Source organism: Lepidothrix coronata, unplaced genomic scaffold (genome assembly GCF_001604755.1).
Source record: "Lepidothrix coronata isolate B3197 unplaced genomic scaffold, Lepidothrix_coronata-1.0 Scaffold87, whole genome shotgun sequence".
Lineage (NCBI taxonomy): Eukaryota > Metazoa > Chordata > Aves > Passeriformes > Pipridae > Lepidothrix > Lepidothrix coronata.
This window is the reverse complement of record NW_016690267.1, coordinates 1,842,877-1,985,479: the sequence shown is the minus strand read 5'-3', so window position 1 is coordinate 1,985,479 and position 142,603 is coordinate 1,842,877. Positions and strand designations below refer to the sequence as shown.

The window sequence follows — 142,603 nt, the reverse complement described above, 5'->3', positions numbered from 1 at the left end:
GCTGTTTCCTTTAAAGTGAAAGTAGCTAAATACTGGCAGGCTGGAGCAGGCAAATGGCATGAGAAGACCCGCTTAGCTGTGGTTAGTGGGTGTCCCCTGGGTAGCAACAGGCACACTCAGAAAAAAATCTGTCAGTGCAGAAAAAGCAGGGATGAGGTGGCAGGAAGCTTTGAAATCAGAGCAGGGTTTGTTCTAGTGAAGAGCTTGCTGTGCTTCCGTGGGTCTGAAATGTAGAATGGCAACTTGTTTGACCAAAATATCTTCTCTTTTACAGCAAAGAAAAGGTGGCCCCACAAGGTTAACACTGCCCTCCAAGTCCACGGTAAGTTAATCATGTCAATAGAAAAACAAGCTTTGTCTTTCCATATTTAAACACTTGATTTATATTTGCCATGTGGCACAGTGGTTTGGGGCAGTTGAGTGGGGAGCCATTCCGCTTGCTCTGTCAACACCACTGGAGTTTACACAAGTAAGGGCACATTTCTCCTCTTGGGCCTGTGCAGCAGTTTCTAACCCCAGCACAAGCATCAGACTGTCAGGTTTATACTGCTGTGCAGATTTGGAACGGTAGATTTGGGGACAGAATTTTGCGTTAAAAAGGCAGCAGTTCTGGATCTCAGATGTGGAAGTGTCAGAAGAGACCCAGCACTGTTGCAGTTAAGCCTGGTGAAAACCCACACTAACTTCACTGAGGCCAGGTAACAGTCCTGAACGCAGTTGGGATCTGGACCTTGTGGTTAAATCTTCATGAAGTTTAAAGACCCAACTTCAGCATTTGTCCCGGCACTGAAGCCTTCGTGTCTCATAAGGATACACACGCAAAGAACATTTTTGTCCTAATGTTTGGACAAATTTTTCCCAGGGTGTGTGAAGCAACGCTGCCACAAGAGCCCAGCTGCTTGCCAAACAAACAGAAACTTCTCTGTGTGGTTCTCTGTTACTGTAAACAGAGTAATTGTGCAACTCCCGCTGGTTACCAGTATCGGTGACACGGACGGTTACGGGCTGGGGAGTCCATGATCCTGATTATCAATCCGTTGCCTCCTTTCAGGATGCAGACCTGGCCCGCTTGCTAAGCTCGGGATCTTTTGGGAATCTGGAAAACCTCAGCCTGGCCTTCACCAACGTGACGAGTGCTTGTGCTGAGCACCTCATTAAACTGCCTTCGCTCAAGCAGCTGAACCTGTGGTCGACTCAGGTAAGTGCTTTGCAGTCTGAGACTCAGAGCAGGAACCAGCGCTGACTAATTCTGAAATTTCACATTACGTCAGCACAGGAAGAGTGTGTGAAGAGACTTGCTTAGATGACTTTGTCCTCATGCTATTTTTATGAGGCCTTCCTGTGGCCTAGCCTATCTGGGCGGCTGATTTTGCCTTTTTTTTCTTTCCTAATTTAATTTTTATATTTTATTTTATTTTTAATTATAAAAGGGTTGCTGCTATCTTGGGTTGAATGGTCCAGTTGGGCATTGTTGCTGCTGTGTACTGTACCTGTGCTGTTCATCTGAGAAGTGCTTATGTTTTCATGCATTTAGGACAAAAACATGATGCTGTGCATCTCATCTGGTCAAGTAAAGCACAGAGTCTATGCAGTTTAGGCAGTGAATTGCTTTGAATGCTGATCAACTTGACAGCAACAAAAAGAAACTCAACTAATGAATAAGTAGAAGGAAAATGTTATTTTGTAAGCAAAAAGAGACCAAGTTAACTGAATAAATTATTCAGCTGTTAATCGAAAGAAGTTTTAAAATTAAATTTTTCTTCTATGTTTTGCCCCTGCTTTTGGTCTCTGAGGTTCTGCACTGAATACGTTTTCCCCATTTTCTGTTAGCAACTATTTGTAGTGTTCCCTGAAAATATGATTATTCTCAGTGCAACTACAAAAAGCAGCATTTTTTTAACCCAAATGTCACGTAAATATTTTGTTTTGTGTTCCTAACTACTTTCTATCCCAGAAATTTCCTTTTTTTTGGTATGGGGAGTACAAACTAGAAACTGATTCCTTGCTTTTTTTAAGACTTTTTTTAATCTCCTTCAGATTTGTTTTAACAATATGACTTTTGGATTTGAAAATTTTGATACTTCTTGCTCAAAATGAGTTTGATTTCACTGGACAAAGATTTTATGTGTGTGTGGGGGTTTATTAAAAAAGAAAAAAAAGGGTTTAAATTCCATTTTATTTTGCGATATCCTGGTTTCCATTAATCTTAGAATTTAGAAACAGCAGAAACCAAGTGGGTCAATAGAACAATTACCAATCAATAGTACATTGTTCTGGAGACCAAAATAGCTAATTAATACCACTTGCATTGCGCTTTTTCTGTGTGATGTGGTTGGGAACTGGCTGAGGCTGCCGCAACCATCGTGTATAGCCTGGGTGGGAGCCCGCTCGTACAAAGTCTGGGCTTCAAAGGCACCATTCTAATTAAGTGATGGGCTGTGGTTAAGTGTGCACAAGTCACTTAATTTCTCTGTTCCCCGCCCGTAAAACAGGGATAAAAGTATTTGCTTTCCCTCCTGTCATTTGCGATTGTGGTGAACGAGCAGAGCGTGGCTTTGAGGGCTCATCTGCAAACGCCGTTTCCACGTGCCCTGTTTGCGCTGAGGGCCCTGCACAAGGTGTTAGTGCATTGTTTGAAACACAACTCTGCTTGTGCCCCACAGTTTGGAGACGCGGGGCTGCGGCTCCTGTCCGAGCACCTCACGATGCTGCAGGTGCTCAACCTGTGCGAGACGCCGGTGACGGACGCGGGGCTGCTGGCGCTGAGCTGTGAGTGACCACAGCGGGAAGGTCGTGTGGGTTCTGAGGGATTCACGTGGGTTCACACGGAAGGCTGAACTTTTGGCTGCCACAGCGATGCTTCCGTAGCGATTTTAGGACAGGCCTTGGTTGTGGTTGGGTTTGAACTTCCCTCCCTCCTGCCCACACACGTGGCTGTTCAGGTGTGGGCAGGGGAAGGGGGATGGTGACCTGAGCCTGATGGCACTTGGTGGCCTCGTGTGGGCTTTGTTAGCCTGGACCATACTCTGGCTCTTGCCTCTGCCTTTACTGCTGTCACCTGTCTCCCTCTCACATGGTGACCTGTTGCCCTGGGACCTCCCAGCTTTCTTCCTGTACCCTCCCATGGGAATCCCCTCTGGGTGGGACCTGACCTTGTGGTGCAGGAGGGGAAGATTGCAAAGCCATGTGGCAGCTTATCAGTCAGTTTAGCAACTGTGCACAGCAGGTTCCATACTCTTTCTGGCATTTTTTGTTCCTTCTTTTCTGGGGAGGTGAAACTCTCCCTATTCTTAGGTTAAACACAGCAAGGCAGAGGGAGGCATTCAGGATTCCCTGAGCACTGAAACCTGCTCGATGTGCCAGAATGAAACCCTCTCCTGCATCCAGCAGTGTATTATAAACCTCGCTGTTGGGTTTACAGGGCTACTTTCATAGGCTTGATCCTATGCAGACATGCCAGACAGGCCAGTAGTTTTGGCTCATCTTAGGAAACTATTCTGCTAAGAACTGGAGCCTAAAATGGGTATGAGGAGAGGAGAGGGAGCAGTGCTAGATCAGCATGGCCCCTGTGAGCACCACGCAGAGCACTGAGAACGGGCACTGTTCAGAATAATGTGCAGGAAAGTGATTACGAGAAGTTGACTGAACTCCTTTGAAGTCAGTGGACTTAAGCATATGCTTAATGGCCTATCCTAAATAGGGACTTTTTCCTGGATGAGGGCCCAAACAGCTGTTTATCCATTTGTACTTCTATATTTTACACTATTCAGCATTTTCCTGAGAGTGCTCACATACATCTTGTTTATGCTTTGGCCTACTGTAAGTTGATTATTTTAAGAAAATGCAGAATGATCATAAATAACTGCCTGTTTTCTCTTTTAGCCATGAAGAGCCTGTGTAGTTTAAATATGAACAGCACCAAACTTTCAGCAGATACCTATGAAGATCTCAAGGTATTTGTGAATTGCATCCACTAAAGATGAGAAGTAGATTTAGCATGTGCATGGTGGTGATACCTAGTGCAGAGAGAACTGGCCCCATGGAGTGGGTGGAAAGTTATCCAAAGAGGGTGAAGTGGATTATTTTGGGGAGAAAATGACTGAAAACAGCATTGGGAGGTTGCTGGCTTTGATGGACACAGGAAACATTTAGTATACTGAATGGAGAAGTATGAGATAGAATCAGAAACTGAATGCTCTCAACAGTAAAGGTTTTGTCAGTAAAAGTTTCATAAATAGGAACATATCAATGTTTCTGATGAAGGATACAGAAACAGGTAAAATCTAGTGCTCACCATGTCTTGTAGTATTAACAGGACCAGAAGCAACATGGCTGAAGTGTTACAGAGCTTTGTATTGGAATGCAAAGGGAGAATTAAAATCATTGAGTAGGGTGCAGGTTTATCTTGACATCTCCAGGACTGGAATGGGCTTTAAGCAGAAATGCCTGCACAAATGCCCAGTTCCCAAATGTGACATGTAAGATGTCTGGTGTTGCTGTGAATTCACAACGTTTTGTCAAAATGGTGTAAAGAACTAGAATGTAGCTGTGGGAGGGGAACGGCCCCAGGTGGTTTCAGACAAAACCTGCCTGAGATACGTCACCTTTCATGACTTCATGTGGACTTTGCCTTCACTCTGGTGTTGTGAGTCGCATCTCCCAAAATCTTACCTTAGAAACCCAAACACTCAACATGAAACTTGGCATTAGGTTGTCTTCTATGTTGAAACCTTGGATTGGGGCAGGTTTGCTCAAAAGGTCACAATCTTGGGTTGAGTTTCTAACTTGAGGCAAGCCCTGAAACTGCTCTGCTTTCAAAATCCACTGCAAACATCTCTCTTTGGTTCTGCCTGTAGAGCCAGGGCTCCCCCAGGGACTCAGTTGCAATCCTGCTAGCATGGATTTTTCAAGATCAAGTTTTCAAAACTCGTGTCACAATTGTATATGCAAAGAAGTCGTCCTTGGAATCAACAGCTGGCTTGCAGATGGGTTCACACAATGGAGCTTGTATCAGGCCCCAGGCATTTACAGACAATCAAGGTCAATGCTGATTTTGGCCCAGGGCTCTGAAATCACATCTATTGAAAGGCTCTCCCAGTCCCACCCTGCTTTTGAGCCCCTTTGCCACTAACTTCTTACTGAAACTCATATTTTCCTAACCAGTTCCCTCTGCTCTGGTATTGCATTAACAGTCCCTAGCAGCAACACAAGAAAGTGACTTGCCAGGGCAAACAGCAAAACTGGCTGTGAGCAGGGTCCCGATGGCTGCAGAGAATTCAGAAAGCTGAGAAAACACGCAGGCGTCACTTTTTCCCCTTTCACCTCTTCCACTGAGATTTATCTTGGTGGCCATTTTTTAGTGCTCTGTTCAAGGGAGGGTAATAGTTTCTCTCCCTGGGGCACATGGTTGTATGTCTTTTGAGAACAGCTCAGACTTCAAAGAATGTATTTTTGATACAAATCTTTCCTTCTTCTCCCCTTGGTCTGCGAGAGCATTTGGGGCACAAGCCAGTGATGACATTTCCTCTCGGCTCCATCCCCCACCCCACTAAACACACTTGCACACACACACAGGCACCCACATATGTACCAGGCAGGCTGAACCAGACAATAAATAAACACCCACTACTGAAGTCATTATTGCCTAACTGAAAAATTATTTGCTGGCAGTGTCTGTAGGATTATGACTAGCTCTTATCAAAATATGCGTGCACATAAATCAAGGAGTGAGGTAATAATGACTCCTAGAAACTTCCAAGTCCTCAATTATGCCCTAGCCTAATTAAACGTGTTTATTTGTTTTGAGAGAATTAGCCATGCAATTATGGTCAGAGAGCACGGAAACGGGATCGACAAGTGGGAACAGCACAAACAGCCGATCCCCGTCTGCCTCGCGCGGGGTAATTCAGGAACGACACGGAAGTTATGGAAGGGAGACCACAAAGACACCAAAAAGATGCTAAACTCTCCAACTTTTTTTAGTACATGAAGGGAGAAATCAAGCAGTGCCTTAGTGTGGAGGCTGAAGGAGGAACGCGTGGCTGTGAGCTCGATTTGAGTCCACTGCCTTCTCGGCGGGAGTTTGACAAACACATTTTCCTAAGCATTTCTATAAAAAAATGAAGATCAGAGTCTGATCTGGACCTGATTGCCGGTACAGATTTCACAGGGACTTTTTACCCGAGTCCTGAACACGTGTCATTAATCCTGACCTTTTCCTCCCTTCCCACACAGGCTAAACTACCCAACCTGAAAGAGGTGGACGTCCGCTACACCGAAGCGTGGTGAACTCTCCCTGCCTCCGACTCTTCTCTTTTGCTTCTCGTGAAGAGGAAAAAAAAAACAACACAAACCGGAAAATAACTTTTGGCTAATACCTGTAGAGCAGTGAGTCCGGGGACTTGGTGGCAGGAGTTGAGGTTGTGGGGTAGCGGAGTGGCGTTGTGTGTGTCAGGGGATGGGGCAAGCCTGGACCCCGTTGGATTCTTTCAGCTTTGTGATTTCAGAATCAACGTAATTTAAATTGAAAAGGAAGCAAACAAACAAACAAAAAAAGGACTTTGTAGCAGCAAGAGGATTATAAAGAGGAAAAAAAAAAAACACCTTTGTGGATTTTATTTGCCTTTGTGTTTTATGCCGTGTGGAGAAAAAAAAAATATATTCATTTGTCATTATTTACCTGGGTTTCCTTGGCTGGGACCCAGCCAGCCAGAACTCCTCTTTCACCAGTTTTGCTCCAGAAAATCAAACTTACAAAAATCTCAAGAGAAGAAAACCAAAACCAATATGATTTTCACCTCCCCCCCGTGTCCTTGCAGTTGTTATGCAAAGTAATTTTGTTGTACATAAGATTTACATAATGCACCTATTTAAGAAAATGGTTCACAAATAACAGGTCTGGGACCTGTCTTTTATTTATGAATTGTTAATTCTTTTACCCTTTTTTTTGCGTTTAGTACTGTATAAACTAGTTTGCTGTCTTGTTGTTATTATTATTTTTTTTAAGGAAACGTCCTCCTTGAAGAATTGCCTTTTAGTAATGCAGACTGTATTATACTCCCTCTCTGTCGACATTCATCGCGTTGTCTTTTTGATTTCAAAATGCCTCAAACGTTATCAAATAGGAAGGAAAATATCAAAGGGGGGGTGTGGTCGTTGGGGGAGGGGATGCAGGGATTAATAAAAGTTCACATTTCCTTCCGAAGTCTGAAAACTTTCTTTAGTCTTTTAAACCACGTCAGGTTTAAACGCGGGAGACGGGGACAAGCCGTCGTTCATTTTGCCAATGGGGTGTTCGCAAAACTGTAGATTTTACAAGTTGCCTCCGTTGTTTTCTGTTTACGTCCGATATTTCAAAAAGAGAAAAAAAAAGTTCTCCCTCCACTTCGTGCATCAGCTTTTTCTGGTTTTGTTTTTTTTTTTTTTCTTTTTTTTTCCCCCCTCCCTCCCTCCCCTCCCTCCCTCACCTGTTCTGTGCACGCATTGTTCTGCATGTTCCTCTGGGGACTCTGAGGAAATCGCGGTGTTGCTGATCCGATAGCCCTGACCTGTCTGTAAATGTGACTGCTACATTTTTCAAATTCCACAGTTGCTTAGAAGATGATTTTTTAAAAATTGTGGTTTCTTTTATAACTATGCTGTTGACTTTTTTTTTTTTTCATAATGAGCCTTCATTGTACAGAGCTGCTTATTTAAAAAAAAAACACAAACAAAAACAAAACAAAAAGAAGTTTTTCCTCTGTTTAACACCTTTATTTTATTCTTCAGCACCTCGAGGTTTCACATACAGCCAATGTAATTTTTTATATATAAATATATATATATATTTAATCTTATTCAATGGAAACCAAGCTTTTGTTCAGGTTTTTTTTGTCGTTTTTTTTTTTTTAAGTTTGTTGCTACGTAGACTACCCCATCCCAAATAATGTTGTTTTTCTCTTTTTTCCTTTTTTTTTTTTTTTTAATAATGAAACAGAAATTGAGTCTTAACTCATGTAGTGTGTCAGGTTTTTTTTCCCCCTTCAAATCCCAAACTGTACGAGGATGCAGTATGGGAAGAAAGAAGGAAAAAAAAAAAAGAAGAAAAAAATATGCCAACATTTTCCTTAGCACTGTTGCTTTTACCAATGGTTTACTACTACTGTTCTGTAGCTGTGTACAAAGAGATGTGAAATAATTTCAGGCAAAAATAAACTGTAAGTGAATATCTTTTAGCTGCGTGCTTTGTGTTTTCTTTGAAGGAGGCTTTGGCCGGATGGTGACGTGGGGATGCTGTGGGAGGTGCAGACACCAGAGCCCTTTGCAGAGCGGGGCTGTTTTCCACCAGTCACCAGGTTTTGAGGTACTATCACCTGGAAGGGATGAGGAGGAGAAGGACAGCTGAGTCTCTGTGTGTCCAATTCTTGCATCCTTCCCCAAGGCTGTTGATCTCTGCACTGTCCCCAGTCCTTCAAAAGCTTAAGGAGTCCTTGCACTGGCCATGGAAGGAGTTTCATTGCTGGGGGGGTTTCTTGCACTGCTTGGCTGATGTAGGCAGTTCTGGAAACACTGGGGCATTTCCAGACTCCAGAGGGGTTTCTGTGTATTAAGGTGCATCTCAGGGCAGCATCCAAGGGGAGGGATGTGCTGTATTTGTGTTCTGCTGTCCCTGATGAAGATCCCTGGTGTGTGATGCCAGCAGGAGATCCAGCTGGAGCTTCACAACTCTGCTGTCTAGATGGTTACTGAACTTCTTTAACCTTCAGACAAATGGGCCCCACTTGAAACCAATTCCCACAGATGTTCTGAGAGCTGCCTTCATCACTTGTATTCCTATACCCTCATTTTTATCTATATTTCTGTTATATTCTACAAGTGAGACTTCAGGACATGGAGAAACACGAGGGTTTTTACTGTGCTTCCAGCCAAGCTAAGAAGTGCTCGCTGGATGGCTCTTGATAAAGGCAATAAGCTGTGCCTTTATTTTTTTTTCTTCAGTGAAACCAGAGAGCTGTAGTTGAGGCTGTCAGGCTTTTTGGGTCTTTTTCCCTTGATCAGTCACTGCTGCCTGTGCGCTGTCCTCCCCTGGCAATAGCAAGGACTTCACAAAGCCTTTCTGGACCCTGAATAGCCAGAAATATTCCTGTGATGTTGCATGAGGGACTGAGAAATTGCCCAAGGAAGGAGAGTTTTGGGCTTTGGTCAGATGAAGGCACGTGTTGGACACAGCTGCTCGTCCTGCTGTGGGCAATGACTCCATCCCTGAGCTCCTGCCTTCGAGGGAACCGGCGACAGCAGTTGGGCTCTGCAACCTCAGCTGGATCATCGGCAGTGGGAGAAGCCTGAACGTCCACAGTGCACTGATTTGCCAAGATGCCACATGGGTGACTTGAGCAGGAGATGGATGTGCCCAGGTCCTGCCTTCTGCAACGGCCTCCAAGAAATTCCTCCTTTGTGCTTCTTCCCTGCTCCCAGACCAGCATAATCTCACCCCTGCGATGGCAGCTGGCTGAACGAAATCTGAGCAAGCCTGAAGATGATCAATGTGTTGTTCAGAAAAGTGGTACTCGGGGTCTGTCTCACCTGGCACAGGAGTCCTCGCTGTGCTGGAGCAGCTGCCTTTGGTCCCCAGCCTGTGGCAGTTACAGAGCAGCATTGTTAGAATCCTTCAGGATTGCGTAGGACTGAGGATTCTCCTGTCGGTTACAAAAGGTGGGGATTAGACATGCTATAATGGAGTTGCTGTATCTCAGCTTGCACTTGGAAAGGTTTTCCTGAGCTTTTTTTTTGAGAGCACTGGGCCTTATAGAGGGCTCTGGTGGTTTCCCCTGGATAACGATGCCTTTCTGCCTGTGCCCAGCTGCTGCTCGCTGATAATGGAGCCACTGAAAAGCTGCCTGGTTCCATTTGGGAGGTTATTCCTGCCCATCTTCCCGGGGACTCTGAATGCCAGGGGCTTGTCCAACCTACAGCTTTCGGCTTTCAATCCGAACTAGTGCAGTAGCTCTGATGCAAGTCCAAAAAGCACAAAGGCACAGCACTGCCGAGTTTCAGGAGCAATTTTCTCATGGCCTCATTAAAACCCTGCAGTTGTCTTACCTTCCTACTGTTGCTTTCACTGCTCACAGCTACGTTTTGAGTTTCAGAAGACCAAACACGGAGATGAATCTCACAAAGTACTGGTTGCCTCCAGTTTCCCAGCTCTGCAGGTATGGCTTGTTTGTCGCTCAGAGAGTAAAGTATGTGCCTGAAATCCTGACAATTCAGCATGGATTTGCTTGTAGGGGAGTGCTGAAACAGCTGCTGGCCTGAAGTGTTTGTACCAGGTAAGAGCTTGGTATGTCTTGTTTGTATGATCCTTTCACACCAGGTGGAGGCCGAGTTATCCACAAGTCCCATCTATGAGGACCTGAGGCTCCTTTCCTAACACTGGGGGACCCTATGGGGAGATGTGGCAGATGGTGTCTCAGGGGTGGGTGTGGAGCATCTGGACTGTCCTCAGGGCAGATCTGCAGGTTGCTCAGAGCCCTCCTGAGGTCCATGGGTGTCCTGATCCCCTCAGGGCTGGCTGTGTGTCCCAGGAGCGGCCAGGCCTTGTCCCGGGGCTGTGACCCACCCTGGTCCCCAGGGCAGGGAGAGGCTCCATCTCTGAGCCTTGGCACTGAGCACAGGAAGTGTCTCTGACAGTCTTCAGTCCTTATCCTTCCCAGAGAACATCAAGCCTCTATTCAGGTAAAGTCCTCTTGGAAACAGAGCAGACTCTGGACCAGAAATCCCTAAATGCAGTAAGGGAATAAAATAGTAATGAGCTAAGAGCAAAGCAGGGAAATGCCAGCTCCACCCAAGGACTGCTGCCTTCTGGAAAACAGCACCAGCTGGGCCTGTTCCCATCTTTGGGATTTCCACTCCCCCGATGGCTGGGAGCTGCAGTACCCTCCTCTCTCATATGTACAAGGATTTTTTACTGGGAGAAGGAGCTCCTTGAAACTTTGTACACATCTACAAGCAGTAGGCAGTAGTGCTGCCATCATTCTCAGGCTAAGGGCAGCGCTGACCTCTCCCAGCCCCTGTAACAACAACCAGCTGTGCCTGTTAGAACACATCACTCAGTTATATTGCTGTGTCTTGAATTTTTAATGATTTTTTCCAACTAAATAGAGTACTCATCTCAAAATACTTGTTTTAAGTGGATGTTACATTGCAGGTTTTTTCCATTTTCTTTTCTATTGACTGGGGAACAGTTTAAATAAATATTTGAGATAAGCCATTTTTATTAGTAACAGATCTTGGAATATCCTTTTTGCCAGTAATATCAAACATGCAGGTATTTTTCCTGCTAGCCTGATACCCGCTTTTTTTTATTATTTTTTTTTAGGTGATTCACTTTCATGCTTTTCACCAACCAGCTAGAACAAGTACTGTAATACGTTTGTAATGTTCAAATAGGCTCTATCAGATTTTAAAAATATACATACCCAAACCTCACGGAGATCTGCTGGTCATGGATGAACCTTGTTGATACAGCACTGCTGATGTAAATATGTGTCTTTTTTCTGCCTCCATCTACAAAGATCCAAACACAGCTCTGTGTAACAGAATATAGTTCATGTTGAGACCATTAAATTGGTCTCAACACCTCACACTGGTCTCAACACCAGTTTGCTTCACAGATCTGGCAGTTGATATAGTAACCAGTTTCTTGTTAATTTTTCTTCCAGCTGGGATAGGATATCAAACATTAATCCTTTAATTCTAATGCAGGATACATTTGAAGCTGATTTGTTCACTGTAGCTAACTGAGATACTTTTAAATCTTAGCAGTCTCTCCCACCCAGAATCTCCCATTTTTACATAAGCCTTTGCTATGAAATCAGTGTCTTTGTATTAAATTACATGAAGTTCTTTTAAAAAGAAAAGTTTGCTTTGAATATGGGATCAGAGACCCACTGACTGTCTCACTGTAATGAAAGCGTTGCTGCTGTCTTTGGTATGCAGTGTACCTCGTTACATTGAAATACAGAAACCTTGGCTTAGGGATACTTTTCTTTCCATGTTTTACCAATTACGATGACATTAAGGATAACTAATGTTAGTGACTCATTTGCCAGGTGCTTTGAGATCTTGGGGCTAGGTTTGGTTATTTACTGCTGCAGAGAGGCAGAGTGTGATCCTTGAAGGTTGCAAAAGCACATTTATTGGGAACACTTTGAATTTCGGTTTAGGCCATAATGTTAGAAACACACAGGTTGTGGTTGATTGTTGTTTATAAAAGAGAAAAAGTATTGTAAACCTGTCTATTAACTGGGATTTTATGTTGTTCTCTGATTCTGTTTTACCAGCTGCCTCCCACATGATTCCCTCTCCAGCCCTGATGGATGGGGTGAGCAGTGGTGGTGCTGGGGGAGCATCCCTGTGCCTGTGTGCCTGGATCCAGATGGGGCCATCAAGATCCCTTTCCTGGTAAGGAAAAGAGCAGATCTGGCTCTGCACAATGACCTAGTGTAGAAGCAGGGTTTGTCCAGTGTAACAATAAAAAAATAAATTAGGCCTTTATAAAAATCCCAGCTACAGCTAAAACAAACCTCCCTGTGACTCAGGGCTGTGTGAGAGGGGCAGCCAGGACAGCCGAGCTCTGCCCTAGCGCTGCTCCTGCCCTGTCACTGAGGTGAAAGGCTTGTTTTAACATTGCAGTGAACTCGGTAACATGTATTTTTGGCTGGAACAGTCTGACCCAGACTTGTGCAACAGTCCACTATTAATGGCAGTAGCCCTGATAAGTTAAAGGAGGCTCCAGGGGAATCAAGGATTTGTCTAATGGGATCGTATCCATCCCTGGAGCTGGGACCAGCAAAGGGCTGAGTCTCCATTCTCAAGCCTAGTGAAGATTCCAGGTCCCACTCCTTCACGAATCTTTTCTTCAGGGAATGTGCTGGGTAGTGTTTTCAAAGGGATTTTTGGTTTATTGCTGGGGGGACTCTGTCCTGGTGCATGGGGGAACCTCACTGAGCACCGAGGGCAAAACTCCACCAGCAGCCATCAGCTGCTCACCCAGGCATTACGTCCCTCATGGAGACATGAGATTTCCTCCTTAGTTGGTCTGTCTGGCTCCTCCTGACAGGAGACTGAGGAGTGATGGCTCTGCATAATGCAAGTGGCAGGGAGCTCGTGGTGTTCCTGCACAGTGAGAGCTGTAGGTGCCATGCACAGCAGGTCCCCGGTGTGAGGCATCTCCTTGGGTGGGAAGCCTCTACCCAGGTCACCTCCTTCACATTTTGGGAGCTTCCAAACTATCTTCATTGGAAATACTGTCAATTTATGAGGACGAGGAAAATGGGTCAGTGTGTGCAGGGCAGAACACAGCCCTGGTGGGTGTTTCTAAAATACAGCCCCATCCCACAGCTACCAGTGACGGGCTCCCCAATACCCCCAGATGATGTGAGGAGGGGTTTGGGCTGCTGGACATCCCTGGATGCTGTGACAGGGTCACCTCCTGTGAGAAACGTACAAATAAATAAACAAAAACCCCAAACCAGGGTGGGAGGAAAAAGAGAAAAAAAGTTGCAGTTGAGGTTGAAGCTGCTGCAGAGCCGATGACATCAATGTTTCCATGGCAACAAAATCTTCACTTAGGTATGGTGAGTGCCCTGAGCTTGCGGCTGCCAAGGAAACCTGCCTGAGCGCCGGCACACAGCCACTGCGGTCCTGGGGCCTTCCTCCTCCTCCTCCTCTTTCCCCTGCCTTGCCACTGAGGGGCTCTGAGCTGCACCCTGCTCACTGTTCCTCATGGAAGTTAGTTGGTGAAATTGTCCATTTTTCATCCCCACTGCTCTCCCAACAGCTCCAGCGTGTCCCAGGAATGATGAGGGGGAACTGCCATCAGCAGTGACGTGGGGATGTGGCAGCTCTGCAACCGCCCATTGCTGCACCACTAGTCACCTCCTGTCCATCCATCACTCCAACATCTTTATGGAGGCCAAACAGAGCTGTTGGCCTGCTCCAGCTCATGAGTGAAGTTACTTTAGTTTTGGGGGCCTGGTTTGGACTGATGCCCTGCTCAGGGGCCACAGGGAGCCCAGCCTGGCACGGGGCCCACTCCTGTCCCAGGGTATGTTGTGGTGTGGCCCCAAGGGCAGCAAGTGGCTGGAGGGGTGACCCATGGAGGAGCAGGTGGGTGGGACGTTTCCCATTCCTCCATGCCTTGAAATGCAGCATGAAGCAAACCCATCTGCAGCCACTCCTTTGCTGGGAGGCCGTACCACCACAGTATGGGCCAGGGCTGGGTCATTTTGTTCCCTGTGATTCAGGTTAAAAACCCGTGAGTGCCCACAGCATGGGGGACTAACCCGCAAGGAGAAGTAGGGAAATTCATGGGATGACAACCATGTTTACTCTCCCCCACCACCATGTCTTCCCTCCTCTTCATTAGTACCAATAAGAAGCTTCTCCTGAAGTTTGGTTATTCTCTTGAAATGCACTGAATTCAGACGAGCAGTGACTAATGAGTCACCAGGATAAACCCATGAGCTAACAAACACTGAATGACATGAGGAAAAATATTTGACGTGAGGTTTGGGACTGAATAAAGTCCCAGTTTCAGTGCTGTGCTCAGCTGAAGGCATGCCATCACTGGCCAAGAGTGAGCATCCTGACCAGTGCTTCCACAGCAGCTTTGGCAGCCTAGAAAGACCCCAAAAGCCTCTCCAGCATGGTGGCAGGTCGTTAAGTGGCTGCTGGCTGAGGGGCCTGTTCTGTCATGAATTCATCCCCAGTGAAAAAACAATCCAAATCCCACGAAAGTTGATGGGAAAGGTTCTTTTTTTAGCTCATTTTAAGGCAGACCTCAGTGATTAATAAGTAGTCTGGGGATTTTTGTTTGGATTTGTGTTTTTAACTGGATATTGAGTACAGGCTTAAAGGCTCCAGTGACTGATCGTGGCAAACGATGCTACTACATCACTTCACGTGTGGCCGTGGCCAGCCCTGTGTGACCCCAGCAGGGACTGTCTGCTTGGCTGGGTTGGCTGTTTGCACTCCAAGGTACGGCTTTAGCTTTGATTTTGGAAGCTGGGGATTTGGTCTTGGTCAAGCTGTTGTTATTTCAGAACAAAAAAAAAAAAAAAGGAGGCGAAGAACTAATCTGTCTAAAAGAAAAATGTCTGCTGGCATGAGAGACACTGCTGGCATTCAGGCGTCGGGGGCTGCGATTAATCAGGCTCCGAGTCGCGCCCAGAGTGTGGCTGAGTTGAGCCAGTTCCTGGAAAGGAAAGGGAAAAGCTCGACAGTGGCACAGAGCTGCCAAATCCCACACGGCACGTGGGAGCCAGCCTGGTAACCCCCACCCAGGGTGCCTCGGCAGTTGTAGAGTAGGTGCCCAGGGGTGTGAATCACCTCATGCCACTTCTATTTTGGGGGGGAAAGGCACAATTTACCCAGAGGCAGAACTATGGTTCAAGGAAAGCCCAACCTGCTGCTTGAGTGCTAAAAGAGGCTTTAAAAGAAGTCCAACAGTTTTGCAGTAAAATTACTCAGTTTTATGTCACAGCTGTAACAGGAGCAAAGGTGATTAAACAGTAAACTCTGGAGAAAATGAAGGATTTTTTTTTAGGCCTGAATTTTTTGAGACTAATTATCAATTTGTTGATATCCTTTCAAAATAATTATGAATTTTACACAGTACCAGATCTCTGGTCACAAGAGAGGATTCCAGTCAAAGGGAAATGACTCATGGCTGCCTGTGGTTGAAATTAATGAGATGTTTATCTGGAAATATTCTTGTCAGTGGCTTTTCCTTGTATTCCAAGTCAGGACAACTGCTTGGAAATCATTGCTGAGGACAGCAGTGCCCTCACTGTGGTGGCTGCAGGGAGTTGAGGATCAGCTCTGGTAAGTGGAGGATCAGAGGAGTGGTGGGGTTTAAGGCCAAGAAGCCTCTGTCAGACTGTTCCAGCAGACCTGCTGCAGAAAGCAGCCTGTGATAACCCCACAAGTGTTATTTATTGAGGACAGAAGAGAGAAAGGAGGTGAAGGGGAAAGCCGTCAGCTGTGAGACCTTGGGATGGGGCTCGTTCTTTTTTTAAATTTTTCTTTGCCTGTGAACAGAAAGCCCTTTCACATCATGCATTATACTTTCTGTAAGCAGCAGCTCTTCCAGGAGATTTAAATAGACATGGAAGAGAAATCCTTCCCCTGCCTGTGCCTGGGGTTACCCCGCGCGTCATCTTCCCGGGAGAGAAACAGCAGCGGCCGTGTGAGCAGAAGGCTGTGCTTTCTGGATTGCTTCAAAGCCCTGCTCTGCCAACCAGATTATTGATCAAGAGGAAACGTCGGCGTTTCAGAAGCTTCCCCAAAAAGGCACGGAGCCTACTCGGCTCCCGTGCGTCACTGGGGATGTTTTTATCCGTGGATTTTCCGGCGTGTTTAACACAGCCGGGTCGTCCAGGAGGGACCCTGGCAGAATCTCCCTGCCGAGTGACTCACACTCGCACATCATGGGAATATGGGTTGACTTCAACATACTGCACTTTTCAACTCTGATTCACGCCACCCCAGGAGAGTAAATAAGGCAACTCCACACACATCTCGACCGTGACAAGTTGCCTTCCCACTGAAAAGGTGTCAGGGCAAATGACGCTGCCAGGGAATGGTGTCACCTATAACTTAGCCAGCCACTTCCTAAATAGGGCAAAATATCTCTTTGCACGTATGCCACAAGTCCCGTTACAGCCTGGGGTACCTGCCCTCTTGCATGTTGCAGGAGGTCTTTACTAAACCGAAGATGCTGGGCTGATTCCAATGAGTTTCCTAAAGCCTGGGGGCATTTATTAGCAGTCTGGGGTTGTCACTTCTCAGGCAGATTGTTTCTCCACAGATCACTTCAGAAGGGTGATTCAAAAAAGCAAAGAGCCTCACTCATCTGGATGATTCCCACACGCAGGGTAAGCCAGGTCACTGCTGCAGAAGGTGTTACTTGATGCGTTTTGCACCATAGAGACAAAAGTCAGGACCAGATTTTTTAAAAGGGATCTAAATGAATTATGTATCTGAAATCAGTTGTTTGGGGAAAAACTCCATTACTGGTACCTGGATGGTGGTGAGTCACCAAATTACATCCTCAGGTAGGGGAAATGGGTAGCTGGATAACTAGATGTCTAGTTGCCTGTTAAACCAGCAAAGAAATCCAGCTGAAAAGCCTCATGTACCAGTCAGATGATTTTTTTCAGTACAATTTCGCTTCAATCCTGGCTTGCAGGTTAGCCAAGAAAGCCCATGGAAAGTGCCCAGGTGCTCCTTTCAGCTCTCATTCAGCCTCTGCAGGCAGCGGCAGCCCCTGTCCCGGGTCAGCTCTGGCAGCTCCTGCCAGCACATGGCACTGCAAACCCAGTGACTCAGCATGAATATCTTGGCAGAAATTATCAAAAGAAGGAAGACTTAGACACCTCCTGATAGCAGATTGTGGATTTGTGCTTTTTATTTAGCCTGATCTGTCATTAAGACCATGTAGCTCTTGGTCTGTGCCTGGAGGCAGCTGGATTACAGGTGATTTTTCTGATTGCAGGTTGCTGATGTGAAGAGGTGAATGTGTTCTTAGGCAGGTTAGCCAAATGGAGGGGCAGAAGCTATTGAATAAGCATTAAGTGAACCGGGGGTTTAATTCCCAGTGAAAGCCAGCTCCTCCAGTTCTTTTCTCCCTGAGGCTTTAATAAAAGTCTCAGTCTTATCCTCAAACCTGCAAGAGAGAAATAACCCCAGCAGCATAATTAGTGCATGCTATGCCACCTCTTACAGTGTTGTAATACTGTCTTTCTTTCAAAATAAATAAATAAATAAAGAACCCCCCCTCATTTGATTACATGTTCTGTTCTTTCCTTCAGCCTTGTCAACATGAAGCACAGAGATTGCCTAATCTGTTCTCGTTATTCAATTATGTGACTGCGGTAGCAGCGCTGGCTTCTGGCTGTATCCCATCACGGCTGGCACCACATTCCTGCCCAGCCTCCAAGCACTTCAGACTCAGGTGGGTAAGGGAAGTGTATCCCCACATTTGGAAGTGTGTTCTCACATTTTCTGCCCATCAGGTGCTGCAAGTGGTCAGCAAACACCGGAGTAAGGACATGACTTGGATCCAGCTGAGGGCTTGGTGAGTGGAGTGCTGGGTCCCCAGCATCCAGGTTTGTGGCTCAGGGGGATGTCAGCCAAGCCCTTGAGGAGGAGGCAAGTGGAGGCGTTGGATGCCCACACCCTCCCTGGCACGGCTGCTCCCTGGGTGTGCAAGCTGGGATTTGTGCTCTGGCATCCTCCCTGTGCTCCCGGGATTGCTCCCGGCCCTGGGGTGCAGGGCAGCCAGGCTACACAGTGTGCTGGGGCTGGGTCCAGCTGCTGGGTGCTGGCAGCTCCCAGTGGGAGCTGAGCTCCAGCCCTGGCACAAGTCCTCCTCTGGCCAGCCAACCTCTCCTGCCCTCAGGGGACAGCTGCAGCTCACATGTATCTGGGGGTGGTGTCTTAATCCAGCCACTTAAAAAACCCAATAAAAAAGTGCTTTCGCTAAAATGCTGCTCAAGGAAGGACAGAGAAGCCCAGCTGTATGGCTCAACAGCACAGAGGATTGTTGAGCTTCAGTGATGTTATACCAGATGAATTTATCCTCTCAGCCTTAGTCAAACTGTCTGCATACCTGGTCCCTAAATCACTGCCTTTATTGTCTTGTTATTTATCTGTCTCCCTCACAGAGCTATTAAAGTCCAGGGATTAAGAACATAAAATGTCTCTCCAAGACAGAGTCTGTGCCCTCTGCTGTTGACAGTTTCCCCATGTGAGCCCTCCGCGGTGTAGCTGTGTACACCAGAGAAGGAAATAAGAAGAACTTGGTCCCCATGGCTTAAGCCCTGAGACACAAGGTGCTTTTCTTCCTCTGCCACTTGCAAGGAAATGAATCACCATCAGGACGGCATCTTCTGTGTGAGGTTGGTGTCGCTCTGGGAAATGGTCCCTGGCAGAGTGATGGAGGTTTGATGGGGCTTAGAAAGAGCCACTTGCATCAATAGCTTTGCACAAGCACTTTGGTTCTCTATAGTTTTCATTAGGTAAAAAGACTTGCAGAGGCACAAAGTGATGTATTTTCTACTGAGTCAGTCCCCTTTGACTGCATCTGAGCAGCTTTGCCTTGGGGGTAACACAGACCTTGTGGGGCTCCTGCTCTGAGGCTGAATTCTTCCAGCACTAGGACTGTAACAGGGACTGTAGCTGTAAGCAGGACTGCAACTGGGAGAACTTTGAAAAAGAAGGGAATTCAGCTGGAATCTGGTGCTTGTGTTTTTTAGGCTTTGAGCATCCCCACCTAAATTCACAGGGTGCCGAAGGATAAGGCGCCTGTTTTCCTCTGTTCTCATTTCGTTTGCTTTGTTTGGGCCCTGTCATAGCAGCTCTTGGGCCCAGGCCCAGCACTCAGCAGCAGTAGCACAGGAATTGATTTCAGCAGAAGCAGACAATTTCCTAAATTATTAATGTTAATAGTGGACAAACCACAGGACACAAGCAAAAATATACAGAACAAAGAGCTGAAGAAAAGCAAGAGGATGGCAGCCGGAACCATCAGGGCAATGAGAGACAGAACAGGGAGAGATGTCCCAGGTGACTGGGACCAAGATAGAGCACACACAAAAAAGGTTTTGGGAAAATCCAAAAGCAAAGCAGTGCACCCCTTGGAGATGTTCCCAATTGCTATGGATACATTCACTGTTATTATCAGGGTTTTATAACCAGCAACAAGCAGCTCACACTCAGAAATGTGTGCGTGACAAAAAATACGTGCCCCATGCCTGTATCAGAAACCAGCTGGGGGGCAGGGGACACTACTGTGTTGTCCCCATCCCCTGTGTGGGGTTAGTCCTTGAGGTTGCCTGGTCCATACAACACTGGGTAGGTCGCTGGCAGCCTGCCTGGCGCGTCCTAGTTGTGTTTCTCAGAACCCCTTCGTGTTTTCAGCTGATTTGCTTTGACATCAGCAGCCGGCAAGAAGTTCTCTGTGTCGGGGTGCGTGGGAGTGCTATGTGACACCTTAATCATGCTAAACAGGAACACACATTCAGATTTCCTCGGCGTTTCAAAGAAATGTGATTTCCTTTGTGCTGCAAAGAAAGACTTGACTTGATTGCGGCTCTCTGTGGAGATCAGCTCTGGTGGCTGTGAATTAGGGTGCCAGGATCTCATTCAGGGAAAAAAAGGGAGATAAAACACACTGGGCTTTGGAGCTGCAACCACCAGGGTTAAATTTCTTGCTGGTAACTGGGGGTCATTTTGAGGAGAGCTGTTTAATTTAACTGGCCAATTTATCAAGAAATCAGATTTTGTTCAGAAATAAAGATCTGTATACAGTCAAAGTATCAGGAAATATATTGAATCCCAACTTTGGAAACAGTTGTTAGTCATTTAGCACAGGCAATAGAACCTAATGTAAAATCCAAATGAGTGACTCACTTGTTAACTTATTTCTCCTCCCTGTATGGGTAATGAACAATTCCAATCCCAGTGAAAACTCAGCTAGGGATGTGTATAAATCAGTACAGATATAACTGAGCATTTGCTGACCCAGATGAGATGAAATAATGGCAGGGAAGGGTTGTGAGAGCCCTCCTAGCACAGGGCCGGGCAAAGAGTGATGATGATGTAGGGTGGGATTTTATAGCTGGTGTTATTTGTGATATGTGGCACGGCCATTGGGAAAGCTGGATTTGCTGGTGTGTTCATCCTGCTGCTAGCCTTGCTCATCCCAATGCACAGGACTGCTTGGATGCTCAACACGAAAATGCTTTTAATTTTTTTCTGATTTGAGAGATACCATTAAAAACACTACATTTAGTAAATTACCATGCATGGTAGTAAGAAAAGCTCCTGTTAGATCTGATAAATGAATTTGAATGATTATGCTCAATTTAGCAAAGAACCATGTTCCTGCTAGATATGCACCCAAAGCTTTGGGCTGAAACGGGGTGTTGCCCAGGAACCCCTGTCAGGGGCAGTGAGGTTTGCCATGGGTTTCACCAGACATGTGATAATTGTTGCTGCCCAACAGTTTTAGTTTTCAGCACCGGATTAGCTGTTGCCTAACCCTGTTCTCATAGCGTGCAGAAAAAGTAGGTCACTCAAGACAGCAGGTATTGCTCAGTTTGGAAATCCACTTCTGCACGACACAGTTCAGCAGCTCCTCTAGAGGAAGGATCACATCTGTTGCCACCAGGCTCCTACCCAAGCTGCCACTTCAAAAGAGCAGTGACGTGCATTCTTCTCCCCAGTGTAGTGTGAGGATGCTTTTCCCTTTTCCCAGGTGGACTGCTCTGAGACAGGGAATGTGCCCTTCTATCTTCAGTGGCAATGATCTTCCTGTTTTAATTCAGAGTAATGATAGGCTCTCCTTGCTCTCTAACTTGTGATCTGGATTTCCAGTCTCAGGCTGGGAAATGACATCTCTGCTCAAGGGCAAGGTGAATGCAGGATGAATTCCTCCTCCCATGCCTTGGTGTCTCTGCAATATCCAAAAGCCAGGCACTGCCCAGGAGCAGGATAAGCCCTGCTGAGGGGCTGCTGAGGGTCCCTGGGCTGCACGGTGGTGTCCAGGGCCCAGGGACAGCAGGATAGTCCACCATGGGGGTGGTTGCTGGTGAAGCAGCACTGCCCTGGAAAGCAGGACAGTACAGACTGTCAGAAGCAGGGTGGGCTTGTCCTATCAGCCTCTTAAGAGGAGTTCAGCACCGGATTGACAGCGTTGGATGTTTTTCCATGACGAGCTGCTCTTTCCCACGGTGCTCAGGCGCTCTCCTTTGCCTTGCTCAGGGGGATTAAGGCAGATTGCAGACCCAGGCAGGAGCTTTCCACAGCCCCTTTGCTGTGTTGCCACACAGTCCCACACCCAAATGGGTTTTCTCTCCCCTCCCGCTCTTGCTGTATTTAAGCTCTTCACATTGTTGGCCCATATAACAGGAGGCAGGCCCGTGATGGCACGTTTTGGAGCAATTGCAAACAGCAAAGGGTTCTTAGTCCCTCAGCTAAAACACATCTGCTTGCATCTTTGTATGGGTTGGAGGGCAGTGCTGGCATCAGGCCAGTCTCCATCACTGCTCTTTCTCCTTGGATAGAGCAAGGGGCCTCTCTCTACCCATTTGACAGAGCTTGGGGATCAGCATAATTTTAGAGCTGGGGTTAGGCAGTCACACAGAATCACCTGTGTAAAAATACAGTGCAGGGAATGTTAGCTAAGCTTCACTTAGATCACTGCAGATGTGTTATTTTGGGACACATTCATACTGTGCAGTCCTTATTCAGACAAAACTGCAATTGACGTAATTTTTTCCATAATGTTGCTTTTATTTGAAAACATATCTATACATCTTGTACAAATCAAACTAATAATAAGCATTTCCATGTCAGAATCTACTTATGGATTAATTTTGGAATTTACTTTATAGACATGATTTGACTTCAGTGGGATTTGTGTCCTTAAAAGGACTGCAGAAACAGGGGACAAATGCTAGAGAGTGGCTTTCTGTCTATAATTCAACATATTTGTTTGTGGAACCCTGAACAATGTTCTAATCTTCCATCTGAAAACTGCCTTGTCACCTCTTGATTTACAGCATTTTCCTTTGCCTTTCCTCTCTACGACTCAGTCGGTATTTCTTACAAGGCAGGTATTGTCAAATCTCTTTCTTGAAACATATAATAACCACCTTTTGTATCGAACAGGCATATAAATTACTCAGCTTATATGACAGAACAGAAAATAAAGAGTTGAGAATCTGGCAGAGATGCCAAAGAGTGATGTTATTATAACCTTACTGTGAAAGATTTGCCAACAGAAAGTTATGTATCAGTGAGGTAACCAATGACAATATTCCCTTTATTACACCAAATACCAGAAAATATTATTGTAGGATGTATTTCCAGGCAAATCCCAACTCTCTTATTGGGATGTTCAGTAGCCATGCTTGTGCATAACAGATGGGATTCATAACTTAAATAGACCCCAGGCATTGAAAGACACATGGTCACAGGGGCTGCGCCTGTCAGCGTTGCAGACGTATTATTCAGATCTTCTTGGGAATTTTTCCAAGATGTTTGTTTTTAAGTGGGAAATAGTGTTCCTGCAAAATTGAAATCTCACAGATTTTCAGATTTTCCTTCATGAAAATTTTACCAGGAATAGAATAGCTATTTCAAGGGAGAGTGGTCAAAATGAAACCAAATCACAGTGCTGGGCTTGGAGCATTTTCACACATTCATCCATCCATCCATCCATCTATCCATCCATCCATCCATCCATCCTTGCCTGCACTGCCAACAGATGTATGGGATTTATGTTCAGACGCTTTGTCCCTCCAGTTTCTGTGAACAGGCTTGGCTCATCTTCTGGGTAGAAGCAATGCATCCATCCTGGCAGCCAGGAAACACCACGACCCTGGGCAAAGAGGCAAGAGGAAACAGAATGTACACTTTGAGGAAAAGCTGAAGATTTCAGTTTATAGGGGAAAAGAAGATTATAGGGTTGGGAGGCAGCTTACAGAAAAGCAGCTGTAGCTGCCTCTCCATGCCAAGCCTCTCACTCAAACTGCTCAGCCCTCTTTAAGCCTCAGAATCAAGTGCAAGAGTAATCAGGACAGCACAGCACAGACATGGAAACAGCACCCCAAAGCATGATCTAACCAGCTCTGTTCTCATTTGCTGACTGCATCCCAAGGCAACCCTGTTACCTGGGAATGGTGGGAATGGCTAACATCACCTGCAGCACCCGATCGGTAACGAGCAGCATTACCATCAGCGCTTTCCGCTTGATTTATCGGTGCTTGCAAACATCACCTGACTTTGGATGGAGGCTTGAGATCAATCTGGCTAAAGTGGAAAAAAAAAAGAGCTAAAAGTCCTTGGTCGCCGTTGATTCCCGGTTGGGATTTGGTGCACGGCTCCACCTCATGGCAACTGCACAAATATGCAAGGAAAGAGTCAGAGCTGTGGTTTGGCCTCGGAGGGTGAGAAATGACAACGTTTCCTTCTTTGTAAAATAATCGCTGAGTGTCACCAAATCAAACAGACTTAACCGAGACTCTGGAAATCAGGCTCAGGTACAGCCGAAATCTCAGTGTTGAGTTTTTACTGCTCAGGGCATGAAAGTCGCACACAGGCTTTGGCTGCTCTGTGTCCTTTCCCCCCCTGCATTAGTGGTGAGTATCACAGGATCATTTAGGTTGAAAAAGCCTTCTAAGATCATCGAGTCCAGCCATTAACCCAGTACTGCCAAGCCCAACACTAAATCACGCCCCCAAGTGTCTACACTCCTTTTAAATGCCTCCAGGGATGGGGACTGCATCGCAGAAGTTTAAAGTGTTATGGACTCAGTAATTGAGACTTGTTTATCGTCCGATTCCTCGCAGGCTCCGCATCCCGTGGGATGTCCAGCACCGATTGCAGGAGTTCCTGTGGCTGGTCCTCAGCAGCCCGAAGGCTGCCGAGGCAGGAGCCGGGTGGCTGGGGACACCTCCGGGCACCCCTCCCGAGCAGTGCCACTGTCCCCTCAGAGCCCGCACACCAGCTCCGCGTTCCTCAATCTCTGCTGCCCTCGCATGGCACGTCTAGGAAAGAAAATGAGCCCGTTTTGGGCAAATCCAAAGGCAGGGTTTGAACAGGACATCTACCATAGTGACCATCACTGCGGGCTCCAGGCAGTTTGGCAAGTGCTGATGGTCGTGACCCTTTCTGCAGTAATAACGCTGAAACATTGATCATCGCAGCACTTGGGCACATTCAAAGCCATGTTCAGTAATAAATGTGAGCTTCTCTAAAAAACATCTTGAAATAGAGACCTAACAAACCAACCCATCGATCTGCACGTGTGCAGGCAGGGAGTCCTTGCCTGCTCTTTGGTAAGTGGCTTTTTTTCCCCCTTTATAATGTCATTTTGCTCTTCACTAATGCTCTCTGTTCAAGGTTATCAGGAAGCTAATCAGCTAGACCTCCCAAGAGCAAATCATTACCTAGGAAAATATTACTTATCCTGAAGACCAAACACAGCCTCGAGCCCTGCCTTGAATAGATATTAAAGAAGGCTGTTCCGACCTGATGGTAATAATAAAAATTTCTTTTGCATTAGGATCTTCTTACTGCTGTTACTAGTAAACATTGTATTTTATAAAATTATCAAATTATGGAGCTAACTATCAAGAAAGTCTGAATTGAGTCTGTTTCTCAGCTATGAGAAACTTTGGTGCTCTGAGTGTGGTCACACAGTATCCCAGCTCCATTTCTAGTTATAAATTTGTGGAGTTTTGCTTTCATTTTATTTAAGCTTAATTTTAGTGCAAGGCTGTTGCTACTCTTCTCGTCTCCCTGTGGTTAAATCCCAAGGTAATATTTGCAGTATGATGCACACCTGTGTGTGTGCTCTTGTAGCAATTATTAAACCTGAAGAAGACTCGATGTGCAATGGATAGTAACATACAGTGTGCAAAGGACTGAACCTGCTGTCCCGTGGGATATGTGCCATATGCAAATATAGGTCACATGTGCAAGAGCAGATTTGAGAAGATAAGCTGCTAAACTGGCCTACCTCTGGGAGAAAGTCAAGCTGGCAGACTAGAACAGCTGAGCTAATAGCTAAACTGAGCTTTAATCCATCTTTGTTGTAAACTACCTAAAAAGAGATCACTAGGCACTAAGCAGCTTGTGTGGATGAGTTAAATGATAAAACCTGAGAAAAATCCCTGGGAAACTGGGAAAGCCAAAATTTTGAAGCATCAAAACTACTGGAATGGCATAATTGTATCCAGTGCAAGGAGGAAAAAAGGCAGTCTTCTTTCCTTGGTACCAGGCAAACAAAACATGTCTGGAGTTACTCTGGATTAGTTCCTTGATCTGGTTTACCATGTGCCCATTCAAATGCAGCAGCCTTGGGAAGAGAAGATGTAACTGGTGATGGTGGGATAGAAGTGCTGTGGCACAGACAGAAAGGGAGCATCTTCTCTGGTTGTTGTAAGGTTTCATAGCTGTCAGAGGGCTAGAGTAGATCTTGTGCTGGTGGCTGTTGGGGTGGTGAGGTGACTTTGCTGATGCAGGTAGATTTTTTTATGTGTCCCCTTTGAAAGAGACCAGTCAAAAAGGTGCAGCATGAAAAGAGGCACTTAAAGCCAAGCCAGAAACTCGTACAGTTCTGCTGAGGTAGCAACATTTCTACTAAATAAATCCTGAGCAGAAAGTCTGCTAATACTGGATGTAGGCAGTGAGGGGCATTGTGGTATCACAGAAGAATCAGCAGTGCCACAAACTGAGATGATTAGACACAGCTGAGAGGCTGAGGAGAGGTTATTCTCAGGAGGGGGATCCTACCTGTGTCCGGTGTTCTGCTCATACACCCCTCCATGATAAGCTGTTACACTGCAGCTTTTGGAAATAAGTACCATTTACCAGTGAATCTTGTGTTGCTCCTTCATCTCTGCCCTGCAGCCCCCAGGGATATGGAAGGCAGGCATATCTCTCCTCTCTCCCTGTGGACTGATGAGCCTCCCTCATGTCCCGTAGGAACACACTGCACAAGTAACAGATCTTGGTGACAGAAACGTTTGGACTGGTACATTTGGACTCACTGAACCATGACTGGTTTATCATTAAAAGGGATGATGGCATAGATGGCACTAGAAGAAAGCACACAGATCCTGGTATGTGTAGCAAAGCAAGTGTCAGAATGCTGACAAATATCATGGGTGGTATTTTAACCTCCTGGGAGAGGAGAATTTTAGGAATCTGAATCATGCAAAGCTGCTCACTGGTGTTTCTGGGTCACTGGCTTGACACCAGGGCAGCCAGGAGCTCCTGGAAGGCTTGCTGAGGGCTCTAGACAGGAGGAATGGAACTGGAGCTGGAGCAAGTTTGATGTCTGAGGCTCACAGTCCACACAGCACAACCTTCCAGCTTGAGGAAATGCAGCAGGAGAGACATATAAATGTAATGTGACATATATGAATAGGAATATTACTTTGCCAGTCTCCTCCTGTGTTATATTCTCAGTGGCAGAACCTATAAATCACCCGCTCTGTTATGTTTTATTATCTGTAAGTACAGGATAGGGCCAATATTGTTGTAAAATTCAATTTATCACACTAATTCTAAACCTCAGTGCTGTAACATTGACTTTCTCTTTATTACACAATCCTTTGCCTTCAGGAAATCAGTATAGAAGATGTTAAAGTTGCCATAAACAACTGATGCTTTTAAATACATTCCTTTTTTTGATAACATGATTGTATCATATGGTGGCTGAACAAAGAGAAGTATAAATAAGTATAGTTGGCATATTTGCCTTAGAATTACAAATAGTTTTTTTCAGTGCTACACTCAAACAGATTTAGTTTTTAAATACAGCAATGTAATTTTTGATAGCACAGATTCCATCTGTGGTAAAATAATAACAGTGCTGGTTGTAATGATAATGCTGCAGTAGTGGTGTTATCTCACTGATAAATGCTGTATCACAAATACTGCCTCCTGCACTCCTGAAGCAAGAAGATCTCAGCAAAGTGAAGTATCCACCTCTCCATTTTACAGCTGGGGAAACTGAGGCACAGAGGGTTTGCCCAGAGTCCCCAGGGAGCAGTTGTGGAGCTGGGGACAGAAGAGCGCAGCTGTGGCTGCCATCCCAGGAGGAAGCTTGTCCTGACATGCAAATCCCGTGCTGTGCAGACCAGTCCCTTGCAGGGACTCCGGTGAGGGGACTGGGAAGCTCACGTTGCAGTGAGATGTTCTGAGTGCCTCGAAAAAGGCTCACAGTCCTTCGGAGTGACGCTGCTCTCCCAGGATGTCTGCGCAGTGCTTTGTGAAGAAAGTTCTCCCCGTCCTCTTTGCCGTATCAACCTCCATCATATTTGCCATCCAAATTTGCCATCCAAAGAATTTGAGGACAAGTAAGGAAAGAAAATGAGCAGCCAACTGCTTTCCATCGAGTGCACTGGTTTCTCCTGGACACTTTGCAAGAGTTTTGTTTAGCCCAGCTCTGGCTTCCGCCCGCAGAGATATGAACAAGCAAATGAGCCGCCGCCGCTCTCGTGTGAGGGTAAACGGCCTGACAGTGGTCACACAACAGCAGCTCAGGTGGTGGGGTTTGAAGTGTGACCTGGTGCTACAAAACCACAGCACGGCCCCAGTGATCTCCTTTGGTTTGTCATTCTGCTCTTCGCTCTCAAGGGCCTGTAAGAAACCCTACAGAAATAAGTAGTGCCTGCGTTTGGGATTTTAGGGTGTTTTTTGAACAAGTCATTGCACCTCAGACGGTAAAAATGTGTCTGTCATTTCTTTAAAAAACATTTCCTGTAAAATCAGCTGGGATTGTTACCCTGCCTGGGCTTTCTTCTGCTCTGCGGTAACCCAGCACTTCAGTACCAGAAGTATGGTCATTTTTATCTTGTTTTTTCTTAATAGAGCATATCCAGAGAGACTGCTGGTCTTCTCCACTTCGAGGGAAGACTAATTTAAAAACATCTTCATTATGCTGGTAGAACCAGCCTATCCCTCAAACATTCATCTATCTTTCCTTGGAACAGTAAAAATGAAAAGGAGGTAGAGTTGAACTAATGTGGTGCAGGGGCTCCACACACACAGGGGAGCAACTGCAGGTTGCTTTCTCTTCAGCTGATCCAAATTTTTCTGCAGAGCCTGATTTTTGATAGCATGATTAAACACCATTTTTTAACAGGCCTGGGAAGGCAGCAAATTTGCTCTCAGTACACACATAAATAAAGCCATGATGTCTGAAGGTCTAAAAAATATCTGTAAAACATGTATCAGCAAGAAACAGCATTTCCAAGTCATCCTGGATCTCAACTTCTCTGCTTGAATATTTCAACAGAAATAATTTGTGAGGATTTTTTTTTAATCATCATGGATGTTTTAAAAAAGCTTGGTGGTTCTTTTCCTGTTTGCAAAATGCTTTTGTTTTTAGTGTATCATTGACACATTTCTTACTCTATTTTATTTATTTATTTTTTCATATCAACTGTGTTAACTCTTAATGTCTTTTAAGGTGTTCATAGATGTTTTGGCACAATAGATTTTTCCCTTTCCTCTTTGTCCTCACAGGAATCAGCTGTTTGCTGGCTGGGTGGATTTTTCCTTAGCAAATTTCAAAACACACAATGCTTTGCTTAATTACAGAGTCTCTTTTTTCAGCTTCCTCATCAGAAGATAGACATAAGTGTGTAACATGCAGATTGAATTCCAGGTATTTCAGCCAACTATGCTGTGCAAGGCCTACTCTTGTGAACTTCTGAGTGGTTCTGTTGCATTAATTTTTCATGACCATTTGTAGCAGCAAAGATTATCAGATAGTTTACTGCTAATAAGTAACAACAACGAAAGGCCAAATTAAAAGCTGTTTTGTAAGTTAAAGAGCTCTACCTCCAGATAATTCTATCTTTTTCATTACTTGCCCTATTCACAATGTCAGTTTTGGACTTGTATTTTCAGATTTCTTTCTTGTCTTCGTGGTTCAAGCCAAGGCAGAGACAGCAAGAGGCAGGTGAGGACAGCAGAAGCAGGGACAGCCTTTTATCATTGTAAGTGCTTGATGAAAATGTATGTGAAACTTCAGCTTGAAACCAATTATGCCTCAGCTCTTCACCTGTGGGAATAGAGTTAATAATCTCTCATTGTCTTCTGCTATTATCTGTGCTACAATCCAAAGGAGCACTGGTTTTAGCTATTTAGCATTTCTATAATAATTGCAGCCACAAATGCAAAGAATTCTACTCAGAGTGCCATTCTTCAGAGTGAAATACAATGTCGATACCTCAGCTAACTATAGGTGAACTTGAACTTTGCATTTTTTAACTAAAAAAAAAGGTTTCTTGTATGCTTTTGTTCTCTGAGAGAACCACAAAACAAAAATACCTGTCTTTTAAATACCCAGCCCCACACTTCCTGACTGACTCGGTATGAACCACTGCTGCTCTGCACACGTATTTCCTCTCTTTGAACAAAAATGTAAAAAAAAAATTAGCCACAGTCTGGCAATATCGTGCTTTCCCATTGACCTCATCTCTCATCTTCTGGGGGCAGCAAGCTGCTCTGCCACGAGGAGGTAGCTAAAGGCAGAGCAGAGCATGTGTGCTGAGAGGGGTTGGAGCCTTTGGCTTCTCCTGCCCTGGTCTTTTCTGATTCTGTTGACTGGTCTTCTCCCTGACATCAAAGCACCTCACTGGTGTCCACCGTAGTAGGAGGCTGAAAACCTTTTGTTTTCTCTCTTTCTGTATTACCAAGGACGTTCTTTTGCTGCCTTTTTAGTTCGACTTTTCCCTTAGCAAAATCCATCCTTGCTGCAAGGCTACCGCTGTCGCGCTGCCCGGTGCTGAAGCCTGGCTCTTGTCAGACTACAGAAATCATCAAAAAGCAACTTTAGCTCTTGTCTTTGTGTGTGACTGAGGCTCTCCTGCCACAGCAGTAGCCAAGGTCTTCTCAGCCCACCGAAGATGTCTGTCATCAAGTCAGCAGCTCTGTGTTACCTCCATCTGTGCTGCCAGACCAGGGGAAAGCCAGTGACTGGCTCATGCAGGGAGCAGGATTTTCTGACTTTTCCTTAGAGGTCCTTTGAGGAACCACTTTTCCACTTATATTTCTGCATTATTTTTTTTTTTTAAATTTTTATTTATGTATTTATTTATTTTAGTTTTAGTTTTGTATGTTTTCTTTTGGGTCAAATAGCATTACATTTTGTCTTGTTTTCATAAAATGCCTCAACAAATTAACTCTGTTTTGCCCTATTGAAACCCTGTTTCGATATAAATATTTGGATTTCATTTTAATCTGTTAAAATTATATTTATTTCTAAATAACTTATCTATAGATCTAGTCATAAATTCTTCTTATTAGTTGCATATAAATCAATAGAAAAACTGGTATTATTCAGCTTCACTATTTTTAAAATAAAAAAATAAAATTGATGCCAATTATCAGTTGTTGACAAAGCGAATCTTCTTTTAAACTACTTCCTGCCACGGTATCAAACCAGGAGTTGTCTTCTGGTCTAACCTTTAAATCCTCGATTCCATGCTTAAGCCATTTTTGTTCTGACAGCATGTGGCTGAACACAGGCTGCCTGTGTGTATATATTACACATGCATATCTCAAAACAGACCTGAGTGCTTTCGGTTCTCATGGTTTTGATCTTTTTTTCTTCCTAAGGATTAAAGGTATTAGATGTTTTCCTTAAAGCCCAGCTGTTGGAATCAGCAGAGTCCCTGAGACTCCTAGTGTTTGTTAAAAGTAAATTTTGAACAACCCTTTGGTTACAGAGAAAACTTAAAACAGGAGGAGAGGGCAAAGCCCAAAGGTTTAGAAACCAAAAGGCAATGAATTCAAAATTTGCCTAAGAAAACCAGAAGCTGTTACAACTGTTGGCTGATCTCAGGTGGGGGCATTGTTAACACATTACCGAGTTATTAACTGTGATGCACGTGAGACAGTGTGAAAAGAGCTGAGCCCATGAGGAGAGGAGAGTCCTGCTGGTTGGAAGTGACATATTTCAGAATTAGTGTTCCACTTTCTTTCTTAGGACTTCCTTTTTTTTTTCCCCCTCCTGCTAGCAACAGCCATAACAAAATCTGTCCTTGTGAAGAAGAGAGTGTCACCAAAGGTGACAACTTTTTTTCTTTTAAATTTTAAATTAACTAAAAGGCCTAGGGTGTTGAAAACTTGCTTAGAGATTTTGTATGCTTAAGGGGTCTTAACAGTGAGCTTTCACCCAGGTGGAATCAGAGTACAAAGAGGAAGAAACCTCCGTTTGACACTGCTCATCTCAGCAGTATATCACTCATTATTCTGCACAGGATTAAAGGTAAGCTCTGTATTGCTGCCTTTGAGGCTCAGCAGGGCAGCTATCCTTTGCAAAAATGGGGTTAAATAATTCCTGATGTGTGGCAGAAAGGTTCTGCAGACAAGACAGTTGGGTTTAAATTATCTGGCAGAGCCTTCTGTGCTCCAGCCTTTGTCTTTGTGAAATATTCTGTAGCCTAGCTCTAGGATAAAAGGAGTTTCTTAACCATAAAGGAAATTTTAAAAGCATTTACTTTGAAAGAGGAGATGGTATTTTAAAGTCTAAAAAAAAAATAGGAAACATTTTTGTGTGTGTTTAGTTTTTAAAATCATTACAAACACACACAAGTCCTGGGAGCTCATCTGAAGCTAATCAAGCTATTTTTATTTCATTCCAATTCGGAGATCAGGTCAAGTAAGCATTTGCAAATTCACTTTGTTAGGTTCTTTATTCTAGACATTGTCTCCTGTTAAATGAGGGACATGTTAGAAATTTTCCATTGAAATAAGTTTGGTTGGTTTTTGTTGTTTTCTTCTCTCTTGGTTAAGTTCAAATTTTGTGTTTACTTTTAAAACATCTCATGGAGTGTCTAAGATCAGATTTTCAGTCAAATATTACTGACTGAGAGGTGTTGGCAGCTGGTACTTACAAACGTATTGTGAAGTTTCTGAATTTTGTAGCACAAATATAACCTGTTTTGGAGATATGAAAGGCTTCTCATATATGTTTTTTAATATGATAAGTGAAATAATAGTACTCTACCTATATATATAAATACACATGAGTTTGAGATCAGCAACCATATGTGGTTGTTGGTACCTGCCTGAATTTCTGAAAAATGATCCTTTGCCAACAGAGGCTCTTCTGAAGCTGCAAAGTTAAAATTGCTCCCCATGGTACTCAGCAGTGTCCTGTTTTCTCCACCTGCCTGCCCCAGAGCACAGTCCCCCCAGACTCTAACACAGATTTGTTCTGCAAGCTGGAAGGCGGTTTGAGAGACGAGAAAACTTAAGCAGCCTATCTCAAATATCTAATTTAGTCAGGATTTTAGTAATTAGTGCATACATTATCCCAATTTCCTCCCCCTCCATTTATTCCCTCTTTTAAATTGCTAACGAATACATTACTAAGATTGGGTCCCTGTGCCAGGGTCTGTCGTAGATCACCCAATACCAGCTCCAACCTTGATCTGTTGATGCGCAGGATCTCTAACACTGTATGTTAAAAAGATGCTTATTATAAAAAGTAGAACAGAAGGTTTTGACCTTTAATGTGACTCACTCAGTTATGACTACAGTGCATAAAGATAACAGCAGTTGCAATAAAGATTTGCATTCTATACAAATATGCTGATCCTGGAGATACACCAGATGGATGCTCTTCCAAGGCACAGGCATCTGCAAGGCATATTCCTGAAGAGCATCTCTCATTCTACCCCTATTCAGAAATTATCACTCATGAACATCATTAATTTTTCAATCCTGTTTTGATTTCAGTGAGATTTTGACATGTTTTTTCATGATTACATGTTTATCTGCATTAGGACCAGCATGCTCTCTCCATCCCCAGAGAATTCTAGTGCTTTAATTAGCTAGAGGGCTTTTCAAAACTTTTGTGATGTAGCATGTATCACATTAAAGCTGATTTTTGCATGAGTGAGCACAGATGCAAGGAACTTCTCCTCCCTTCCTGTGTGCCCTGAGGGAAGGCCTTAGACAATAATAAATCCCTGCAATCAGCCATGTAGAAAGTAGAGAAAGACGCTGTTTTATGGTCCCAGAAGAGCTTCCACCATCAGAAGCAAAATTAGTGTTAGGAAGACTTCAGCAGAATGAGAGGAAAATGGAAAATAAGCAGTGAGAGAGCACTTGGTGTGTGTTCCTCCTGTGAGTGCAGCACACTGTGAGACCCCACTGAGGCTCCCCATGAGGAGCTCAGAGCAGTGGCTAAATGCTCCATTCAGCCTCGCTCATCGCTGTGCCCAGCCTGACTTAAGTTACCCTTCCTAAGCCTCTCCGAGCTTACAGGGATAATGAGTGAGAGCGGGAGGCTAAAGCAGATGGTAACAGAGCGTTTTCTCTCCCAAACTCGCCTGTGGTGCTGTTCTGCAGCGGGAAAGAAATGAAAGGTTGAAAGTTACCCAGGGGGAAGAGCCAGACTGGTTCTTGCTGAGTTGCAACTCACTTCATTCGAAACTGTTGTCAAATGCTGCTTTTTCCCAGTCTTTCCCACTCAAAATCACATTATTTTTTTATGACAGATTTTCATGTACTTGGCTTAAAAAGCACAGGAGGAAAATTTTCCAGGTTCCCTGCGGAGCCTCCTGCAGTTTTCCTGTTCTGCCGAGGCCTTGGTAACATTGGTATCAACTCACTGTTGATAGTACTGGTAATGAGCTGCTGGCATTTTATCACTGTGCATGTAGTGGCTGTAGTATTTAACATTTCATCTGAAGGTGTGATTGCAGACCCTCTAAATACACTGGTGTTGTATGTAGCCAAAACTGGCTCAAGACGCTGAGTAAATAGCTAGATAGCGTGTGTATAAAAAGCACATTTTGACAACTTTGTTCAAATGTTTTTGCACGTATGTTTAAAAATGTTTTTATTGATCATCCCAAAGCACACAGCAGAGTTTTTGCTCAACTGAAACTTCTGAAAAAATAATTCTGACAAATGAAAAGTTTTCTTCTAGCATATCGAGCTTTGTTATAAGAAAATGCCATTCCAAAGTCAGGATATTAAGTATAAAATATGGAAGCTGTGTTCTGCCCAAGACACGTAACTGTTGGAAGTTTTTTGGCAAACCTCCTCATTCTCTGGGGCTGATGCCTTGAAAATGGGAAATAATGATTTCTGTTCTTTTTTAAAAATTGTTGTGACATCTACAGATGCAAATTGTTACAGAAGTTGTAAGGGATAGTATTATATTTTGTGTATATCCAGTGGGCAGGAACTCCTTGGAATTTTTTTTGAAGTCAGTGCTTGCAAATAGCAAGGGAGTGGGTGACTGGACTGGGAGAAGCTGAACATTTGAGGCCTCACAAACATTTCAGCAGGCAACAGGCCAGCAACTTATGAGTACAACCTCCCTTCCTTCGTGTCAGCTTTTCCGCTGGTGACTTGAGTAGTTTACTTTAAGTTGATATTTACTTTTAAATATTATGATTAAGTGACAATAATTTACCAAGATTAAAATGAAACTCTGATAAGAATGGAGCCAAGTATACATCATAACACTTCCTAAAAGAAACACGCTTTTCAAGGAGCCTGAACTCTGTTATGCTGAGAAGATATGCTGGGAGTGTTGGACCTGTCACACAGTATGACAGTGTTTGAGGGTGAGTCCTATGTGAAGTCCATTATTTGATCTGGACAATGTTCTCAAAGATCAGCTTCACATCACAGAGGCCCTTTGAGGCATTAAAGGTGATCACTAAAACCTGATCAAGGCTTCCCAGAGTAGCGGAAGCAATGCCAAGAGGAGCTGGGGTGGTACAGGACTGCTCTGCCAGTGACAACAGCCACTGGGAGGGACGTCCTTGCCCCCTCCCTCCAGAATGTAGCAGTTGTCTCTAAAATACTTGTTCCTCCTGCCTAATGACTCTAACATTTCTTACAATTGAGGGGATAAAGCTATTCAACTTTTAGCTTCTCCACAAAAGCTGTATTTTCTTGGTGGGTCCTGTGAGGAGTTTTGTGACCATTATTTATTTTAACCACTGACGGCCTAGCCAGTCCTGAGATTCTCTTTTGTGCCTTGCTTTATTCTTCAGGGGAAGCAATCAACACTTCATTACCACATACAAGACAGGGCTGAACTTTCCCGTGCTGTAATTAAGAAAGTGTCAGTGTCAACACTATAAACTGCCTTCCTGAGGGATTTATGACCCAAACATAAAAATGTACTTCCAGCTGAAAAACTCACTTTCAGATCTTATAATATGAATTGTGATTATATTTTTTAACAATTCAAGAAGCCTTTTAAAATTATACAAAGAAAGTCAAACTGAAAAAAAGGAGAGAAAAAAAGAAAAAAGGAAGAAAGATTTTATTCTAGTAGCTAACCTTGTCCCCTTTAAACACACAGGCTTTGCTGGGGCCAGATTCTCCAACTCAGATGGAGAACTGATTTCCCCACATCTCTTCTCAGCATACATATACAGGATTTTTTGCTACAAAAAGAGAACTGAAGATGTCACCTGATAATTATCTGTGACTATGAGGTCCACTGTCCTTACAGGAAATTCTGTTGTCTGCCTGGGGTTTTGAGGTTTGAAAGTTGGATGGCAGAGTTGCTGATTCTGATAATAACTCAGATCTTCTCTTGTGATTGTGAGGCTGCCTGAGTACTCTTATATCTGGTGTAGTGGATGTGCTCAGTAACAGCTGGTGTTTCTAAGAGTTACTATTTTATTGATTTGGTTTTGAGGATTGCTTACTCCATCTGTGTGGCTGGGAATTTGTTACAGGATTCAATGTTATGATCCCCACTGCAGCTATGATTTTCTCCCACATATGTACTTTCTCTGACTGTATAATGACTCTTCAGCTTTAACAGAGTTTTATCAGGTAAGTCCAAGGTTGTGCAAGGAATGTTGGGAATTGGTAGATTTTAGTGGGCCAAAGTCCCATATTCTTTGCAGCAGTGTTTAATTCGGCAGCAAAGCTCTGAGCATGATACAGATGTTCAACTCCATGCCTGTGTGGCTTGCAGGTTGTTCAAGGGTGGTTCCTGTGCCGAAGCTGTGCCATATGACTGCTGAGGAGGCTGTTGGTACCTGGCCAAGTGAAGCAGAACCAGGAGGGGCTTCTGAGGCTGGTGTTTGCTGGAACTTGGATTCATTATCAATGGACCCAAATGACTTCTGGATCTGACAGCTGGNATAAGAGACTAGTGTTACCTCCTGCTTATATAACATCCAGGATCACCTGCACCCTTCAGCTCCCTGTGGTATGTGCTATGTACAGATGTTTGGGTATTAGCTTTTGCAGCTGTGGAAGTTGGCCTCTTGGCACGTGCATTCTGCCTCTGTTCATATAATTTCAAAAGCAGCTTCATCATAAAACACTGAAGACTTTAAAGATGAAGAGCAAAAAATGAAGTATAGGAGAGAAACCGTGACGTGATTGAGACATATTCTGCTATTCTCATCCTTTTACTATCATGGCTCCCGTAAGATGTTGTACTGTGAATTTGTAACTGAGTCACATGTTATCAAGAGAGAAACTTTTCCCAGGTTTGGCACCTAGAAAAATGTGAAGAGTCTTTAGCAAGATGGCATGAAATTGTGAACAATGATGAGATTGTAATGATAATCTTTTTGTTTTGCATTTAAAATGATCCACACCTTTTGCAGGTATTGGGTTTTCAGAGTTTTTCCTTTTTGTGGTAGCGTATTTTGAATACCTTCTTCACTTCTGTCTTGATAAGTCATACTTATTTGAATCCCTTTCGTGCTTTTGACTTGTTAGTTTGTTTTTGGGAAGAGTTTCTGAAACTGCTCCTACAATACAGCTGGACACAACTGACGTTTCTCTTCACGGGTAGCTAGGTAGTAAAGCTGGTGGTGCTTGGTGAAGAACCTGTTGCTGCCTCATTCCAGGTATCATTTTGTTTCAGTAGTTTCTGCATGTGTAGGGTGAAAGAATTAATAAAAAACACACTTTGGCTATTATTCAACCACTTTCAATGCTGACTGAAATCATGGAAAACTTTTTTTCCTCTCAGTAAAGTGAGTTAGCTTGTTGAAAGACACGTTCTTTTCACTCCCTTGTGCCAGCCACCGGTGGTGGAAGGAGGGGAGATGAAGAGCTATCTCCATGAGATTTAACTTCAGCTTTTGGGAACTAGCATTTGGAATATGGGAACGGCTCCTGTAACATGGAGTGGTCCTTGCAGAAAGCCAAGAGCTTCCTCTGCACAGGGAAACTTGTTCCTTGCAAATGCCGTACCATATCTAGCTTTGGTTTCTAGGCATTTGTTTTGGTGTCTTCTGAACTGGCATGACTTGTTCCCTGTGATGACCTTGTTATCCTGCCTGTGGATGTAGGAATTTACCCCAGCTTTACCAAATTGGTCTAGGGCAAGAGTGATACCTCAAGTTTAATGACTGTACCAGGGTTTGACCTCCAGGCAGCATGTTCTCTCCTATCACTACTCTTCTGAATCCCAACCTGGGAAATACTTTTAGCATTGCCGCTCGTATGCTGAGGTGGCTGTGATACAACTGCAGTGGATCACCTTGAGAGTCAGTTTTAACTTGTCAACATAACTGCAAGACAGTGAAGTTTGAGAGCCTTTTCTTAAGCTCCAGGTACTGCTCAATCCTCCTGCTCAGAACATAAAGAGCCGGACAGCCCAACCTGGCAGGAGGGGCAGGCTTAGCAAGTAGGGTCCCAGTTCTGCATATGGTACAGGACACCTTCCAGGTTTATCTCCTGAAGTTCCTGCAGTCAAAGGGAAAGCGTCAGGTAGCGGTGTCTGCGTCTAACCCAGAGCCTGTGCCTCAGGGGGCGGCTGAGGGGCAGTGGCTGCAAAGGGCTCGCCCCGACACCAGCCCCAGGGGCGGGGGAGGTGGAGGAACGGGGTGAGGAGTCCCAGTCCGGCTTCGCCGCTCAGGGAGGGCACAGGAGGGCAGGAGAAGGTACGGGAGGGCAGGGCCGGTCCCCGGTGCGCTGAGGGGCCCCGCGCCCTCGGCCGCCCCGCGCCTGTGGGTGGCCGCGGGGTCACGAGGCGCCGCCCCTTCCCGGTGACGGCAGAAGCAGAAGTGGAGCCCCGAGAGGCGCCGCGGGACCAGCGGGACCAGCGGCGGCACCGGCAGCGGCAGCCGCCGGCACGGCCCCGCCGCCGCACGGAGCTGCCGCCGCGCAGGTGAGCGCGGCCCCGGGGGATGCCGCAGGAGGGGCGCTCCCCGCCGTGCTGAGCGGCGGCCGCGGCCCCGACGGCTGCAGGTGCCGCGGGGCTGGGGCGGGGCGGCGAGCCCGGGCGTGAGGGAGGGTCTGGCGGGGGGAGGCGGGGGCTGCGGGCGAGTGCGGGCTCGGGGAGAGCGACGGGCAGCCCGCGAGGGGTGAGGGAGGGACGTGCCGCGGGGAGAAGGGACAGGGAGGGTCGTCCCGCGGGGCGGAGGGTGCCTGGGCTGGAGGGGACGGGGCAGTGCGGGCGCTCCCCCAGGGGGCTCGGAGGGGACGCTGCCTGGCGCCTCGCGTGTGGCCGCTCTCCGCCGCAGCCCAGCCTGGGCAAGAAGAAGGAAGGAAACCTTCAGTGTGGCGTGTCCCTGACAGCAGCCCAGCCGTGCACAGCCCTGCCGGGGCGAGGGCCCAGCCGGGCCGGGGCAGGTGGGCACCGTCTTGCTGCGGTTCCCCTCCCCTGCTCATCGCCAGACCGCAGGACTCCCAGGGCGGCAGCTGCATCGCAAGAGCAGCACACTGATTATTATTAATTATCAGTGCTGTGGGGCTGCACTGGTGTTGCTGGTGGATATCCATGCTGGTAGGGTTGCCTGCTCGGGTTAGGAGGTGTCCTAAACGCATCCAAAGGCAGAGCTCGGATGCAACAACAGTTTTGCAGTGCCCAGAGCACATGGGGAAACTTAGGAATTGACCTGTGGTCAAACTTTGTATGACCTTGTGTGCCTGGAAAGCACCTGCTTTGTCATACTGGTGAAATTACAACAGAGTATGGATTCATTAGTGCTTATCTGAGATGTTCTTTGCTAGCTTGTACAATTATAGTTTGCCTTTACTACAGTTATTCCTCGCTTTCTGTTATTGCAAAGAAAGTTAGGAGCTGTAGACTGATCTTCAGATAAGAAGGGTTTATTTCTGAAAGTCTGAAGTACTGTAATGAAGTAAAACTAAATATACAGGTTTTTGGATAGATTAAGTAGTTTGTTTTTTTCATGTCCATGTCCACTTGGTTACTTGCAGTGAGTCTTTTAGACTTTTCAGTCCAAATCAGTCAGGCTTTTCAACTAAAAAGTGTCAAAACAGCTCTTACATAAACAATAACAAGTGGTCCCAATTCTGCATATGGTACAGGACACCTTCAAAATTTAACTCCTGTAGTTCCTACAGTCAAAGGGAAAGAGCCATGGATCAGTGTCTGTGTCTAGAGCTTATGGCATGCTTCTGTGATTATTAACTCACTTGTTGAATCCTGTAAGTGGTGCTGGACCTTTCTACTTTAGGCTTCAGTAACTTTTCAGTAGAAGAGCAGTAAAGCTTCTATTGCACACAGCATCTTGTAGTTCACACTCTGCTGGGCTAGAGGCATCCAGGTGATGAGGGTCATTATGAAATTCTGCTGCATGAATGGGTAGAAATATTGTTAATTCAAATAGTTGTGCAGTCATGGGTGTAGGGAGGTGAGGGGCACCTGTTGGTAAGACATGTTTTAAAGGTTAGGTCTAAAGCCAAGGGCTTATGTTAGTTCCTTTACTCTTAGGCAGCTCTCTGTGATGTTATTCTTAAACTGGAGTAGGTAACCAGAACAGTCTAGAAGTGGTCACTTAGGTTGGTCAAATATTGCAATATTCCTTCCATCTTTTCTGACAAAGTGGGTATCCTCAGCTACACTGTTGTTTCACAGTAAGTTAAAAACTTGGCCTATGACTTAGGATTCAAGTTAGACTAAAACCACTGTTCTCTCTGGTTTTGGAAGAAAGAGCTACTTTAAAAGAGGAAGTCCAGTATATTCTATTCAGCGGAAACTGTTTAAGAAGCCACTTCGGAAAGGCAGTTCCTTTGTACTGAAGTACTTATCTCTCAAAAAACCTGCTGCATTGCCTTTTATTAAATAGCTGTACTTAGAAACTCCTTTTCTTATTGTTCTAAGTCAGGTTTCGTTTCACAGCGACACCTTGTAGTGTAAAAGGCAGAGCTGATGTATATTTCTCTACAGTCTCCTAAAAAACTGTGCTAATTTAAAAGTTCAGGTATTTGCTATTGCAGCAAAGTGTTACTAAAATGGTTAAACCTTGTTCCAAATCGCAGCATATTCGTTTTATTACAATTCTTAATGAAAAGAGCAAAGTGAGAAGTCGGGTTTTCTTTTATTTGTCAGAAAAACAGACACTGTAGAAAGATTTTGCTTTAATTTTTTGTTTTCCCCTCCTTTCATTTCTTGTTAATACCAGTCATTGCAGCAAGACAAGATGACTACGCTATCTTGTTAGGTGCAAACCTGTGATAATTCAGATGATTCTCTGATTAGTTCCAGGGAGTCTGAAAGGATCAGTCACATTATGGCTAAACCATAAAAATCTGCTGTTGCTTACGGTACTTAAATTGTTCACTCCCTCTGAGTTGTAGCATTGGAGTATATATATATTTTCAGTATTATAAGGAAAGAATACTCCATTTTTTTATTACCGTAACAACGTTGTTGGTATAAAACCCCACATAATGTGTGTAATGTTTTGCAAAACGTGGTGTGAGATGATTCCTGCTGTGGAGCACTTCAGATTCACGAGGGGCAGTGCAGAAGAGGCCGCCCTGCAGCTAAAAAGGGACCGTTGTGGCTTCTCTCTTAGTTTACAAAAATAATAATAATTTTTTTTTTTAAGTGGTCGAATTTAAAAAGGGATTGGAAAGATTGCCCGGACAGCTTCGAAGTCAGGTTGCACTGAAAGCAGCTGGTGACGATGTTGAAAGGCAGATTGGTGGCTTTAATGAGAGGGAGCAGAAAAGGGCGCTCCGTAGCGAGGGGCAGGTCAGGAGACAGTGCACGGGGTGAGGGGGAGGAGGGCTGGAAGAAGTTACGAAAGGGAAGCGAGAAGTGCCATGGTCGAATTAGCCATCAACGCGGAAACTGAAACTGCCTGTGAGGGAGAGGAGTGGACTGAGGAGAGGGGGAGAGAACCGCAGGAGATGCTGTGCCTGGTGGCTGCATGTGCACAGAGTTCTTTAAACCTGCCCTGCCCAAGGATGAGCTTAAGGAGGATGGCTGGGAACTGTGTGGCAGCAGCCCCTGCAACTTGTGTGCAAATGATACTCATAGATGAAAGAGCAGGTTCCAGAGCACCCTGTTTGTAAATAATCTCACCGAGGAGTAATCGGGCTTGTAATTAGCTGTTTGAGGCGATGACATGAGGCTGACCAGAGCACAGAAGCTTGGTAATATTTGCAAGATCTGCTGTGTGCACATCTGTCTTTTGGCTGTTTGGTGTCCCAAGTGTGTGCACACAAATATCACATGGGTAAGAAAAAGAAGACTGTGTAGGAGAAACACAGCCATGAAGTTTTAGAAGTGCATAAACTGAGACTTTTCAGATGTAGCCAGCATTTGTTTCAGTGTTGATATTTACTCATGTTTTCCCCTCACTACAGCTCCCAAAAGGACAGTTACCTGGTTTAAATTCTCATATAGCTCTCATACAGGTTTAAAATCGAATATAGTGCAAGAGTTTATGCCAGCTGATATAATTATTTCTTGTGCTATCTTGTCATTGGATTGCCAGGCTTCAATCATCCTCGCTCTTCCTGATGTAATATCAAGAAGACAGTAACACTGACAGCAGAACCTGTGAGGCTTCTCAGATTTTAGAGGTCTCTTCGGGCAGCAAACTGATGCAAGAAGAGCAAACCTGCTGCAGTTCACCTGGGGGCAGCATTTTGGTTATTGGAAGAAAGCACTGGGAATATAAAAAAAAGTAATCCTGGAAGAGTAGAAAGAGTATGATTCAAATCTGTTGCATATATCTCCTTTTCTCATGTTAATATCTAGGTTGTCAGTACGTAGGACAGGATGGATTTCCAGGTATTTCTTGGAGTAGTATCAGTTTCAAGAATGAGAAGTTTTAAATTCCACCTTGCATAGAACTAATGAGGTTTTTATGGAACATAATTCCGCAAATGCCCTAAACCAATGAGGAAATTCCTATAGAAATGGTGATTTCTGTTAAGTGTTTCTTTTGTCTCTATGTCAATTAGAGAGTCTGTGAACAAAGGTATCTCACTGTATAGAACAAATAAAACAGATCTGATGCTTGGAAGGAGTTTGGTAGAATCAAAGTAGGATCAAAGTGCACATTTTTTGATGTCTTCAGAGACTCTTGAAGTCATCAAATCAAGGTAAATATAGTCAGGGTTGGAACTTTGTTTAAGGAAGTTTCTCTTTGGACCTACCAGTGACACTTGCCATTTTGTGGGGAAAACCCAATATTGCTACTTGGAGGCTTCAGAGGTGCATTCTTGCTGCTTAGTGCTTTGAGGGGGTAAAAGTGCATTTGGACAGAATACGTGGTGTGTGATGCTTACATTTTAAATTTGATGTGCATCTATAATTTGTAAGTGATACACGGAAACCCTGCTAGGTACTGCGAAAAAGGATTCTATTCATGCTTGCACTAGGTACTGTTTTTGCCTGTCTAATCAGGAGTTACTTGTATAACCATCCCAGAAAGTAATCCTTCCTTGGCCACCAGTCATACTGTCAAAAAAGTTGGAGGTTTGGTAAGTGAAATAAACTGCCTTAGCAATTTCTGCAGCATAATTGTATTTACATTATTTTTTGGGTAGGAGAAGGTTCTAGGAAATGTGGCAGAAAATGTTACAGAGAAACCAAATGTTGCTCCTTTAAGAGAGGTTCTTAGCATAGTTCTGCTCGAGTTTGGACACTTTTTTTTTTTTTCATGTTTCTGATGTGTTCTTTAGTTTTATTTAGGCTTTATTTGTTATGGTCCAGGTCCTGTTTTTTTTTTTCTTTTCAGTAGTTTGTGTTCACTGTGTTTTGTTTTTTGTTCCTTTTTCTGTAATACTTATTCTTAAATTCGGTATTTCCTGCAGGTTTTCTTTCTTTCCTTTTCTTTGTTTGTTTGTTTGATTTGGTTAGGGTTTTTTTGTTGTTGTTTTTGTTTTTCTGTTTTTTTCCTGTCCTAATGTGGAGACTTTAGAGATATAAGTCTGTGTTAGGAGTGAGGGTTTGTACTTCCTTTCAGGAGAGAACAGCAAGGATCCTGTTAATATTGGCCATGTACCTGCCTTGCATTTGCATGGGCAAGAGTCTCCATTGGGTATCTAACTTACACAAATGTGATTTTTAAAGAAATGTTGTTTTAAATGTTGAATTTTCTCCCTTTTTTTTTCTTTTCAGGACACTGAAAACCGTAAAAGTTTAATTAAAAAGAAAAAAATGCCCAGAAAGAGTATAAACTATGGAGTGCTGCCGGAGTATGAGAAAAGCCAGATCAAAAGGACTTTGGAGCTGGGAACTGTTATGACAATATTCAGTCTTAAAAAGAGTAGCCCAGAAAGAAGGACTATTCAAGTCATAATGGAAACCAGGCAGGTTGCATGGAGCAAGACAGCTGACAAGATTGAAGGTGTCTGTGAGTATTTGCAAAGTGTACCTGAAGTTGGAGTTAATAGTGAATGGATGTACTTGCCAAATATTAATTTAATGAGCCTGTGGCAACATAATGAAGCTTCTGGCTGAAAAGAGTTTGGTAATTTGCTGAGAATATTCTGAATTGTTGCAAAGTAGATGAAGAATTTTCTGCGGCTTGTTATTTAGGTATCTAACACTGCTTAAATATGATTAACATGCTTTTATCCTGAGCCTTGTTCTTAAAGTTTTCATCTTTGAATATGATGGTGCTTGTGTTCTCTGCATTAAGTTACTGAGTGACAACTGTTTTTGGTCATTATGTCTTATAAATTCAAGTGAGTAATTCTTTACCCCTTCTCACTGCAAAAAAAAAAAAACCACCTTCAAATACAAGGAAACTGAATTAATATTTCTATTTTCTCAGGCAATTTGCTGCTTCAGAATAGAAATCATTATTTAGGACCTTTTTTGGGAAATACCAAGTCAAGTGAGTTCTTGGATGGCATTTCAGTTTTCCTGAGCTCAAGGTGGCTGTTGAGCTCGTCCAAGCTAGTGAGACTTGCTGAAGGCAGTAGTTGCTGTTTGTAAGACAACTCTCATCCTGTTGTACAATCTGCATTTTTTTTGATTTACTGTGACTCTGCTGTTGTAAAATGTAATGCTCTGTAGGCCCAAAGAAAGTTTGAGTGACTGAGAGGTGTCTTGCTTTCTTGTTAGCCAATAAAGTTAGGAGAGACTGGTAAATGAGCACCTTTCAAGGAAAGTTAAATAAAATTTGCCCATGTTTTCCATTTTATGAGTGTATCAAGTGATGAGAGGGAAAAGATTAGCAACAGAAAGAGGGGAGCTACCTCTCTTGCAGTATTTTTTGGGTGTAGTGGAGGCCAGGAAAGTTTTTAGTGTCTCTGCTCTTGTAGTCACCTGCTGAGACTCCAGAGCACCTCACCTGTGCCTTTCCTACATTGTTTGGTTCCAACACAACCCATCATGAAACCCGAATGGACAGGAGGGAGCAATGCACCTTAGAAAAGTGTTTTCATCGTGGGTGTTTGAAATGCAGGGTCTCAGTAGTGTATTAAAATGAATGCCAGCACCATGTGCTTCCTTAGGGAGGCCTGCAGAGAGCTATGCAAATGGCTGAAGGAAGCAGCTCTGAGCTAGATGTGCCTGTGCTCACCCATGCTTGGGCTTCTTTTAGTCATCTCGCTGTTGTTCTCTGCATGGAGACATTTTAGATGCCCTTGTAGCTCTTAAGGTCACTGAGGGAAATCCTGGTAGGTGCTGGCTACAAAATGTCGGAGCATTTTCTTCTGCCTTTTACTTATTGGCATTTCTTTGTGTCCTGCATTATCCTTATTTTAAACTGTTAAAGATACCCTAAAGTTTATTGTGGGATTGCTTGTGAAATCTTAGGACTGTTGATCCTAAGTCATGAGCACCAAAAGATTGGTTTAACTTCTGATGACAGATGTCTTTCCCTTGAGGAGCAGTGTGGGGTTTGTTTGTTGTTTTTTAAATTTTTTTCCTATTGTTTTGTATGTTCTAGTGTGATATTAATACTTTTATAAGGTCACCTGTGCTTTGAAGCCATTGTGTTTTAGGTTTTTTTTCCTCATTTATATTTCTTGCTATGCACACTGGTTCTAGTTTCAGTGGAGCCCCTGTCAGTGATTGCAGTAGGAGAAATTTTCTCTGTTTCTTGGATGAGAAGGAAGTTTTGGTGAGTGTTGCAAACACTCAGTTGACCTGGTGAAAGGTTCGTGGCTCTGATGCAGAGTGCATGGGGTCTTGGGGACTGAGGTTATAAATAGGATTGGGATTTCTGTGTGTGAGATAAGTTTGAGGGGATGTTTTCACAGCCTACCATTAAGCAGTTAAATTCCAAGGTTAGTCTCACCTGTCTGCCCAGATAGTCATTTGAGAGAATGAAAGGCTCCTCCAGAGGGAAGTTTAGTTCCTGCTCTGAATTATTGTCTGCTGGAGTCTCTTGCCCTGGCCATTGAATATATAAAAAGTGTATGGATCACTTACCCATAGGTTTTATTGACCACTGTATGTTCATGGGTTTGCAACTGTAAGAATTACAGATCTTGCTAACGATATTAAAGCTGAACTAGTTTTGGTTTGAGAGAAGGAAAGTTTGGTTCCCTTGTACGGAGGGATTTGATTTGTTTGTTTAATGTGTAATGGGCCTTTTCCTTGCATGAAGTAATTGATGGATTCTGGATAGATGCCTGTGAGCCGTGACTGACCAGCAGGATCTATTGCAGTGGGTTGCTCAGCGTGTCGCTTCCTTGTGGTTCTGCTCAGTACTTTTCTTGTGTGTTTAACCTTCACAGCTGAGCGTGGGTCTGGGTGGGGGCCCTGGGGTCACACACACCCTGGGTGGGTTGTCCCCAGTCAGACTGTCCCAGGCTGGCCACACAGTGGGGGTGTGTTCTACACAGTGGTGTCTGAGGGTCACTTCTGCCTCCGTGTCAGCTGCTGGGCTGTTTCTTTGCTTGGATACCAAATGTCCCACAAACAAGTGGGAACACGCTGTCATAGCGGGGATGGCAGTGGAGGGAACTGCTGGACAGCAGTGAAAGGCAAAGGGGAAGGAAAAGGTGGCCAAGGGTGAGAAGAGCTGGCCAGGGCTCTGCTAAGAGTCTGTGTGACTGGCACCTGGGGCTTGGTGACCAAGAGGACATTCCGGTAGTACCAAATAAGGGCTCCCAAATTTCCTTATGTCGTGGTACATGCATTTGTATGCACGTGAATAAAGTAGGGCATAAGAGGTTATGGTATTTAAGCAAATAGGTGGCAAGGTGTAAATCTCCAGGAAGCTGATCTGTAATGGATATTTTCTTCTTTATCAGATGCAAAGTGCTTTAAGGACAATTATTAAGGGAAAGTTCGTGGTGAGTAGAATTTGATTAGTCACTGGAAAATATGTGAGTTTCTGCATATTCTTCCATGAATCTGTGAGTGAAGGGATGATTCACAGCCAGGAGAGTTTATACTCTGAGAAATCTGTGGTGCCTTCCGTGAATGTGCAAGTGTGTGATTCTCTGCAGTACAAGCATGCTCATTTCAAGGAAGATTCTGTTTGAGGACATAAGATGATTTCTCTTGTTTTGATGACCTAGGATTTTTTTTTTTTTTTTTTTTTGCCACACAAAGAGGAGACCTGCTTTTGTAAAATGATATAATCAATCATATTTTATTCCCTTAATATTTAGAAAAGAAAGATCACCTATTTTTTTATGTTCTTTATTTATTGCAAAAGACTCAAGAATAAAAATATCTAGTGATGATTTAGTTGTGCAAGCACAAAACAAGAAGTAGGTTTAAAACATCAGAGGGCCATGTTTAGTAAAAGTTATATAATACATGAGCTGTTAAACTGCTTTTTCTGTATGTAGACCAAGTTTTCAGGTTACAGGTAAGGTTGACAGAGAAAAGGGAAGAGATAGGTTGTTAAGTTCACTTGAGATTTTCTTCCTGCTAAGAAGTGGAGATTGTACAGAATTTGTCCTCTAGAGCATGATATTTAAAAAACTCTCATAAAACCAAGTTGAATTTTTGTGTTTCACAGGTATGTTAAAAAAGAGAGTGAAAGGAAGCAAAGAACTAACTCAGTAAATTCACATTATAAGTAGAATTAGTACCTGTGGGAGTTGCTCATTTTTTTTTCTCGATCTGCAAGATTGCCCTGTGTTTTCAGGTTGTGTTACATTGCCAACCAGAAATCACTGGTTTCTGCCAAATGTTGCACCTGGATATTTAATGATCAAAGCTCATTATAGAAGCAGTGCATCTATAGTATAATCATGTAAATAACAAGACCAGATCAGGTCACATTCAGCTGACAGGGTGAGGTGAAATGCAGGGATCTATAATTACTGTAATAACAGACTTATGTGTGTTGCCACAGGCAGTGCTGTTCTTCCTAACAAGAGTTGGGTTTTTTTTAATCTTTGTTGTTGTATTTTGTGTTTTATCCTGCAGCATCTTTTCCATGAAATTAAAGTTTGATAATTTTGCTTTTAAAATCTTTGCTAAAATGACCTGCCAAGGAGAGCAAGTTTTGGTTCCATGCATCCTTTTGGCTGTCAGGTGCATTGGGAAACTTAAAAAAACTAACACCTAAGAGACTTTTGGCTTACGTTCTCAAACATAGATCTTTTTCCCCCCATACATTAAGCAGCTAATCCTTTAATCAGTAGTATTGTTAATGCCAATGTAAATTTCCTCTGTGGTGGAAAATTGAATTTTTTCCCATTGGAGAAGATGGTATAAACATTTACAGGTCAGTACCTCTCTGGGAGAAGTGATGAGTATCTACATATTCTGCCGAGGAGTGTGAAATGAGAGCTTCATTTGGCTTGAATGTTAGACTTGATCTTGCTGCTTTCTAGTAGTGACTTTTATTTTTCCTTACTGCTTCCAGAATTTCTGTCTGAATTTCCTTACTGTTTCAGACTTAGAGTAATAAATTGAAAAACCCTGAGTCTCTATTCTGTCTTTTGAATACTTTTAAAGAACAGTATGTCACTGGAAAAGTGAATCCACTTCTTGCTCTTTGTGGAGTATCTTCACAAAGAGACATTAAAATTCACCTTTTTCCCTGTGTTTTGAAATTGCTGTGTTTCACTTGTTACCCAGGGAATCATTGTAAGTCTTCAGATGAATATTTAGAGCTTGGTTTCTGTGGTCAAATGAAAAAATGAGCATGTGTAGCTTGTAGATCTTTTTTCAAATAATTTGTTCCCTTTAGCAGCTCAGTTCTGCAATGTCTAACCAGACTTCCTGTCATGGCCAGCCAGCAAAACGGGGATGGAATGAACTTCACAGGCCTGATACCCCTGCAGTGGCTGGTCCAAGTGAGTGTGAGATGGAGGTACTCCAGTACACTTTCCCCAAAGTCAGGTTGACACAGCAATGGTTTGGTTTGGTTTTGTTGCATAGAGCAGAATGTAAACTTTTATGGGCATATATGTAAATTGTACCTTATTCTTATGTCATTTGTGGAGGTGCCTTCTAATTTTCAATATGAAACCAATAGCCATTTGAGATGTACAGCCTCTTGAATTCAGAGCTCAAACTGGGAAGGACTGTAACACCTTGCTCTGCTGAGCAATCCAATGAGAAGTTATAAATTTAGTGGTAATTTGTTGTTGCTGTATGTGACAGCTCTGTGTGACCTGATTACATAAAACCCTGGGGGTTTAAAAGGTGCACTTCTCTAAAGCTAAATCCCCAGAGGACCCTTGGAAAGGTACTCACGGGTGCTTTCTCAAGGTGCACCACACTGTTTCATCCTTGTGACTGTGTTTTCAGATCATTTTGTGCCTTATCTGTAATGACTTCTTGAGCCACTGAATGTCTCAGTAAACATCTTTGTTTGTATGAGCTGAATTACTTTCCCTACCACATCTATACTGCCGTGCTGCTTTCTGTTTTCTTGTGACTTTGTTCTCTGAGAGAAGCCTCACCTTGTTCCTCTAGAGTCACACAAGATTCGTGTTCATTGCTGCTCTGAATAAAGGAGGCTGTTAAAACACACCTTGTGTAGTTAATATTTAATTCTGCAGAAGTGAGAGCAGAGCCATTGTCCTCACTAACCACCATGAAGTACATTTGCCAAAGGATACTAAAGGCGTTTTTCACTCACTGGGTGCTCATTTGCACATAGCCTGTGTTGAAGAGGGCAGTTTCTAAAATGAAATCTTCTTTGGAATATTTTGTAATGCAAATTGTTGGGAAAAAGAAAAGTATTCTGAAATCTGGTTCTTCAGTGTGGAATGTTGCTATGCATACATCCACATGAAAATGCAAATATATTCATAGAGAGAATGCCCATCCCGTGTCTCAGTGCACAGCACCTGGGTGGTCACAGTCCCTTATTTTCTTCTCTGGAACATTGCCAGTAATTTCCCTTTAGCCTTTTGAGACTTACTGAAATAATGCTCACAGAATGATTTCTGAGTCCATAAGCCTCCTCTGAATCTTTCTGTAGGCTTTTTCTTCTCCTTCATTAAGTGCATTACTGAGCTCTGATCCAAGCATCATTTGTGGCCACAGACACTGAAGGACTCCTGGAGAATTTAGGCTTTGAATCAGGAGTGTTATCTTAGAGGACTTTGTAGTCCATAATGGCAGACTTGGGTGAACTTCTACACTGTTAATCAAGACTTTGCTATCAAGGATACCTTGCTAGGTTGACAGTCTCTAAGGTTTTTTGACTTGTTTATAAACAGTCTGCCTGTCTTTCCAGCCTAAAATTACCCGACTCAACCAAAGGTGATCTGTGCAAGTTTGCCTTCCTGCAGTGAATTTACATGGGCACTTGCAGCTCACAGAAGGTGCTCTGCTATTGGCACTGACTGGTTTTCAGCAGGGGCTGTTCCCTAATCTGGGTGCTGAATGATTGTTCTCCCAACCAGAGGTGGGTAGTGGGTGATCACACGGCAGACAGAGGCAGAACTTCTCCCTTTAAATAGCAGTGCTGGTTTGTTCTCTCCATCTGGGATGAGCACAGTGTTGTTGTGTACAATAGCATAATGTTCTTTTCGGTTCTCCTCTTCACATAGTTTTCTACTTGTGCTTACCTTATGTCTTGTCTTCTGCTCAGCTTGCACAGCACCTGCTGTAGTGAAATCCAAGTTCTGTTTTACCCTCTACCTCTAAGTGCGACTGAAGGAAATGTAACAGGAATTCCTACCTCTGAGAGTGTGACTGAACGTGATCACTGCTGCCAGGTTATTGGAGTGGAGATCAGTGGAGATGTGGAAGATCAAAAGTTTATTGTGAAATTCATGGCAGTGAAAGAGCTCCAGCAGGTGCCCTGGAAGGCATTGAGCAATTAATCTGTGCAGTCTTTGGAAAGTAGCTATGTAGTAGGGTAATGATCCATTGAATTAACTGATTTGCCAAACAACACACAGCAGCAGGAGCTGAAGTTCAGAAGCTTCAGGCTCTGAACTGCCAGGAATACTGGACATCCAGATGAGAGCCTGAGACAGGATGGTAATTGAAGGTGCCTTGGAGTCCAGTCTTGTTAAAGAGCCGCTTGGGGGAGTTGTCACAATAAATTGGTGACTGATGAGGCTGCCAAGGAGATCCTTTCAACCTGGGGAAATAACCACATGAAGGAATGGATGAAATGTAAACTAGTGTTGTGGGTTTTAGAGTGGCACTAGACTTCTTCAAACTGTTTGGCTGGGGACTGAATGTGTTGGGAGTGTCCATGTCTGGCTGGGTGTGAGTCAACTTCTCTACAGGGCATACTTTGGTTTGTGTTTCCTTGGGAAATGCATTCATCTTCTTTCACTTTTTTTGTGGAAATTGCACCTGCAAATGTATTGGATTTGATCTGACACTGCAAGCTGCATATGTTCAGGTCTATGCTTTTTTTGGGTGTATCAGGCCCCAGGAATATGTGTCTGTGAAGCCAGGCCAGGGTATGTCTGCAATTTGCACGTGGCATTGAGGAGGAGGAGGAGGAAGGCTCAGTGCTTGAAGGCAGCACAAAATAAGAGTGTCTGAAGTGCTGTGCTTGTAGTTCTGGCACAGGCATGAAGTTACATTTTACTTGTTCAGTGACAGATTGTGCTATAAAAAGTTCACAGTAAGTGTATAACAGCTAAGTTGGTACAGTTGATTTACTAATCTGAGTCTGAAACATGTTGTAGCTTTTCCTGGCCCGTTCCTTTCTCAGTTCAGTTGGGATCAGCCATTGTGGAGTTCATGGGCATCATGTGGAAGGGGCCAGGTAACTCCAGACTACCTGGAAAGACCACGGAGCTTAGTGTGAGACCAAAATTTATGCTTGATGTGCATGTTTCTCTTTTCTCTCTCCGATTTTCTGCCTTGGCTTTTCTTTCAATGAGATAGAATAACACATGCTAAATGGCACTATAAAATGTAATTAAGGTTATACAGGTAGTTTCTATTAATTTTCTGCAACTGTAATATGTATTATATCTTTGTTTCATTTATTATTTAAGCAAATGTAGTGCTATCTTGCCAGACTTCTGTAGGATGTATTTAATATGTTGCCAGACAAGTAGAGGAATGTAAAATTTTGAATTTGAGTGGGTTTTATGTAAATCTTTCTCTCTCCTCCTCTTCCCCCTGTTTTGTTCTCTTGCTGAACCTCTATCTTCTGAATGTTTAGCAACTAAGGCATAGTGATCTCTTTTTCAGAGACCGGTTGGAGAAGCAATAACGTGCCTGTGCACACAAAAATCCTTGTGCCTCAATGTATATTCACACACATTCATGCAGGAGAATGGCAAGGCAGGGTTGAAAGGCCTTAAGGCAAGGAGAACTGTAGTGAGTGTGTGTAACTGAGGGGAGGCATTGAGTAAGTTTTGTATTATTTCAGAGGTCAGTGTGAGGTAACAGCCCCTGGAAATGACAACAGCAGTGCAGGTTGTGAAATCTGCTTTATCGCTGCTCGTAGTTCGTACTTCGAGGGGGGCTTTGTGGTGTGGTGTTCATGTGTGGGGGTTTATAGGAGTCTGAAAGGAGTCACTTTGAAGTTAAAAGTGTGTTCTCTGTTGATATTAACGTGAGTTGGTGGGCTAAGATCAACTTTTTCGGATGGTGGCATTTAGGATGATAATTTGGATACCTCACTAGGGGTCTAAGAGAGCCTCTGGATGGTAAGGGGATCAGTCATCGTTAGGAGCTTTTGGTTCTTGGTCATATATAGCTGCAGCATGAATTTATTTTAGAAGTTTGCCTCTAAATTTGAGGCCCTTGGCCAATATGCAGATCTTAGGAGATGTTTATGTGGTTTGAGAGGGTGGCTGAGACACGAAGGTTGAGACATTGAAAACTCTACCTTGAGGCTAAAGATGCTTGGAGAAAAGAGTTTAAGAAAGATGCTTGTGTCCCCTGATTAGTTCTTGTTAACCTTTGAGGTCTCGTTTTCCCAAAATAAGTTGTTTAATGACTGAGAGAAAGGAGTATGGTGGAAAGTTTGGCCTGGGATACTTTGCTTCCAAGATGAGTTAATGTTTCATTATCAGGATTTTGTTGATGAACTTCCTTGCTTGTCTCTCCTTCCCATGTTGGCATCATAGAAATGCAGCATTACAACAGGCTGAAGCTTTACCCATTGTTCGGCTCACCCTCTGTTGGCAGCAGTTGCTGTTTCATTGTGTTATTAACTGTCTTCTGTTACTGATGAGGTGCTCATTTAAAACAGGGTTTTTATGCTGTGTTATTCTTAATTGCATGGACAGAAACCCTCAGCTGTTTTCCTTGGATCTTGCTAAGTCTGATAAACACATTTTAAGAGCAGCCATGAAATGTTTCTCTTCGCACTTCATCCTGTAGCTCGTAAGACAAGACTGTCCACAAGTGGGAAGAGCTGTTTATTTGTCTGGTCCACAGGCAGAACAAAACCACTTCCTCAGTTTTCTAATAAGTATCTTATCTTGAGAGTGCACATATTTCTATTTCAGTGCTGTCTTGCTCCTGTTGTGCAGGCCTTGTAACAAGGGTTTGACAAAAAAGGGAGCTGACTTGGGAAAGTGTGTGCCTGTGCAGTGTTCCTGTTCTGCTGTGCTCTGATGTGTACCTGTGTTCTATAGAGAGCAGCAAGCTGAAAGTGATACAGCAGTTTATGTTGAATAACAGAGAGAGATATCTTTGGAATTGACCATGAGAAAACTCACAAACTTTTTAATTATTAAGCTCAATTTTCTGTTTATATTCCTTCTTTTTAAATGTTTTTCTTACAAGTGCCAGTGACTGCACTAGGTGAGAAGATTAGCTGCTTACGGTATGATTTGTAACTTTTAGGTGGGTAAGGTAGAAGCTGTATCTTTTCTTCTTTGAACAGTTGTCATGGCAATTGGAAATCTCTCTTAGAGTTAATGCTGTTTGTGAAATCATATCTTCTGTAACCCAAAGGACCATATGTGTGTGCACATTGTCCATGGACAGTGATAGTGAAATAATAAAAATACGACAAGTTATTTTTCTTCTTCTTCTAATCCTTCCCTAGCATTGTCTATTAGTCAGTAATATATTTACTTTTGGATTCTTGGATTGCAAGCTGGTGCAATTTGCATTTCTTGTGCAATACAAACCTGTAAGTTTATGCATATAGCTATTTTATATGTGTGGGCATGTTTTGAGTTATTAATCTTACTGTTTCAGGCTCTGCAGTTGTACTGACTGATTGTTGTTTCCTTTCAGTGGATCTGATGGAAATAAAAGAAATTCGCCCAGGGAAGAATTCAAAGGACTTCGAACGTTGCAGAGCAAGGCACAGAGAAGAACACTGCTTTACTATATTTTATGGCACCCAGTTTGTCCTCAACACCTTAAGTTTAGCAGGTACTTTTCTTTGTTTCTTCTTTAAAGCTACCATTGAACAAATCAAACACATTGATTGAACAGTAATGCAAAGAATACTGTGGTTTTAACTTCAGTAGTTCAGGAATGCATCAGATGCTTAAAATCTGGAGATAGATCTTTTACTTGGCCCTCCTTGTCTGTGAACTGCTGCATTTTAATGTTTCACTTTCAAACAGTGCATTGTGCAAGTGTTATTTCTGATTTGCTCAATCATTTCTAGCAAGGTAGACTTTTGCTGGTTAAATATCTCCAGTAAGGTTTTCTGCACTGAAGAGCAGAGATAACATTGTCCTCTTCAAAGTCAGCTTGTCAGCCAGAATATTGGCGTGGCATTTTAAGTCTGCCAAAATGATTCTGGAAAAAATACCCATAAAGGGTTAGACCACAGCTGTGTCATAGAAACTTTCCTATCACCTATGGACAATTGCAGATTAATCTGAGAAAATGGAGTTCTAGTTTAGGTTATGTGTGTGCATGCCACCTGATAATACTAACATTTTCTAAAGATCTGCTAGGGCACCATAAATAAATTTCTAAGATGATAAATTGAAAAGGAAGAGATCTGTGTGAAACAGAGGGACATTGTATCCTGTATCTGTGGAAAGGGTTGGGGCTTTTCTTATTTCAGGTGAGATTATCCAGGGTCACAAAACCCAAAGAATTTGAAATGAAAAGGGATATAAATTCTTACAGTGCAGGCTGAATACAGCTTCTAACTAGCAGAGTTTGCCAAGAGATTTCTCTTCTAAAAAGTTAGTAATGGATCCTTGGTTTAGAATCATACAGACAATTTATTTGGAGTAGTAGCTCTCTCTGTCCTGAGCAAGAACACGCTTACTCATTTAAATCATTAAATTAATTTGCAAAATCATGATGTGAGGAAAGGGGAGTGCTTTGTAAGTGCTTTAATGCTGCCAGCTCTTTCTTTTTTTTTTTTTTTTTTAATGGAATGAATTGCTTATAGATTGCAGTACTAGAAGACAAGTTTTTTGCAATCTGGCGCTCTCGAAATGAAAGATTGCTTGTGACTAATCCATTGTTAGAGGCTTTTAACTTTAAATAAGTTTTACCATTGTTGACTGAAGTCTGTGAAAATTTTGAGTAAGTGGCTGTGCTTACGTGCAGCTGTGCCAGGTACTTAGGATTGATTTCCTCTAACAGCCCCCCCAGTCCCTCCTCCATGACACTTCCCAAAATAGGGCTCTGCCAAGACTTGGAAAACACTTGGTACCATGAGATATGTTGCTGTGAGGCTGAACTGCAGAACAACATGACATAACTTTCAATTAAGGGGGAAATCCTTTTCCTTGTTAAAGTCCTTTGTCGTGGTTTCTTAAAACAATATAAAATAACTGTTGCTTAAAGGGAATGGTAGCTGTCATAAAGGGCAGAATTGTCTTGGGAGAAGAATTGCTTTGGCAGTGGTAGTGGGTGTTCTTTCTGAAATTGTAACTAATTGAAAAACATTTCCATGGGGAGATCAGGCTGGGCTCTAGCTTCATCCTTGGGGCATAAAGCATTGTTTGAAAGTATGCTTAAATAAAATGTAATCTTCATCTTTTGAGAAACTGGTTTGCTTTGAAGGCCATTAAAAGAATTTGCACGGATTACAGCTCCTGTGCGAAAATAAATTTTCAGAACTGGTTTAATTGAAGAAAGCCTTCTTGAAATTTCAGAACCTGGATGCTAAATCAGATGAGCTTTGCTCAGATGAGAGCTGTGATGTTCACATCTCATCCAAGGCTCAGAAAACTGGTTTCAACTTAGCCAGTATTTTCTAGGGAAGGCTGTGCCCAGCAGGCAGTTCATCATCTTGCTTCTGTTGGGTTGAAGAATCACCAAATGCAATCACGATAAACGATGTGGAGGACTCTTGTGGTGTGGGAAATGGAAAGGTGAACTAAATTTAAAACAAAACAAGACAGTGATATACTAATTTTCAGGGCATGTCTTCTAGTATTAAGCTGTGTAAGGAATTTTAGACCTTTTAGATAAGAAAATGAATTTTGATTGTGTTACTACAGGAGCTCAGCAATAGTTTCATAGTGCTTCTGCTGAGATATTGAAACTTTCCTGCTCTGATAAGCAGACTTCCAAAAGGAGGTATTTTTTGTCAGACCTTCCTTACTCCCAAGTTTATGCTGTTTCTTATTAGTTTTATTATTGGAAACATTAAGCTATGCAATGAGATTTATCAAACAGAAAGGTTAGTCAGCAGCTTTGTATACTAGGGTTTATCTAAACATCACAAGTTATGTCTTGGTTTTGTAACGATTTTGTTTTGATGTTTCTCATAGTGTGTTACTTTTTTTCAGCTGACTCTAAGGATGATACTGATAAATGGTTGTGTGGCTTGAATATCTTGTATCAAGAGGTCATGAGTGCTCCCACACCTGCCATCACAGAGAGGTATGTGGACATACTTTCACTTTGGGAGGCTGGATGCTGCTCTGGAATTGAAAGGGGAAACTCTGAAAGAAATGTTTAAGTGGTGCTTGGCCATTACCCTAAGAACAGCTACTCTCCATTGGTGTATGATACTGAAAGCTCATATGGAAATTGTCTGTTTTGCTACATACAAGCTCTGGAATCGTGCTCTGCTTCATCCACTAATGCAAGGTTGCAGTTTACCTTGTTCTTTGTACCCAAACCAAAATCTCTTTATGAGATCACAAGAACACCTGGTGTAGGTGTCTGTTGGCTTCTTGGGAAATTCAAGTGTCTTATGCAGCCACAGTAGGCTTGTTCTAGTAGATGTCCATGTGTCCTGTGTCCTGGGAATTCCGAGGTACATTTTTGCAGTTTTTACTTTCTACTGGCCCCATTGTGTTGTGTGGCAATGTGATCAGCTGACTTGGAGGCTCAGGCTGAAAATGAACATTTTTAAGAATTATTTCTTTAGCAGCCACATGACAGTGAACCTGTGCCCTTAATCTTCTGAGGATGTTGCACATGAAACTGCTCATTCTCAGACTGCCAGCTCTGGTGACAAGCTTTCAGTGTTGTCTCCATACCTGATTACTTTTGGTCACTGCTGGCATTGTTGTTTATGGTCACTTCTGTTACCTGTTGTCAGGGTATGCTCTGCCCTCTCTTGCTCCCTGACCAAACTGTGGCCTTGACATTGATGTCAAACAAGTAATTCCTGTTGAGTCTGAGGATCACCTTAGCAGTGCATTCATCCTTTGGATCAAAATTGTGTGTGTGAATATATATTTACTGTTAATGCTGCTAACAGTATTTTACTGTGCACCTAAAACTGGTATGCACTTATGCATCTAACAGATCTTTGAGCCAGCAGCCTCAGCTGGCATAAATCATTGACTTTATGGAGTTACTCCAGTTTAGATTAGCTGAAGTTTTGGCTTGCTTTATCCACTTATGTTTTCACAGCTTCTGGTTGCTCATTCTTTTCAGTCCTGCCCACCCTTCCCCTTCCTGTGTTGTTTATATGACTTTTGTTGTTTTATTGACTTGAAAATGCAGTATTAAGCAGCAAAAAAAGCACATGTTTACAAATGCACTTATAAAACTGAATCCTTAGATGTATCTAAAGATAAGTATTTCTGTTGAGTTTTGTCTATGGATTTTGATATTTCATTGGCTGTATTTTCTTTATAATTCTTAAATTAACCTCTTTTTTTTTTTTTCCCCATTTTCCCCCTCTTTTCCACAAGCTGGCTGAGAAAGCAGATCTATTCTGTGGATCAAAGTAGAAGAAATAGGTAAGAAGCTCTGTCTTTGTTCAGTTGTTTTTAGCGAACTTCTGTTGCAGATTCTAACCTGGAATAAAAATAAATAAATAATTCTCTGTCCAAGATGTGAAATATGAGGCCCCTGAAAATGGTATTTGCTTTTGATCTTGAATTTTGCCATTTGCTAAAAACAAATGTGTTTGTAGGACTCACTCATGTTCATGTACGTAGTATAATGAAGAAACAAATGGTGAAAAATAAGTAGATTAAATTTTAGCCTAGAATTACTCTGGCAGAATGAGGAAAAGTAGCTGTCATCTTCCAGTCTTACTGCAGAGATTGAGCTCAGCAGTGCAGGTAGTTGGGTTGCCTGCTTTATAGAGGTCTTTGCCCCTTCATGGCCAAGTTGGAGCCCAGATGCTTGGACTGTATAACCTGCTGTGAGCTTTCCTGTGCAACTGTGCCACCAGGTCTTCCTTCATTGCTGACCATGTTTGCGTTGCAGTGACCAGGCTCTAACACAGACAGACCAAACCAGCAGCTGGCCTGGCAACCTGGGCTTGTCTCTGCCACATATTTGAACAGACCATAGCAGAAGAATCACCTCTGACCTGGTGCTTCTCATGTGAAAGAAGTCTTGTGGGTTATAGCTCCCAGTGTGCTGTGTAGCTTCATGTGTTTTAGTTTCAGTGGCTGACTTCAGGTCCATGTTGATGTGGCTTTGTAGCTTTTGCACAGCAAAGGAGACTTCTTTTTTTTTTTTTTAAAATCAATTCAGCTGTAAACCTCTCCTCAAAGTTGCCAGAAGTCATGTGATACTGAGAAAAATGTTAATCCTTCCTTCCCTGTGTGTTATTACTTTACCATGATTTTTCTCTTTGTCTGGAACATGCATTTTATTCTAAAGTGTAATTCAGTGTAGAAAAGTACGTGCTTTTCCTCTCATTTACACCTTTTCCTACAAGCAAACTGCAGTGTGGTGTGTCATTGTGTGATTGAGGCTGAGGTATTGCAGGAAATCACACCCTTGTGCACACAGCCTGTGGCACAGGGCAGGGTGAGCTGAGAACCATTTCAGAGCCATGTTTCCTAAACTGGCCACAGTGGAGAAGGGAACAGTACCATCCTTTACTGGATATCCACTTGTTCCTCCTGATGTACTTTGAAAACTACCCTGCAATGGGAATGTGTTGTTGGGGACCATGTTAGGATAGAGCAGCTGTGGCTGACAGTAGGTGTCTGCTGAAGAGGTTTCATTTGTTGCTTTAGGGTCGTTTCATCACTACAAGGCAGCTTGGTTGGGATCAAGGGGACTTGCTCTGTGGAGAGGGCAGTTTTTTGTTCTCTCCCTAGATGATTCATGCTTTTATTAAAATTCAGGAAAGGAGTTTGGACTGAGTTCCATTGTGTTTAGAGCTGCAGTTTCTAGGGAGGTTAATTGTAAAGGTTAGGCTTCCAGGCTAGTCCTGTTTCACAGGTGGAGTTGTTTCCAGTGGTAATGAAGTCCCAGCTCTTTGTTTTCACTTGCACTTGTCTGGCCAGAGGAAATGGCTTGGTGTTTAGGGTACAAATGGAGTGCTCATTCTTGCTTCTAATGGTGTTTTTTTTCCAGAGGTCTGGCGACAAGGCGGAAAGCCAGGAATTTCCTGAGTTCTAATCTGGCTTCAGCATGGACTTTGACCAAGTTCCTTATTGCTTTGCCTCTTTCCCTCACTACACAATGGAGATGAGAGGATCTCATGGGGTTGCTGCTTGTATGGACAGTGTAGAATAGAAGTGTTACTTTCATCTAAGTGCTAATTGTTTTTGTTGCTTTTCGAGCGACTCTGCTCTGACCCTGTGTTTGGAGGGACTTAATGGCTTATGAATTGCACTGTAGGTCAAGGCAGGGTACCTCAGTCTTGTTTTATTGGGTACTCTTGGTAGTGCATTAATGTTCTGTGGGCAGTAGGACCCACAGATCTTGTGCCTGTGTTCTCTTGACCTGCTGTCTTGCTGTCATCTAGAAAACCTGGGGTTTTAACTGCTGCTGGTATATCACTGAACATTCTAAAGCTCTGTAAAAAGGATCAGAGGCCTGTGTAAATGAAACTGGAAGGCAGTTCTTTCTGGGAAGACTTGGTTGGGAAGGGAATATGAGGTCATGTTCAGATGTTGCAGAAGGGAAGAGCCTTCTCTGCAAATCAGTGTTACCATCTAAGTGAATAACAGCTGTAGAAAAGGGTTATACTAGTATAGAAAATAGTACAGAAAACTGAAGCTTTTTATTTTTTGTTTCAACTCTGTTTGGTATATCCTTTGTGCGATGTTTTCTGTGTCTATAATCCAGTTGCAGTGGGACTAGAACAGTGGAGGAAAGGCTGCAGTTCATTTGACCATGTACAAACATCTACGTTTGAGCTGATCATCTAGATCTGATTAATTGTTGATGGAGAGAAATAGGTGTCTCTTTAACATGGTTCTTTTCATCCTGATATGGATGTTCACATGAATTGAAGTGCCTGTTTCTCTGTGTCTAGCTTGTTTCCATGTAGGTGTTATGTTTATAGAACTTTACAGGTATGTGAGATGAGCCCAACCCAAAATGTTTCAATAGTCACATTTTTATGTTGACAGAAAATATATGAGTAGCTGATACAATGAGATACAACAGAACTGTAGTGGTTTTACTATCTTTTTTTTAATTCTTCTTTTCCCCCCCGCCCAGTATCAGTCTTAGAGAGCTGAAAACTGTCCTCCCCCAAGTGAACTTCAAAGTGAGCAGCATGAAGTTCTTAAAGGATAAATTTGCGGTAATTACCTGATTACTTAAATCTATTTGGAATTATCTGATACGTGTTGACATTTCTTTTTAGGACACTGTCTGTATTTTTGATTCTTACCATGTACAGTTAAATAAATTATGTTGGTTAATTTCTCAGCTTGGCTTTGCCTGTAGCTAAGGCTCTAAGAAAATATGACATAAATGTTCCTTCTTTTCATTGTATGGTTAACTAGAGCAAACATTGGATTTTGAGCTTCAGTACAGTGCAAGTGCATAGGAAATTATTTTATCTTTAAGATACAATTCATATGTAAGATAAAGACTTTTTTTTGCAATATGATCAATAATAACCTCTTTGCTCAAACTAAAGGTTGTTTCCATCCCTACAGGAACTTTAATTATCCCCACCTCTTCCTGCTTTTTAACTCTCCACCCTTAAAGCAGACATCTGTGCTTCTCCTTCTCTCAATGAGTAAATGCTCTTAACCATGCTCTCAATGCTCTCAGTGCTCTCAACCATGAGTAAATGAGGCACTGTTTATCTCTCAGTAATGGGAATGGAGTCAGAGTGCAAAATGTAAGGCCAAAGATGGGTTCTAGGAACACTATGTCATAAAGTAACATCTATTTACTTGTTTGTATTATTAAAAAAATAAATAAATTAAAAAATCCAAAGTGTTTAAAACAAATGAAGTTGGAGTAGACCAGGATGTGTGAGAGGGTGGCAACTGGACTAAGAGTAACTTGTTCACTGTGCAAGTGCAGTTCAGGAAATTCTAAATTCACTGTGTGCTGCTTTCCATTGTAGGAAATAGGTGCTCAAAAGGAAGAGCTTACTTTTGAACAATTTCATTTGTTCTACAAGAAAGTCATGTTTGAACAACAGAAATCGGTAAGCTTTTTCATAAATAACCTTCATAATGTTCAACTGCTTGATTGGAATAAAGGGTGAGAGCTGATTATCTTTTTGTTTCTCGTTGTTACTGGTTTTCTTTTCCCCTCGTTCTCGTACCAGAAGAAGGGTGTATTGCTGTACTAGATGTGTAGATAGCAGTTACCATCAACAATTGGCATAAGAAGATGAATAAGTGATTCATGTTGCTTCTTACGTGTTGGTAGTAGAGATGTGCACAGATGGAATGGGGGTTTTAGGAAGAAATTTTCTTGTGAGTTTGTTCAGGATGTACAATGCCTTTTCATGAAGCTTGGCTGATCTTTTTATTGATAGAGGCAGTTCCATATTCCAGATTACCAGTGGTGAGTCCATTACAGGACACACCTCAGGAATAAATGCAGTGGAGTTACATTTTAGCTAATTTAAGTGGGCAACTGCCTGACTACTGTTTCCATGCATTCACTGTACAGATTCTTGAAGCTGGTGTAAACTGCATACATTTAGTGACTCTGAAAGATAGGAACCCTTTTAAACTGTGTGAGAGCACATAATTTGAAATTACTTGCATGAATGTCTTTGACTACATGCTTCTTGTCAATTCAACTTGCATGTACTGAAATGGAAGCTTTGATAGTTGAAGTTAGTGCTGGTTTTTTGGCAGTAGAACTTGTGCTGTTTAAAAGTGATGTTGAAATCACGATGAAGTGATAAAGAACCTAAATTTACTGACAGGGTTTTAGTTTTGGTCATGAAAGTCTTGTTAATTAGCTTAAGCAGAAAGCTGAAGACTAAAATACACAGCAAGGAGACTCTCTGACTTCCTTAAGCTCTCATTATTGCCCCTTGTGAATCATTTCAAAGAAACTTCTCAGTTTGCTTAACAAGTGCTTTGGATCAGTAGATAAGTTTCCTGCAATCTGTAACGATGCTGTGCCAAGCTGGAAGCAATTTAGGGTTTATATTCACATGAATAAATGTGATGGATGACACTTAATTCCAGCTTTTCTAGGATATCAAACAATAAAAGCTCCCCAAAACTTTGACTGTGTGTTTTTTTCTCATGCATTCAATTAAAAATGTGTCTTACCAACTTGTATGCAACTTCTGTGGAGCAGACAGGCATTTATTTCCCCTTCCCAAACCAATGGACATAATTAGATGGACTTAGATAGAGAGTTGCATATTCTTTTATTATTTTTATTTTCCTCATTTTTTGTTTGTTTTGTTTGTTTGTTTGTTTGTTTTAAGATTCTTGATGAATTCAAAAAGGATTCCTCTGTGTTCATTCTTGGGTGAGACTCTTCATTTGTATTATTTCTCCACATTTCCATATGATTGTAATGCCGCAGGATTGCTTTTTAATTATATCACTGTTTTGTTGTTGTTGTTGTTGTTGTGATGCTTTAGTAAGTGAAAAGAAATTATACACATTTTTGCATTCAGAAAGGTGAACTTACATTGGAAATAAGTCTTGAACATAATTTGATGAACGATTTTTAGTTTCTGACTACAAAAATGGCATGGACTTGAACAACTGAAGCTGCCAATCCTCTGATTTTATAAAGAGCTGAGCAGAACTATGGAAGGACCATTTGATGCAGAAATTTTAACTTCAGTCTGGAGAGTGGTGTGGTGCACAGGCTTTGCCTAGACTTGAGCAGAATGCTGATAGTAACAGCTTCTGCACCTTTCTCTTGGTGGACTTGAACATTTAAGTGTTCAGCATCAAATGTGTACAGATGTGTACAGCATCAAAAATAGGTCACAGGCATTGCTAAGCCTTTGACTGTGGACTACAGCAGTTTATCCTGGGTTTGAATATTACACTAACAGATTAAGAAAGTAACTTAAGTTTGCTCTGAGTGTGCCAAGTATTTCCTTAGCCCTCGGTTATGTCATATGAATTGAACTTTGTGAGACTGCTTAAAAGCACAGATTTATCAAGGGTGGGTAGGTTATAATTACCTTATTGGTACCACATGCTGCTGCATTTGTGGCCTACAAAAGGGAAATCAGTTATATCACTTTTCCTTGGTGCAGCTTGATGCCTCCTTTTTCAGAAGGTTTTGCTCTATCACAGTGGATCATCTAAACATTCCACAGAAGGAGTTATTTGTGGAAGTGTGGCTCTGTGATATTTTAAAAGAACAGTGTCCCCATTTGCCTCAACTGAACTTACCAGCACCCCTGTCAAGTGAATGCTGCTCATTTGCTACACGGCAATGAGCACAGATTTTTACTTTTTCCCAGTGAATTACTGTTAAAATACATTCAGTAGTCCTGGAGGCTCAAAATGCAGTAACTGGATAATACAATGCTACAAGCCTACTCTAAATTCCATTGAAGTTATATGAAGTTTCTTGGTGGTGGCAGCACATTCATACTGTAAATCCAAGACACAAATCCATATCATCTTCTGCTGTAATATCTGAACACACTTGCTCTGATTTCTTTAGCCTCACTTTCCCTTTCTTTTTTTAAAGAAACACTGACCGTCCAGATGCTTCAGCAGTTCACCTCCACGACTTTCAGAGATTCCTGCTACACGAGCAGCAGGTGGGAAGGTTGCAGAAATACTGAGTTCATTTTCCTTGAGATTGTCTCACAGAATTCTGGGCTCATTAAAAAGAAATGTGATGTGTCCTAGAATATGATTGATTTCACTGTAATACTGGGCCTTGGAAAGATTTCTCATTTGTTGCCATTGAAGCTCACAAGAACTATTATTTTTCATCTATGTAAAGCCTGTGAAGGTGCACCAGAGGACAAGAAGGAGGACAAAGTAAATAAGGTTTTAACAGGCCTCCACTTAGTCGTGTAGATAAACAGACAAGGTTAGAAATAAATGCTGGGTGTGTGTCAGGGATGGTTGCCTGCCTGGTTACAGCTGTCAGCAGAGGTGCACTGTGGTAATGCCTTGGCCATGGCCCCGTTTTAGCAGCTCTCACAAAGCTGCCTGCCTGCATTCCACTCAAAGGAAATTTTCTATTGAATACAGCCAGTTAGATGTCCCGTGCCAGCAAGCAGATAAGGATGGAGTCAGGGACTGGAACTGTCTTCATGGGGTTTTATGATGTCACTTAGCACAGACTCCATGGGAAAAAATTGTGTGAGATTCGCTCGGCGCTGCTGAGCTCCAGGTTTGCAAATATGGTTGAAAAGCGAGACTTGCACTTCCTGTATAAGCTTGCTACTTTCTTTTTCTCTCAATTGCACTGTGCTCAAAGGACATTCAGACTGCACTTAGAAATGAGAGAGATTATAGTGAAGCAGTGTCCAAGGAGGCCAGCTTTTTTCTGTGTCAGTGCATATATGTACTTAAGTAGTGTATATCTTCTGGACGTCTAGTCCATAAATGTACTTACATGGAGATCTTATTTTTCCCCCCTTTGACATCATAAGGGAGACCCTTAAGATATGTGATTACAATAAAATATATTGTATGAGGCAGATGAGAAAGAAGTAAATCACTTCTGTAGGTCTCTCTGTTCCTTGTTTGATTTTTATGTTGAATAACATCACTTCTAAAGTTTTTTTTTTACTGTATTTTTATTATCTGAAGGAGTCTTGGGCACAAGATCTCAGTAAAGTCCGAGAACGAATGACAAAGTTTATTGACGACACTATGAGAGAAACTGCTGAACCTTTCCTCTTTGTTGATGAGGTGAGATAATGGTACTTTGTAGTGCTTCTCATGCACTTCTTCTCTTTCACAATATTTTCATGATGGCAGGTCCTGTAGGCCTCTCTTGCTACATTGCTGGCCTTCTTTCAGTCTTGTATAAACATTTAAATTCTCTCTCTTTGTATTGTAGTTCCTTGCTTACCTTTTTGCAAAAGAAAACAGTATTTGGGATGAGAAATATGATTCAATAGATGTGCAGGATATGAATAATCCTTTGTCCCACTACTGGATTTCTTCCTCTCATAACACGTAAGTTACCAGAAGTCCCGCTGTCTATCCCTATTCAAACAAGCCTAACACCTGCTAGGAGACAGTAAATTATGCCAGAAATGTACTGTGTGGATGTGTGAAACCTTCCTAAAGTGTGATGTAAATGTGCTAAATAGAGTTTGTGGGACTCCTTTTTCCCCTTCTCAGAAGATCTTTGAGCTTTTGAGATATAACCGAGCTCAGCTGCCAGAAAACCCAAACCCTGAACCCTGTTACAAAAATAAAAAAGTATTGAGTTGAAACTGTTCCAGCCTCTCTGCCTTCAGAAATATAAGTTACTAAAGGAGCTTCCCTTTTTTTCCAAGCACCAACAGCCTTGCTGAGCTCCTGTCAGCATTGGTTGTACAAATGATGTGATGATGAGTTTGAACTGTCTTCAGATGAAAGGGATTTGCTCATCTAGCAAAAATGAATAATCAAAAAAAAAAAGATGTAAAGAGAGGGAGGAGAGATGAACAAATAAAGTATTGCAGGGAATGCAATACATTGGATATGGATATAGCTTACAGGTGTATTTTGAAGTATGAGGTGTGGTATCACTCTAAATACTCTCCACATCCCTCCAACATGATCATGCCTGAGCACAATGTGGTTTAGATATGATTTAAAACTCATGATTTGCTCTCTAGAAGCATGTCAGTTAGAGCCTGTTGATGTTTATATTGCGGCTTTAACCTCCTAGAATTCTGTCCATTCAGAAATCTGATAACATCAGGTTCAGCAGAGTTTGGTTCTTCCATCACAATTTAAAAAAAAAAAATTAAAAAAATCAACATATATTCTCCATTACAGGAGACAGAATATCACCCAGTGAGTGAGTGACAACTGGGTGCAATGGACTCCCTTTTACTATTTCCGTTTACTCCTTAGATACCTGACAGGAGACCAGCTTCGAAGTGAATCCTCCACAGAAGCCTACATCAGGTGCCTCAGAATGGGATGTCGATGTATTGAGTGTGAGTAAAGAGCTTGTGGAGTAGTTTGTAACATGCTGTCTGTACAAGTAGTGTCCTCTGTTTACCAAGAAAGAAAAAAGAACCGAAATCAAGAACTAGTTTGTTTTCTGAATTTGAAGTTAGTCATATAAAGAACACTGATTCCCTGAATTGTTCTTCTTATGTCCCACTATTGCCCCATTCACTTCCTCTGATTCTTGTTCCCTTGCAGTTTTCAGAAAGTCTTCCTAAATCTCCTCTCACTGTATACCAAAATTTCAATCTTGAATCTATATGAAAGCTTAGGATTTAAACTGGAGCACTTGTGTAGCATAGACACATAGTTTATTTGCCTTTACTGTAATACAGACAAGCCTAAGACACAGAGATTTTTGTGATTTGGTGTCATTTGTCATCCTGTTCAACTTACTTGTAAATCAGTTGATGTCTTTCGTGCATTTGTTCTCCGTCAGTTGTGAATGCATCTTATCTGTGTGCTTGTGTTCCTTATTGAAAAGTTTAACTTTATTTCATGTTATTTTACCAGTTACTTCATAAAACTAGGTTCTATTGCCTCTTCAGTTTGGCTGATGCAAAATGTATCTCAAAGTAGAGTTTCAGGGTCCAAATCAACAGAAGACATAAACTCTCAACTTGCCACTTGTTGAAATTGTATTTATCCTTGGAAAATTATTCTAACCTGGTAGACTGACACGAATTTGCCAGAATTTCTTGTTCCAGATTCCCACATAACAATGCTTTGGGAAGATTTTATATTGTATCATATTTGTCTTGCTCTTACTTAAATGAGCTCAGTTTCCTCTGGGAGAGATATAAATTCATGTAATGGAATATTTTATTAGAACATTAAAGTCTATGAAGAACACTGAAGTTTTGGATGTATTCTTTCTACTAGAGTGATTTAAGGAACTGTTTGGTCTTTTCCTTCTTCCACTGTTTGTCTTCCCTAGTGGATTGCTGGGATGGTCCTGATGGGAAACCCATCATTTACCATGGATGGACACGGACAACAAAGATCAAGTTTGATGACGTAGTACAGGCAATCAAAGATCATGCCTTTGTTACATCTGAGTAAGCTTTGTTTGATTTTTCCTTCAGCATTTTTTCATAGCCCTTTCTGAACTTATTTGCTCTGTAATCTAAAGCAAAAATGACATCCAGTAGTCTTCATTATTGCCAAATGTGGGTCTTCCCAAAGAAGAGGTTTGGGCTAGATAGCTCCACAGGTCCCTTCTGACCTTAGTGATTCTGTGATTGCACATCTCTTATTATTTGTTGAGGTCTGCCTCTTCCTTTTGTCATCTTGTTTGCTTCAGATGTTTTCTTTCATCTGAGGGGTGAGGGAGGGTGTTGTTTTCTTGGCCTTGCCAGCTGTAATAATAAGAAATTGTCTTCATTCACCTCGTTTTTCTGCATCAAAGGTACCCCGTCATTCTGTCAATCGAGGAGCACTGTAGTGTGGAGCAGCAGCGACACATGGCCAAAGTGTTCAAGGAGGTATTTGGGGATCATCTTTTAGTGAAGCCTGTAGAAGCCAGTGCAGATCAGCTCCCATCACCAACCCAGCTGAAAGAGAAAATCATCATCAAGGTAGGCTTGCTTTGTGTGCTGGGAGATAAAATAGGAAAACAAGAGCAGGAGCCAGAAATACTATTTCTCAGACTGAAACTGCAGTAGAACCTTTTTGAAAGGCAATATTAGGTAAAGAATATGAGAGCTGTTCATGATTTCTTTAGTAAAACAATAATCACTTTTGTCCATGCTGCAGTTTTCTGGCTAACAGTACTGCATCCTCTGTATTAAACTTCTCAACAGAAGAAATAAGGGTAGAAAGGTATAAGCATCCAGATTATGTCAGTCTGGAAATAGTAGCACGCCATTATAAGGTGCAGAAGTTCTGTGCTAAAGTTTTTGGGTGGTTTTTTTGTTCCCTCCAGACTGTTTGTTGTTACCTTGCAGAGCACAGAGGGGACTGGCACAGGCACATGATTAATAACATGACAGGTCTGATTTAAAGGGAATTGAAAACTCCTATGAGTGTGCACAAGAGAACATCCATAACACTCGGTGCTGTCTAAAAGAGCACTGAAGAGTCTTTAAATAGATCAGCACCTGCCAGTGAGCTGGTTGTGTTGTTTGGCTTTTGTTTGGAAAATGTTGTCAGTAAACAGTCAGAGGCAACTCCTGCTTTACTGGCCTGTGAGATTTTTCAGATAAGCCTGTCAAATTGAAATCTGCCAACAGTAGGCTATGCAGAACTGAATGTGGTTGAGAACTAGATATGAGACAATCTCATCATTAACTGCAGTTAAGTAAGTGATATTACCTGTGGCCCCCTGAGATACTGGGTTTTGTGACAACTCTCAAGAAATTAGAGCTTGGCCCCTTTTTCTCATGAAAGATTTCCCTTGTGCTCATTTTTCTTGTAAAACAGTGAAATCCCCATTCATTTTAATTCCCTGTCTTTTCATTTTGTTTTGACTTTTTGTTCCTTATGACCTGCTCTCTGCAGGATTCTTGTTTTATCCTTATTTCTTGGTATGTGTCACTTCATGTTTTCTGTTCTCTAAAGAATGGCAAAATCTTATAAAACTAGTTGTTTCTTTATTGCTTGAATGATACCTCTGCTAGTTTCTTAACCTTTATATGAGATCTAAATTTTAAAGAAAGAAGTTCCAGCCCTGGTGTTCCTTGTAAGACAGCTGCTGTTATGGGAATGACAGAAAGTGGCTGTGCAATTACTTTCAGTAATACTGAGTGTGCTGAAACATTAAGAGCAATTTTATGTGTGATTCTCTGCAAGTGTATGAGTGTGGTGGGGTTTTTTGTTTTTCTATTTTTTAGCACAAAAAACTGGGGCCAAAGGGAGACATTGATGTGAACTTGGAAGACAAGAAAGAAGAAAAGAAGCAGCAAGGAGAACTTTACATGTGGGACACAATAGAACAGGTATTATTTCTGACATTTGCTGGTTTGTTACTCAGTTCTGTAATACTAGAAATTTGCATGAATTTTCTTAGTCTATGTGTAAGTAATATTGCCAGTTGAACAGGTGTGGATGAGGGGAAGAAGGTATTTTGTTTATTGTTACACCTTGTTTTGAGATTGTGGTTTCCCTCTTTCTTGTTAATGGTTTCAATGTCTCCCAACTTTCAGAAATGGACTCGGCACTACTGTGCTATTGCTGATGAAAAGCTTTCATTCAGTGATGATATAGAACAGAATGCTGACGAAGATTCATCAAAGGTGATGGCTGTGTTTTATTGTTTAAGCATGTTTTTTTTATTCTCTCAGATTGTTTCAGTGTCTACACATGTATATTTTTTTAACCCAATGTTGAAATTGTAGAGGAGCCATGTGAGGTAAAAAGTGTGGAGATAAAACATTTATAAAAGGGTCTTTGCCAAGGTTAACTCCAGTTAACCCTATTTCTGATAAAATAACTTTTTCCCTTGGTTAAATGAGGACTTTCAAAGATGAGTACAAAGACAATTAAATACAATTTTGGTACTTATCTGCTAATGATGACATGTGCACTGACAAAGTCTTTGGAGTGTTATTGCTGTTCTCAAACTAAACAGCATGAACTAATGTTTGTTGTGTTACTAACCCAGCTCACCTCTTACAGGGGTTCATTTCCCTTTTGCAAAGTGTTTGTCACAGTTGAGCACGTGGTGCTTGGTAAAGCAGGGTGACTATAAAGGTGGTTGGCTGGAGAGCTCAGGCCTAGGTAGAACTGAAATCCTGAAACAGGAGATTGTTTTGTTTCAAAACCATAAAATTAAAAGTGCATTATAAAATTTCTTATTTTCTGGTCTAGGAGGTGAAACGTACTGAACTGCACTTAAAAGAGAAATGGTTCCATGGGAAAATGAAAGGGGGGAGAACAACTGCTGAGAAACTGCTCCAGGAATATTGTGCTGAAATGGGTGGCAAGGATGGGACATTCCTAGTTAGGGAAAGTGAAGCTTTCCCTGATGATTACACCTTGTCTTTCTGGTATGGTGATTGTTTGTTTTATGGCATTGCACAAGAATGTGTGTATTTTTAAAATATGCATTTATGGCTGAGAAGAAATAGGAATAATACTCAAATGTTATGGATGGGATTGTGAAAGACTACTTTCTAAATTAAGCTTGAGTGTAACATAGCACATTTTGGCAGAGTAGGCTTTATTTGAAGCGTTAGATTTGTCAAGAGAGGACTGACTGGCTTGATTCTTCCCCAACCCCCAACTTTTTTAGTGTTTTGGCAGGAAATAGGATTTGTTATTTCCTCAATGAGTGGGCCAAAATTAGATCTTTTAATTTAGAGATAAATTGCTGGTTTCTACACTGAAAAGGTAGTCTCATGAGTGTACCTTTGTTATCAGAGATTGATCTTTTCAATGTAAGGATCCTCTAGAGGGAAAATAATAAAGATTTTTGAAGTTGGTTTTTTTGGTTGTTTGTTTGTTTTCATAGTCTGGGTTTTGTTGTTTTTTGTGGGTTTTTTTTTGTTTTTTTTCTGGTTGGGACATTATGAGGAACAGTGTCAGATGGATTTCTGACTCAGAGAGCTGTCAGAGCAAATTTTGCAGAATAAGTTTATGACAGATTTTAAACAATTGTCAGTTGAAAATTATTATTTTGGTCCTGTAGTCTCCCTTGTCAGCATTTTTGTTGTTTTTTTTTTTTGTTGTTGTTGTTGTTTTATGAGATGACACTTGCCTCTTCACAAGCTCACCAACAAGTTGACCAGGAATGGGTGGGGAAGGGCTTCAAAAGAAGAAAATCTGTTATAAAACCTGTATTTTCCTTATGCCCCCCTTCACTTCTTCAGGAGGTCGGGGAGAGTCCAGCACTGCCGGATCCGTTCCACAGGTGATGGGGACACTGTGAAGTACTACCTGACAGACAACCTCACCTTTGACAGCATCTACGATCTCATCCAGCACTACAAGGAGGCCCACCTGCGCTGTGCTGAGTTTGAGCTGCGCCTGACTGATGCTGTGCCTAATCCCAGCCCTCACGAGACTAAAGAGTACGTACAGCAGAAGGCAAGCACCGTCGTTATGTCAGTGTCCTTTGCCTTGTTTTCAGCTGGTCTTGGATTTTTCTGTAGAAAATTCCCTGGATTCAGGAGCGCGCTTTAAATATTGCTTGTCCCTGGAAGTTGGAGGAATAAGCATCCCTGAAAGATCCCGAGTAACACCACTGACTTTGTGAGGACTTGGTACAACAAAAAGCAGTCACTGGAAAGCAATTTACTAGCAGCAACTAGGAAAATCAGTGAGAACTGTAATGCCGTGGAAATGTGCCAATTCCTTCTTTGTCTGCTCAGTGTTTTACAACACCCAGTGGGTTGGATTAGATATTTAGTAGTTGGCTGTGGTTTGGCAACTGAGTGGTCATGGTCTGTGCCATCTGGAAACTGTTACTGGGGCAGTGAGCCCAAACAGTTACGTTTTCCTAATCCTGCCCTCCACCTCACCCCTGTCAGAGTTGGTTAGGCTGACTTCACCCCCTGTGGTAGGAACTAGTACAGCTCGGTGTTTGTTTCCAGCTGGTGTTTGCCTGTCGCAGATCCTGGGCAGAGCTTGCCCTTGTTTGCTGACTGTAATCACTGCCCTTTGTTCTGTTGGGTTTCTTTCACAGTGAGAAAAGTAAATCTCTTTTGCATGTAAAATACTGATCTGTGACTAAACTTTCTTTTGCCCTGCTGGGATCCAGGAGTCACTGAGCACCCGTAGGTAACTTGGGAAGCCAGTGAGAGGGGAAGGTAGAGTTTAAGGCTTAGACTTTCCTGCCTTTCTGAATAAGGTAGGGATATTAATAATATACTGCCAGTATAAGTGGCCACAGCTCAGACTCAAGATAGGTCCATCCCTACAGAGAAGATAAAATCAAGCACTAAAGATAAGAATTCAAATGCCTGGTGTCTTTCTTTTGTCTATGTTTGGACTTTACCTTAAATCTGCTGTGTCAAAACTGAATCAACTCCTGAGAATGGAATGGCAGACTAAAAGCAGGATCCAATGCCTTTGTTTCAGGAAGAAATGTAGATTTATGTTTTATGATTTGAGATAGACAAGGTGTACTGATATATTCCTTGCTTTCTTCCAAAATAAGCTTCCGTGTTCCAATGTTTTGTAAAAACCTGCTGTCATAGGTGGCAAGATGGGGAAAATCTAATTTTTCTTACAATGTCTGAAACTCTATTGTTAATAATACTGTCTGTTATTCTCTCTGAATGACATTTGACAAGCCTTGTAATGCCTTGTCCATTTTGGTTTTTATCTGTTGTAGTTGGTACTACAGCAACTTGAGTCGGGGCGAGGCAGAAGACATGCTCATGCGAATTCCTCGAGATGGAGCCTTTCTGATTAGAAAGAGAGATGAACCTGACTCGTTTGCCATGACTTTCAGGTAAGAAAAGGACAGATAGGCCCTACCTAGTAGCCCAACAATGTGCTGGTTTTTCTTATTTAAAAAATGATGGTCTTTTTAGAGTCATGGTATTCTTGCTTTCAAACTTTGAGTAATTAACTTTTGAGTAATCGATTTGTGCAGCAGCTCCAAGAATGGGAATGTGTACAAGAGTTAATTTGTGACTGGCATAAACTTCTATGCTTTTATAAAGGCAGTTTGAGCACCAGCTGTCCCTTTCTTTCCATTCAGAACTGTGCATAGCCCTTCTTCACTTCTTTGACACCCCTTGCTAGATGGTGTTATTTTGAAGTTTCCTTTGGTGCAAGTTCATCAGTGATTCTATGTCCTTATCCCCTAGAAATCCTGACCTGTCATATAACTGAAAAGAAATGTCAAAGTGAAATTGTTGGCTTTTCTCACCAGGGAAAACAGTTTTGAAACTGTGGCTCTTGTAAAAACATTAATAAAATGTAGAGAATTGTGTTCTCCATCGTGCCTTCAGATCAAATTGCATTTCTCTGAAAATGGATAATTTAGCAACATAGAAAATTGCTCATTTATATGCTTATTGTGTATTGAAGATGTCCAAAATTCCCCAGTCTCCTATGTACTTCAGATTGAAGCTTTCTGCTGTTACCAAGGTGGATATTGAAGTAACTGGAGCTGCAGCATCTCAATAAAAACATTTAACAGTGGGGAAAACAAGAAGTACCAAAACTTCAGCAGTTTGAAAAGGGGTCTTTGTGGGTGGGATGGTTTCAGAGGATGGTTTTACCCTTATCTATGGAAACACAAACCATCTTCTTTAGGTGGGATGGTTGTCAGTGGATTGTTTTGCTGTTATCAATGCAAACACAAACCTTGTGTTCAAGCACAAGAGATTTCTTTTTTCTTTCAAAATTGATTTCTGTAGTTATCAAGATGATTATAAGGAAGAGACAGCTACTCATTTTGAGGGGAGTGTGTCTGGTGCTTAGGGACAGTGGCAGATCAGCAGCAGTGGGTTCCAGAGGGACTCTCAGTCTGATCAGAGATATTTGTGTTAGTATGAAGGCGACAAAATACCTCTCTGTAGGGGAAAAAACACAGAAATGTAATCCAAGCAAAACCATGGATTTGTCCCAGGACTCTGTACGTTTTAGAAAAGCGACAATGTTTTTTTGTGAATTTAATCAGGCAACTGTAATTCGATTTGAATGGGAGAGGCTTTGTTAGGGGGAGAAATCATTTCACATGGTTGAGATGCACGAGGCAGCTTTGGTGCACACACAGCCCTCCCCACGAGCACCGACACCTTTCACAGCACCTGCCCTTGTCCCGCAGGGCGGAGGGGAAGGTGAAGCACTTCCGAATTCAGCAAGAAGGTCGTCACTTTGTGCTGGGAACCTCGGCCTACTTTGAGAGCTTGGTGGAGCTGGTGACATACTACGAGAAGCACCGGCTGTACAGGAAGATGAAGCTGCGGTACCCGGTGACGGAGGAGCTGCTGGAGCGCTACTGCACGGTGAGGGGGGGCCGGTACCGGGGGCCTGAGGGCTGGGGTTCAGCCTGGCTGAGGTAGATCAGCTTGGGGGAGGTCTAACAGGTAGTTTTCTGTGAAACAGAGATGGTTATATTGACTTCTCTCGCAAAGTCTCCCCAAGGGATCTATCCATTGACTAAACGAGGAGCCTGAACATTTAGCTGAGGATAAAGGTCTCCTTTCTGGATGGATGTGTTTCATTATGAGAAAGCTTTGCTGAGGCTTTTGGAAAACCTGAGGTACTGTCTTTTCTCCTCAGATATATATCTGTGGGAAAAAAGCATCTGGCATGTTTGAGGAAACCAAAACCTGGGGATTTTGTTTCCTCTGGGGAGACTGAAAGGGGCTAAAAAGATTTTAGACCTCAGGGTTTTTTATAATGTTGCCTATAGCAAAGGTTCTGTGTCTTAGGTCCAGGTCCAAATGGAATCACAAGGACAGAATAAAATGAAACAGATGACTGTGTATATTGTTTTAGAATTTTTATCTAATAGTGAAACCAATACTAGTACTAAAGTACTGTAGCACAGAAATCATGAGTGTAGGTATTTCTTTCCTGGTTGTACACAGAAGGGTTCTCACAACCAAAAAGCTATTTGACTGATTAAGAGATACCTTTGTGAGGAATTGCTATTTCATGGGGGTTTACTGTTCATTAAACTGAGGCACAGACAGATTAAATAACAAACTCATGCTCAGGTATGTTCAACTATAGAAATGAGCAAAACATAGGTATCTGGCTTCCCTCCTCTTCTGTTTGCCTATGTATGGTCAAAAAGGTGGTTTCAGCAATGAATGTTAAGTACTTTTATATTATTATATTATATAATATTATATAATATATAATATTATATTAATTATTATTAATTAATTAACATTAAGCACTTTTATAATTTTTGATTTCTGAAACTTCTTTTTTTTTTTCCTTCTTGTTTTTAGGAAAAAGATATTAATTCCCTCTATGATGTCAAGATGTATGTGGAACCCAGTGAAATCACCCCCACAGTGGTATGCTTAAAGAAAGTTATTCACACTCACTATAGACTTCTTAAAATTATGAGACTTGTTTGTTTCCTGTTAGCAGTGATGAAAAGGAGAATTGAAAGCATCAGGCTGCTTGATCATGGGGGACTGGACAGCAGAAATTTCAAGGGTGGGACTTTTTTTTTCTAGTCTCTAAAAGTTGTACCCACACATTTTCTTGTGTTCAAATCCTGTACTGATTCATTCACACTGGGAATTTGGGCACTTCTTGCTATTGAGTCTGTGGAGACAATTTGATTTGGCTTATGCAGGTGTGTGTCCCCAAATTAAATACCTGTGAGAAGATTCAATTTGAGAAGGTCACATCTTTGTGGAAAGAAAGTGCAACAAATAAACCTCATTTCTGTGCCTGTGGGTGTCTCTACACACTGTTACTTGTGTGCACAAAATCATTGCATTTCCATCATCAAGCATGGCCTGAATGCACACATAGGTGCAGAGTGTATTCATGTGCTTTCTGTGTAAAAATGGCGCTTTTGGTTTATTAATGAGTTATTAAAGTTTGTCTTCTTTTAAAATATAAATACTGTTTTAAAAACAAGTGGCACATCAAACACGTCTGTAACTCCTGCTAGGGCCTGCCTACTTGTAAATTCTCATAAAACCCACCTGCTTGCAAATTTCGTGAATGTAATTCTTTTTAGTCTTTTTGGCCAATGAATTTGCATTGCTGCTGAAGAATTTGGGTAGTAGGAGTAAACTCAAGATAAAGGAATTGCTCATCCTGCTAAAACTGCCTGTCTTCGTAAAGGAAATGTGACCAGCAGGATAGCTGATGTGGTTTTGAAGTGAAGGTTTTGTAGGCATCTAAGCCTACAAACTCCAAATGATTACATGGGTTAAAAACAGAGGATTGATATTTCACTGTATGGGGTTTCTTATTTTTATTTTTATTCTACCGTAATTATGTTTCAGCGCCCATAAAAGAGAGATTCTTTGGTTTTTTGTTTTCTTTTTCTTTTTTTCCCCGAGCTGATACTTGAAGAATAACAAAGTAGCATCACTTGCTTCCACCAATAGATGTCACTCTGGATCTTCTGTATTTTGTTTTCTAAGCTTCATCACAACAAAATAATAATCCAATCCTCCCCTTTTTTTTTATTTTTTTTAATTGGATTATTGATTATTTTATGACCTGTCCCCCTAGATGACCCCTTTGCTCTGTTTCTCTTGAAGCCTCAGAGAACAGTGAAAGCCTTGTATGACTACAGAGCCAAAAGGAGTGATGAACTGAGCTTCTCTCGAGGAGCTTTAATTCATAATGTCACAAAGGAAACTGGAGGCTGGTAAGGACAAAGATTCCTCATGAGAGAACTTCTGGTGACTTACTAGATGGAGGAAAAAAATGAGCTTTGAGTAGTAGTTTAAAAAAACTGCCAGTTGTCTGATTGCTGCTTATTAACTGTGGCCTTATAAATCTTAATGCCAGTGTATTAAAAAAAACTCACAAAACTCCCTCGTCCTCAAGTCTCCTTTCATGTCTTTTCCATTTTTCTATCCCACAGCAATAACCTCAGCCTGCAGAGCTTCCTTTTCCCAGTGTATCCAGTATTTTTCCTTTACTACCTTCATCCTTCCCAAACATTTGTGTATTCTGGGGAGTCACTCGCCCATTACCACTGTAATCGTTGCCCTGTTTCTGTCCTTGCTCTGCTAAGCACTTCTGAGGAATCAAACCCACCTTTTTTAGTTCTCTGTACAGTCTCCTTTCCTAACAGGTTTTCTTTTCTAACTGGCTTGTAAATTGCTTGGGAAGCTTGGGAATCTAATGTTTCCCTGTAGTTTCTACAGGGTAATCAACCACATAATAGTATTTTTAGTACTGGAGGGGGAAAAAGCCTCTTAAGTCATTAATTGCAGTTTACAGTAACTGTAATCCCTCTGAAATCATCTGTTACTACAGTTAATGATCACTTTGTTAGAGCTTTTAGCTACTTCATCATTTATATTTTGGTGATAGCCAGCTAGACAAGCTACTATGGGGTATTAATGACCAATTTCTTGGGGATTATTGCTTCATTAATGGCCTATTGAAGTTCTCTAGCTATTTTTTTTCTCTCTCTCTCTACTTTTCTGTTTAAATTTAGGTGGAAGGGGGATTATGGAGAAAAAATCCAACATTATTTTCCATCTAATTATGTTGAAGACATGTCATCTGATAACTCTGCTGAGCTTGAGAGTCAGGTGAGGGTTATGGTTTGTCCACTGCATTTCCTTGGTACCTCCTGGCAGTGGAAGTCTGGTTTACAGACTCACAACGCTGCATGCTGTGTCTGAAAGAACACAGAACAGAGAGATGAATGTATTCTTCATTGTTCTCTGCTGCTGAATATTTTTGTCAGAATATATTTTCGCTCATAGAAAACTATTTAAGGAGACGGCTGATTTGGTGAGGTTTCAGGAGATGATGATGATTTCCTGTTAATGAAAATCATACCACTTCAGGTTTTTCAGATAGTTTGGTTAAACAATAACATGCCTGAAACTTTTAACTAGTTTTCCTGTATAGTTACTGTCTTAATATTTGCAAATAAGAAAACTGTGTGTCCAAACAGATCTTACGAACCATTTTACTCTCCATTATTAAGTTTTTATGCATGACTAACCCTATAGTGTTTGTCAAAAGTATCTAAAATATATGGTCCAGTGTCTTGGACAAAGAGCTCTTCAACAAAAGAAAACAGAATTTCACAATAATCAGTTTTGACATTTTTGAGTTTTAAAAATAAAACACTGAATTCTTTTGTTGTTCTGAAGCACTTCCAATGATTTTCCAGGAGTCTTTGGAGGAAAACACAAGTATTAGATTTCCTCCCTCCAGGTCATTGTAACCTTAAGCAGACTTAACAAATGAGCAGTTATGTTAGGTCAGAAGCTGCACTCCTCCTTTTGACTACTCTCACTGAAGAGATTCACATGTGTTTATCAAAACAAGACGTTTTTGATACGGAAACAGGCTTTTAAAAACAGGCTTTTAAACCTTACAGTGGTCATGCTTTCAGTGAAACTGAGGTTGGATTTAATGGTGCATGTTTATTATTTGTTAATGTCCTGTGCATGTTGACTCAAGAGAATATTTAGGGTGAGAATCAACTCATGTTTTTCAGATTATTGAGGACAACCCCTTGGGCTCTCTGTGCCGTGGCATTCTGGTGCTCAATACGTACAATGTTGGTATGTATTTTCTGATGCTCCTGAGCTTTCTGTGTTGAGTAGATTCTTTTATGTTTAGAAGGAAAGATTTAGAAAAAAACCCAAACAAAACCCCACCAAAAACCTGAACCCTCTGCTTGTATTAATTTAGCCAACACGGTTTGTACATTGAAACTTTATAACGCTAACTGTTGCCATAAATCAACAATGACAGCTTAGGAAAAGAACTGTTGGATTTCAGTATAAATTTCTTGCTACTGTATTGCCTAACAGTGAAAATGCCACAAGGGAAGCACAAAAAGCCTTTTGTCTTCATTCTGGAACCCAAGAATCCAGAAGATCCTTGTGTTGAGTTTGCAACCGATAAAGTAGAAGAACTCTTTGAATGGTACCAAAGTATCCGTGAAATCACTTGGAAAACTGCAGAAGAGGTATTCAGAAGAAATTATTCCTTGTTGTTTTTTATGCTGTACTGCTATAAATTCACAATAGTTTTTATCTTTAGCTGCTCTATGCTGCTAAATGTTGCTAACACGTGGTCCTTTATTCTCATGCATGTTCCAGTTTTCTGTACGTTCTATCGATGCTGTGACTCTTGTTCCATAAAATCTTTGGGGAATGGTGTGTGAATGAGCATTTTATGTAAATTTATGTTAACAGGAGGTTTTCAGCAGAGTACTGTCTGTGTTGCACCCTGCACCTCAGTGAAGGTGCTTAGTAGGCCAGAGTAGATACCATTACAATGGTACATCTGGTTACACTGGTTCGTCCTGGTGTTAAGCAGCAGAAACTCAGATATCAGACTGTTCTGTTCAGAGTTGTGAATTCACTGGTGAGTATGTGTGAAATCTGAGCTGCCATTCCCTAAACTCTTCTTAATCCTCTTTACTAACTCTGCTTCCCGGTGAGTGCACTGATAGGGAATTGTTTGGCTAATTATTTATTTGTAACTAATAGGCACGTTCTGGATTTCCCAGAATAGTAATATTTCCAAATATTTGCCTACAAATTCAAGGATTCTGCCAAAGTTTAGCTTCTATATTCCTCTACTAGCACTTAAAGGCACTTTTCAGGACGTGCTTTTCCTGTTCTGATACTCTAATTTACCTCCCTGTTGTGTTTTCTGGTATTTAAGAACTCTTTTACATGACCAAAAAGTCCTTAAAATGGCTATGCTTTACTACACTCTTTCCTTTGTTGCTTTTATTCACTTTTATTGTTAAGTGGGTGATATGGCTGATGGAAAATGTGTTTCAGTATCATGTTGGCTCATGCTGTTTATCTGTCATATGGAGTGGTAATGCTCTGGGGGTCATCCTAATCCTATTTATAGCAGGCAAGTTGATATCTCAAGCAGAGGGCTGCAAATTCAGCAAGGGGAGAAGCAACAGGCTGTTGACCTATTGTTGGGGGAGGAGAGATAAGGTTCTTGTGCCAGGCTTTCATTTAGAAATAAAAACGAGAAAAAGAGAAACACGACCCAGAAGAAGCGTCTCTAAATTGAATGTTTTTTATGGTACAACAATGGCTCTTCAGGAGCTTGGCAGCTTTTTCTCTCTCTGTACAGTTGGAGAAGTATTAAACACTCTGTGTTCAAAGATGCTTCAAAATTCGATCTTGTCAGCTGGGAGGCTTCCCTCACAGCATGGCCTCTGGAAAGTTCACATGATAGACTGCTGCATGGGGAGGGGATAAAGATGAGGAAAGGCCCTTGTTGCCAGTACAGTTAACAGGCTGAATTTTGGGGAAGGAAAAGGCATAGTGAGTTAACACTATGCTGCAATGTGATACAGGTTTGTTTTTTTTTCTAAATTAGTTTGGTTTTAAGCAGTGTCTGTTATACACATGAAATAAAACTAAGCTTCATGTATCTTGTCATCTCTGCTCAATACTGACCCTTGCCATGCTCCCAGGAGTGGTTGTTCATTGCCAGCACTCCTGCTTGGTTGTCACTAGAGGGTTATGTCTAGAGATGAGTAGAAGTGATCTTTTGCTGTTTGCAGCTCTGATTACTGTTAAGCAACATCTGAGAAACTGTGGTGGATCACTGAGTACAATGAGGTTTCTACAGCTTTTCCCCAAGGTTATTTCCAAGTCTAAATACTGTGTTCCTCTTTGCTTTTCTTAGACTTCAATGCATAATCTCTGTTTCAGTGAAACACTCTGGAAACTCATGCCTGTCTAGTTCTGATTTTCATTCCTCTTATGTTTGTCCTGTTGAGGGAATTCTTTCAGAAGACTTACTAATAGCTGCTGCTTCATCATCTCTTGTGCCAAATCACTGTTCAGTATGGGACTCTTCTAACATGTTCTATCCTGTAGTAGCTTCTTATGTCTGAAAAACCTCCAGCCCAAATGTCTCCACTCGGGACATGTCTTGCTGCTTCCAGCAGTTCCCAGTCTTTGCTGGCAGGGAACATTGCTCAGCTTCCATAGAGCAGGTGCTTGCAAATGTGGAAGTAGATAGTGGGTTTAGTACTGGTAATGTCAACAAGATTGCACATGATTTTCCACACAGAACATTATTGGTTTGGTGCACAAATAGAAAACTAGAGGAATGGTGCTCACAGGGTTTGAATTTAGCTGTTTGGGAGTTACTAGCAAGACTTAAGTTCTGCTCAGAATTTTAAATAAATACAGAGACACTTCACTACCCTTTGCATTTTTTTCTGCATACATTTGCATTTATATGAGCTATAGAGTTAAGAACATAACTAAAAATAAGTTGAGTAGAGCCACATTAAAAGAAAAAAAAAATGTTGCCGGGATTCTGAGTAGGACTGATCAGGGAAGCAATGAAACCCTTGCTTAAAAAAACCGCCAAACAACACCTTTCTCCTCCATAAAAAAAAAAAAACCCCAAAGCACATCCCCAACTAAACCCCAAAACCACTTGGTTATAGCCTATTCTCTGAGTTAGGTCTGAAAGTGCTTTACATCTATGCAAGTGTCTAAAGTATCAGATAGGAATCTGGGCACCAAAGAATGCACATTAGAGTACACCCTGCAGTTACTGTACCATAATACTCAGCATATCTGTAATCTAAAACTTTGTTATGTTTTCCAGGAGAACAGAAGGAAATACTGGGAAAAGAATCAATTAATTGCTATTGAGTTATCTGATCTGGTAATCTACTGCAAGCCAACGAGCAAAACCAAGGACAATTTAGGTATTATCTTTAATATTACAACTGAATTTTACTCTTTCTTCTATCTTTACAGATGTTAGTTGAGATTTTAGAACTGAAGGTAAAATCTGGCTGAACACTTGTGGTTTGTAAAAAACCTTCAAAGTGGCTTTACTGTGCATTATATGATTTTATGGTAAGAACCTGTTTGCCAGGTCTAGGCTGTTGAGATGTATGTGGCTTCATAATGTAACTGAGGTCTGTGTAAGTGCAGGTGTGGAATCAGATACTGAAAGATGTACTTTTGATTCCATTGTTTTGTCATTGCTGCTGGAGAAGCCAGCAAACGTGCTCTTTTCTTTAAGTTTCTTTGCAAATGTTTTTAATAAGCTGTCACTGCAGTTAAGACATTATAATTATAGTCATTGTCTGAGGCATTGGCTAACCCTGGCTCGCCCTTTCTTCTCCCCATTTAAACCCAGGAAGAGATGTCTCATTTAAATATGTGTTATAGTGGTCAGAAGTACATTATTAGCTATGAAGAGATGAGGACATGGCTATGGGCTCTTATCTGCCCTCCTGCAAAGCATGTGGCAGGCAGGCAATTTTAACTTTCAGACTTGATTCTCAACCAATTTGCCGTGTCTGCCTGAAAATGGTGCCAATTACTGCATTAAAGGACAAAGCAAAACGAAGTAAAACAAAGTGTTGGTAAAAATACAGTATAAATGTCAACTTATTTCTTCCTTTGGTAACTACTTTTCTTCCTCACCCCTGTGTAGACAATCCTGATTTCAAAGAAATCCGTTCTTTTGTGGAAACCAAGGCAGAGAGCATTGTGAAGCAAAAGCCAGTTGAGTTGTTGAAATACAACCTGAAGGGACTGACACGTGTCTATCCTAAAGGACAGAGGGTCGACTCATCCAACTACGACCCGTTTCGCCTCTGGCTTTGTGGCTCCCAGATGGTGGCTCTTAACTTCCAAACTCCAGGTAATATTCCCTGTGAAGAAGGATCTAATCCACTTTCCATTTCACCATGAATGAGCCCCTTCTGGCCCTTCTGCCATTCTAGTCACTGTCCTGTTTATTTGTATTTCCCTGCTGGAAAGGATGTGGAAGAATTGAAGTTTGCTTTTGAACGTGTGGATTGCCTTATAGAGCTGGGCCCCAAAAATGGGTCTCCAAAAACCCTGTCTCTGAGCCAAACTAGCCCTAAACTCTAAAAGATTTATTTCACCTTGATCTCTCTGTGAAAAGCAAGCAGAGATATTTACAGTAAGTTTCAGGTGTATGAATAGGTGTTCAGACACAGGGAAGGCTGCCCTCCACTTTCTGGTGAGGGCCAACTATCTTATGACACATTGGTAGGAAACCAATTGTGGATGGAGATGGGGTTTTGGGGATTAAAATTGATGAAAAATAGCCTGTCAGTTTGAGTTCCTGAAGAACCCAAGTCTTTGAACTTACCTTTCCAGCTCTTTCTGATAAAGTGGTGACCAGGAAGCACTGCAGAGAGGAGCCACTGGTCTGGTATTTCCTTGGCTTTATTCCGGTTGGGATCTTCTGTTATGACTGTTTAACTCTCTCCCTAGATAAATACATGCAATTGAACCATGCCTTGTTTTCACTTAATGGACGCACTGGCTACGTCCTGCAGCCAGAGAGCATGAGGAATGAGGAGTATGACCCAATGCCAAACGACTCGAAGAGGAAATTGCAGATGATTATGACAGTGAGGGTAAATCTCTTTTGTAAATTATGGTTTTTTACCAGTCATAAATATCTATAAAACTAAAAATAAAGCTATTATATTTCAGAGCAAGATCTGACAGATTGTCAAAATACTGCTTTTAAGTGTCAGTGTGTTTGAGAATAAAACTAGCTTCACTGGTTTCCTAAAAAGAAATATGTATCTTTATCATGCTAATGAAGCACATGTTTTAGGACTGAAAACACAATCCTGGGGTGATTTTTTTATAATTGTTAATAAAAACTTGAAATGAACTAACTTGCATTTCCAACCTAATAACTTCTCAATAGAAGGGTCCTACTAGAGATTGTTTTGCAACAGACCAACTAGTTAGGAGATTTTGAGTGTGGAAGAAAAATATTTATAATGAAATATAGAAACTAAACAGAAAAAAATAATAAGCTGATCTCCCCTTCATCATATTTAATACACTATGACTTAATCTGAATTTCATTCTCATTTTTCTTCAAGAGAAAATTTGAGAAAATTTTGCCATGTTGACTTAGTGCCAAACAGGGATTGAACTTGTCTGTTCTCAGTTGCTATGCAGTAAGACATGTCCTTTAAAAGTATGTTTTCTGAGAAAGAAGAAACACATTAGCTGCTTTTCACTGCAGTTTAAAGACAAGTTAAACAAGGGCTGTGAATGCAAAGCAGAAATGTCTAGAAATAGGTATGTAATAAAGACCGAAGAAAGATAACAAAACTTATGCTACAGGCCTGGTCTGGAACTGCATATTGTGTGTAATGAATGTCAGCTGCAGTATCTTACAATGAAAATCACTGGGTTACCCAAACAATAGTTATTTGTTGCACAGATAGTATGTTTAATACATGCAAACATATTCAAGAAAGAGAGCGTGTGCTTTTCCACGTTCTTCTGGATTTTTTTCCCCCTCTAGTTCTGCAGGATGTCTTCTGTTCAGAAATAATGGTGCCAAGTTTCCTTTGCAGGTGGTTATAATTTAGAGTTGCTTTTGCAGGTTTTGGGTGCTCGTCATCTCCCCAAACTCGGTAGAAGCATCGCTTGTCCCTTTGTAGAGGTTGAAATTTGTGGGGCTGAATATGATAACAGCAAATTCAAGACAACAGTTGTGAGTGAGTATCTGTGGCTTTCTGTGTTGTTAAGGATGTGGTTATACTTCCAGTGTACTTAAATAAAGTGAGTAGGCAGGGGATGACCATGTATTTATGTTGTCTGTAATTGGCCAGCAACTTATGCTATAGGGAGGAGTAGGTTAACTGTTGCTCTGCACTGGTAAGTCATACAGTCTTATTCTCTTGCTTGCCTCAGGGCCAGTTAATTTGAGAAACTTCAATGTATATCAAGTTTTGAAAAAATAGTACTGTTGCAGTTTGGAAAAAAAAGAAGTCCCATTCTGTTATGTTTTTGCCTGTGCATAAGTTTGTGTATTTGCATATTTTAAAAAATTACTGTCTTGAAAGTGCCTCCAACAGTGCTAGTCAGTTCCCAAAAGTCTGGCCCAAATAGAGAGTTACTACTGTGAGATCCAGACTATGTTTATTTAAACTCAGCTTCTAAGACTGGCACCCCCTGGGAGACAGCTTGGGTGTATAGGGCTGTAAAATAGTATAACTTGCAATGCAAGAGAAGTTTGATCAAAGCTCACTCCTGGGGAGTTCTGGACAAGGGATGTGTGTTTGTAAATGAGCTTCATTTAAGTGCCATGGGGCAATATCTCAGCCACTTCATATTTTACCATTTAATATTTCTGGATACAGCAGTTTTCCTCTGGTAAATAACAGGCTTTGGTTCTGAGTATCCAAACCAGTGATACCAGTGGAAAATAAACACAAAAGCAGGAGCAAGAATGTGCATTGTGGCTCTTTGGTACTTCAGAGAAGAGGATTATGGTGTAAACTTTTTGTGGGAAGTGACCAAGACTTTAGAGAGCAAACTTCCTGGCTGTGTCACATATACCAAATGTTAGTGTTCTGTACATGGCTACATGTACCCTGGGTCAGGGTACAGGCAGTGCTTTTCCTGCTTTTTTTTTGCTCACATATGGAATGTAAGGCTTATGAATATGAGCTATTAATTAGCTTTTTTTTTTTTTTAAACAAATACATGTCCAAGGGGGTTTTATATGGTTAAATACAAATAATAACTTTCCTTAATGGATTTTCATCCCTGCCTAGTTTCCTCCTATGTCCCCCACCAAGTAAACAAATACAAACCTTTTGAAGCAAGGTTACAACATGAGACATCATGTTGTAAATAGGTAAATAGGATTTTTGGGCCTTTGTATCTCAGGAAATGTCCTGGGATACATACCCATATGTGAACGAGGTGAATTTACTGCTCTATACTGCAAATGTTTCCCCTTTCCCTACAGATGACAATGGCCTGAATCCAGTTTGGGCACCCTGTGCAGAGCAAGTGAAATTTGAGATTTACGATCCAAACCTGGCGTTTCTGCGCTTTGTTGTTTACGAGGAGGACATGTTCAGCGATCCCAATTTCTTAGCACATGCCACTTTTCCCATCAAAGGAATCAAACCAGGTAGGATCAGTGGTTACAATGAGGGGCTGTGTCAGAAAGATGCCGTTCAGCATTGTTGTACTGTGACTTCCTCTGTGGTGCTGGACTCCCTCCTTCCTCTATGAACCCGACTTACTCTTGCTTTAGTTTTCAAGAGCATGTGAAGTCATAAGTTTCTCAATTTTGCCATTCTTGCCTTTTGCTCCTCTCTAACTGCCATAGCAAAGCCTGCTCTCAGCAGTGGAGCATTTGAGCACTGAAAGAATCCCCTCAGGACTGTGTGCACCTTTTTTGTGGCTGCACGTGACCCTTTGCCTTGGCTCTAATTGTCCTTTGTGTATGTTCCCCCTGCCCCAGGTTTCAGGGCAGTCCCTCTCAAGAACGGCTACAGTGAAGATATCGAGCTGGCCTCGCTTCTGGTTCACTGTGAAATGCAGCAAGTTCTGGTGAGAACCACTGGGTTGTTTTTTTTTTTAGTGCACTTAGCATGTATGTTATCAGTACTTCGTGGAAGCCAGGAACTGAGGATTTAGTTTTCTGTTCTGTGTCTGATGTGTTATTGTCAGGCATTTCTTCTGCAGGTACTGGGGAAGACAAATAGCACAAATTGAGTTACTCTCCCTCTGGGTGGACAGATTACATGGTTGTTAAAAGAAATAATGCATAAACAAAGCATCATTACCTCCACTAGTTTTTGCTGTAACAGCATGGTCGTTGTCATTCCCTGTTAACTGAGTGATGCCATGCAAAGCTAGCTAAAATCAGCTTTGACTTCGTAGAATAACCTTTTTGTTAAAGGTCCTACATAAAAAGAAATCACTTTAGCAAGAGAAGATACTAATTTCTTCCAGTATTTCATGAAAATAAACAACCCATCAAGTGGAAGACATATCTGGTCCCTACGGAAGTGCTAATATGCTTCTTTTAAGCCTCTCTAAAACACTTACTTGATGTACTTGTATTTTAAAACACAGAGGGGAAGAATAATGGTTCATCCTTGCTCATGAAGCCAGGCATTAAAGTGGCTGATCTCTGAATGGTGTTTGTTGGTGTTCCAAAGGTGCTGTTGTATAGCTTGATCTGAAGCAGGATTATTCTCAGACTCTTTCTCAATAATATTTTATGTAATTTAAATACACTTGTGTAGAGGCCATGTGATGAAAGTTTAAAGATTCTTCTGGGAAGTGGCTATTTCAGGGTGCTTTCCAGCACCCTTCAGATTCAGAGAAAAAAAAAAAATTCAACTTCTTATTTGTAACCTTTTGCAACCATCCAGGCCTACGCTGCATTTCACACCAGCGTACATTGTTTTTCTGACTAAAACACCAAATTCTGGGAACTGTAAGTCATAATGTCTCTGAAGGGATTTGTACCTGCAGTTGCAAACGCTGAACTGGAAATGGCTGAGTTCAGTCACATTGTTCTTCCCAAAGGAGTGGCAGCCTTTTTCAAACATCCTTTGTGGAGGTTTTTACAAAGCCACCTTGTAACACATGATGTAAAGTGACTGTGCAATGAGTGTTTGACAGCCATGGTAGGTTCTTTCTGTGGGTCCTGAGGGCAGGAGAGGGCTGGAAGCTGAGACAAGAGGGCTGGGTGTGTGTAAACAAGAGAACTGTGTCCTTTAAAGATAATATTTAAATTGTTCATATTTCATGGACACGAATCTGATAGAGGAGGCCTGGTAAACTGCTGGGTTTTGGTTTGCTGCCTTTGAGAAAACTGACAGCAACTCACCATTGCCTAATGCTGAGCATGGACATCACTTGTGGATACACTGGGAATCCCTCCTGCTGTGGTTTCTCTTCAGGAATTCAGATCACTATTTGCCTGGGGCAGGAGCAGCTCTAACAGTGATGTTCAGAGCAGCAGAGTGTCTCCCAATCTGTCAGACTGAGCCCTTTGACCGTAGCACGTTTCACACTCTAGAAGCCCCTTCTGCTTGTTAAGCCAAATGAAGATGCTTTGTATTTTACAATGTCTGATGTCTCTGGGTGGTAATGCAGTGGAAGGAGAACTTTCACAAATTTTCCCTTTTGTTTGGCAGTCTGCAACAAACCCAGACTTGCTGTAGTTATCAACTCTAGAACTTCTGGCAGATCATTCAGGAAGCACCAGAAAAGATCAAGGCTGTCTCTGTTCTTCTGCTTCTTTTTAAAAAATGATGACTGTCCATAAAGTGATACCATTTAATAACAGGCCTGTTTATATACAGAGCCCATCTGCATACACTTGGAGATGAAATACAAAATTATAAAGAGGAATTACAGATGGCTGTGGAATTTCTCAGGAACAGAGAAGTAAAAATATTGTAGACGTAAGCATGCACATTTGAGAGTTATTATGAGGGGCCTTATGCAGTTCCTATAGAAGTTAAACAGTTTTTTTGATATTGTAGAAATACTGAGGTGGTTGTTGCATTTAAAAGCATGTCTTATTTGCTTGAAAATTGATTTACTTCCATCAGAAAGTGTGTGTATCTCTTCAGTATTTTCTGATTACAATCTGCCTCAATGGTGCATATGTTTTTGACATAAAGATTGAAGTGGACATTCTTAAATGCAGTTTTAAGGTCTACCTTTGTGGATACATTTATTTACAAGAACTAATAGTAGTACATATGCATCTTGATGATTACACCTGCAAATTGGTAATTAGCAATCTGCATTTCCTTTGTGATTTGGGAATACAGAGTTTCCTACTGCTTTACAAACAAAAATTAAATAAATTACTTTTTAAATCTTAATCAGTAGCATAGCACTGAGGCTGTTTCAGTTGCTTCAACCCATGCCTGTGTAGGAGTGTGTTTCAGGAAGAAAAAGAGGGTTTAGGAAAGGATCTTGTTCCTGTAAGTGAAACTCCCTGGGTGTGTTGGTAACCTATCAGTTTTCCTAGATCTGGACTGAATGCAGAAAGAGTCAGTCTTATTAGTATGCAGCCTTTGAAAATGTTTGGATTTATTACATTTATTGATTGCATGTCATTTCTTGTAGAATGAGTATCTTGTTTTGCTGCTGATGTGAAGATTAAGACTTCAGTCCTGCCAGTTCTATTCCCCACTAGTAACTCTATAAAGAGACAGCTTTTGCATCCAAAGTTTTGAAGTATTAAAATAATTTGGAGTCCTAAAGGGAATAATTATGATTGTTTTATGCTTGTGGAATATATTGAGACCTACTGTAGGCCACATGCAACAGCAGAAAATCAGACATAGTCAGTTGTTCTGCAGGTACTGAATTGCCATAGCTACAGAGAAATACAGGAGCTGTCCTTCTCTCTTGACCATCTGGGTACTTGCTGCTATTAGGGTTCCTATTTACTAGTCAGTATTTTGACCTTTAGTCTAGATTTCGGTAGACAATCCCCAGGATTGACAGTTTGTTGCATAATACACAAATATGATGGAAGAGCCAAAAAATAAACATTAAAAAAAGTATAGTTAATGCTGTTATAATCTGATAACTCACCATGATACACTGTTTTCTGTTCTTTCCTCAACAGACTGACATACTTTATTAGGGAAAAACATTCCAACAAAAGTGTTTAGATGCACCCAAGTTGTGACCTGTGCTAGAATGTCCCTGATACCCCTGTTAGAGGGGCTGCTGGCTTTTTTCAGTGCTTTCTAAGTTAGTTTATTTCCATAAACATTCATAAACATATCAAACCAATTTTATAAAACATTCTATACAGTTATTAAAGTGTGTTTAAGAAACAAAATAATCCCCCAAACTAAATATTTGGTGCCATTTTGGGTGTGTGTCTTACAAGTCACCTTGATTTCCAATATTCTTTTGAAGGAGAGTGAAGAAGAGCTTTATTCCTCCTGTCGGCAGCTTCGGAAGCGCCAGGAGGAGCTTAACAACCAGCTGTTCCTTTATGACACCCACATGAATTTAAGGAATCCTAACAGAGATGCAATATTGAAGGAATTCAGTGTGAATGAGCACAAACTACAGATATATCAAGAGACGTGTAACCGCAGGTGGGTTGATAATCGTTCTCCTTTCCAAGGCAGCTCTATCTACACATGAGCTGTGGTAAGGAAACCTCAGATGTGTCAAAATGAGCATCTAAAGAGTGGTGAGGGCAGAATGAGCTCATCTGAAGCAAGGAAGGGCTGCAGAGAAGCCAGGCTGGGCTGGGAGCCACTAGAGGCCAGCAGAAGCTGTGCAATGTCTGCTCAGTGGCATCTCAGTTTCAGTGATCACAGCGAGACGTGTAATCCTGTGAGGTTTTATATTCCTCTCTTCTGCTTTCCAGGAGGAAAGTCTGGAAGTATATACAGACAAATAAACCTACCCCTTCACTCTTTCTACACTGTCAAAATTATGTCCCTGGAAATGTCCTGAGTATATTAGATGTGTAGGAACAGAGGATGCTTCCAGATACACAAACCACAAAAGATAAAACCAGTATTGAGTTGTAACAGCATTGCATTGTCAGTTCAGTACATTATCCAGAGCTTAGGGGAGGGTTCTTTCTCCTTTGCTGCCATCTTTGGGATGAGTGTGAAGGAGACAGAGAGAGGTTTCATGTACCAGGAGAAAATTTTGAGTAGATCTCACGACTTGAAGTATTCTTGTCCTTTTTTATGTGTGCTGAACAGCTGCATGAATCACTGATTTACTCCCATTTATTGAGGAAAAAAATTGCAATGCTTCTTGCTGATACATCACTCATTTTGGTATCTAGATTGAATTTGGTAGACTGTTTTCCTTTGAGAAATGCCTAGTAGACTGAACATTTTCCTTTTCTTTTCCCTTAAGATTAAAGGAGAAGAAAGTCAGTAACAGCAAATTCTACTCTTAAATTAAGACCATCATTCTTTGAGGCTGCTTTATGGTGCGATTCAGGAAGAGATTAATTTATCCTGGTCATCCTACTCAATGATGGTGTCATCAGATGGAATGACTGGAAGAAGAGGAGGAAGAGGAACGATGGGTTTCCTTGAGAATTTCTTATTATAAGAAAAACTGGTTTAATTCCTAATAATTTATATTCTGTACAAAGCATATCCTCTGTGCAAGCCAGAGCTTCTGTGTATTCAAGATTTTTAAAACTTGAGGACATGTAGTTGGATAGACCTCACTTCTTATTATCAATACCTGAAGTACAACTCATCTCCTATATTTGTGTATGCAGGCTGTAGATAAGACATTCACAACCATTTTCATGCATGGAATCACACCACTTTAACAACCTGGCTCCTCAAGATTAACTAGTAGTGAGTTTTTAATTTATTAAATGCTGTAAAAGCACTTCTACACCAGCATTGTCACCTCATGTATGTTACAGTCCCTGGGGATTGTGCTTCTGATACTGTATAAAATATTTTGGGCAGCTGATAGCTTGTACCTTATTATCTCTTATTAAAAGTTTTCTGTTACGTTTTTGAGAACAAGATTATATGTTAATTTTGTTGAAAGCAAATACCCTTTTGTCCCTGTAGTTGTGTTCTTCCTGTTGAACTCTCTGTAAAGGTTTAAGAAAGGAGCAATGTGTGAACCTCTGTTCACAGCCCCTATGAACTTACATCACAGCCTCAAGGCACTGGAAGGAAAAGTTTTAAGATATGCAGTAGGAGATATCTGTTTGTTTGCAGCAAGGGAAGGTATTTGAAATTCTGAGTAGCATTTACTTTGTATAGTATCATTTTTGCAGATACTTTCAGCTGCTAATGTGCTTAGAAATGAATTTTTAAATGAACTGTCAATTTTTAATCTTGCAATTCTACTTAGACGATAGTCAAATGATAGTGTTCTGTAAATGCAGACCATTTTCCCAAAATGTAACTAATCCAAGAATGATAGTGTGCACAAATATAGAGGTACGTCATTCTTGTGCCTTTAATCAAATCAAGAGCATGGAGCTACAGATGAGAAAACCTGTTAGATTAGCAAGTGTGTTTTCCTGCCAGAGCAGAACTAAAGTCCTTTGATGGAATATTTAACAGCAGTTGTCATAATTTGTGTATGTGTTGGTCCTTTGTGCTAGCACTGTTTTACTGCTATCAAATTTCTAGTTGCCTTATCTCTGCATGGGTGGAGTTTTGCTGTCTGTGTTCCCGACTTCAGCTTTCAAATGTGTGCAGAGGAGTTTAGTTTTCTGCCTGAATGGCTGCCTGAGGCATCAGATGCTGCATACACAGTGCTGTATTTCTGATCACAGAGGACTTGCTTGGATTTGGGATTCATGGCCTGATGCAGCTGCCTCAGCAGTTTTCAGTTTCTCTTGCTCCCCACGCTGTGACTTCTGTTGTTTCAAGAGGCTCTTAATTGATGCCATTGTGCATTCACAGATGATGGTTTGAGGAACCCCCTTGAGGTTTTAGCTGTTCTGTAAAGACAGCCTTGTCTCAAAGTTGAAAGTATTATAATAGTGTATCCCACAATGGGGTGGCTTCTGTAAATTTTTTATTATAAAGAAATTAATTACTAATCACTCAGCTGAAAAACAGAGCAAAGTTAAAGGCAATTCTCTGCTTTTCATCCTCCTGCCTGAAATCTCTTCAGTACCCACCTGTGATTGACCTGTTCAAGGACTAGATGGGAGCAAACCTCCCTCAAACAAAGCAAAAAATCACATCAACAGTGGATTTGGGAGGTGGAGCTGTAGCCTAGGCTGCTGTATGAAGCTGGTCTTATCTGCAGTATCCAGGTCTAGTGAGGTGATCCAGTGCTCTCCCTCGAGGTGGGGGGTCACCTTTGGTGTGCACGTATTCTGCAGCATGTTGCAGGATGTGCTTAGTTTGTCATATGATCAGTTCCTGTGCTATATATTTCACTCAACAGCCTCTGTGATTGCCATGTAATGCTGTGAGAACTCTGTGTTGTCAGTGTTGATCAGACAAGGTGGCCCAAAGCCTTGTCTGGAAGGCCTTGAGGTTGTCGCTGCTGTAGGATGAGATTCATGGGCAGCCGGCTACCAGCAAGGTTTGGACTAATCACAAAAACTAGACTACAAGATGCCAGAGCTTAGGAAACTCAGACCTAGAGATCGAGGCTGTTGCTGTGGTGAGGTTTTTGTTCTGTTTGTGGGCACTTCTTTTAAAGCTCAATTCCAGAGCAGACACAAGCAAACTGTCCCTTCGTCCTGGCTTCCTTCGTTGGTATTCCTGACACAGGACAACCATTGTGTGATGGACATAGGAGTTCCTTGTGCTGTTGTTGTGCAAATATTTAAGAATTAGCACATTTTGTAGTCCTTTGAAAAGTCCTGTGCACATTCTCCACGCATATGTGATGTCAGAAGTTATGAGGCACTCCTTCAGTATTTATGAAAATGCATTTTGTTTTACAGTAAGACTTTTCCCCAGAGTACGATGTTACACTGTATGCAGAATGAAAATACTGTTTTGACTGTTTTGTTGACTTGCTAATGATGGGTAAAGCTGTATTCTAACTCTTCCTTGGTTTCTTGCATTCTGTTTTAATCCAAGATCTCACCTCTCAGTTCTTTGTCAGGGCAGACTCTGTATCAACTTTTTCACAATTGCATCTGTTTGAATACGAAAGTAAGTCTGAATGTGTGTGCTAATTTTTTAATCCAGGAGGAAAAACATTTATAAATTTTTGAAGTTAACAATTGTTTAATTGTTATATTCTTTTTGGAACTGTTTTAAATCACTGAAATAACTTATTAAAATAAATAATTTTTGATATCTCAGCTGTGATGTGAATGATGCCAGATGCTGCTTTGTTTAAGTATTGCTCGTTGAATTTCATGAATTTTGCCATGATTTGAAGCAGTGAGTGAGTTCTTACTGAAATGTGGTCTGCTGGTGTGTTATGGTATGTTCTGCTGGAGGTTGGAAGAAGGGCAGTTCTGTGTTTTTAAGATGAACTGACTTAATGATTGTTTCCGTAGACATGGTTATTGTTGCACTTCCATCTGCCTGCAAACACAGAGGGCAGAAGGAAAAGGTCAAGGATCATGTTTAACTTGTGACTCCTACCCGACCTTTTTCAGTGAGAGCTAGATATAAACTTCAGCCCCAGTGAGAATCAGATTTGGATGAACTTGAACAAAAAACTCTGAAAGAGGCAGAGATTAAGTTGGTGGTAATTTGGAAGAACAGTAATCTTGATGTTTACCAAATCTTGATGTTTATTCTTTCTGCCCATTAGTTTGCGTGGGCAGAGGTGCTGCTGGGGGAATGCACACTCTCCTTATGTTGTGATTTTTTATAATTGTTGGGAGTCTTGGGAACAAAATTTTCTCAATCTTTTGATAAAAATTATATGCTTATTGAACCTGAATCAATATGAGATGTCTGCAGCCTACTTCTTCTAGGTCATTAGATAAGCTAAAGAGTCTTTATCACCTTTGCATTTGTGAGTATTGGTATGCATGACCTCTGCAGTCCAAAATATTGCTTTATTTAGATGTTTTGTTGCCTGTATTCATGTTTTTCCCACCCCAATGCATCTTTATGTTTCTCTGTTGAAAGCACTTTGTTAGTTCTGCAGTTCTCTCGATGGTGAGATGGTGTGAGGTGTGTACCAGGTGTTATCTTTGAATTCTTCAAACCAGTTGTAGAAATCTGAATGTGGAGTGAAAGCTGAAGTGGAGTGTTTGAATTCTGCTATAGTCATGTGTCAGCATTTCCAAGTGCAGTCCAACTAGTTGGCTTGGTTCCAGACTGAAATCCCATTTATATCATTAGAAATAGAAGTTACAGATAATGAAAATTAACCTTCAGAATCAGTTCAGAGACAAATTTATCCTCTGACCCATAACAGTATTTGTAAACATGCACAGCTATTAGTTTTAAAAGAATTTAAATTAAAATAAAAGCAGTTTAATTAATTGCTAGTCTACATTTTTAGCTTTACTCCAGTAAAACTGGGAACCATGAGCTTGACTAAAATAAAGCAGAAGTAGTTTCCTTAACACTTATATACTCCTGAATTGCAGTTTATCCCCAGATCTTTTACAATATGTATAAATTATCAGTGTTCAGGACACTTTTCTCTGAAGATCACATCAGGAATTATTAAATATACCACTATATTTTGGAAAGTATATGGAAATAAGTAATAAACAGAAATGAAGGAACATTAGGTCTCTTAGAAGAAGGCACTATAAAATCTGGTCCACTTTAAAGTTGATTAAAAATCCAAAATAAATATATTTAAATACACATTAGAAGTATAAGTTGTTCATGTGTATATGGCAAATTTGTACCTTGATGTGCTGTGTCTGTGACATTAATCAGCTGACTGAGGATTCTATTCACTTTAAACAGCAGCATCATTCTTTATAGTGAGGCACATATCAATTGTTCAGTAATTTTGAGGACTAGGAAAAAATGAATCTGTGCTATAATTTCATTCTGCTTTTTCAGTTTTTAGCTGTGTTTCTGGTAATTCAGTTTCAGGAAAACAGGCAAAAAATTAAAATTTGAAAATAGACACGACACTTGAATTAATTACCTTGATTTACTCTGCTGTTCATGCAAGAGGAGTAATAACAAAAAAAAAAACAACTGGAAGGAGAGAGAATTCTCATTGTAAAATACTTAAAATGGAGCAGCTGTGACTGGCTTTACACTGATGTAATTTCCAAGCAATTTTAGAGTCTCTCCTTAAGCCGCAGATTTGCCTGTTTTCCTTTTGGAAAGAGGAGAAGTGTCCTTCACTTCCTCTGTAGTCAGGATGGTGGTTTTTTTACCAGATAAAGGTGACTGACAGGGATTTCCCAGTGCACTGTTGATGGCTCTACTCACCCCTGCCAAGCACTGCTGGTGTCTCCCCACAAGTACCTGATTTACTCCCCTGTGCTCCAGCAGAGTCATGGCCCATTAGGACAAAAAAGTGCCCCCTGCTCTGTTAGTGGTGAGGACTTCTGTCCTTGACTCCAGATGGATGAAAAGGTTCATGTGTTCAGCTCAGCAGCTGCAGGACTTCGGGTATTTGTGGGTTTGTTGGGCTTTTTTTTGGCTGCTCAGGAGCTTCCGCTGCTGTTGTACCTCAAAAGCTGCCCAGGGCTTGAGCCTCAGCTGGTATTGACAGCGTGGATTTAGGATTCATGGCTTAAGGAACCTTTCATAGATTTTTTTTTTTCCAACCCCACCGTTGAGATAATTATAAATAGCAGTAGCTGAGTTTTGCTAAAAGATTGCAAACAGCAGAGGAAATTCCCCAGGGGCACAGGGATTAGGTTCTGTATCTTGAAAAGATTTTTTTTTTTACAAGATTTAGCATGAAATACTGTTTCTTGTGCGATTTCTTGTACATTTTGGTTTTGTCTTCTGCTGGCATCAAAATTTCTTAATCTATTTGTGATAACATTGTGTCAAACCCAGAGAACTTAAAGGGGAAAACAGTGGTTTCCACTTGGAAGAAAAAAAAGGCTGTTGGAAAGAGAACAGCAGCCCAGTGCTTTCATGAGGTCACGGCTGTCTTCTTTCTGTTTTATTAAAAAGAAGGTTTCTTCTTTCTGCAGGTGATGGTGTATATTAATGACTTCTGGAGCGTGGCCCTTCTGCCATCAGCACTCAGTTGGAGGCACATAAGCTCTTTATAACAGAGTGCAACACTCCTGCTACGCAAACAGTTTATTTGCTATTAGAGAAAAAAAAAAAAGTGAGTTCTCTCTTGAACTGTCCCTCAAGCTAAGTATTAAATTTAGCTTCTTTTATGGTGTACTTACTGGTAGGGGAATGAAGGAGAAAAGTTAGATTTCAGGCAAGACAATACAAAAAAGTTACCAATACCATGGGTTTATTTTCTTTTTAAGGTAAACTTCTCTGGAAGGGAACTCAAAAGTAAAAAAATAATGCTGTCTCCAGTCATTATTAACTACAAAAACCTCCATCTTCTAAGCAGGGGGTGGCAGTGGACTTTTTAGTTTGGTTCCTCTATTTAAGTACTCTTGTTTTCTGAGAATCCTTTAACAGTGCAGCAGAACTACTGTCTGCCTCTTCCTCTTCACTTCCCCATTTCACTTGCAGCAGAGTGTAACAACTGAAGTAACTGGAAGTTACGGTTAATTTAAGAGCAGTGTAGTTTCAGCTATTAAAATGGAAAGACTAAAGTTTGAAGAGGAGTGTGAAATTCTTGAAGGACTCCCCTTTTATCAAGGGGTACAGAAACTGTAATGTTGATGGGTTAAGTGAAAACAACTGTATTTTAATATTTGAGGTGGTTTCTGTTTCTCTTCCTATATTAAACTGACAGAAGGAGTTGCTTGGGACAGTAGTGACCTGTACTTAACAAGGTCTTATCTTCTATTCTTAAAACTCCATAAAATTATGAGTTTACTTGTAGCAAGTGTTTATCTTCCTACTACAAAGGTAAAGTTCTATTCAAATTGTGTCAGGTGTTAAAAGAAATATTATTAAAGCTAAAAACGTTTTATAAATAGTGGAACGTGAGTGTAATCACTTACCAAATGTCTTTGATGGAGTCTTTGTTTAACTATTCAGTAATGCTGGGGAGAATCATAGCTTTTATTTAAGAATGCACTTTAGGTAGCTCATTCATTTTAAACAGACATATTTTACTGTTAGAAAAATCTACGAATCTGTGGTGCTTCAAGCACTTTGCTGTAATTTAGATTAACCATGGTGCATTTTCCAGGAATGTCGTTAGATATCAGAGAGTTAACTCAGAAAAGCATACCAGAATGTAAAGAAACCACATTTGTTTATTGTCTGGCAGTTTATCAGTTAATCTTGGTTAGGCATATATACAGCCAAGCTGGAAAGCAGAACTGGGTTTTGGAATGTGATCAAAGAATAAGTTTATTCTCCTCTGGATCATGTAGCACAAACTCTTTAGGAATAAAGGGCGGGAATCAAGAGTATAATCCCATCAGGGAGGAAGAAGAGCCAGCCTAAGGACATTTGTTCCATTCACTGTAGTGTGCTGTTGTACCTGAGAATAAAATGCTGTTTGCAGTAATACTGAGCTTCATCTTGTTAGTGATCTGATCAGTTTTACGTTGAAGAGAAACTATATATAAAAATTACACCTCTTTACTCAATGGTTCCATTCCTTGGGGATAAAACTGTTTAAAGATATTTACCTGAATCACGCAAATGTGTATTTTTAAAAAAAAATCTTTATTACCTGTCTGTCAAAACCAAGAGTATGCGGAGAACGTAACTAAATTCTGTCCTCAGCATTTCATCTTTTAGAGTGAAAATGTAACTGCAGATGGAAACCACGAGACCATCACAGCAATCAGCAGGAAAAGCAGTCCTCCATCCCTAACAAGCTGCATAATGGTATAATTTCTTGGCTTTCGTCCACAGCCCTGGGATCTAAACCATTCCACCACTTCATTCAGGCTGTACTGCTGAGGCTCATACCCCAGCTCCTTCCTGGCCTTCTCCATACTAAAATAATGAGTGACACCAGTTTTGTAAACCTCTGTGCGAGTCAGGAGGGGCTGAAAATTATAAATGGGCCCTACAAGAAAATGAACTACTTCAGTAAGGAATGCAAAAAAATAGACAAGGGAGAGAGGGAGGCGACAGGTTGGGAACTTGTAACCCAAACCTTCCACTAAGGGTCGGAAAAATTCAAAGTTATTTACAGGCCTGCCATCTGAAATAAAATAAGCTTGGCCTGCAGCAATGTGCTGCTTGTTGGCTTTGAGGGCCTCAAAGGCAAGGATATGAGCCTGAACCAGGTTGTCTACATGTACAAATTCTACCAAACTAAGAGGATCTCCATAGACAAATTTAAACAGTCCCCTTTCAATATAACTGACTATTCTTGGAAGGTGTCTCTGTTCTCCAGGCCCGTAGATGCCTGCTGGTCGCAGAGCACAAGTCCTTAATACACCTTTCCCATTTCCAAGCTCAGCACCATTTGCCTCCAGCACCTTCATTTCAGCTAAAGATTTGGTTCGGGAGTAGTGATCGGGATGGAGGTGAAGAGGTAGGTAAGGCAGAGATTCGTCCCCATTTTCTATAATCTGCCCTCCAAATATCACGTTGTATGTGCTTGTATAAACCAGACTCGACACTCCAGTGCTCTTGCAGGCTTGGATGACATTTTCTGTTCCTTTCACATTAACATCTTCTATAAGTTTTCGGTTCAGCTGCTCCCTGCCAGACATTCCATAGGAAGCGATATGGAATACGCAGATTACATCTCTGAGAGCATCTTCCACTTCAGACAGGCAACAGATATCCCCCTGCATGAACTTTATTCCCTCTGGCATGGCTTGAAGTGGTTTCACGACATCAAAGAGAATCACATCAACTCCCTTTTGATATATGGCACAACCTAAACTGAAACATGAGAGAAACCATATGTTAGGATTCGTAGCACAACGGTGCATGAAACATTTCACCTGGAGGAAGAGAGGACTATTAACTATTTCAGTGCTGATTATTTTTCTGATGGGAGCCTTTTAAATATTCAACCATATACTATGGGGCAGATTCAGCTGTGATACTTGAGGTACTGAACTAATTTCTCACACTCCAGCAGTACTTTGGAGAAAAAAAGAGGCAGAACTGCTGTAAAAGATTCTGAACAGAAACAACTGAAGTGCTTTCAGCGGCCTTCTGGAAGAACACAGCTTTGGAAGAACCCTGTTTCTATCCCCTTTATATCAGCAACAGCAAACCTCTCAGATGGAAACCTCTAGCCAACTACTAAAAAAAAAAAGTTTATTGGTTTTATCTTAAATGCTTTTGTGCTATCCCACCTCTGGCAGAACAACAGGTTGGTCTTCGCCATTGTGTTTAAAATTTGTGGAGAAGAGGAGTGAGATGCTTCTCAGCTGGAATGAATACCTTGCCACATGCCACATTTTACTCCAAGTTGCAGGTATAAATACAGGTATTGATACAAAGTATAACTCTGGTGTTTCTCCCCACCTTTCCTACAGCTGTTTTATGTCTATAGTGTTTTAAGTGGGAGACAGTGGAAGAAAAAGCCAAGCAGAAGTTGGATAGGGTTCTTCTGAGATTGTTTTTTCCCCTCCTCCCACTTGGCATTTACTTTTTGGTCCTGACTGTGGTCTCTCTCCCCTCTGTAAGCAGTTCTAACTGTGCAGGTACTCAAGATAGTCTAGGGCTCAAAATAGGATTTTTTTGTTACAAGGCCTGCAGAGCCAGCTACAGTAAATGGACTTCACTGAAATATGTACCTTATTAACAACTCTAATCCTAAAACATTACTGCCCATGAAAATAAATATATTCTTGAGAGAGCAGCTGGAGTAGTTAATCTGTAGAGCTAAGCAGTGTGTAACTATTTGCAGGTCAAAAGAAAGATGTGTGTACAAGTGGAGGCTTGTCCCTCGGAGCAGGCTGAAAGGTGGTGATCTGACCCCCATTACAGAGGTGCTCAGACAGGTAAATGTCGGCGAGGCAGCTGGTGCCTGACATTTGGAAACAGGATAACAGAGTTACTTACAACATCTGGAGACAGACTAACATGCTTCTTTAAAACTGAGAGCCCACATGAACCAGAAGGTGGACTGAACTGGATCAGGCATCTCAGGGACACAGTTTTCCGTTTTACAGATGGAATTTGTTGCCTCCCCAGCAGCAATCTCTTACATTTATTCCTGTATGTAATAACTTAATGCACTAACCGGAAGCCAAAATAACCCCCTCCGCCAGTAATGAGGACTCTTTCCTTGGCAGCGTTTCCTGCTTCCATCCTCTTTCCTTTGGCACTATATGGTGAAACGGACCTGCAAGTCACATTGCAAATACATTAAAACCAATCTGAGTTTTAATATCACCGCACATTCGGTTATTCACCAATCTATTGCACGCTTTAATTGCAGCCTTTCATCTCCCCACCGAGGCGGGGGAGGACGCTCAGCCCCGGGATTCCTCAGAGCAGAGGTTTTACGCGGAGGACAGAGGGCTGCAGGGGACAAGGCCAGCCTGGAGCCGCTCGTGACGAGCTCGTTCGGCCTCCAACTCCCCTCCCCGGGCAGCGCGGGGGTCCTGCGGGGGTCCCAGCCCGTACCTGCTGTGCCGGTCCCGTCCTTCCCGTCCCTGCGGCTCCGGGATCCCGGGAAATGGAGCGGGCGGGGCGGGGGCCGCGCCGCGAGATGGCGGCGGGGCGGGCGGGCCCTGCCGGCCTTGGTTCGCAGCGTTGTGTCCATTCGTGTGCCGGGAGGGCGCCGCTTGTCCCCTTCTCCTGCCCAGGGACGCTCGGTCACAGCGGGGCTCTCAGCCTGAGGCACTTTGAAATGGGGGCTGTCGTGTTGTCTGTGGAACCGGAGCCTTTTCCAGCTGTGTCCTGTCCGGATGTTTGTACCAAAACCGGGTGCTGGTGCTGTCCCTGGGTCGGGGCAATCCCCGGGATCAATCCAGGCTGGGGATGAACAGATGGAGAGCAGCCCTGGGGAGAGCGACCTGGGGGTGCTGGTGGGTGAGAGGCTGGACATGACCTAACCCAGAAACCCCAAATCCTGGGCTGATCCCACAGCGCTGGTTAACCTCTGGGATTCTTAAATAGCAATTGCAAGATGGAGCTGGTGCTGTACCTGACTGTGCAGAGCTGTCTGGCTTGGGGGGCATCCTTCAGTCATAGCTGATTTCCCTGTCTGCTGCCTGTATGGTAGGAGAGTAGGTTTGAGACAACCCTGAAAAATGCCATCCAGATGTATAATCAGTGTTATGTTCACAGAAGTATGATAATTCTAGCTCACAAGCACAATCTTGATGAAGATTTCGAGAATATTTTCCCAGGTGTGTAATCACCTGCGAAGTACCAAAAAGTCCTGAACTTTCTCTGAGGTCTGCGGACACAATATGTTTTGTCTTTGAGGAGTCTCTCTGAGATTATAACAGCTGGTGTCTGTCTTCTGATCAAGCAGATTGTGTTTGAATGGAATATTTCAGAATCACAGGATAGTTGGGATTGGAAGGATATCGCCCATTGAACCCCCCACACAAAGCAGGTTCACCCAGAGAGCTTACACAGGTCCCTGTTGGTATGGAATTTCTCCAAGAATGGAAAATCCATATGTTCAGCCACTTTCTCCTCATAGCTCACAGAGCTTTGTGCTGTCTGAATGGTGTCCCTGACCTTGCACTCTGTGTTGTGTAAGTAAATCCTTCTGTTTGAACAGGCAGCTGTTAACCTCGGGGTGACATTTTGTCCTCTGGACTTTGTGATGTGTCCATGCAGGACAGTTTGCAGGATTGAGACCTCTCTCTGTACATTCTGCTTTTTCTAACTCTCTGCCTGGTATGTCATCTACAGTGAGTAAATTGTGTCAGACTATCTCATAATTAGAGTATTACTAATATAATAAAGCTGTATTATTAAACCACTGTCAGTTTTATTTCTCATTATAGTGAACTGTCCTTTTCGGCTTCAAAGAATAGTAAGGAACACTCATTCCTTCAAAAAGGTGACATCCATGAAAGCTGTGGGTAAATACTGTCCTCGTTTTACATTTACAGATTTGATGTTAAGATTGACAGTCTCAGATCTCACTGTTCTCCACAATCCACTTGTTCATGCCCTTTCATTCCCTATGAGACTCCACTTTTCCTAAGACTTTATGGACTTTATGGACTTCCTGAATGTATCATAAATTCTTGTTTGCCATCAAATAAATGGACTTCCAGTTTTACTTTATGTGTAAAAGAACGTTTGTCCTGAGATTGTGTCTTCCTAATTTTCCCTTTAAAGAACCAGGAATTTTGGAGGATGCCTTGCATATATCCCAGCATGCAGAGAATCAGACCATGTTGCAGTCACTTAAAGAGACCACACTAATGCCTGGAATTGCAAGTTAGGGCAGGATGTGTCATGAAAGAAACATTTGCAGGATGGAGTGGGAGTTATCTCAGTACCACAACCTGAATTGCAATCAACCTGAAGTAGGCTGCAAAAAAGTCCTTAAATCAGCAACTAAACAGAGCTAAATAAGCAGCTGTTGTGAACAGTGCAAGTTAGAAAGAAACAATGAAATCATTAATTATTCTTTCATAGTATGTTAGTCATCTGGTTCTCTTTGCAATTTAAAATACTTAGCTAGTAAAATTATTTTTGTCATCAAAATACAAAGCATGCCAACAGTACTATTTCAGGAAGCAGGGCAATATTTCATCTGGGGAAATAAACCTTAGGTTACTGTTTTCATATTATTCGATTGATTTCTTTTTAGTATTACTTAACTGTGCTTTTTTTTTTCGTTGTGCAATGGGGTAAGAGAAGAGAACGAGATTTGAAACTAGGTCAGAACCAACCACATTTATGGTCTTACTAAAACATATACAAACAACTGGTTAAAATAGTACTGAAGAGGTGAAAACTCTGAATCTATGTTGAGAATGGAATTAGAATTACAGTGTTCAAAATTAAAAATCAAACATTCAGTCTAGATTAGAATGGAATATTTTCCAAGGAAGACAGGCTCATGGATAAAAATGCTAGTCTGAGTCTTAGTCTTGGCTCTGACAGAGGTTCCCTAAGTGACCTTCAGAAAATTGTTTTCTGCTCTGTGACAAAGGTGGTGTTGCACTTCCTCACTGCCTGAGGTTGTGGTTGTGCTGGTTTCGTTTGTGTTTCTGATGCTCGAATGGGAGCTGCTGTAAAAATATTAATAAAGCAGGAAATAAATTGTGTGGGGCTTAAAGAGTTTAGGGAAGTATGCAAGTTATACCCTTTGAAAGTGTTAACACTGACTTCTTCTTAGGATACCTGTTGATTGTGCAGTAGTGCTTGTGGGAAGTGTCATACATCTGGTTATGTGGAGATGACAATCCAAAGCACTTCTAGTTGCTTTTTTCTGTCAATTCCAGTAGTGGAAAAACTTAGCCCATCTCTTCCAGATTGAGAAAGGAAAAGGATTTCCGCATTAATTGTATTTACTGCTTAGTGAACACTGTTCACTAAGGCTGATTAAAATTGTTCATCTGAACCATTGCTTTGTATCATTTTCCTAATTTAATTCTTTGTTCTCTCAGGAGATATGACTTTACAGACATTTCCAGTCCTGACTAGGAGGTGGTGCAGGGAGTAGTGAATTCCTTATCAAAGTAGGAATTCAGAAAATGGAAGGTAGTCTCTACTCAACAGAGCTCTTGAAAAGGGTCTGACTGCAGTATATTTTGAGACCCTTGAGTGAAGGAAGAAGCTTGGTATATGTTGCACTGAAGATATGTCGGCTTTGTTATCTAATTCTTTCTATACTGTCAAAAAATTATTCTACTATTTTAGTTTTGGAATCATCTTGAATGCAGATGTGGATTTTGGGGTGAATGGTAACCTGGGGCTAGACAGTTCCTTTTCATAGATGTCCAGAAGCAAGATCCAATGAAGAACCCATAGAGGCAGCGGGGTGTGATGTTGTCAGCAGCAGTGCAGGGCCCTGCTCACAGGTTTCTGTCCCTCCCTGTTTGCTGAAGGCAGCTCTGCCCAAGGCTGTGCAGGCAGGAGCTTTTCATCCCCTTCCCCAGGCAGTGGAGCAGCTCTGGCCTGGGTTGGTGGGTGTAGGAGGGTACAGCCAACTCTTCAGAAGGTACAAACCGCTCAGACTTTGTCTGTTTTCACCCCTCAAAAAACAGGCTGGGTGGAAATATCACTTGCCAGTCAAACCAGCTACTTAAAGTGTCTGGAGGATTCCTTCTGCAGTTCTGTATTCCTTGTGTGCCCTGAGAGAGGGTGCTGTTGTACCGCCGTGCTGAGGGACCACAGCTCTCTGACATCAGCGGTACCAGCGTTATATTTGATGTCAAGGCTTAGTTACCAAGGAGGTATTTCATGCAACATCCGTGCATTGTATCGTGTAAACAACAGGATTGCACAGGTCAGCTTTCATTGCAGATAGCTGTTCACAGATCAGAACAATTTAGGCTCAGTAGCCATGCCTTGGCTAACTTGGATTTTATGGGTGGATTGCACTGTGGACATCTTTAGTGTGTTAGTTATGAAAAATCGTTACTATAAAAGACGCTGAAAAGGCTTTGAAAATCTTTTTGCAAAGATTCTTAAAGAACAGGCTTGATTCTGAGTTGTCTATTCAGCAGTAGGAAGTTGAACATGCCTTCCGTGAAGTCATCAGAAATCAACTTCTGTAATGCTTCGAAAATGTAAATTATCATATTTTCAAAAGTAACAGTACTTTATCCTAAGGGGAAGGGAAGAAAGTCACGTATTTTGGGATAAGTGAATGGTTGAGCACCAGGCGGAGAATAACCCATGTTCTCCCGTTTTACTTTGATAACAAATTGCTGTTTATGGTCTGTGTGTCTCTTTGTGTACCCTGCAGAGCACATCAATAACCCAGTTTTCAGAACAAGTATATATTAATCTTCATGACCTCCATGGAGCTAAACAGAGTCTCAAGGGGCTCAGCCACTCCTAAGCATTTCAGCCCAAGTGTCTGAAGTAAGTGGTTGCTCCAGCGATATTGATCTTAAGCTCCCTTAAGCCTTTTGTGGTTTTTTTACTTGTAATTTGACCTGATGTGTTACGTGATTTTCTGAGGTGCTGATAGCTGTTTGCAAAGTATGTTGCATAGATATTAGTACTTAACAGTATAAAACAATGCTATCCAATGAAATTGCAGCACTTTGGAAGTAAAAGCCAAATTTTAACCCGGTCCTGTAACTTCCTCAATAATTTCCATACTGCAGAGGAGGCACACAGGACTGCGAGGGCTCCAGGACTGGGCCTCTTTGTACCTGAAGGGATTATATGCTTTAAAAGTTGGTACATTAAGAAATAGAAAAATATTATTGAAAATACTTTCACGGATGTTTTTGCAAGCGGGGGAGGACAGGTGTTGGAATGCAGTGCTGAACATCTTTGATTCTGTTCCTTAAAGCAAGTCTTCTATATTTAAATAGGCAGCTATTTCAGAAATATACTTACACTTTATTAATTGTCTGATTCGGTTTCAGGTGTGATTGATGTGCATCCAGCTGCCCTTATTTATCACACTGATAACAAGGAATGGCTTCTCCATTGTAGTAATTTATAATTTAATTCAGTTTTCCATAGGTTTACAGAAATCTTCCCCTCTAGCAAAACCAAGATGAGGTCTGTCTTCTGTGAATCGTTGACACTAATAATTGAACATCCAGGTGATGGTTGGAGATGTACTACTTTGATCTCTTGGAAGGATCTAAGGGATTTTTCAGCTTCACAGGCAGCTAATCATGTGCTGTATATCCCATATGTAGAACAAACTCAAGGCAGAATGTGTTCATTAATCTGTATTTTGTACTGTGCTAATTTTCTGTCTGTGAATAAGAAATCTGCAGATACTGGTGGTGAGGATGAGAAGAGATTTGTCAGCAAGAACACCAAAGCCTGAAATTGTAGCATTTCTGTGGATTTCTCAGTGGAAACTGTGTTGGGAGGGAAAGGAAGGAAAGGAACGTTGCTGAGGAAATGTTGCCCATCTTGGCACTTCTGGTGCTTTCATTTTCATGGTTCTGTGGTCAAAGTCTAGGCAGTGTTCTCCCATCTTCAGGCACTTAGAACTGCAAGAAAACAGAACAGACACTGGCTTAAAAGATGTTACTACCATTGAGTTCTGTAATTACCTTGACAACATGGCAAAAAGTACATAATTTTGCAGAGGAAGGATTAGGTAAGAGTTTGAACATCCAAGTAGAGGAAAACAACCTCAAAAAAGACAAAATCACTTTCTTGCTTCAGCTGTGCTTAAATTAGATAACCCCCCCAAGGCTTCCTTAATGGCATCTTTGTATTTTTGAGAGCACCACATTCTTATGTATCTGTCATGCTGATTTATTCTGTTCCACCAAACAAATGATTGTAGAACTCAGAGTTCATAAGCATCACGAGCCTGAGTTTTCCCTTGAAAGGGATTTGTTCAGAACCAAATATTTTGAAGGTCAAAAAAAAAAAAAATCAAATAACGCTAAAATGGGGCAAAATTACTGAAGTTACGAAGATCAGATCATTATAACATGCATTTATCTTCTGTTCAAAAGCCTTATTTGGACGTGTTTTATCCTGGAATGGTAACGCAAAGAAGGTGTTCAAAGTGGGAGCTATTCAACAGGGAGTGTGAGTGTGCTATAAGTTTAAGTAATTTATTGTAAGTGGTTCTTGCTCCTAATTTTCATTCCACTAAGCAGAAGTTGTGGACGCAGCATCTGGTTATAACTAGTTTTGAATTTTTGCTACTTTTGAGGCAGAAGTAAGATCTGATTAACCAGGGAATTGAAATATCTGATTTTTTGTTTGATTCTTGCAGTGAAAGAATTCTGAATGAGCTTTGCATTTAAAGTGCTGCTTCATTATCTTTTGGAGAGTATCTAGCCCATAGAAACAGAATTTGTGCCAGTTGAAAACACTGGATTAATGCCAGGTCATACAGCAGCTTAATTCTTCATTCATCCTCGGAACATGGAAGAATCAAACATCAAATGCATTATGGACAAATTGTATAAGCTGAAATGTTCTTCTGAATGACTTAGAAGAACTACATGTTCTAGTAACTGGCTTTTTTGTATAATGAAGGCTTCTCAAGTCTAACACGTAATCTTCAAGATAAAAAAAAAATAATATATACCAAAAGACTTCTTTATCCACCAGCTGAATAAAATTATATAGAGGAAAATTGCATGCTTAATCAATTTATAATTATTATTATTAGCACAAGAAGGCCTGTTTTAGCAGTTGTCATTTTAACACTTTCCAAGAGAAAGCATTATTTAGTATGGTTCTTTCCTCAAGTCTCTCACTGACATTGCTTGAGCTCCTTTACTCTTCTAAAAATTACTCTGGGAAAGTGGTTTGAGTGGCCAGGGAGAATCCCTTCAGTGCCATATTGTTAATTTTACTATTAACAGATTTTACCATTTTACCATTTTATTGTTAATTTTACTATTAACAGATTTTACCATTTTACCAAATGGTAACATTTTTGGTCCTGGCTCCTTTTTTTGGACCTGGCTTCTTTCCCTACTGTCATAAATAAAGGTAATCTCTCCTAGGAACAGGCATCAGCTAAAGCAGGCAGTTAATCTCACTTATCAACACACACATTATCAGCTTACCAGGCAGAACCATCCCACCTCCCATGGTGTTTTATCTGTTTATGAAGAAAACGCCTTCCATAATGGTAATTGAGAAATCAAAATGACTCAGGGTTTGTAAGTGTCAATAAGAATATATTATCCAGCCAAACTCCCCGTGTCTTGTTTGCAAATGGGTCACGCTGCTTTTGCCTTTCCTGTAGGATTTTTGTCAGTGAGGGACTTCCTATTGTTTATTAACTTGAAGAGAATTTCAAAGCTGGGATGACCCTTGTGAGAATAGACTACAATCATTCCTCCCATTTTGGTTGGAATTCTAGTCCCCTTATTGTCTCTGGTATGAAATGAAGGGGTCCAACCAGGGCTGAACAAGGATGCAGGGCTCCATCTCCTGTACATTATACTTTAAAGAGAGATCTCAGTTAGCATCTGCTGCCACTAAATCTGATTTTTATAGGTAATCTTGGTATAATGTTACATCCTTAATGTGTTCCATAATTTAGACTTCTTAAAATTAAAATTATTAGATTATTTGGGTTACTGAAGTTCTTTAACAAGTTGCCTTCTTGGTGCTTCTGACCATAACAGCTGAAGTAATTATCACAGACTGATATCTTGGGATGAAGGTGCTGTGGGTTGCAAACTTTTAATTTACTTTCTTCTGTTATGGAATAAATAGAGGAATATTTAGTATGCAAATTCAGGCTAAACTAAACATCTGGGTGTAAACACTGAAGAGTATACTTCATGTGCAGTGACTACATCTTGTTTGGTGCATCACGCTGGAGGCTGCACAACAGCACTCTAAGAAAGGTTGTCAGAGCAATTTTTTCCCCTCTGGTACATGTGTTCAGTGGCTGCATTTGCAGCCTTTGAGTTATGGCTGTTGTATTTCAGCTGCACTTGCTGAAGCCTCTGGGTGATGGAGCTGTCCAATTTTGACTATTTTAGTAGTTGAACTGTATTCTTGCAGGTGAGGTGCCAAATGTGAACCTTCAAGACCATTCAGCTGAGTCTTCATGTTCCTTTACAGTAGGTACTGATTTTATAAAAGCTTTACGTGTTCTCTGGCATTTTAGAGATTTCAGAGGTTGCAAAAAGACTTATTTATAACAGCACAACACCCAAGTGTGTGATGTCATTCAAAAGAACGGATGAAAATAATTGTTGCCACTTCTCACCTTTTCGTTAGAAGTCCTTGTATTTTCCTCTTAATATTCTGGCTTGTAAACTTGAACTTTCATTTTCAGGGATGATTTGTTGAATATATCCCAGTTTGTGCAGGCATGTGCAATGCTGGATTGTGCATGTGCAATGCTGCTTTAGCCTCATGAGGTTGCAGTAGCTGTTTAACATGCTCACAAAGTTTCACAGAGTTCCAGTTTTACAGATTCCAGTGTTACTAATTTCTGTCATGTATCCGATGATCCTAAGGGTCTTTTCCAACCTAAATGGTTCTATGATTCTTAGCCCTTAAAAATACTCATCTGAGACTCAGCTTTGTACTTTTTCTATCAGTGAGATATCTTCTCTCTGACCTCGGTTGGTTAAATCCAAGGAGTTTTGCATGGAGGATCCGCTCTCAGAAGGGACACAGGGGGTGTGAGAGTCCCACTCAGCTGCTTCTAACTGGACTTGGATTCAAGGAAGATGTGTGAGAGAAGGATAGAAAAGGTAAGAGTGGGGTGCAAAGAACCCCTGCCAGAATTGTGAAACTGAGGCAGTACTCAGGACTGAACCTGTAGCAGTTCTGCAAAACAGCATCTTGTAAGGAACCTCACCTGGATTCGCATCTCACTGCTACTTTTCCCATAAATTTTAGCTGAATGTACCTCTGCTGCAGTGTAGGTACACTTTGTGCCTCAGCGAAGATCTTGGATTGGGCACTTGCTCTGATGGAAAGTTGGTTCAAGTTTGAACAATTCATGCCTTCAATAGAAGAGTAGGAAGAGCCTCACATTCAGAATTTATAAACTCCTGACATTTTTAAAATTTAATCCATTTATTTTGGGCAATTATGCTTGGATCTGTCAACACTGAAATTTTGTTTACGATAAAAGACATGAAGCAAGTGGAGATGATAACATCAGATAAACTAGACAGGAGAAGAGAAATATCTTGTGTGTAGGAAACACTCTGAATCACAACACTGAGGCCAGGTGTGTCATAGTTAGCAATTGGCCACAGGCAGAATCTTCATACGATAACATATTCAGGCTTTTGGCGTAATCTCCGTGGATTAGTAATATCTTTTTTCCCTGGCCCCTTGTGTAAAAGCCATTTTTTCACCTCTGTCTGCCCATTTACATCTATATGTGTGTAAACATGCCTTACACCTCTCTCTGATTCAGCAGGAAGATGCTGACACCCTCTCTGATGAGCCCACCTGCCCTTCCAGTCTCCGCTGCCCACTTCTGATTTTCTCAGCTGGGCATCTTCCTACTTTTTCTCATGTTTTTCTCCATCTCCAGAGAAGTTCTGTGTAAACATCTGCAGCATGATTCTCTGCTGACCTTTAAACTGTGTTATGATGTCTATAAAGCATTATTTGATGGTGTTTAGCTTCCCTGTGCTCCAGGAGCACTTCCTGTCAGGCTGGTATCTGCATATTTGAGCAGCAGGGGCCAGGACTGAGAGTCCTGGTACAGCAGTTCTCATCTGTAAGATTTTTGACTAATTAGAAGATGACCTCTCTGCTTCAGTTCATTTGTGTGTACTGTGGGAACAGTATTTCCATCATGCCTTTTACAGCATTTATGATAGCTCAGTGCTTAAATATTCCTGAAGGAAAGCAGTGCCATTTAAAGAAGGATCATGCCAGCAGAGTTTTGCTTCAAAATACCTCTTCTTTATTTTCTGCCACAGAGTCCTATCTCTAGAGGTACTTCATTCTTCCCCTCTTCTCCAAATGTAGTTGGGTGTCTCATTTCCATTTGCCATTTTGAATATAACTGTGGGGATAGAAGACTGATGGGTGAACCAGTTATCAGCAAGTAAACATATGGAGGCAAAATAATACTCCTAAGGATACAAACATATTCCATCTCATTTTTTTTTTGATTTAGTTTGAATTTGACTAGTGAAGTTTGGCCAATATCTATGGGTTTCTGTCAGTGCTTCTGGAGGTCCAGTTTTAATGACTGCTTGGAAAACCCACTGCTTATCTCTCTTCTAGAGTCATGGAATGGTTTTCTCTGGGACAGTCTCTCCTTGTTTTGCACATCTCATTTCAAACTGCATTGTTTTATCAAATGCAATAGTAATCAACTCTTCTTTGCAACCAGTTATAAGGGCAAGAACTTTTAAACTTCAAACTTTTAAATGACATTGAAATTCTAATTTTATCAGTGCAAAGCTATATTTGAGAAGAAATTTTACTTTATTTAAAAATAAAAACTCAGTTTAAAGGAAGCAAAAATTACTCCTAGGATGGTACTTTTAAATTCAAGTTTCAGTCCATAAATTTGATTGAAAAACCGGAATATTTAACTAGTACCATAAAATCCTTAAGAATTGGAGATGCTGTCTGCTTTAAAATGTTAGAACTGAGAAAAAGGGGAATCAAACCCACATCTGAGCTCATTATTAATAGTAATCGAGATCTAAAAGCCACCTTGGATACTTCTGTATATCCTTTTGAAGTTGATAGAAACCGTGTCATGTATCTGAGAACCCTCTTAAAAGCAAGTGTCTGGAATAGTTGTTGGGCATGAACTATTTAATGATATTCCAGCTCGTCAGAATGAAACTCCTGTAGCTTGGAACATCTTTACGTTGTCTCAGAACACTGTCAACGTGTTTACAAAAACTTTTGCCCCTCAGTTACAAGTACAAATGTGGTTCAGCAGCGAATAAAAGTAGCTGCCTTCTGGTGGCCATTTGCATTCCCATATTTCAGTTCAGTTCAGTTCCTGGACATATTTGTTCATTGCAGAGGTGCTATCCTGACTTACGTCTCTAAGAGAGAGTGAAAAAATCTACCATGTCATAGAGAATGGGCTAAGGGCTATAAAAAGCTATTAATTTTAATAATTGTGTCCTGAATCTGCGCATACGTGTATATATAAAAATATAGATAAATATAAAAAATTCCAGAAATCCCAGGGAGAAGACACAGAACTTGTCTGCCATCTGACATTTTGACAAGCTCTCCAGAATTAATCTGTCTAGGAGCTACTATGCTCAGCTTAATTATGGAAAGGCTGCATCTGTGTTCAAAGCTGCTGAGAGAGAAAGAAGAAAGTAAAAATGTCCACTAGGTTTGATTAACTGCTTTCAGCCTGATGAATAAAGACAGATGGTTACTAGTTATTTTTCCTTAATGGATTTTGAAGCTCCATTTGGTGGATGAATTAAAGTTATAGGTCCCAAATCAGCCTTTGAAGATATGCCTGCATAACCCTTAGTGATTCTAGCAAAGTTTGCATGCCTCCAAGAGAGAGGCTTACCCTGAGGCTCTTGTACATGTTGTTGAAAAAGAGTTTTGAAATAAAAAATGCAAGTTTAGAGTATTAATAAAATAAGTTACAAACTCTGCACAGCTCAGGCAGGAATCCCTTACAGGGGGTGATTATTTTGAAGTGCCTGTGCAGACTTATCCCCATAGAACCTGTGCCTGTTCGGGAATGGCCTCCACCTGGAGCTTGGCAATGTTTTAATACTGACTTTAAAACTTGGGGAAGTTCATTTTAAAGTTGCACTTGATAGCTGTGTTACCTGGAAAGTGAAATAAATAGTTTTATGGTGCAGGTTCATTTGCATGGATCAATTAGCATATCTCAAATCCAGGTGGAGGAGGCCTTTAAGGCGGGCTCTAATTCTGCAGGTGTGCATGTTTAAAAACATGGCTCTCAATATTTCTGTCCTTTACTTGCCCACGAATATCTGTGTTCACTTTTAAGAATGTACCTAATTGTCCGTGAGTTTGGGCTCTCGGGGAACATTTAAACCTAATGGGTCTCAGGATTGTCATTCAGCAACCTATTAAATCATCTGTTTAGTTTTATGTGTGGATAGTCATAGTGATTTTAATGGGATTAAGTATGCTTACATCTAAACAATTTTTGAGTCGGGGTTAAGGTTACTGCGCGATATAAAATGTCTAAGATGGACAATATAATAAGGGGAAGCAAAACAACAAAAAATGGCATTGAATATACAGCTTTTTCCATAGTTGGTGGATTGCCTAAAGAAAAAAAATATCATTAACTAAAATGCTACCTGCCACAGAACCATCAAAGCCCCCCACAGGTCCTGAAAGGGACCATGAGAGGTCATCTAGTTTGTCCCGCTGCTCCCCCGCAGGATCATCCATCACTAAGTCACTCCTGACAGAGAGCTGGTCTTGCTGACAACATTCAAACGCAATTGCAGCAGTTTACGAGCAGCACAAACATGGCTGGGAGGCGGCAGGAACGGGGAACGTCCTTCAGGCCGCGGCAGTGAAGGAGAAATCGGGGACATCCGGTACGTAGCAAACACGCATTCCATCAAAATCATAATGCAAGTCATTGGTTACACACACAGTGAGGGCACCATTCCTCAACAGGAAAAATACACGGCTTCACCGTTTGGAAGCGAGGGGCTTGTCCTTCAAGTGACAGAAAGCAGAATGGGTTTAGGGCAGGTGACACTTTGTCGTGGTTGATTGCTTAATGCTTTTTGAATCATCGCTCGTTTTTCATCTCGTTCTGCTTTGGCTTTCATTTCAAAGACTCGCTGATGTAACTGCGAGGAAAATCTAAAAATAAGTGAATTCCATTTGTGAGAGGCAGCGATGCTTTCAAGAGTTTGCAGATGGGAGGGAAGGCACGTCGCAGATGTGCATAGCTAATAACCCACGTGATGGTGGGGACGTGCTGCCACCCATTTTCTTTCATCCCCTTTGCAGAGTCCATGCTCAAAGCTCAGAGACATGTTCTGGGGCTCTGAGTTGTATGTGTTTTATTTTTAATGTTGTCACTATTATGATGCAAATGCCCCCACTTTGAATGAACTCTTTCCTGGGGTCAGTTTTTTAGTTTGTCTACACGTGCTTTAATCAGACTTTTGATTACCGTGTATGCCTAATTTTCTGTTTTACCTGTTTATTTACATCGGTATTTATGAATTTAACTGCACCAAAAATTAAGTGACTCTTGCATAGATAATACCTAAATATTTTGTTGTCTAATGTAAACATGCCTGTAAAAGGTTGGATGTAAACCAGATGTTTCTCCAATCTGTCAGTATCTGGAGACACACAGGAGAAAAAGTTACAGAAAGGAGATGCAGAAGTGTGAATTTTATCTGATGGAGATGCAGTTGATATGACTTGTGGTTAGGGGAACCCTTTTAGAGGTAAGGCAGGCAAAACTGCAGTTGCATTTCAGGAAGCACCTGCAAAGAAACAAGCAGTGGGGTAGAAAAATGTGGAAATCCTTTGTGTTCTGGGCACAGAGATGCTGCCTTTAACTTCAGAGAGGCAAAGCTGTAGAAAAGGGAAGGCAATAGGGAGAGATAATAGAAATCTAGTTGGAAAAACAAACAAATCTTCCAGTTGAGAGTACAGCTTATATCTTTATTTCTCATTTATTGAGGCACCACTATGCTGTGCTCTGTTTTAGACAGGGCTGGAATTTTACTCTGAATATACCAGAGGGAATTTTATGGAACAGTCTGTGCTCTCAAAGAAGTGGACTAAGATAAACTGATACCTTTTCTCTTCTAATACTGATGGTTCACGAAGCTGTTTCATGTTACAGGATGACAGAAAAAAGGCAGGCAAGTGTAATTTTTCATAAGGATAACCTAGGGATGATTCCTGGATAACTTCCTGAAGAATACCTAATTGCCTTTAGATTCTATCCTCTTCTTGGAAAACAGTGACAATTGGGTTGATAAAAATGACTTATTTTGAAAAGAGTGCAATCCCCTTTTAGCTCTTCCTGAAAGCCTAGAGATACATAGATGTCTGTAGAGTTCAAGAAGAAAACCTCCCTTGCAAATACAAAGGAGTGCTCATAATGTTAATGATTTCTCTGATTTAAGATGTTTTGTCTATTGCAGAAAATTTACAAAGGGTGATTAAAGTTCATATAAATACTGAGGCAGAACTTACAGGCCTTGACTTAATTTACAGGTCTAGTTTAGCCATCAGTACAAACATCCTTCACTCTGAGGTTCTTTCTTACATTAGAGAAAGTAACAGGAGATTTAACTGAGGAAGATGTTGTTGTTGCTGTTATTCTGATTATTATTATTGCCCCTTGTTGGAATTGAATGTTGGGGAATGATGTGCTACAGTTTTATCTTCACTGCCATGTGCAGGTCTTCAGAAATTACTGTTAATCTCTGAATTTACAATATTTACCATTGCTATATTTCTAAAATCAAAATCTCCAGTAGCTTAGAGGTAAAAGATATTCTTTACTTTTCTTTAATGGATGCACACTTTGTTTGGCAGGAATTATTTTCCCTAAGGGTCTATTACATAAATAGTTTGCAGACAAAGGAGAGGTTACACAGCCTTATTTTCGTTTGCACATAATCTTTTTTTTTCCCTAATTCAGGTCCTGCCTGTGAGTTCAGAGATCTTAATTCACCACAGTACTTAGCTGCATTCCTGGCTTTAGGCAGGGTAATGGGGACAGTTGGGATAATTGGGACAGATCATATTTCAGGTTGAGTGCATGAAGAGAGAAATGGCCGAAGGCAGAGGATTATCTCAACCTTTGTACAGGAGTTCTGCAGTACTTGTGAGAGGAAAGTCTGTTCGCCCAAATGAGTTTTGTCTGTGAAAGTTCAACAGCTTCTGCATCCAGGACTAATAGCTTGACAAGTTGTGTGGCCATGAAGTCCAACAAAATCCAAATGGATGAAGGTGTTTAGGCACTCTCAGAAGCTGTAGTATACAAAGTAAATAATTTTATATTTTTTCTGCTCCTATAAGTATTTACTCATTAGAAGCGTGTTTCTGTCTTGGTTAATGACTCATTTGTTGAAACAGATTCCAACCTGTTTTATGCTGAAATTATATTCCAGGAAAAGCCTTGTATACAAGAGCCTCCCTGCAGAACCCGAAATGCAGATCCTTTACCCAAGCCACAAAAGCACATGAAGACATGGAGCAGGAGCTCTCATGAGCAACAGACATTGCCTTGCACGGCTGAAAAAGCCTGAATCAGCAAACAAAATACAAAACTGAAGAGTTCTGTGGGAAATTCTAACCTGAAATGAAAAATAAATCTGTGACTGGCAGAGGAAGCTGAAACAGAGATTGGATGTGTAGAAAAATTGCTTCATGCTTCTAGACAATGTAATTCATGTTGCAACTGGGACAGAAGAATATCAACAGCCAGCAGGTATTGGATATGGCACGTGGTACTTCTGGATCAAGGGAAAGTGCTGAAAAGATGTTGATAGTAAATTATTGGAAAATGCAAAGAAAGCCCATGAGAAAAGTGGCCGAAGAAGTGAAAAATGATGCAGGGTGAGGCAATAGAGACATGCCTGAAAGCCTTGTGGTTGAATTGGAAGCTTCTACTATGCTGGAAAGTTACAGAGGCTTTAGAAAATATAAACATGAGGGAACTGCAAATGGAGCCATGAAGAGCAAAGACAGAGTGCTCATTACCAAGGCAGAACCGAAAAAGAGCTTGGTGGTGCATTTCAAAGAACTTGTGACCAGGCTCAGCTTCACCACATTTCAAAGTAACTGGGGAACCTGAATATTTTGCCCCTTTTTTTTTTGTGGTAAGAACAGCAATGGAAAGCACAGGCCAAAGTGATCATGCTCAAAAACATAGAGCAAGCAAAGAGTGTCGGGAGAAAAGCCTCAAATAATGGGGAAGAAGTAAATTAATAAGTGTGAAGAACTGTTTGTGCCTAAAGAATGAGAGCGTGGTCAATGAGTTTATGCCTATGGTAAAGATGCCACACATTGGAGAGGTGTCCTTGCTTTTTGCTGAGAAAAGTCTTCTACAGTGATATGACACAGGGTGAAAGATGCTGTGACTTTAGAATTTGAAGGAAAACAAGCTGGCTTTGAATTGTGTAGAGACTGGCTGATCACACTGCAAATTACCACAGAGTGACCGTTCTCCATGAGAGGCGTCTTCTTTTGCCATTGCTTTAACTGACCTCCAAAAGTCATCACTTGGATGAAGACACTTCCACAGAGGGGCACGCTTGGGATCTGCAAAGTCTCAAGAAGAAACATCAGAAACATGCACAGAGTGCTCAGTGAGGGTGAGCAAAGGCATAGTAGCCGGTTCAGCTCAGAGGCTGCTTGGAATTGTTTGCTGCTGTTTGGTGTTGGCATGGACTGGTTATGGAATTCAGGCTTTAGTATAGATTCTGTACATTGCCAGGGTATAAAGGGACAGCACACTGAGTTACTGTGAGATGGCTCTGATAAGCTGGAAAGGAAGACAGATGTCCTGGCAAAGGTAGATAGAGTTTAGCCCCACATCAGTTAACTTCAATCCATACTCCTCATAACACAGATGTTATGTTGATGCAACGTCCTGATAATTTGGAGGAGCCATCTTTTTTCTAGCAAAACTAACAAGAAGGAGGTGAGATAAGGAGCATGAGTAGGCATGGCATAGGGAAATAGGAAATAATGCAAATAGGAAATAATGCAAACACAATTGCAATCCTGTGTTGCTGTACAGCTGGGACAGCTGGAAACGTCCCAAAGAGGTAGAGAGGAAAGTAGGTGCTTTTTCAAGATGAGTAGTTGGCACGAGATGGTAAAATTCGTCTTATTGCAAAATTCTGCTGAAAAATCCTCAAGCATTGATGCTGTCAGAGAAAGTGCAGAGTCCTCATGAAGTGGGTACTCCACATTAGCATTTCTCAGCCAGTTTTAGATCATACCCTCCTTTCTGATAGCAATCTGTGTGTGATCTCTGCACTTATATACAATTCTATGCCCACACCAGAGTGAAGACATGGTCAGCTTCTCATTAAAAGAAGCCTTCAGTGGTTATATTTTGTATTAAAAATATAATTTCAGTGATAATTCAGATAGGGATCTGTCCCCACCAGCCCTTCCCACAGCTGTTCTGCAGCGTTGTGGGTGCAGACAGGTGTTGTGACAGTGCACAGCAGCAGGTGGGTGTATAATTCATGCATATGGCATCCCCAGCTTTCCACACCCCCCACACTGAGAGTCAGTGTCTGAGGGAGGAGATTTGCACGTGCACGTAAACATTTCAGTGGGGGACATGGCAGGGGAGCAGGGAGCAGAGGGATGGAGCTTGGAGCTTGCTCTGCAGGGGCCAGACATGGTGGCCACCACAGCTTGGCCCTTTGCCCACTTCTGTCCCATCCCCACAGGCTGAGGGGAGGCAGGGCAGAGAGGGCTGGAGGTGATCACTTCTGCCCCTCATCCCGCTATGGAAAAGCTTCATCTCGCTGTATCCCAAAGTGTGAGAGTGCATGCTTTAAATGCCAGCAATTTTGAGATCATCTAAATCATGTGATAGAGACCAATGATGGATAGAGCAAAATTCCCCAAGAGAATGTTTAAGGAGATGCCTTAATGGAGAGCAAAGTATAACTGACCTCAAGACCAGCACGCTACTAAAAGCAGAAGCAGCAGATGGCAAAGAGAAGTGAATACAGTTCACACTTTGTGCACTGGTGGGAGGATGGGTGGATGAGTGTTCACAGCAGTCATGGATGATGAACAGACCTGGAGGGTAATGTTCCTTTAAGAAAGTGACCTAATCTCTAATGTAAACTACCTATAGGGGTATGTAAACATTTCCACTGGCTGGAAAAGTGTATATTCAACAGATCTGTAATCCCATAAAACCCCAAAGGCATGATGGAATGGAAATGTGGAAATGGGCTGTCTCATGTCAGGTTTGCAGCATGCTTCAACCTTCAGTGTCTGAAATCAGATAGGTCAGCACTACGTTTTCTTTTGGAAAACCAACTGGGTCTGTCATAACTTAGGCTTGTCTCTCAAACCAATTAGCAGGGATTTTTAAACAGGGTTAAATATGCTTAAGTTGTATTTCAATCCTTGTGGCTGGCTGGCTTTTAAAATTTTCTTATTGTTTAAATAACTTTCAGATTACAGCACAGTAGGTGTTAAATCTCTCAAGTATACTTAATTGGTTACTTTTTTCCCCCCAGCTTGCTGTGGGTATCAAGCCAGGGATTCCTGTCAAAACTGAGGTGAATGTCACCACTGGAGGTCAAGTGAAGATTCAACCTCAGGTGTGTTACATGTGTTCACCTAACAAAGTGCCCCTAATGGCAAACCAGCAGTCACCCCTTCCCAGCCTCCCAGACCCCCCTGAATGTCAACTAGCTGTAGGTATTTGCTGAATGTGGAGTAGGTAAATAGCCAAAGGTGGGCACTAAAGTGGGGAAAGTCATTTGAGGCTTTTTGTTGACAGAGGAGGGAGTTCCACGTGTGATAAAGCCCAACAGTAACCACACAGTTTGTACTGCAGAGGTTAAAAAACCCTGTCCCGACTCATTTTTGTCATTGCCCATTGAAAGCCAGTTCCACCAAAACTACACCCTAAGTTTTGAGGCAGGAAATTCCAACTATTTCTCATAAAGGAGACTGTTCTTTTTTTCACCGTCCAGGAAAATGTACTTTGAAGATATAAAAAATTTAGCAGTTAATTTTTTTCCTGGAGCCAGCGCTTGCTACATCACATCCATTCCCATTGCTGTCAATCATTATCCAGCCAGCATATTGTTCAGAAGGTGGAGCTGTCAGGCAGAAGGAATGAAAGGTAAGAAAGGGAAGGCTTCTGCTTCTTGCTGATGCCAAGGGTAAGTGAGATTATGTCAAACCTTTAAACAGAGTCCCCTTTCTGTGCCCCACCCCCTGCTCCTATATAACACACACTGCATTTAGCAATACCTGCTTTCACCCAGCCGGTGGTGGGGTGTGAGTGCCTGCTCTCCACCCCAGCTGATGGATGCTCTGGCCAGCAGCCCCCTTGGGTGGCTCTGCGCAGGTGTCACCGCACTTTTTGGGGTGACCGCGCTCTGCACGGCCCAGAGGAGCCCCATGGACAAAGCAAATGTGCTGCTCTGGAGCCTCCTGCCTGCCTTGCTGGGGCTGCTCTGCCTGGCCCTGCTGGGGGCTGCTGGGGGGCTGGTGGTTTTTTTGGCCACGTGCCTCATCTCCTCCACGTACCTGGGCGGCCAAATTCTGCTGCCTGTGGGTGACAAAGCCGTGCTCGTCACAGGTAAGGTGCTGCAGGAAACAAAAACTGGCTTTTCTCACAAGTGGGCTGGAAAACTTTGTGTTCCTCGGGTTAGGGATCTATAAAGTGCATGCTTGTAAGAGTTCTTTTATTTTTTTTCTTCTTACTTTATTTGCTTTGGCAGAGATTTTTTTTTTCCCCTAGGTAAATAAATGTTCTGAAGTTAAGCAGAAAAGCATCTTAATAGATGCTATTATTTTTTTAGTGTCTCATTTAATCTTTACAAGTAGCTTTTTAGGCATGCCTGTGAAATTAACTGGTGCAAAAAGCATAAGAATACTTAGGGTGGTCTAATTTTTTAGGAGAGACTTATTAATTTGTGGGAGCCCTCAGAACAGTACATTCATTCATTACTTTTGTTTAATTGAATGTATTGTGCTGGTTATGGGTGTACAGTTAGTTATCTTTGGAGGGCTGTGTGTGTACACAGTGCACACTGTATATCATCCAAATATTTCAAGACACTGGTTTGGTGCCATCTCTTTGAAACAATGTGTGAAATCATTCATGAGGGATTAATTCCCTTCACTAGCAGTGAAAGTTCAGAGCTAATTAATTCAGTCTCTATTAACACTCTGATCTACTCAAAACAAACTTTTATTTTGCAGGGATGGGCATTTTTCTAGTCTTATGGCTTTTCTCCTGTTTCTTGTAAAACTTTAGATGTTGTTTATTTAGATGTTTTTTGTTTGTGTTAATCAAACCTTTAAACTGGAGTGCCTGCCAACTGCTTCTTGCACTGTTAATTTGCTGGGTTTTGTTTTATTTTTTTGTTTTTTTTTGGTTTTTTTTTTTTCCCTCTGGAAAGCTGAATTAAGTTGTTTTGGTTTATATAGCAATTTCTTGCAGAATTTCATTTTGTTTTATAGAGACACCTGGAAATAATTTAGATTTGCCTAGCAAGCTTTAATATGGGGATTAAATGTAAAAGTTGAGAGGGGGCAAGTTCTGCCCTTGCAGTTTATCTGCCAGCTGGGTTTCTCCCTGCAGGTGTATCAGATGAAGATGGGTATTGGCAGGGGGAATTTGGGAGCAATCCTATCCCACCTCTGCAGGCTCAGGGATTGCTCTTGCACTTGGGCATCTCCTTGCTCTTTGTAAGACTGCACATCTTCAGGAAAAAACACTCTCTGGGAGCTTACCTGCTCTGGAGGATGTGAATTAGGATGGTATAAAGGAGTAAAGAACATTTGGTTAAAGTCCAGTCAGTGAATGTGCTGCAAATATCCTGAAGAAATCTAAGTTTGGACATCTCTGACAGCTGATTTATTTGAGGAGGCTATTTTTTTGTCTTTATTTGAATCCTGTGCAATCAATCAAGCCCTCTATCTACTGAAACAAAAGTTTTACTGAGCATGTGTCTTGGTTAAATTGTTCTGATTGTAGTATTCTTCCCCATACCAACTATAGGACGTGTGTCCATGTGCATCTGCAAGGTGCCTTTAAATAGATTTTGGTGTAATTTTCTCCAGTTTAGACAAGACCTGAGGCAGGCACTTTGTGGAAAATGGTGATTTTTGATTCTTTCCCCCCCCCCCTTTCAGCCCCTCAGGGTTGAGGAATGTGGCTGTTTCTGGGCAGCTGCCACAGTTTCTGGCTGCCTTTGGCCAGAGGCTGGAGTAATCTCTGCTTCTCTCCCTGGATTTTGTCCTATATTGTTCTGGTCCTCTCTGGATGGAGGGAGGTGCTGGTGCTGCTGTGCATTGTTTAATCCCACAGTTACCGGAGTACTGGGATAAGGGAAGACTGTGCCCAGTTGTTAAAGTGCTTTTCCACATGAATAATTATGGGCATGTGAGCAGGCTTAGACCTGTTGCTGGAACTCTTCTCTTGATCCTCTTGCTGGGACTGAGTGCTACAGTGTCCTAAGACAGAAGCTCCTGGGCATGTGAACACTTTAGTGTAGTTTGGTAAACCCAATAACCACCTTCCCTAAAAATTAAATTACCACGAAGATCCAAAATAACAGGAATTGTGGAATTCTGTCCTCAGTTATTCTGTGAGCCGTGGGATGAATTTCTCCAGTTAATTTGGTCTTTCCATTCTTGGTGTGTGATTCGGTGTTTTATGCTCAGCATGAGTCAATCATAAATTCTCAGTAATGATTCAGTTACAGTCAGTAGTGACTGCCTTCCTTATAATAAATCCTCTCATAATTCACAAATTGTTTCAGACAAGACTCTTGCAGGAGTGTGGTTGAGGGGGAATTATATATTTTTTTTCCCTATAGAGACCGAACTACTGTTTAAGTTCTAGGAGTTGAAGTGTAAAGTTTCTCTGGACTTCAGAAACAGGTCTGAAACTCAAATCATACTTTTTTTTTTTTTTCCCTGCCAAAAAGGCCAGGGACAAACCCAGTATAAGGCACAGATAAACACTACTGTTATTTCCTTATCAGGATTGCTACCCCAGTCCCACGTTCAAGCTGTACTCTGCCCACTCTCAAGTTAAAGCCGCATTGTAAAACTTAAGTAGTATTTAGCTGTGGCTGTGTACTTTCTGGGAAGGATGAAAAGGGAAGGATTTGACCCAAAAGTAGGGTTTTTCCACTAAAAGGAAAAGAAGGAATGATGCTCCACCCCCAAACCTAGAAATCTGTCATGTCTCTGGGATATTTGCAGGCCTCTTCATGTCTCTTAAGGAAATTCTAAGAATGCAGGTTTGTTCTTTCAGGTCAGGGCTGGAGAAGCTTAATGTGATACTTGTAATACTCTACTGCATCTTCAACAAATTGCAGACTTCTAAAATGCCAAAAAAACAGATGCATTTTCTTTTAAGGAATTAAATAGAGCATGAGTAATCCTTTTCTTCATCTTGCACTGATTGATCCAGGCGTTTGGTATGTGTTTCCTTCAAGCCACCTGGAATTAATTTTTTTTCACCTTTCAGAACTAAAGCCCCAGTTAAAAGACAGAATCCAGAGATTAAGATCTAACCTGATTATGATGAGTCTCTTTGGCAGTCAAATTCTATTGACTAGACTTTGAGTGCAGGAGCAGACCTGTGAATAACTGTGATTGTATCTGCCTTGGTGTGCTGAAATCACAGACTAACCCTTAGAAGTTTATAGTCGGGTTAAGTAGGAGTATTGCAGCTCTTTCATAAACAGGAAAACAGTAAAAAAAACTGGCAGGAGTTCCAATCCTTTGTCCCACATTCAGGTTTCCAGAGTTTGGAAGCTGAGTGTTTATGTAGTAAATTGCTGTTGCAGGAGATAGTCAAGCCCTGGGGTAGCTCCGTGGATCTCGGTGCAGAGCAGCATCTCCAGGAGCTTTCTTTGCCCTGGTTACAGTGGAGGGTGTGGTGCAGAACAGGCTGATGTGTCTCTGCTTTACAGTGCAAAAACTGTATTAATGTCTTCAACTCCTCATTTTCCTCATGATATCCTTTGCAAAACTCCTGATGCACAGTCCCTATAAACTCCTTCCCCGCCTCTGGCTGTGGGAGGGACTTTTGACAGAGGCAGGGAGAGACAGGACAAGGGGGAATGGCTTTAAACTGAAAGACAGTAGGTTTAGATTGGATATTAGAAAGAAAGTCTCCCCTGTGAGGGTGGTGAGGCCCTGGCACAGGGTGCCCAGAGAAGCTGTGGCTGCCCCATCCCTGGAATTGTTCCAGGCCATTTTGGATGGCACTTGGAGCAACCTGCTCTAGTGGAAGGTGTCCCTGCCCATAGCAGGGGGGTTGGAATGAGATATCTTTAAGGTCCTTTCCAACCCAAACCATTCTATGATTCTTTCAATAGCAGCAGCAAAATGCTGGGTCAAAGGGATAGACTTGTGAATCAATCAAATTATTTGTTAAATATTCATCATCTGTACCTGGTGGGAGGAATTGCACAACTGTGATCCCAAAGGCCATTGTGTGTTTGCTTCCTGCAGTTGATGGGTCATTGCTTCATATAGATAAAGTTTGAGAATAAGTTGAGAAGAGCATAGACAGGATAAGAGAAATTCTGGTTCAAGTTTGAATGAATTAAATAGCTGACTTAGCACAAAGATGCTATTCTGAAGCCCTCATAGGGTTTGAAAGCATTGAACTCCTTTGCAGGTAAAGAAACAGTTGCTTAGCTTTGTCTTGGTTACAAACTGTAAGAAAAAGGTGCTTATCAGAGGGATCTGGGTGGTAGATGTCTGAATAAAACAATGCTCCTTTTTTGAATTAAAAAATAGAACCCAAGAATTTGAATGGAAAAATGCCCTATAATTCCTTTGCCCATCAGAGATTTCAAATTAAAACATTAGTGTGTTTTCTTTTTTTTTCTTAGATACTTTTGTTATCAGGTTTGGGACTGCATATTTGTATAAAACCAATCTAGGGTTTTATTTCCTCTGTATGTGTGAAGCAAGTTCATAGAATCTGTCAGTGGAAGAGCACGAGCTGGTGCCATCAGCTCTGAGCCAAGAGAACGTGATCTGTCAATCTTTGTGGAACATTCAGAGGTCCAGCTCCTCCAGCCTTCAGATCTGAACCTCTTTTCCTACTGACATATGCATTTCAGGGACTTTGCCATCATCTATTTGTTTACATTTGCATGGATTTCCAATGTGTGTATTTTTTTACTTTTTTTTTTTTTCTTCTCATGACAGTATAGGACAGACCCACTTTTCAAGTGTCTTTTGGATGCTTTCAGGAAGCGACACCGGGATTGGACACGCACTGGCTAAATACCTGGATAGCTTAGGTTTTGTTGTGTTTGCTGGGGTTTTGGATAAGGACGGACCTGGAGCTGAGGAACTGCAGCGGAGCTGTTCTGGGAGACTCTCTCTCCTGCAGCTGGATGTAACCAATGCCACTCAAGTCAAGGAAGCCTATCTGAAAGTCTCAGAGAAGGTGCAAAGTACAGGTACAGCTTTTATTCCATTTTAGTGGGAGCATTAGTGTAGCTGCTCACCAGGTGCATCTCTTAACTGTTGGCTACATCATGGCTTGTGTGTGTAGGTCATTTCCATGGCACGGCCTTGGGCAGTCAGGATGACTCCTCCTTTCTGGGACATAGGAAAATGGTGATGACTGTTCATGGAGCGGGGAATGTGTATCTGCAGCTGCAGATCATCTCTGCTTCTGTCCGGAGGCACCATCCCTCTCATCAGTGTAATCCTTATGCCGTTGATTTCCTGCTTTTTGGCTGTGTATTTTCTGTGCTTTCTCCTCTTCCCAGGACTCTGGGGTGTTGTGAACAATGCAGGCATCCTGGGCTTCCCTGCTGATGGTGAGCTGCTCCCCATGAGCAACTACAGGCAGTGCATGGAGGTGAATTTCTTTGGGGCCGTGGAATTGTCCAAGACCTTCTTACCGTTACTTCGGAAGTCACAGGGGAGGCTGGTTAACATGTCCAGCATGGCAGGTGAGCTGAGCCAAAGCACCAGATAAATTTCTGGAACAACAGATAAAACAGTGAACTTCCTTGGCAAAAATTCTGAGGAAGATGTCAGTCAGTCTTTCTTGTCTATACACAAGAGAATTAATATTAAGGGAATGAGTTCAGTATTTTTTTTGTTTGGGAGACTATTTCCAGAAAACAGCTTTTAAAGAAGAGTTTGGTTTGGCTAAAAGTATTCTGTGACAGAAAAGACAGTAAAATTCAGATCTTGTGTTCTAGATGCTATGAGTGATAACTTTGTGAGCTTCCATAAAGATGGGTGGTACCTCACAGATATTTCTATAACATGTTCAGCTGGAAGTCTGGGACCACCTCAGTGTGTGGTATCTACTGATAATCTGGGAGCTGAAGAGCTTCTGTTTATATTTATTTAAAAATATTTTGGATATCTTCTTAGAAATCCCTAGGCCTAACTTATTAGCGAAGTGGTAAATTTTTATTAAAAAAACCCAAACCCCAAACCTACAACCTTTTAAAAAATTACCCTGTGCTTTCCAGTTTTTTCCCCTAAATTGTTCATGCTATATATATGTATAACATGTCCTGCTATTCTAGGAGGACAGCTGAGATGCCAATATGTAGGAAGTAATGTAATACATTATCTGGTAGCCAACAGCTGAGGAGTAAGAATGCTCCTTTGAAACTGCGACCTGCTAGAAGCAGGATGTCATGCTGCTGGAAAGTATTTTGGTTTCAGAATTCTTAAGTCTTTACTGTATCATGTGCTTCCCAAATTTTCCTTTGCTCTATCTGCTTGGACCCTTCTGTACAATTGGAGTTCACCCAAATCCTGCTGTATTGCTGGGGTGGCTTGTGAAGGTGTGACCTGGTGTTCACAGCTTACATGAGGATGTGGCTGCAGTCTGGCTCTGACACTGTCAACTGTATTCTCTTTATAATCCCAAAGATGTTCTATATCTGCATGTTTGCAGTGAGAACTTCTGTTTTCCTTCATGCACAATTTTAGAAATTATACAAGGATTTGCATAAGTGTAATTTCTCTGGTGGGTGCTGTAAAGAGTCCAGCCCAGAGGAAGAGCCTGAGAGGAGAATTTTGAACTCAAAAGGAAGGTCCAGCTGTACTACTCTGGTACTAATCACACAGGAAGCTCTGTTTCAGAAGTTATCTTCTTCAACCCCTGCAACTTCCCTTGCCTGGTTGGATGGGTGCTACAAGTGAAAATTAAATTAATTTACAAAAAAAAGGGGTTGGGGTGGGTGGTGAAGGAAGTATCTATGGGGAAACTATATGGAAGTGAGAAAACAGACAAGGCAGGCTCAGGGTAAGAAAGTTCCAGGTAAAATGTTAGCAAGAAAAATGTTACCTGTTTCAGTTACTACTTTTGAAGTTTCTCTATATTAAAACAATTGCCCCGAATAAAGCTGTCTTGAATCTTCCAGATCTAAAATGTATGGAGAGTTGTAATCTTGCTGTGAAAACACTTAAACAAGGTCTTAATATTTAAATATACAGAATAACTCCTGTGTTCTTCTCACAGTATCAGTGTAAACAGAGCAAACTCTTTTATGTAACAGTTGCCTGTATGAGTCTGTGTTCATAGTTCATTGCTGACACTTTAAGAAATCAGGACGGAATTATCAGAAGGACCTTTCTGGTGCTGCTTTGCCCACCAGCTCTTGCAAGCACAGAGGCTGAGGCCAGACCTCTGTTTCCTCTGGGTGCCCAGGTGAAGCCTGCACTGGTGTTTTGGGGCAGATGTCTTAATTCTTGGCATGAATCCCTGAGCTGCCTTGCAGGGATAAATGGAGAGCTTCCCTGTGCTGAGTAATTTGCCCTTACAGGAGTTGAAAATGACCCTGCTTAAACTATAGCTGTCTGCAGAGATGTTCTTGCCCGCAGGCTGCTTTGGGTGAATAACTTCTTCTTAATGCAGGGTCTGAGGGTCCTTTAGTAAAACATTAGTGGAAAAGTCAGTGAGGTCTCATTGTGCTGAATCTCTTCCTGTCTGCGTAGAGCTCATTTAACTGGACCCAGGTTAGTCTGACCTCAAAGGGAAAAGTATGTGATTCAATTGGCTCAAACCAATTGAAACTCCAGCTTATTCAGGTGCATACAGAAGAATAATTAACAAATAATTGGCCTGACTTCTTTAAAGAAATGATTCTGTGTGAGAAGATGATACCCCGGTCTTTGCAGTGCAATACCCAATAGAAGGCACTGGTGGCTTACCTGAAAATTCCCCTGTATCCAAGTCTTTTCTTTTAAAGGACTCAAACACATTGAGGTGAATGTGTAATACGTGAAACAGAGGCTGTATGGGAGGATATGTCCAACTGGCCATGCAGGCAGGAGGAGGGATGTGCCTCAGGAAGGGCCATCCATTCCATCCCCTCCTCCCTGCTGCCAGCGCAGCCCGTGGTGGCTGTGATGACCCTAAACCTGGCAGAGCTGCTCTGTGTGGTGATAACACCAACCCTGTGGAGGAAGTGGGAGGGCTGAAGAAGGACAACATGTTCAAACCAAAGCATGGATTTTTCTAAAGCTGGATAAAGGACAGTCTGATGGTTTCCAGGACAAAGGAAATCTCTGAATTTGGAAAATTTTGTTTTCTGGAAGCTTGTTTTTGTAAACATAGAGATTTCTTTTAAATTCACCCAAAATATTGTCTGCTTTCTTATCTTTTTCATGTGGACAAATGCTTCTGGGATTGGAGCAGATGTGTTATAACTATAGGCTGGGAATCTGCTTCTATGATGGGTCTTGGGGAAGTCCTGTCACCTGCAGAGCGAGATTCCAGCTTTGATTTGTACACAGAGGTTTTCTGCACTGTTGTCTCTGGTCTTTCTGAAACTGTCTGGAAAGAAGAGGAAAATAAGTTGGCTTTATAAAGCTGGAATTGAGATTACTTACCCTGTTCTAACTATGGTTTATTGTAGGAGCTTGAAATTCGTGTTACAGCGATGAGAACAGGAGCATAAAACTACTGCTTCACTATTTGTATGAACCAAAACATCATCTGTGTTTCTCAAACCAACAGTCATAACTTTCAGCAGTTTTTACCCTTAAATGCAATACAGTTTATTTTTCTGCCCTACAAGGTGTCTTATCAGGTGTTACTGTGCATAACTGCCATAAGCAACTGTTAATTTACAACTTTCACTCTTTTTTAACCTCTAGCAAGAAATGATTCCCTCACTGACTTGTCTTTAACCTCAGTGAGAGATGCATAATTCTTGTTGTGCTATAATCTTCCTTCTAAATCATGAAAATAAAGGCTGGAAAGAGCCACCGCCGAAGTTTATCATGTTTATATTGCTCCTGCAGGAGGCATTCCGCTACCGAGGTATGCTGCGTACGGTGCATCAAAAGCAGCTCTGTCCATGTTTTCTGGAGTAATGAGGCAAGAGCTTTCCAAATGGGGAATTAAAGTTGCTGCAATTCATCCGTCAGGCTTCAGAACAGGTTGGTGTTTGACATTTTGGGTTGTTCTTTCTGCCTCTCCTCTTTCCCTGTAGTCCAGCATCCTCAAACAGAGCCCTGAGCGATGTTCAGGAGCCAGACTTTTTTTGCTATTCTTCATGTTGGTTATGAGAATTAAGATCTGTGTTTTTTGTGAGAGATACTCCCTCCAGTACAGCACACTGCCTGCCTCTGCCTCTCCTGGGCACAGCTGTCTTTGCTGTGAGTTCAGGCAGTTGGTGCCTTCCCTTTGCTCCAGCTCGGTTGAAGCTGATGAACCAAGTGTGTTTGATTTGGGTGTTAGGACTTGCTTGTTCTGCATGAGAGCTCCAGGTCTCTCTGTCAGTCCTGCCTTCCTCAGCATCAGAGCTCTCCTTACTGAGCTGCTCCATCCTGCATGGCAGTATCTGCAGCAATACCTGTCATCCCGCTTACCTGCTGTCGATACCACTCTATGTAGCCTCTGATCTTTCCTCTCCTTCCCTCTATTGTGCTCCCGCTGCTTTCTGTTCCAAATCCTTCTCCTCCTTCCACTGATCCAAGCACTCCTTGCAGAGCCTGTCTGGGTTCCAGACTCATCTCTTACTGCATGTGCTCTGGCTGCACCCTGTGCCTGCCTGGTGTCACACAGGTCCCTGTTCTGTGGGCATGCCTGGCAGCTATCTGAGGACAACATCAAATCCCATTGCTCTCTACTCAGCAAACCCTGATGACTTCATAGAGACAATTTTTATGATGATTAAAAGCAAAGTGGTCTTTTTCATAAAATGTCCCTTCCCCTCCTGGGGAGGGGCCCTGCAGGGCACTGGGCTCTGACAGCCCTGTGTGGTCAGTGGAACCTGCCTGAGGCTTTACCTTCAGGGCCCTGCTTAGCACTGCTCAGACTTATGGATCAAAATGAGTCCTGGGAATTGAGATTTAAATATTTATTTAAAGATTTTTCTTTATTTCCAATGCTTAATTCTTGATGTTAAAGCAATAATTGTATTGGAGAAGCCACTGCTTTTATTCCTACATGATGCAGATGGGGTGGAAAAATAGATTTATTTATATTTTTAAATCTATCCTAACACAAGGCTCATCCTTCATGAAATTAGTTATTGAAATACTAATGTCACTTGTGAAAGGGGAGCTTAGCACTTGGCCAACCCAGCTGAATCCTGTTCATCTTAGTTTGCCTGTCTGTCCTCAGTTGCTGACATCTGTTAATAAATACTGATTGGAAACAACCAGAAAATGAATAAGGACAGAATGGCAAAGGGCTGGAAGAGAGAAAAAGAAAAAATGCTGACTTGGCTGTGAGGGAGCCTTTTTAGGTAGAGTTGGTAACCAAGTGATGCATGAACCTTATGCTTTTTGTGTAGTCTGAACTTTGTGCTTTCCCTTCTTTTCCAAGTCAAAGCCCTTGCAGTAACCAGCTGTGGTGTTTCTTCTTCACTGACACAGTTCAGAACAATTGTGAATCAGATTGGTGATGGAAAACAACTTGTTGACTATGAATTTCAGATGATTTTTTTAATATTCAGCCCCAAACCCACTTGCTATCCTGTGATGTTGCTACTGCAGGTATACAAGGCACATCTGACCTGTGGGATAAGCAGGAAAAGGAGCTGATGGAGAACCTCCCAGCAGACACCAGGCAGGCCTATGGTGAGGACTATCTCCAGGGGCTGAGGAGCTACCTCCTCCACATGCCCACCTGCTGTGACCCCGACCTGTCCCCTGTGCTGGGCGATGTCCTGCACGCTCTGCTGGCCAGGAGACCCCACGGGCTGTACACCCCTGGCAAAGGGGCTTACCTGCTCCTCTGCATCTTCTGCTGCTTCCCTCTCTGGTGCTATGACTTTATCATTAGCAAGATGCTGAGTGCTGAGCCTGTTCCAAGAGAGCAGAGAACATCAGAAGATGAAAGCAAAAACCTCTAAGGTGTCCATCAGCATTTGTCTCACTTGATGAGATAGCTGGGAAAAACTCTATTTATTGTACTGTCTTTGTTAAGTTGAATTTACACTGCCTTGCAAAGAGGTAAATCTTTGTGTTAAGAGTAATGTGGAAAAGCAGTGCATAAACAGAAATAGAAAGCTATTCCCAGATGACGCATTTTTTGAGGAATTTCAGTGTTTTCCTATGTCTTTATATCCTGGCCTCTTTAGCCACCAGTGTGCTTGTAGCAAATGTGGGTGGAGTCCTTCCCAAATCTTCATTCATGAAGCCTGGCCATGATGATGATGATGAAATCCTGCCTTCTGTGTAAGGTATCTCACAAATTATATGGTACCTGTCTGCTTCACAAGGCATCACCAGCACACAGACAGATGCATAGCCTGTTTCTGAAAACAAAACAACCTTGAGAGTCAATAACCTTCTTAAATGTTATAATGAGTTACATATATTCCTATCCTTGGAGACATTTAGAAATGTCTAATGAAAGTCTTTCCCAGTGCAGCTGCAGCCTAATATGTTTGAGGTTTTGGTTCTTTTACTGTTGAACTTGTGAAATTATTGTGTTTCCCCCCCTCCCCAAGTTTTGTGATGTATAATTGTGAAGTTTAGAATGTGTTCTCTTTGCTGACTAGGCAACATAAATTAGTTGGGGGGGGGAATGAATGAAGACAGATCAAGACCTTTGTGAAGAAATAAACAATTTCCTTCCTACAGTGATAGTGAGTGTCATAGTAAGAGTATCAGCTGCTGATTTGATGTGGCTGTCTGGGTCTTTCTGTGCATTGCCTGCATGTGCCTGTGCATATCTAATTATCAGTAAAGTCTCACCTCACTTCTGCTTTTTGTGCTATTCCTCACTCAGTTATGGGTTCACAAGAAGTCATGTTGTTGCCCATTTCTCCTGATACCTTCTTGTCTCCTTCTGCTTTGGGGGGAGTTTGTGCTCACTCAGTCTCCATGTTGGCTTTGCTGGAGACCAGTGTCCATCTTCTGATTTGACTGTGGTTGCTCCCCTTCCCTAAATTCATTCTAGGTGATGCATTTCTTTTCAAGTGCTGAAAAATTAAAAGTGATCACATTCTGGGTTTTAAATGTAGATGAACACTTTTCCTTTCCTCTCTGAGCAACTTCTGTCATAATCCTAGTGGTGTGATGTCCTCTTGCAGCCAACTGGACAAAATCACTATTTAATTTGCATTTATAGTGTTTATTCAGTCACCTTCCTGGGTCTTCTACATCAATGCAAGTCTCCTATAAATGCACAGAGGATGCTCAGAGGGCTTGGGCCATCTTTTTAATCTTTGCCCCAGTGGGGAAATCCTCCTGTCCTGTACATTGTGTCACAATTACTGCTTTTGCTACTGAGGTTTATCACCAGGCAGCTTTGTATCAGTCCCCTGATTACAGACTTTTGCTTTCCTTTGGGGAAGTGTGACAAAAAATGTTTTAAACTCAGAAAATCTGGGACTATTTCTCTCTCTCTCTGCCAATTTCTTCCTTTATCTATTTCCCTAATTTTTTATGTGTCAGCAGAAAGGCTTAATTAAAAAAAAATATTTAGTGACTGCATGGCTGTGACTCTTTCTGTCTTGTCTGACTCTTTGTGCTTTTTGGGAATCAGGGCTGCATTCCCTCCCTTCCTGGGCTGCCCTTGGTCGCAGAGCAGCAGAGCACTGAGGAGGAATGTGGTGGGAGCTTCTCCAGGGAAAAGAGCCAAGATGGCAGTTGGTGCCCTGTTTTGGCAGGATGTGATCTCAGCTGGCACAGAGGCAGCTTGTGAGCTGGAAGGAAAGGAGAGTGCCATAATGGGTGGCAACCTCTGAATTATGGCTGCCTTCAGGGTGAGGGAACTTGCTGCCAGTCAGCCTATCTCTGTCTCCATCCTGGATGGAGGTGGTTGCTTTTCTCTTCACACCCAATTTACGTGTAATTCTGTGGGCTGTAATTTTGCCCTTAGGTGCATTTTACATTATACAACCAAAATTCTCTTAGCAGTCTGTTAGCTGTTTTGCCTACCAATCTTCATAACAATCTTTAATTGTTGCTTTGTTATCTGGCTGTGGTTATAAAACGTAATTTTTTTTCTCCCCTTGACTTTCTTAATGGGAATATTATCTTGCATGTTGCAGACATATTAAACTAGGCATTTACTTGGAAGTTTTGACTTCATTTTATTTTTTTTAACTTTTATTTCCCAAGAAATTTCTATCCTGAATAGTCATTTTATATCTCTTCACCTAACTACAAAGATATTTTAGCAAGCCTCAAACAATTGTGGTATCAAAGATTGCTATTATTTTTTTCCTACAGGGAATTTTACTTTGTGTTTTAAAGATAATTCTGTTGTAACACATTATCGAATTATGTGTCATTTAATGGGCCATAGTATTAGAAGTAGATTTCTTTTACTGAGGGCTTGTATTGCAAACAATCCCAACTGTGAGACTGGGAGAACTGCAGAATAAATCACATGTGTTTGTGGCCAACAAGACCCTGTGGATTTTAGTGCTTGTGCTCTCGAGGACAAATGTCTGGGTGTTATGCTCTTTCTCTTACCATAAAGGCTGATCTAATACAAAGGTATTTTAGGGGTGGGAAGAGAGGATATTTAGTTCTGGCAGTGGAAACTGATGTATTAAAAACCCCAGATTAACTGCCACGGTTTGGGCCTATTTTCAAAGATAACGTTTCTAACAAAATGCATATGGTGTCAAGGAAAGCACCTGAGAAATTAAAGAAATTGGCTGTGGCCCTAAAAAAGGACTACTAAATAATACTCTAAACCATGACCTAATGCCCCACACTAATCAAGTGTGTATATATTAAAAACACACACGTGTATATTTAAAAGGGGTTATAAACTGTGGAAATCACGATTAAAGAGCAGGTTTTATACACATCCCTCTGATCCAGCCTCTGGAATGCAGGTTTGACCGAGAAGTAAATGCTGTCAGATGCTTTTTACCAAGCAAATCCCTGGCTGGTGTCCTGGGGCTCCCACTCTCCTACTCTGCATTCATTACTCTGCCTGACATAGGTTCTTACTTCATGTAAAGAATTGATTTTAAGACATGCAGCTTTGGTGAGACAGAAGGTGAGATATAAAGCAATTTGGTTTTATAACTTTTTTTTTATTCTGGCTCCATTTGCCCTCTTTATGGGGCCCCTGATGACAGCCATGCCTAATGTGTGCTGCTAGCATTGCAAGCTGGGGAAGAGAGGTAAAATATTGTGCATTTTTGTGGTTGTGTCACTGGCTGGCCACAGTAGGGAAGTTTTGGTGGTCACTTGCTAAGGGATCATCTCTGCATTTTGAGAAGTGCTAATGTGTGGGACTGCCCATGTGGCTGGAGGTAAGGAAAAGGGTTGAGGAAGTTTAAAGTGTGCTGAAATGAGAGCTCTGACAGGGGCGTTTGGGTTGGATAAAAGTGTTGGTGTAGGGGAATGGAGAGCTCCAGGTCACTGAAGGTTATGGACTCATGCAGGGACAAGGATTAATCCTAAAACTGCTTTCAAGCTCTGTAGGAGGTTGGGCAGACCCATTTCTCACCAGCAGAGGCCAAAAACAGGGATAGGGAGAAAGGGAATAGTCACATTGTCCAATTTAATGAGCATGAACAGGAGTTTAGTTATTTCTAAACTAAAATATTTCAGATTTTGCCATTTTGAGTCTGTGCTGCCTTCAGAAGAGAGGGATTAACTTCCATGTTCCTCTGAGTGTGTGCCCTGGCATGTATGGGGGGGTTTTTTTGTTTACAGTTGCATATGAAAAGCCATTATAATTTTTGTGTGTATTCTTTGTATCAAGAGGATGCTTCCAGGGAACTTTCAGATGTCAGTGATGTCAAAACACGCTGCTCTTGCTGTAGATTTACCACCCTGGGCACAGCATTGCACAGCTACAACCAAAATGAGTCACATTGCATTTGCTTGAATCCAAGAGTCCACATCTAGCCATCAGCATCCATCTGTGCACCAATGGTATTTGCAGCATGCTTGGGACACATATGTAAGTTTGGACATCTTTCCTGAAGAGACTGGGCTTGGGAAATGTTTTTTGGGGGCACAGTGTTGCCTCGTTTACCCCGTTTATGTCTGTGGTTTGGAAGTCAGCTGGATTCCTAAAACGATGCAACAGCAAAGTGGATTGTGCGTCATGGAGTCATCCTATTTCTAGGAACACTCAAAGAAATTCCTTTGAAATAAAACTCATGCAAGCTTCAAAGGAAAAGCGTTCAAACAAAAGATCTTGGCACTTACAGGGAATTTGGGCGGGGTATTTTTTCGCTTCTCAAAACTCCGAGGATACATAAATGGAAAGTATTGCCACTGCCAGGAAACACCCTGCACAGTGGATCCTGGGATGCCTGAGGTACAATTGTTCCTGCAAAAACTTGTCAGCTGGTGCAGTGCTCCCTGCTATGCAGACACCATCACAGGCAGTATTTCAATAGCCAGTGCTTTTGTCACTCAAGCTGAACATCAGAGCTGATGCTGTTCAATTATAGATGTATTCTGGCAACCTTGAGGCAGTGGGCTCTTACCATAGTAAGAGAGGTAATTGCTTTTACTTTTAAAGCATGACCAGGCCATAAATCAAGAATCACTGACATCTCATGAAAGGAGGTGAGTTTTAAATCCCTTTAATAGCATAAATGGGTTTTAAGCATGTTGTATAGGTCATTGTAACCTAAGCTAATGAATCTGACTTTAACAACCTGTATGAAAGTAATTACAGCGATATAAACAGTCTGCACAGGTTTCATGCTTGGAATATGTAGGTTAAACAATCCAAGTTTATGTCCCTGGTCATCTTGTAGCCTTTAGCTGTGGAAATAGAACTGAACAAGCTGGAAACTAAATCCATGAGGTAAGAATTTGGATCTTGCTGTCTGCCCTGAGTGAGAAAAGCAAGGACAGCTCAGTGGTCAAAGGATGGCTCTCAAATCCTAGTGGGGCCAGCTTGGCCTCTGCTACTAGTCTGATAAATCAGCAGAGCTCTAGGAGGTGCAGAGTGTGTTGCTCTTTCTACAGAGCCTTTCAGAAGCGACCACTTGATTACAATTTGCTTCTATGAGTTTTGTATTCTGGACATGTTTCCTCTATTTGGGACTTTCCTTTATGGTATCAAAGGACATGTTTCGAATTTCAAAACAAGAGCTGAAAGATGAAGCAAAGATCAAGGGGTGTGAGAATGAAAGATCTAAAGAAAACAAAATGACATGAGGATGATGCTCAGGAAATGGGTTTGGGCAGGTTCAGCTCTGTTGACATGTCCCACTCTGGGTCATGTTAATCTACCTACTGCCTTCCACACCTCCTCCACCACCTCCCTCAACACCTGACTTTAAAAGGTGTTATTTAAGAGACTGTGAACTGATAATTACATTGAAGCCTTACTCATGTTACTTGCTCTTGTAGCATCCCATCCCATGAAACCCACGGGGGGGATGTGTGACCTGTTCCAACATGGGGTGTTGTTCTGAGGATGGGGGTGGATGCTCCAAGCTTGACCTAATTTCAGTGGCTTTGGGTGGTAATGGGAGACACAGATCTCATATTTCCACACCCCTGTGACTGGGGAGATGATGGGGGTGAGGCAGTGCTCATCAGTGCTCCCACACTAAGCCCACAAAGGTCTGGCAGTGCTGACCTCTTTGCTCTTTTTCTTTGGGGCAAAGAATTACGGGGTGTACTTGGTTCCATAACGGAAAAAAGAAAATATTGGCCTTTGGCCATAGTGATTTACATATCAGCAATCTGTGAGAGTAGGCACTGTTGTCTGTCTGGGTGTTCTGTGGGCATGCACTGTCAGCAGCAAGTGTCGACACACCAATCCCCTGGCGTGTGTGGAAATCTCTGATGTGTGGATGACACAGCGAACCAAGCACACAAGATGAAGATGATGTGCATCTGAGAATGGCCTGAGGGTGATTTATTCCCCTGCTGTTTGGGTTGGAAGGGACCTTAAAGCTTACCTAGTTCCACATTGCTGCCACGGGCAGGGACACCTTCCACTAGATCAGATTGCTCGAAGCCCAATCCAACCTGGCCCTGAATGCTTCCAGGGGTGGGGCATCCACAACTTCTCTGGAAAATCTGTTCCATTCCCTGCCTGAAGGACAAAATGCTAAAGGACTAATTTAATTAAAAAGATGAGCAGGGGAAAGAAGAGCAAACAGTCCTTATGTTTTAATGTATGTACACTGATGTAATCCTGTTGCACGCTTGGCATAGATGAATTAAGAGAATAATGGGCTTTAAAACCAGCATTTTGGAAAATGTTTTATCAAGTAGAAATGTGTTAAAAGTTCATGTTGGGAGCTGGTTGTTTCATACTGGGATTTGAATTTCATGTTTGTGCAATAATATACTGGGGTTTATATCTCTTTACCCCAAATGTTGCCACTATGGTTGCAAATATGTTGCTTTAGATGTTAGAGTGGGAAGCACTGCTCTTAAAGGTTCAAAAACCCCAAAGAACCAGCCAACTAACCCATGAATACATCCCCAAAAATGGATCCACTCACCAGCAGTGCCCCAAAAACATGACTTTGGGCCGTTTTTCAAGTGTTCCTAAGGACAGGAAAAGGCTGATAGTAATATTAAAAAAGGATTGATGTTAAAAACAAGAAGACAAATGATTCTGCTCAGCCTGCTGGCTTAACATATGGTGTGGAGAAGCAAATGGGACGTGGTGACAGGCCCACGTGCACCGTAATGGATGGTTGTGTTCCAGAGCAGTGGCACAGCTGCCCAGCCCCTGTGGTGTCAGCTGAATTTGAGCATCAGAGAGGAAAGGGTGCCTGAGCACGAACGAGGGCAACGTGATGGATGTGCCACGTACCAGGCAGAGCTTAAAGCTAAAATCTCTGAGGCTGGCTCTGTGCAGCGGAGACACAGGGAATGCCTTACCTGGGAGAGGCTGTGTCCTTGCTGGTGCTGAGGAGCTGCAGTGGGGAGTCCCGAATGGAGGGACTCATTCAGCAGGGGCTGAATGAAGTGGATTTTCTGGTTTTGTTTGTTTCATTAATTAGCTTAAAGCCCCTTGAAAGCATTGCTAAACATCAGAGATTTCCTCTGGCAGAAGGGAAGGAATTATGGACTTTGAACCTAAAGTTAATTGAGACTTTTAACTGTATTATGTGACATTTTCACCCTACTGTCTGTCTTTTAGGGATTAATGGCTGAGGACGTGAATCTTTGTGACTGTGAGGAAAAGCTTATGGGGATCTTTCCTGACTGTGTGATCTGAGAGACAGCTCTTGAGACCTTTTGCGTATCTTACTCCAAAAAAATACCCAATTCCACCAGAAAATAGTCAGTCCCAACCATTTTGAGAGAATTGGCTTAGAAGTGCCAAATGCCTCTGGAAGAGTTAATCTTCTCCACAAAATTTGCACAATCTTGTGGTATCCACTGAATGTAGGCACTGCTTTTGTTTTTCTCTTCTTACTCCATAGTGCTTGCTCAGCTTGGAGGACACTCTGTTCTGGCAGTGAGTGTATCTGGGTAAGGAGGGAAAATGGGGCTGATGAAAGAGGGTTTGCCTGTGGTTGCCCATCTAAGGTCTGATTGTCTCATACTCCTGAGGTCACAGATGTCACCATGGAAACTGGTTCCCCAGAGCTGCTGCTTGGTCTTGATTTGGGCTGGTCTTGAAAAATCCTCTCCTCCTTTGCTGCTTGGTGTGCAGCTGTACATTTGGGGGAAGTAGGATTGCCATGGCTAATGTGAAGAGACAAAAGCCACTGTCAGGCTGATCCTGGCTCCACCATAGCCTGTCAGGGTCCTACCTGGGTGTGTTATATACCTACACAGGCCTTTTTCTTCCCTGAGTGACATTAATACTGTTTGCTCAAGCAGGACAACACTGGAACATCAGAGCTGTGTTAGAGCTGCCTCCATCTGACAGCTCCCAAGTGTATTTATTGCTAGGAATGGAGTTACTGGGAATGGAGATAAATGTTGGCTTTCCTCTGGGGAATGGGCAGTTGGATTACGTCCATCAGTATCACTAGGACATGTACAGCTCAGCAGGAATGCTGCCAGAGCACCAGTAATGTCCCTGGGCACCTGCACCAGGATGGCCAGGGCAGCATCCAGTGCACTCTGCTCTTGCAGGAGCCTCTAGAGATAAAACAAATGCTTCCACAGAGAAACAGAAGCTCTTCAGGCTTGGTTTCCTTAACCTTTTGAAGCCCTGTTGTAGATTGGGTTGTTTCTCGTTCTTAATGGATGTTTCTACATCTAACAAATTCCCGGTGCCGTAATTAGTCTTTCAATAGTGAAGCATTTAAACGTCTTAATTTTTACACTAATGAACTGGGATTCCCCACGGGTTGTCACACAAGCTGTTTCAGAAATTCTCTGTGCCAAATACTGCTGGTATCTTTTGGGAAGCAGCAGTGACAGTTGCTTCTGCTGTGACCCCTCCATGCCACTGAGCTGGCTGCTCTCTGCCTTTGTCCAGGGTGACTTGGACAACCCAATTCCCTTAAGGCAGCAGAGCTGGTCACTGATTTTTTCCAATGAACAGCTTTCTACCAACTTCCAAACTAAACCAGCTCCTTTCTCCCTGACCTGGTTCATTCAGCAGCTGCAGTGTGACTTGGGACCAGCAATAAAAGTGGAAAGTAGGTGTTGCTGGGGCACAACCCATCTCTTGTGTGCACTGTGTGGAGGAATGTTGCTGACACCTCTGTGCCAGTGCTCACAGGGGCCTGGGGGCAGGATTCATTGGTAAAATCCCCCTTCCCCCAAAATCCAGAGAGCAGAACAAGCCACTGCCTGCTCAGCTGCAACCACTTGGAAAACTGTTCAGGCAGCAATCAGAGTCTGCATCTCTCTGCCAGCATATTAACGAGAGATTTACCACCCTTTGCTAAATATTTACAGCATATTTACACCTGAATTTTAGCAACAAATCCTCTCACAAGCAGGGATGCTTTGGGCTGTGAGGAAAGAGGCAAAATACTGAAAAAATAATAATCCTAAGAATCCCTAAAATTCACTCCAGTTTTACCCAACAAAAACATCTCTTCTGCAGTTGAGCTACGGTCTCTTTAACTCCAATAATGTAATTGTCATAAGATTTAACAGGAAGACAAGCAGATGGTTTAACTGCTTTTCTGTGGTAGATGAAGAGGAAAATCAGGCTGCAGTGGAATGGAGGTAACACCTGGAAAATTTGATGAAAAGCAGGGATTTCCATGGCTGAGCTGCATTTGGGGACACTGCTGTTTTGAGGATGTCACACGTTTTGATGTGTGCTGCCAAGAGGGACAGGTGAAATGGATTCTCTGAATGCTAGAGCTGAAAATGATAGGAAGCAAGGCACTGTGTCCTGATGTGTTGTGAGGTGTGAGCTAATGAGGCATCCCAAGCACCAGGCTCAGGAAATTCAGTCAGCTGCAGGACATCTCCCATCAAACCTGATGCTGCCTTTCTAAGGTGTCAGGAGATGGCCTCGGCCCCGTGAGCACAACCCAGATAGGCAGGGGAACACCAAGGTAATACTGAACTGTACTCAGCCCCAGAGCAGACTGGTTCTTACTGGTGCAATAATCTTGCAGCTCTAGAAAGCAGAGAAAGGACTCTGGACTTGGCAGCCTCGAGGTAATCTTGCAGAAATATCTTTTTGCTTTTATAAAAACATCGTTACCCTCACATGCATTTTTGGGACTGGCCATGTGGCCAGTTACTGATATTATGGTGTTAGACCTGCAACATGTAATTTTCACTGTCTAGTTGGGTCTATAGGAACCTGTTTGTAACGAGCAAGTCTGGGCTACTTTTTCTTGTTAAAAAAAATATGTTTGTGCACTTCATGAACATAAATCTGGTGATAAAAACAGTGGGAGCCAATCTGAATGTACTAAGGAGGTGGATTGCAATGAGGAGCACAGTACATACTGTCCCAACTTAGAGACTTAATTACTTTGAACAGAAATTAACCGCAAATTTTCTTTCTGGGCTAAGGAGAGAAGTGCCAACCATTCAACCTCCTTGCAGACACAGTGTCCCCTCCTTTAACTCAACACACCAAACTGAGGCAACTGATATTCTCATTCTGAGTAAATGCTTACTGCCAGGAATACGTAGAGTGGGATTCACGGGACGTTCTCATTAAAATCTAGATCATTGTAAACAACAAAAACCAAGGGAGAAAAAAAAAAAACACAAAACAAACCCAGGGCTTGAATTTACAAAGGAAATCATATTTCATGCATAATTGAGAAGAAGTTGTGAAATATTCCCAGGCATGGGAAGCACTGCAGTTTGATAAGGGTGCTGGCTGTCCAGAGCCTTGCCAGGGCTCCCCTTTTGTTTATTCTAAGCAAAAAGCTTTTAAGGCAGGAGCAAAGCCCCAACACCAGAAGTCTCTTTTCTTGTGGTCATCCATGTTCACCTGGGAAACACGAATTGTTTGAAGCCTGTCAGCCCCTCACTAGGACTTAAGTCTTTGTTCATAATGTCTGAACAGGTAACATAGGTAGGAGTTAACCAGAACCAAACCAAAACATGGAGAAATGAGAAAAAGTGCCTCAGCTTACTGACGCAAAAGGAGAGAGAGCTCTCTCCTCCTTCTCACCTAATCCTTTCCTGACATCAGGCTCTTGATTTCTTTCTATATGCCTATGATACCCCTCAGGCTGTATCTGGGTAGAGGTCCCCATCAGACAGTATTAATTAAAGTTCATCTCTCCCTCCAGAGCCCTTACACCCCTCTCTTGGGCCCATATAGGCAGATTCAATTTTTTACCTTGAAACTTCCTTTGTTACTTCTTTATCTGTTTGACTGCCTGGCTGTGCTTCTTAATTAGATGACTGACTTATATACTTTCAAATCTTACCCAGAAATAAAATTTTATCAATTCTGCAGAGATTCGGAGAAATACGAATGACAGTCTTAATATTCTATGATTTCACAGCAGCTGCCACCAAGAGCTTGTAAGATGCAGAAAGCCTTGTAAGAAGGGCAAGTAGTGCTTCAGTTAAACAAGAGATGCTATGGTTGTGTCACAATCTGCCACCTGCCATGAAAATACAGCCGAAAAGGCAGAAGGGGTGGAATTTGCAGCATGATTGCAGCTTTGCAGTGCCTGGTGTCCCCTTGTCCTGCAGAAATACCCCTTGGCTTCAAGGAGGTAAAGTTGTGGTTGGCCAGCAGTGCTGAATGTCTGTGAGGATGGGTGTTGGCCACCTGTGGGTTAATGAACCCTGCGGGATCTTCCTGAAGTTACTCCCCAGTGGCAGTGGAAGAGGCTCAGCCTTTCTGCTGTCTGGCTGTGCCTGATCCTGCCATGGATCAGATGGGCACGGTGTGAAGGAAAGGGAGAGCTGAAGAGAGCACCAGGATAATCCTGTCAGAGTTATTCCTGCAAAGCC

General features: G+C 41.9%; 4 protein-coding genes across 10 annotated transcripts in view; 3 read left to right on the top strand and 1 right to left on the bottom strand.

The window, feature by feature from the left end:
* CMIP (c-Maf inducing protein) overlaps positions 1-8,213 on the top strand; it is a 133,048-nt gene extending 124,835 nt beyond the window's left edge. Inside the window, exons 17-21 of the mRNA XM_017821015.1 lie at positions 275-322; positions 1,052-1,198; positions 2,664-2,769; positions 3,883-3,953; positions 6,235-8,213. Coding sequence (XP_017676504.1) covers positions 275-322; positions 1,052-1,198; positions 2,664-2,769; positions 3,883-3,953; positions 6,235-6,288 — 426 coding nt within the window. The 3' untranslated portion in view covers positions 6,289-8,213. The remainder of the gene's footprint in view (positions 1-274; positions 323-1,051; positions 1,199-2,663; positions 2,770-3,882; positions 3,954-6,234) is intronic.
* Positions 8,214-35,120: 26,907 nt separating this feature from the next.
* On the top strand, positions 35,121-109,839 carry PLCG2 (phospholipase C gamma 2). Of its 4 annotated transcripts, XM_017820980.1 has the most exons (34): positions 35,121-35,156; positions 36,533-36,769; positions 43,910-44,144; positions 54,341-54,481; positions 56,818-56,911; positions 58,180-58,227; positions 60,905-60,989; positions 61,770-61,853; positions 63,105-63,148; positions 64,340-64,412; positions 65,419-65,520; positions 65,672-65,790; positions 66,682-66,767; positions 67,718-67,838; positions 68,189-68,357; positions 69,612-69,716; positions 69,924-70,013; positions 70,588-70,766; positions 71,589-71,789; positions 73,055-73,174; positions 74,501-74,681; positions 75,639-75,707; positions 76,920-77,029; positions 77,831-77,927; positions 78,851-78,917; positions 79,170-79,327; positions 81,964-82,066; positions 82,807-83,016; positions 83,619-83,764; positions 84,760-84,874; positions 86,134-86,301; positions 86,638-86,726; positions 90,081-90,265; positions 91,050-93,948. In XM_017820980.1, exons 2-34 carry the CDS (start codon positions 36,677-36,679, stop codon positions 91,090-91,092), a joined length of 3,930 nt encoding a protein of 1,309 aa, XP_017676469.1. In that variant the 5' UTR covers positions 35,121-35,156; positions 36,533-36,676; the 3' UTR covers positions 91,093-93,948. The 4 variants fall into 4 exon arrangements, with proteins under 4 accessions (XP_017676469.1, XP_017676470.1, XP_017676473.1 ...); XM_017820981.1 differs by lacking the exon at positions 35,121-35,156 and having other exon boundaries at positions 36,352-36,769; positions 43,910-44,138; XM_017820983.1 differs by lacking the exons at positions 35,121-35,156; positions 36,533-36,769 and adding an exon at positions 38,652-38,689.
* SDR42E1 (short chain dehydrogenase/reductase family 42E, member 1) lies at positions 97,162-101,323 on the bottom strand. 3 transcript variants are annotated; one of them, XM_017820985.1, is made up of 3 exons: positions 101,231-101,323; positions 100,845-100,946; positions 97,162-99,529 (listed from the first exon to the last, which is right to left on the bottom strand). In XM_017820985.1, exons 2-3 carry the CDS (start codon positions 100,910-100,912, stop codon positions 98,422-98,424), a joined length of 1,176 nt encoding a protein of 391 aa, XP_017676474.1. In that variant the 5' UTR covers positions 100,913-100,946; positions 101,231-101,323; the 3' UTR covers positions 97,162-98,421. The 3 variants fall into 3 exon arrangements, with proteins under 3 accessions (XP_017676474.1, XP_017676475.1, XP_017676476.1); XM_017820986.1 differs by having other exon boundaries at positions 100,845-100,958; positions 101,231-101,259; XM_017820987.1 differs by lacking the exons at positions 100,845-100,946; positions 101,231-101,323 and adding an exon at positions 100,664-100,825.
* HSD17B2 (hydroxysteroid 17-beta dehydrogenase 2) lies at positions 109,838-132,902 on the top strand. 2 transcript variants are annotated; one of them, XM_017820989.1, is made up of 9 exons: positions 109,838-109,914; positions 113,545-113,706; positions 116,263-117,468; positions 119,371-119,454; positions 119,833-119,984; positions 125,098-125,310; positions 125,626-125,811; positions 129,134-129,271; positions 130,835-132,902. In XM_017820989.1, the coding sequence occupies exons 5-9, from the start codon at positions 119,837-119,839 to the stop codon at positions 131,191-131,193; spliced, it is 1,044 nt and encodes a 347-aa protein (XP_017676478.1). In that variant the 5' UTR covers positions 109,838-109,914; positions 113,545-113,706; positions 116,263-117,468; positions 119,371-119,454; positions 119,833-119,836; the 3' UTR covers positions 131,194-132,902. The 2 variants fall into 2 exon arrangements, with proteins under 2 accessions (XP_017676478.1, XP_017676477.1); XM_017820988.1 differs by lacking the exons at positions 109,838-109,914; positions 113,545-113,706; positions 116,263-117,468; positions 119,371-119,454; positions 119,833-119,984 and adding an exon at positions 120,170-120,446.
* Positions 132,903-142,603: the final 9,701 nt, after the last annotated feature.

Coding starts and splice junctions, on each gene's coding strand:
- SDR42E1 (XM_017820985.1), bottom strand. CDS start 100,912: ATGGAAGCAGGAAACGCTGCCAAGGAAAGAGTCCTCATTACTGGCGGA. Junction 99,530..100,844: donor GGGGGTTATTTTGGCTTCCG/GTTAGTGCATTA, acceptor CTCATGTTTCAG/TTTAGGTTGTGCCATATATC.
- HSD17B2 (XM_017820988.1), top strand. CDS start 120,170: ATGGATGCTCTGGCCAGCAGCCCCCTTGGGTGGCTCTGCGCAGGTGTC. Junction 120,447..125,097: donor CAAAGCCGTGCTCGTCACAG/GTAAGGTGCTGC, acceptor GGATGCTTTCAG/GAAGCGACACCGGGATTGGA. Junction 125,812..129,133: donor TAACATGTCCAGCATGGCAG/GTGAGCTGAGCC, acceptor TTGCTCCTGCAG/GAGGCATTCCGCTACCGAGG.